This window comes from Nannobrachium achirus, assembly GCF_963921795.1.
Source record: "Nannobrachium achirus genome assembly, chromosome: 5".
Taxonomy (NCBI): Eukaryota; Metazoa; Chordata; class Actinopteri; order Myctophiformes; family Myctophidae; genus Nannobrachium; species Nannobrachium achirus.
In genome coordinates, this window is record NC_137814.1 from 57,133,399 (window position 1) to 57,264,020 (window position 130,622).

Below are 130,622 nucleotides of genomic sequence, written 5' to 3' on the forward strand. Positions count from 1 at the left end.
AAAAAAATACCCCCAAAAAAATCTGCTTTAAGTAGCATGTGAGGGGTCAAACTAGGGGTTTATAATTATTCTGAATCCATTGCAAGCATTGGTTTGGCATGAAAAACATTCCTGGCCTAAAAACAGACGCACAAAAATATGATTTTGTGATGAGTCATCAATTTTGTCGGGGCTGAGGTGGGGTATGGAATGTGGTATATAGTTTTTTTTATTGGCCTAAAATATTGTCTATATACATATAGTCATGAATCCACCTGCTGACCGCCTATCAGCATTGAGCAATTTCTTTTATGGGGGTAAAAGTGTGCGGGGCCCATTCATTTACTATACACTATACTATAAAAGGAAAGAAATACCCCCAAAAATCTGCTTTAAGTAGCATGTGAGGGCCTGAGGGGTCAAACTAGGGGTTTATAATTATTCTGAATCCATTGCAAGCATTGGTTTGGCATGAAAAACATTCCTTGGCCTAAAAGCAGACAAACAAAAATATGGTTTAGTGATGAGTCATCACTTTTCACAAATTTCTTGGGGGGCTTTTTAACCCCAAGGAAGTTTTTTCATGCAAAGCAAATGCAGTTACTTCTTGACCTGGGGCCCATGACCCATGTTTCTCCCACAAATGTTTCTAGCCAAAGTTGGCTCAGCGTTAAACAATGGGATTGACTTTAAAAATAGTCAATGCAAATCTGCCCTCCATCCCCTCAGTACCCGACCAAACATCTCCAACAAGTTAGCGACACCCACAGCCACAACACCAGAAGGAGCGCGCACAAACTGATAAGACACAAACCCACAAGACAAATATGGGTAAATTCTCCTTCTACAACACTGCCACCCAGGTGTGGAATTACTTGACTACCTCCCTTAAACATGTAGCTCGCTGGCATCCTTCAAAACTGCCCCGAAAACTCCCTTACCGTAGCCCTACCCCCTTGTTTCTCCTTTCCTGTACATATAGTGTTTTTATAACTGCGATATTATTGAATGTTTTCTTTGCTTGCTATTTGTTATGTCCATGAATGAAATACCAAGGACTTCCAACATAAAAAAGACAGTAAAAGGTCTTATTTGGGATGTACCTTTTAGGGAAGGTACTTGTACTGTACTACATTTCTATTGTATTGTTGTACTGTTCTCCATTTTCGTCTAATAAAAATGATCAATCAATCAATCAAAAAAGTGCTGTTGCTGTCAGTAGTCATGGCTGCCAGTTCCCACCTGATGTCATGTGGAAGTCCAGCCTGCTCCAGACCGTACTGAATAACGGCTAGCTTGCATAAAGTCTTCATACTGGGACTCAAGTCAAGGATACGCAGGTTAGGTCCACCACAGAGGAAGAGACGGTCTCCCACCATGCAACAGCACAAAACATACGATGTGTCAGGGCCTTTTCCCTTAGGCACAACCATCTTCCAGGAGAAGGTCTTGGGACTGAATTTCCACAGATCCTTGAATTCCTCGTTCATGTTGAAGCCATTAAATATATACAGCTCTCCATTATAGGTAAAGTCTGAATGACTTCTGCGTCGTTCTGGAAGAAGCTGTGCAGAAGGTGTGTTCGTCCAGCAGTTGGTCTCTGTGTCAAACACTCTGATAGTGTTGTTGTAGTCGTCATCCTGGTTTCCTTCACCCCCAAATACAAACATCTTTGTTCCTATAATAGTGGCAGAGTGACTAAATGAAACAAGTGGCATAGTGCCTTTGGTGTTAATTAAAGACCAGACCATTGTTGTGGTGTCCAACTTGTAGGTGTCATTAGAGTATCCAGTCAAATCGTTCCATCCTCCATGTATATACATGACCTTCCCCAAGACACACGCAGAGTGGCTCTTCCTCCCCTCTGGAACAGTCCCAGAAATGTTGGCCATTAACCATCCACGGGTGTCAACATCGAAGGCATAAAGCATGTTGCAGCAGCGGCCTTTGGAGGTAAGATATCCTAAGTCATCCTCCATTATCTGAAAATCCACTTGTCCCCCCCAGATGTAGACAATGTCTTCTATCAGGACAGCTGTGTGGAGCACTCGGTTGGCAGGAACATCAAGGGTATTTCCAGTTGTCACACCAGGCAACTTCATCCAAACCAAGGACACTGTGTTGAAGACGTACACAGGAATCTGATCCCTGTGGATCACGTCAATATACCGGCGCCAGTTATATCCTCCAAAGGAGTAAAGCTTTAGCCCCACTGTCACAGCAGTGATGAAGGATCTAATTGGCACTCCTCCTAGATTTGCGGTCCAACGCAGCATTTCAGATTGAATGAACACAGCATATAACACGATCGATCAATTGCAGCTCTGTACAACAATGGAGCTCTCTTGCACATGCTACAACTTATAATGGTACGGCAGCAAAGATGTCAGACTGATGTCATATTGAGATGTCAGTTTGGAATACCATATTTGAGCAAAACTGACATTCTCTCATAGGATCAGACGTACTTTGATCTGATCCCATATCGTTGACGTCTGCCCAGGCTATGGAATCTTTGACAAGTTGTGCTGAATCTCTCATAGTGGTATAGGTGGCCAGTGGCCGCAAGGATGTTTCCCCTTTGGTTATGCAATACCCATCGTAAGGGGTGTAACGATATAGTAACTGAATCAAATTTTTGAAGCGGTGAAAGCCGTTTCCAAGGAGTGGCTTTGTGTGTCCCATGGCCATATATGGTCATTTCAGTCCAGAATGAACAGGTTTTTTCAAAAACAATATGTGTGTCCCATGTCCATATATGGTCATTTCAGTCCAGAATGAACAGGTTTTATCAAAAACAAAATGTCTGTCACCTCATGTCCATATATGGTCATTTCAGTTCAGAATGAACAGGTTTTATCTGTCCCGTACGTCCAGAATATGTGTGTAGTGTCCGTTCCAGTCTGATGATTGGATACATTGAGGATTGGTCAAGCTTCACATGACAATTCGGCCCTCCAGATAAAATCATTCATTCATTCATTCAGAATATAAAGAATGTACAGATCACAGAGTTCATAGCTCTAGAACACATAGAATAACAGTTCACCGTTTCACTTCAAACCGAGGTTTGATTTTTAAATTTCCAATGATATACTATATCGTTATGAAAAAGCATATATCGCACCATTTTGGCTTTGTAACGTATCGTTTTACAATGCAGATAACCGGTATTGAATCGTTTTGCAGTGCAAATAATTGTATGGAAACAAAGCATTTGTGCCTTATATTTAGCAATTTTAAGAGGGAAAATGAAAAAGGGGTTAATTTAATACTTTTACTTTTACTTTGCTAAATACATCGATTTTAAATCATAGAATCGAATCGTATCGTATCGACATGAATGAACCAATATCGCCCATGTATCGTATTGTCAACCATGTATCGTGATGCTTATTGTATCGTTGTTAAAATGTATTGTTAAATCCCTACAGTCTATGACATCACTACTGCAGCGTCATACTCGATGACATCAGGAATGTCCATAGAGTGACTTTTCACTCTACACAACACACCCTTGGATCTCACTCTAGACAACACACCCCTGGATCCTTCATGAGATGAATGCCAAGTTGAACCAAGTAGTAATAGACCATATTCACACCGCGGCCATCTTGGATCACATGACTTCCTGGGATAGCAGCCTGCATTACAAACCATTGTGAACAATGGAGCGATGGTCCCAAAATGACTTCTGTTCAACCATTTTATTTTTACCAAATTGACAAATGGGCAGATGACAACATCAACATCCCCAAAATGATTAAATAGAAGGGTACATCCACAATATTCATTCAATCATTCAATCATTCAAGTGTGTGACTGGACCATCAAGGCTTACATAATGGGCCCCATGACCTTCGGCAAAGTGGCCCAGAACTAGCAATGGCAGACTGTCGTCATACTGACCACATGGGGATATTATCGATGTTGCATCAACACCCAGTGTCGATACAATCACGAACTGTATGTTGAACATTGTGGATGCTCTTTGTACAGCTAAATGATCCCCATATGTATTCATTTGCTGCATGTTTAGCAGATAGTTGCTCCATTCTTCATCAACAAAGTGCAACTCATAATGTAATAATCAGCTCATAATGTAATAAAAACAAGCGCATAATGTAATAATTAAAATGTAATAAAAGCTCATAATGTAATAATCAGCTCATAATGTAATAAAAAATACATTATTACATTATGAAGTTTTATTACATTATGAGCCTCCATATGTGGAGGTAACACATTATTACCTTATTACATTATTGAAAAATCCATTATTACGTTATGCACTTGTTTTTTTATTACATTATGAGCTGATTATTACATTATGAGTTTTTAGAACATTTTTCTTCATGAGCCCTTGCCGTTATTACATTATGAGTTGCTACAGGGTCTCCTGCCAACAATGCTATGAATACAGAAAATGGCCGGAGCGGATTCTTTAAGAAGTGCCAGTTATGTCCTGTGAGTCTGCTAAAATCCTTGATTTAGCTTCCTTTTTCTGATAGAGTTGAACTGTTGTTGTAGTATCCCTGCCCTCCTCTTCCATGTCTTTCATGTCAATGCAGGAAAAATGCCAGGAATCAATCCTGCAGTAGATGGCGACGATGTGGGACTTCAAGGCCTTTTTCTTCAATAGTGTTTGTTGCATTGGTCATGTCACAACCTGAACTGAATCACCCTTTCTTTGGCTCCCGCACTGTCTATACTCATACTCAATGTTTTTTTCTCTCTTGTATACCCATGACGGACATCTCTTTAATCTTAATTGTGTTTAATGAATACCGTGAAAGGTATTTTTATATATATATATATATATATATATATATATATATATATATATATATATATATATATATATATATATATATATTAATTTGTATTTGATTTTATAAAAGACAATACAACAACAAGACATAACAATACACACCAGACTGGAGAGAATATAAACGAGCATGGTAACCTATCATACAAAAAAGTACAAAAGTCTTAATTTATATAAAACACTTGGGACAGTTACTTGAAGTATGGAACAGTCATAGCGGTATAAAAGTTATACAATATATAAATATATAGCATAAACTTAAAGTCTTTTATTTATTAAAATTGATCTCTTGAGAGAATGCCCTGCTCATGCTTAGGCTGAAAAGTATTTTACTTATCTATTCTAAAGGTGCATGCACATGTTCTATTCCTAGTCCAATGATGTTATCTTGCGCATTCACCTGCCACGGAATTCAATGACCTAATAGGTGTCAGGCATATTCGCCTATATAACATACTCGCCTACACGCATTTGGTCCTTTCGCCTGGCATTTTCGCCTTGGAGGAGAGTCTTTTCACCTACCTGTCTGAGCCATTTCGCCTACCCTCAATTCTGCTGTCAGACTGTCCATGTTTTCATATTATCTCTTTGTCATGACAAAGAGATAATATGAAACCCATATGGCCCAGCGCCCCCAGCAGCCAGTCATCTCGGGGACTGTCATTATTCCCTACAGCCAAAATGATTTTTTATTTTTTTTTGCTCTCTAAAAAGATAATGCCACAACAGCATCTCATAATATCTAGGCTACATTTCACTTAAACGCCAGAGCTTAACTCTGCATGTAAATAAGACTTTTTTTAATTAATGTGAGAGATCGGTACATAATTCTGTTAGTCCTCCCAGTTTATATTAGCTAAAATGCTAACTAGCCAGCCTTTGTTAGCCGTTTGTAGCCAAATGCGGTAATATCGGGACTCCATTACTTAGCGATGCAACCCACAGTATTGATCCCATTAATTTAATGCCACGTGTGTTCCAAATGAACAATTATTAACCACGTAATGTATGATTTAGTGTATTATTTTATTTATTATTCTTCCGCCGTTCTTCCGCTTTTTCTTCTTCTACGCTGGTGAATGATCCGTTCCTGCCTGGAGCGGCCTGGAGACGTCTGTGACGTATGCGTGCGGAAGCTTCCTTTGTCACTGAGTTAGCTTAGCATTGGGTATGGCAATAGATCAGTGTCGTCCTAAACTATCTAATTCTAACGTTCAGGGCGTTTGTTTTTTTGGACAATAAATTGACAGCCAAGAAAACATGGATGGAATGCAATCGTTCACTCGCCGTCGGAAAGTTGACTTTAGAGTAGACTATTCTGGTTGACTGGCTATGAGTGGCTAACGGTAGCTGCAGGCTATAAACAAATAAAACGTGACCCAACTCTATTGTTGCTCTCTTCTACAAGCTCACAACGCGAGGCGGTTAAGCCTGTAGATTGTGTTTTATTATCAGGTCAGATAATCCTTCTGACTAAAGTTACACAAACACTGATTATGCTACATTTAGCACAGTTAGCCCTGTTGCGCACGTAATACATTCACTTCAACCTCGTGTTGAGCAGTTAATCCTATTTGCTACGTACGTCTACAAAAACCTTCATATTTCAAAGATAACGTGCTTACTGAAGTCTCACAGATGTCACAGTATGGTACGCTCAAGCAGAATTACCCGTATCTTTCGTATTGTTTAATAAACTGCATTTTAATCCGATCAGATGCCATTTTCTGTTGTTTTTCAGCCATGCGACCCCATCGGTTGCGAGGTGTACTGCACTTAGATACATTAATACCTTTTTAAGGAAACGACGACCGATCGGATTAAAATGCTCCTCATTATAATACGATCATTACGGGACATCCTGCTGGAGCGTACCCTATGGTGACATCTGTGAGCCTTCAATAAGCAATTTATCTTTGTAATCTGACCGTTTGTGTAGACGTATGTAGCAAATTGGTTAAACTGCGTAACAGCAGATTGTGTTGAATTCACGGTTGGCGCAGCGTAGCGTCTTTACATTTAGCCCAATAATGCTTGAGATGCTGTTGTGGCATTATCTTTTTAGAGAGCAATAACTACATTTTAAAACATACATAAACCACTTTAGCCCTATGTTATACCAAGGCTATTTGAAAATAGCCGATCTACAAGCTCACAACGCATTGCGGTGCGACGCGTTGTGAGCTTGTAGATCTGCTATTTTCAAACATTTTGTACTTTTACTTTTGGTACTTTAAGTACATTTGGATACCAATACTTTTGTACTTTTACTCAAGTACATTTTTAATTCTGGACTTTTACTTGTAACAGAGTGATTCTACATTGCAGAATTGATACTTTTACTTAATTATAAAATGTTGGTACTTTCTACCACTTTTTCTAGTCACGTGTTCAAATACTGGATTCTGATTGGCTAAATTCCGGAGGTTATGACAAAACAACTGCCGCAAAGTTGTATGAGGACTTGTCCGAGATCAATGCACCTCAGTGTACATCCGGGGACTTCAGGAGGTAGTCGGAACACCTTTCCCCCAACCAACAAATGACGGTGGCAACGGTCCTATGTTTACTAACGTGCATGCTATAGTCGCCGATTTATTTGGATCCAATGCAATCCGCCAACTTTAAAGCCCCTTTTCTCTGAACCTATGCCTTTCTGGAAGCGAACAGCCTCTATTTACGGCCGGAACGGTACTTCTAACTGACGTTAGCTTAGCTGTAAGCTAGACGCATGGATTAGTATGGAGTTGGCGCCATCTGTTGGTGAGTAGAAGATGTTGTTTGTGGAACTATCTGCTGTCTCGCGGAAGTTTTATAGGCAATAATGATTGTAACTTAAGATCCTTGCAAGTTACAACTATGTGTTTTCTTTCATGTATACGGGAAAAAGTGGTAGAAAAGCTATTTACCACTCGGGGTCGGACATTATGCTCTCATAATGTCCTGAGTGAGGGTGTTATCGGACTCGGCTGCGCCTCGTCCAATAACACCCTCACTGCGGACATTATGAGAGCATAATGTCCTCTCACTCGGGGTAAATTGCTTACTTTTCCACCACTGTGTAAACGTTTGTGTTCTCATGCCAATAAAGCTTCTTTGAATTGAAGATTGAATTGAAGATTGCTCCCCATGTGGCGGAGTCAGGTCATTGCAGGTTAGAAATTTATTTAAAACTTGAATATCTCAAAAGTCCTATTTCAGCATGGCATCATTCTATAAGCCATATCTTCAAAACTGTTGGGTCAATCTCCACAACCAATATATCATTTTGTAGCTATGATCCCCAGCTTTCAAATGAAATGAAAAAATGAAAATGAAAAAAATTGCAATGACTGGCTGCTGGGGGTGCTGGGACACTTATAGTGACTGACAGTGGTGTTACATGTCAAACCTACACACGGCTATATGCACTCCATAGTAATCACATAAATACAGAGCTATTGGAATCAGGTGCGCCCAAATAATGATTATTTGGGCGCACCTGATTGAACAGTATTGAACAGTATTGTAAAATGAACAGTATTGTAGGCCTATATTGTTTTAACATTAGGGTATACAAAATATATATGTAGGCTATTAGCCTAGGTCTATATAAGATATATGCTACACCTAAAATCAACCTTGCCTGTCAAAAGGCATAAAAAAAACTATTTTGCCATTTTTTAGGAATAAAATGTGATGTAAATAATAAATGTCAAATAAACTGTTAGATTCACTTGACACCACTGTCACAGTCACTATAATATTTAAATGACAAAGAGATAATTTGCAAACATCGACAGTCTGACAGCAGAATTGAGGGTAGGCGAAATGGCTCAGACAGGTAGGTGAAAAGACTCTCCTCCAAGGCGAAAATGCCAGGCGAAAGGACCAAATGCGTGTAGGCGAGTATGTTATAGGCGAAAGTGCTGGTGACCATCTTTAATCTTAATTGTGTTTAATGAATACCGTGAAAGGTATTTTTTATATATATATATATATATATTAATTTGTATTTGATTTTATAAAAGACAATACAACAACAAGACATAACAATACACACCAGACTGGAGAGAATATAAACGAGCATGGTAACCTATCATACAAAAAAGTACAAAAGTCTTAATTTATATAAAACACTTGGGACAGTTACTTGAAGTATGGAACAGTCATAGCGGTATAAAAGTTATACAATATATAAATATATAGCATAAACTTGGTTAAAAGTCTTTTATTTATTCAAATCTCTTGAGAGAATGCCCTGCTCATGCTTAGGCTGAAAAGTATTTTACTTATCTATTCTAAAGGTGCATGCACATGTTCTATTCCTAGTCCAATGATGTTATCCTGCGCATGCACCTGCCACGGAATTCAATGTCTTAATAGCACGGAGACACCCTAATTGTAGGCCTATCTGTTAATCACATGGGGTCCTTTTGTACTCAACTCATAGATACATTAAATGACAGACAAATATACAAAGTTTGTTATTGCATTAACAAACTCTACCATTATGATAGGCCTACAGATTGGACAAAATTACATTTTAATAAAGTTACATAATGCTGCTTTAAAAACATAATAATAATAGCCTAATATTAACAACGTCATAAATAATAATAATAAACATTGTATTGATGTTGATGTATTGATGTATAATAACCTTGTTTAATCTAAATCGCTGTGGATTAAAAGCGTCTGCCATTACCTTGTGTGCCTGGTTTCCATGTACGATTCTCATATCCGGCCTTAATCCCACCTAATTGTATCCGGTCATTTCCACCCACACATACATGCAAGCACACAAAACGTTTCCGTATCCGCCCCAGACCGGATATGCAAACTGCTATGCCAAATCGACCCCAGTCCAGTCTATTAAATGGACCGCTATCTGAAACTTAAAGAAAACTACACGTCCCACAATTCCACGCGCCTGTTTTTGTAACCTACATCCTGTCCGACGCTAAAAACAGATGACTTGTCTGCTGTGTGCTTGCGTGAGTGTGTGAGTGACTGTGTACGTTTATGTGTGTGTGGTTGCATTGAAACCAACCCACCAGATCTTCCGTGTTGTTTTAAATCAAGAAACATTAACGAACGACGCCCGGATTGTTGTTTTGTTTAAGGTAAGGACACGTACATTTATTATCTTCTGTTTTAATGTATTGTCTTCTTGAAAAACAACAGCTGCTTCTGGGAAGGATATGATTTTGTGTTCCTGCTGGCTGCTGGTAAACAATGTCTGGAAATGAAACTGATTTTGAATCCTTCCACTCTCACGCATTATTGTCTGTTATAGGTTCATAATCATTGCATTGTTGCCTATATTTAACTCTCACAATACAAATGGAACCGAGGATGAGCATTTAGGGTACATTTTCTTACATACTAAACACAGAGGAAGGATGTTTACTGTGCAATGATCCATCAAACTGATCAGTAAGTCATTGATCATCATCAGCTTGTAGATCAGATTTTTAAAGGCAGTCTCCCTTCCTCAATGTGATAACTGTCAGCGTTGCATTGCTATGACATCATAGTCGCACTGATGGCAACATCACAGCAGCAGATACCCTGATGTGCCAAGAATGCAGTATATTTGATGTTTTATTTTATTTCTAATAATAACACTTAAATCATTAACCTTCACTGGCTTATAAGGATGCTGAGGCTAGATGGTTGATAAAGATTGATGTTTTCTATTCTTTCATCCTTTTAATTTGTCAAATAGGCCCAGTTTACATCATGTGTGTGTGTGTGTGTGTGTGTGTGTGTGTGTGTGTGTGTGTGTGTGTGTGTGTGTGTGTGTGTGTGTGCGCGCGCGCGTGTGCATGCGTGCGTGCGTGCGTGCATGTGTATTATGTAGGTATGTATGTATGTAGGCGTGTGTGTGTGCCCACATCTTGCTCAAATCGTACCCAAATATGGAGATATATATATCATATCATACACTGTATATTATGACATCAGTTTTGTCTTGCCCAAATATGCAGTGCCACTTCTCCAGACTGGCATTGGCTTACAATTCTATATGTATACCCCAGAACTCTTGAGTGTGCACCAAATGGGACCACATGGACCCATTTTGTACACACTCAAGAGTTACATGCCTGTACATTTTAGGGATAGCTCTTGTGTTTCCGGTGTTATAGTTTATCTCGAGACCAGATTAACTCGAGACGGCATCAGTCATCGTCGTGGTAACACGCTAAGGAGACGGTGCCATTGCTCAAAAAATATGTACTTTAACATTCCGGAGAGCTTCCTGATGGATAGATTACACCATCTTGAGTTAATCTGGTCTTGAGATAAACTATAACACCGGTAATGTCGCCGTCCCCTCATTTACATGTCCATGGTGGTAAAAATTGTATGGTAATATTGACAAACATTTCTGCTACAAGCCAGCATGGTGATGACCCCTGCACCAGTGACCCAGTGTCCTGTCCATCTACAGTAGTGTGATTATTATGACTGTGATGAGCACATGAAACAAGCCCCTCCCCTCGCTGTCATGTGAACTGAACAGTAGCTGTTGACTTATTTGCCAGTGTTGCCAGATTTTGTGCGAGAAACGAGCAGCTAAGTTCTACGAAAGCAAGCCCAAAAGAGGCGACTACTAGGCCACACGAACACACATTCCCTTTTTGAGGCACTTGTCCTCTGTGCAAGTACATTTCCAATTCACTTGTCCGGCCACAAAAGTCCGGATAAAGATTTGACATTTCTTTCTTAAATGCATGCATAGGAATCAGACATTGATTTAGAATGAATAAAAGGACTGTAACGACCCCCCTTGCTCCCTCCAACCTCCACTTCATAGTATGGGCAGTCCATAGTCTCCATAAAGCTGTTAGGAGCATCACAGAAAAAGTGAAACCAAGAGCCACTTGTCCAACAGACAAGTACATTTTCAATTAACTTGTCTGTCTGGAAGGATTTATTACATGTCCCGGACAACAGGACAAGCCTTAATGTCATGCATGCGCGTACACACGCACGCACGCACACACACACACACACACACACACACACACACACACACACACACACACACACACACACACACACACACACACACACACACACACACACACACACACACACACACACGCAGGGTCCCCAGCCCCCAGAAACTAGCCTGAAAAACCGCAGCCCACACAACCACTGAATACTGAACAAGCAACTATACAGGAAAAACAGGCCCAAAGTCACTTATAAATGTACATACATGGCAACAGTGCTTATTGCCTCAAGGAGACGAACAGCCCTGACTGTTTCTATAGCGGCTCTTGTTTGCTTACCGTTATAAAGCTGTCTGGAATACGGGAACTACTTTCATGCAGTTCCTGCATAAAACAAGATAAGACAAAGGTCATAAAGCCATGGTGTGGAAAGTGGGTCATCATTCACAGATGAACACTTTCTCGAGTTATCCGGGTTGGGTAGGCTGAGAAGTGAAGCTTTGGCTCATGTTTCACTTGAGATCACAAAATATAAATTGGGGCTGGGGAGGGGGGGAGGTCGATTAATCATAAAAATAATTGTTAGGTCTTTAGAGTAATCGATTTTACTTTTATCAGTTTCTGGCATCCCATAGTTTCCAGAAGTTGTACAGAGTAGGGTTGGACTCCTTAGGGTTTAACCATTCTGGTTTCTTAGTGAATCCCTCTTAAGTCTTAACAGTCCCAATTCCTAAATTAAAAATAAATATTTATATATATATTATATATATATAATTTCAAGCTTGAAACGCGACACGTTTTGAGCTTGTATATCTGCTACCCCCACGAGTAGTATGTGAACCGAGTGCCGAACTGCAAGCTTGTAGATTTGCTATTTTTGATCTTTTGAATATATCTTCAACAGATAGTAGATGGTCAAGAATCTGAAGAACATTCTAAACTCAAAAAGCTTAGAATGTGGTGATGGGAGGTGTCATTATGAGAGCGGTGCTTTGTGGTTTTGGTGTTTGAGCTTCAGGAGGAAGCTGACGGGATGTGAAAGTAGTCTTGTGTTTGTCAGCGGAACACGTGTGGTACAGGTCCCATACGGCCCTTTGTACGACAGAGCGAAACTAGTCTAGAACAATGCACTTCTGGGAATTTGCAAGTGTGGTTGCCGTGAATGTGAGTCACGTGAGGACTGGGGAATCCGCTGGGAATTTCTGTCTTACCATTTATAATAGATATTGTGATCTCAAGTGAAGCATGACCAAAAACAAACAACCTAAACAAGAAGCTATAAGTCTAATGTCAGTCTGTGTAGCAATTTGCGTGATTTTAGGGCAAAATCTGTAGGAGCAGTGTCCAAAAATGTGTTTTGCAAGAATCGGCCTCCCCAATTAGTTTTCCCCATGGGCCGAATTATGTCTAGGGTACCAAGCCGAGGGCCACAACATTGCAGGGGGCGACGGTGGCGTTCCCGCTACTCCAGCGACAGTTCAGATATCGTCGTTGTCTGGTGAAAATCTTGTATGTCCAAAATCGTTTGTTTTGCATTTCTAATTTAAAAAAATTATTTAAACTAGTGAAAACAGCCGATCTACAAGCACACAACGCCTCGCACCGCGAGGCGTTGTGTGCTTGTAGATCTGCTGTTTTCACTACTTTTGTGCCACGGCCTGGTTTGATTTGCGAAAGAACGTACACATTTGGAGATACAAGATTTCCACCCGACAACGACGATATACTAGTGTTGTTGCTGCTCTTATACCACCATTATTACTGGGGTTGGTGTGGGCCAGACAGTAGCCCCCCTACTGGGGTTGGTGTGGGCCAGACAGTAGCCCCCCGCGGGCCGCGAATGGCCCGCGGGCCGCCTATTGGGGAACCCTGCTGTAGGTGAAGCGACGTTTTTTAAGACGGGAGGATGTGATGAGTGTTTTTTCTGCATTGTTGGGTCAGAAGTTCAGAACAGGCGGTCCCCTGGCCGGCTGCTCCTGGCTGCAGGTCAATGTGTCCTTGAGCAAGACACTGAATTTCTAACGGCTCTCGATGAGCAGGTTGGTTGCCCTGTATGGTTTGTGTGCGAATGTATTACACATTCAGATCTATCAAGTCTCCACTTTGTGGTGTTGTAAGGGATGTGATATTGGCTCATTTAAAGAATGTAATTAACAAATAAGTGATACTGTAGATTTCTGCATTAAAGGAAGAAGAAAGGGAGGCCTTTATTAGTCCTGTGGATGGACATTCAGTTTCAACTACACCGATCTGACTTCATATCAGTATATCACAATGTATTTAATAATTAGCTATTTTCACTATTTTTGCACGTAATTGTACAACGAAGTATAATATCAGGATATGGTTAATTTGACTAATCGATTTAGTTGACTTTAGAGAAATCTATACAAATTCTTTCTGTGTCAGTTTGTTGATATATGGGGGAGAAGAAAAACCTGCTTCTCGGTTATTCTATTAGCCTAGTAGCCTACATGAGCAAGTGGGAAATTAAAGCAGTTCCACTGCACATGACACGATTACCGGCAGGTCCGGTGCAGGATTAATTCAGGTTGGACTTGTTTCTAAATGTCGGTTTCGATATAGTTTTGGTTAACTACCCAGCCCTAGTTTCAGCCAGCACCATTATCCCAAGAACACTAACGCAGGGTGATTTTCGCCCGGACAGTTATGTTAAGTGATTCATTTTCATGATGTTGCTGATGTGTGAGGTGGGGGGGGGGGGTCCTTTGGTACGTTCAGGATGCTCAGTGACATCATAGAAGCTAGGTGTGTTTCCCTGATCCCATCCCTATTTTTTTCTGCAGGCCGAGTGAGAGGGTAAAAAATGTAATCCCATTCGCTCACAATTGCCAGTTCACTGTGCTTTCACTGGGCCATTCTCACATGTCCCAGGAAAGAGTGGAAAAGGAGAAGTTGTTTTTTAAACAACAACACCAAATTTATTTAACAGATCTTTGCCTCCCCCCCAATGCACGCAGTTTTTCTTTTTTCTATCTTTCTTTCTTTTCTTTTTTTTTTTTGTGAAATTTCATGTTGAAATATTTGAAGAAGAGCCATGTATTGTTGTACTTTAATATATTTTGATGAGAAGTATTTATTTTATGGAATATATTATATCGGGTAAAATGTACCCGATTATAGTGACGGTGTAACAAAATATAGCGTTGGTGTTCTAGGGTTAAGGCAACTCGAGTCTGGAAGCGCTGAGCCGAAGTGAGCAGTGAAGTGTTGACTATCTAAATCACAAGACCACGGTGGACTGTGGAGATATCACATGGTCTGGTATGACAACAATACCACTGGATCTACAAAGGCATGCAGGCAGAAAGTTCAGGCAACATGTTCACAACAAAGTGTGCTAGAATATCACTCAGTTGAGGGCTAAAACATTAGCTTTTGGCTCACTGCGTTGCTTTGGGATTTTGTGACAAGACGACATATTATGATTGCAATACGTACAAACAAAAGGTGTTGGATTATCTTTTAATTTACTGCATCTCTACTTTTGGTGCACTCATTTACCATTACAGAGATACATTATACTGTATACCCTAAACTTTCAACCTGGTGTCTCTTTTTAATTCATGTCTTTATAGGTGAAATGTTGTATTTTTCACTGAGGATTTTACAGGGTCGATTGGGGTCGTGTGTGTGTGTGTGTGTGTGTGTGTGTGTGTGTGTGTGTGTGTGTGTGTGTGTGTGTGTGTGTGTGTGTGTGTGTGTGTGTGTGTGTGTGTGTGTGTGTGTGTGTGTGTGTGTGTGTGTGTGTGTGTGTGTGTGTGTGTGTGTGTGTGTGTGTGTGAGAGAGAGATTTGTCTAATGCAAAATAAAATTGTGGCTCTCAAATAGTTTCGGCTAGACGATTATCTGTAATAGTTGTGTCAGACCACTGTAACCTGTGTACTGGAGCATTTCCCCATAGAGTTTAGGAGCCTAAAGTTGGTCTGTGCAGAGTTAATGTTTAGTCCGTTACTGTTGCAACGTGCCAGTTTCCTGCTGCTAGAATGTTTGATAGGGCCATATAAAACCTATAAAACAGATGACCGCATCACAGGAAGTTTGAACCTGAAATACAGTAGCTATCTAATACCGACCCAGTCGTCTCCGGAACTGCAGCTGTTGGGAATAGAATTCAGTTCTATAACTTAGGTATTCAGGTATTTTATTATGATGCTTACTATCAGAACTCTCTTACATTTACATCACTGCACACGTAGCAGTAGCTCTGTCTTTGAAGAGTTTGACTTGTCTTTTGGGTCTTTCGTTCCTTCCATTCGTTCTTTCCATGAACGAATGGAATGGAACCACCCCCCCCCCCTCAAGGAAGCATGAGGTCAGTCCTCTCCCCAGGTTGGCAGAGAGAGTGTCCAGGATTACATTAGACAATAAGACACTGGGTGAAAAGTAAAATAATAATATATATATATATTTTTTTCTTTTTTCAGCAACAGTGATGTCAACCTCAACCTCCTCCAGGGGGCGTGGTCATCTCCATTAAGGGGGCGTGTCTTCTCCTGAGGGTCTAACGGTACAGTAAGGTTGCAGTGCCGGGCCAGTAAACCCATGACTCCACCCCACTGATATTGCAGGACAAAGCTCCACCCACCTCCTGAATAATTAAGCAGTAGGCGGAGCCAACTGTGCAGCGGTGGAAAAAGTAAGTAAAACTATCAATACTGCAATGTAGAAATACTCTGTTACAAAGTAAAAGTCTGGAATTCAAAATGTACTTGAGTGAAAGTGCAAAAGTATTGTGAGCTTGTAGATCGGCTATTTTCAAATGGCCCGAAATGTATATAGGGCTGAAGTGCTTAATGTATGGTTTTGTAGGCCTACTAATATTCAAAATCTAAAAAGTAACTTGTAATTAAAGTTTTCATATAAGTGTAGTGGAGTATAATATTTGCCTCTGGGATGTAGTGGAGTAGAAGTAAAAGTAGGCTACTGAAAATTGGAAATACCTCACAATACAGTAAAAATACCTCACAATTGTACTTGACCCATTCAGAACGGGTACACATTATTGTGTATCATTATTTTATGCTTTAACTATTGAAAAATAGCAGATAAGTGCGAGCTTGTAGATCTGCTATTTTTGATAAATCGTGAAAATTAGAATTTTGACCCGATTCTATAAGTGTCTTTTGATTCCTTCTAATGTTTCTTTGTCAGCAATCTGGCTAGCCATCGTCAAAGAAAAGGTCCTTTTCACTTAACTGGAGCTCAGTTAGTCTGTTCTTGAGAGACTACTGTGTCAGTGGTTCTCAAACCTTTTCATGTGAAGGACCCCCAAAATGATATGTATTTGGCCACGGACCTGCATCTCAAAATATTTAGTTCCAGGGACCCCCCAGAAGCAAAATTTGAGTTACAAACGTTCGCTTTGAAAATACATACATTCAAAGATTTGCACACATTATCACAACTTTTTCAAAAATAGCAGATCTACAAGCTCGCAGCGCGGCACTCGGTGCCGCGCTGTGAGCTTGTATGTCTGCTATTTTTCACTGGTTAAAGCATTCAATAATTCTAGGCCTAAATAAGTTACAAGATACTTTACACCACTGCAACCGTGTGTGTGTGTGTGTGTGTGTGTGTGTGTGTGTGTGTGTGTGTGTGTGTGTGTGTGTGTGCGTGTGCGTGTGTGTGTGTGTGTGCAGAGATAGTGTGCGTGGTCCGCGATGGACAGCCGGTGCAGCAGCAGCGCGAGCTCGCGGCTCACGGGCCGCGAGGCGGGCTCGGTGAGCGCCACGCCCGTGTCGGCGCGGCTGGAGTCGTACGAGGGCGACAAGAAGTGCATCTCTGACGTCCGACGCACCTTCTGCCTGTTCGTCACCTTCGACCTCCTCTTCATCACCCTGCTCTGGATCATAGAGCTCAACGTAAGAAACACACTGTTGCTTGTTGACAGCGAGTTTTTGATTTAGTGTTACTCTTTTTGAATAAAACTAATATTTTAGTCCTCTGAAATGTTTTCGTGTAAAGGTCTTTGCACACAGGCGCGTTTATCCGCACGGATAAAACGGACAATTTCATTTTTTTTAAAAGAAAACAACGATTCTCTACAACCTCATGCACACCGGATCCGAATTAGCTGTGCGACGAGTGGCTGCGGCCGTGCGTTTTCGATTCATGTGTCTTGTCGCATGCGGTGAAAAACTCATCACTCCTTTTATGACTCCTTTTGGGATCCGCTGCGCCGATTCCGCACAGCATTGCACACCAAATCCAATGCGTTTTATTCATGCAGCAAACGAAAAAAAAACGCAACTGTCCTCTGTGCAAAGGGCTTTAGTCTAGTTTTAGTCAACTGAATGTCAAACAATTTTAGTCGACTGAATCTACAGTTAATTTAGTGGACAAAAATGGTTTTGGGCCTTGATGACGTCGGAATGTCCGATTTTACACTTGGTTGTATAGCTATTATTATTTTTTTCTTCAAAGTGCAACACCCAAGCGCTACCAAACATAAAATGTCTTTTAGTACTGCTGGATCTCTTCTCCACTAGTCCCTCCCTAACACTTTAGTCTAGTTTTTATTATTTGACGGAATTGCCAATACGTTTAGTCTTGGTCATCGTGGCTCAGTTATTATTTAGTTTTTGTTCAGTGAAAAAAAGTAGGCGGCGAACATTTTCCATCAAAGTCAACGCTGATGAGGATGAGTTTGATTGAAGTTGTGTTTTCTTCATGCAGGTGAATGGAGGCATTGAGCAACGGCTCGAGCAGGAGGTGCTAGAATATGACTACCATGCTTCCTTCTTTGATATATTTGTAAGTCTACAATATGAATACCATGCTTCCTTCAGCGCTGCATTAGTTTATGCAGGACCATAGACCTTAACTGGGAACCGTCACGTGACGCATTGGTTTCTATCAGAGCGAAAATGAAGCTTTTTTTGCCCTCATATGGGTGTCCGCCATCATTGTAGTAATCTGGTACCATTGATGCTATTGGCTGCCAACAGTCACGTGCAACCGCAGGGATGCTTGGGAGAATGTCTTAAGCTTGCCGAAAATAAAGCACACAGAGAAGAATCATCACAAGCCTATGATCACAAGCCCCTCCTACTGCATACCCTGCTTTAACATCAATTATAACATAAACAGGACCATATTTTCACAAAACGCATATCATGGTGATTGAAACGAGGCTTTAAACTAGCGACAGGAACCATAAAGTATTTATGACAATGTTTATTAAGAATATCAAATGTAAAAGTTTGTGGGAAATGAATGGAATCCCATGGAGAACATGTTGCTTTTGGCAGTGTTTGAAAAAAAGTCGAGTGATACACATAGGCGATGGAATAACATCATCGTGAAGAAAGTCCGTAATTATCATTTAAAAGTCAATAAAAGTCTATCTCTCCCCTCCCTTCCTCTCTCCTCAGCTCCTGGCAGTGTTCAGGTTTGCGTCTCTCATCCTAGCGTATGGAGTGTGTAAACTACGCCACTGGTGGCCCATAGCGGTATGTTGTTTACTGTAACTTTCAACGTTCGCATTAACCAATTAAGACCTGGAATTATTTTATACTTTATCTATTGAAAAATAGCAGATCTACAAGCTCACAGTGCTGCACCGAGTGCCGCGCTGCGAGCTTGTATGACTGCTATTTTTTGAAAAATCTTGATTTTCTTTTTGCAAATCTTTGAATATATATTTTTCAAAGCAAACTTTTGTAACTCAAATCTCTGCTTTTTGGGGGTCCCTGGAACAACATGTTGAGATGGGGGTCCGTGGCCAGATAAATGTAATTTTGGGGGTCCTTGACCTGAAAAAGTTTGAGAACCACTGATTTAGAAGAAGGATTTAGAAGACATTTATAGTATCGGGTCAAAATGTTCAAAGACTTGCACGAATTTGTCATGATTTAAAAAATATATATATATTAGCAGCGCTGTGCGCTTTGCTTGTAGATCTGCTATTTTTTAATAGTTAAAGCATAAAATAATGGTTAAAGAAATAATGCGTTCCAACTTCCAGGTCTTAATAGGTAAAAAGAAAGAAAAGAACATCATTTTTGGGATGTGTCTTCTTGTGTGTTTGACATTGTGTACATTGTGTGTGTGTGTGTGTGTGTGTGTGTGTGTGTGTGTGTGTGTGTGTGTGTGTGTGTGTGTGTGTGTGTGTGTGTGTGTGTGTGTGTGTGTGTGTGTGTGTGTGTGTGTGTTAACAGATCACCACCGCAGTGAGCAGTGGCTTCCTGATCGTAAAGGTTATTGTGTCAAAGGTGAGTGTCATTGCAATGCATTTGTACAAAGGTTGAATTCAAACACTCGTTTAGTTAAGCAATTTTATTCATGTTTATTTTGAAGATGTGTGCAGCACTTCAAATGCAATGTAAATCTAATTCAGAAGCAAACCTTTCGGCACAGATTTAACTGTCATTATTATTATTTATTTTTTAAAGGACACATTCCTTTAACTCATTCCCTGCCAGGCCCGATAGTCCCGAGATTATTCCAATGTCTTTCCCCGCCAGGCCCGATAGTCCCGAGAATAAAAAAAAAAAAAAAAAAAAAAAAATTCAAAAAATGTTTTTGACCCCAAAAAATGGAGTAGGCATGATAGCAATCGCGAAATTGCATGTTTAACCCCCATAGCAACCCCATCTTTCAAGCATGGCAGCCATTTTGGCAGCCATCTTTGTTAAACATAGTGGCTGTTATCTCATGAATGCCTGAACGGATTTCCATTCGGATTTTTTTGTTTGAAAGCTGTGAGCAATGTGGACACACGTGGTGCATTATCTAGGCATGGGTGTGCATGATCCGTGCACACCCAATTACATGGAAGTCTATGGAGACGAATGGCAGGTGGGAGTACGGAGGTATGTTAAAATGGCGGTCAATGTGTTAATGTGTTTAACCTGTGCTTGTATAATCTGATCCTAGCCTAATCATCATTGAAGTTACACAGCACTTTCAACACTAACCAGGGGTCTTCTCGGATCTACTTGGACAACTCCTGGCACAAAATCTGTTCAAATGGGGGTCTGGGGCCAAATAACTTGCTGCCGCGGTGCAAACTTCAAAATCTGTTACTCTTCAGGATTCAAATGCAAAAATAGCAGATCCACAAGCGTTTCTCATAAAATTGTCTATTTTTGCTACTCTTGTGTGACACTGTAGCAGGGCATTCATTTATTGTCATTGTTGGGTGGAAACCTTGTAAGTCCAAAACAGTTTAAAAACGATTTAAACTAGTGAAAATATATCTACACTGGGAGGCGTTGTGTAACTGTAGATCTGCTATTTTCACTAGTTTCGTGTGACAGTCTTGTGTGATGAAGCAGGCCTTTAACATACAATGATACAAATGTGAAGCTTGGAGATACAAGGATTCTGCCCGACAGTGACGATATGGAATGAAAGACATAACATTTTTTTTAAATGTAGATGTGTGGTTTCTCCTTCCTTGTCCCCTGTGCCAGCTCCTTTCCCAGGGTGCATTTGGGTACCTGCTCCCCATCATCTCCTTCGTCCTGGCTTGGATAGAGACCTGGCTGCTGGACTTCAAGGTGCTGCCGCAGGAGACGGAGGATGAGAACAGTGAGTCCTTTCAGAGGGGTCCCAGAGGGGTCCCCAAATTATTTTGGGGGGTCCCCCGATGATTAACTTAATGGGCAACATTGTTTTCTCACTGAACTGTAAACAAACCAACATAAAGTTGTGACAGGTATAGAGGGGATCTGCACATTTCTAAAGTGTTAAACAGACAAATTAAACATTGGCCAAATTGTCATTTATATTAGAGGTAGAAATGGTTAAAATAGCCTAAATAACCATAAAGACCAACGTGAAAAAGAATCATGATAAGATCGTGTATCGTGATACAGCTTGGAAGAATATTTTGATATTGATTTTTCCATATCGCCCACCCCTATTTGCAGGCAGTGTTGGGAAAGTTCACTTTCAAAATGAACTAGTTCAAGTTCAGAACTTCTAAAATGAACTAGTTCATTTCCTAGTTCATAATTCTACATTTTGAACTAAAGTTCATGGTTCCCCAAAATGAACTAACTTAGTTATTTTTAGTTCTTTTTTTAACCATAATATTTTTATACTTTTTCTTTTTTTTTACGTTGCTGCAAGCTATTATTTGTCAAAATGATTGACACAGCCCAAATAGAACCACACACAGCAATTACCGTATTTCATCCAACTTAACATTGAAGTGCCCACAATATTTAGGTGCCCACCACTAGTGCCCAGTCTTCCTGCACCCTCATACTGACTGACCACTCACTGAGTTTTCATTTAGACCACCAGGATATAGGTGTAATACATGATAATAGATTCTATTGTATTATAACCACTATCATAATCTATTATAGTGTATTATAATTATCATAGTAATACATTAATACTTTATAGTGTATTATAATCACAGTTATAATCCATTATAGTGTATTGTAATTTAGGGTAGTTGTAATACAAATTTATATTGTATTATAATCACATTTAAGGGTCAATTTGATTCTTACCAATAGGGCTATGTTTGTGTAATAGAAAATGTAGATATTTTGATGTGGTGTGGTTTAGTGTGGTGTAGTGTGGTGTGGTGTGGTGCTAAAGCCGCAGTCGAAATGGGGCTATTGTGAGGTTTCTAAACGTCGTTCCCATCTGTATGATTAAGCGTTGGTTAAAATAGCTGCTCTACAAGCTCACGTTGTCTTGTGGATGCGATGCGTTGTGAGCTTGCAGATCAGCTGTTTTCGGCACGCAACACATACAGGTCATACAGCGAAGTAGTCAGGCTTTAGTTGCGTTGCGACGTGCGAGACGTAACGAGGAAGAGAAGCACCCGGACAGACCCAGCGCAGTGAGCGGCCGCACCGAGGCGCTCAGTCCTTTCATCGCGAGGTCTTGCAGCTGGGTGTTATTGGAGCATAATGTGAAATGTGAATGAAAAGAAAGACGTGAGGACAGAAGACCGCAGACCGAACGAGCGAACGAGCCGACGAGCGCCGTTCATGGACGTCAGAATGAACGCGTTTGACAATAGCGTTCATCAAGCGGAAACAGAGAACGTTCATTCATGTTCGCCCAAAATATGAACGTGTTCGTGAACGATCGTTCTTTGAACGCGTTCGGGTACAACACTGTTTGCAGGACATTGTTACATTTCATTTTTTGTTATGTTTTATCGTTAAATTTTTCACGTCAAACAACAATATCAATATGCAGTGCCAAATAATGACAATACATCCTCAACCAGTGCGTTATTAAAATGTCATGAGGAGGTTTCCAGCGTTGGCCTATAATCTTTTTGGCTGCTGTAAGTCCCACCAGACTTTGCGTGACTTCAGTGAGAGACAATTTAGAGTAATCATTTAAAAAATGTACAAACGGGTCTACTGGAAGCTGTACCCCCATTAGGTCTGATAAAGTCCTTATAACCTTTCCCCAAAACTCAGAAGTTTCGGGACATTCCTATACAAATTAGCCCAAGGTTCCTGGGGCACAGTAATGTGCAGTGCAATATGGGTCGGGTGCCGATTCCATTCGATGCCTGATTCTGGGTGTTACATGTGCTCTGTGACTAAACTTCAAATGTATGTACTGATGAGGATTTGGGTTTTTCTATGCACATTAAAGAAAGTTGCTTAGTGCCGCTTTAAATTGATTAGTTAGAGTAAGTATTTTAGCTCTACTGAGGATGAAAGTGTCTTGCGAGGTATCTGTACATTCTGAATGAGGATGTCATTTTCAAAATGTATGATGTAATGAATGAGGGTGTAATTAATATGTAATGAATGAGGGTGTGATTGCAGGGTATCTGTCCATCCTTGGCGCCACAGAGCGAGCTCCGCTGATGCTGCCAGGGCCCATGTCTGACGGACAGTTCTACTCCCCCCCGGAGTCTGTGGCAGGTACTGCAATAACCCCCTGAACTTAACCTGAGGCCAATTCTACAAATACAAAAATCTGTTGTTCTCACACTTTCAACATTTTTTTTACCAGATGTTCAAGCTTGCAGTGTGGCACAAAGTGACACACTGGGGCCTTTTCCACCGGCAAAGAACCGGTTCTGGTTCTTTCTCCTGCCTATGGGATGAACCAGAGGTGAGCTTTTCCACCGAGAACCGAGTTGGTTCTGAACCGTGAAAGTTGGTTCCGAACGGGAACCACAAAATCCTTGGTTCCTCTGGTTCAATCTGGTTCAATCTGGTGGAAACGCAAGCCGGTTCACAAGAACGAACCAAGGTTCCAAGAAAGTTGAACCGGCACTGGTTCTGGAACCAAGGTTCTTTTGGTGGAAAAGGCCCCACTGTGAGCTTGTACATCTGCTATTTTGTTTAACACTTCTCGTGCCTAAAACGGAGATCTCCGTCTCATCTTCTTTATTAATGAATCTGATTAATATCGCCGTTTTGTACAATCGGAGCGATATCCGGTCGCTATGAGACGAGTGCTGAAATGAAACCAAAACCAAACGGTCTCCTCCATCCAGTTCAATTCTTCTTCTGCTGAAAGAAACGAGCATAGCTTCCGTTCTAGTGCTAAGCGCCATGCGCCCCATTCACACAGTGTGTGTAGTGGTGCCTGGGAGGAGGTACACGGCCGGGAGCAAAAATGTTTTGCCTCCCTCTGAGCCACTACACCTATAGTGTGCTGCGGAACAGGGCAGCGTGCACACGCACCCACGTGCACGCGTGTGATCACCAGAAAACGCTGGCACTGAATAGATTATTTAAAAATAGCTGGCAGTAAAATGAATAGCCAACGCAAAAATCTAATAATGGCACGGATGCTATCCTAGTTTTAATATGTTAAAACCTTTTATCACAATTAAGTGCCCTTTTCTTGATTATGTCAGATAGTCTACTCTCTGCTGTACTTCATTTTAGGACAAGTTTGACATGATGGTCTATCTGAGGAGGACTCTTACTGTATAGCTCTTATCCAGTTGACTGATGATAGCTTAGAAAATGGCTCTCAAACTCTAGGGAGAGTTCCTCTCCATATAACATCCCAATTACTACTAGTACTAGGGTATAAGTACTTACTTAGTGTTCATCTGTGAGCAAAAACACCCGGATCATCTTGCCAGATAATCACTCCACATGAAGCTCAATGGTTAACACCCCTCCCCATAGTTGGGAGAAGTCTTTGTTTTGTTAACTACACTACAAGACTAAAGGCCCATTCCCACTGGGCCAGATAACAGATAAAAAATCTCTTTCTCCAGATATTTTTCCGTGGATGGTAGATACAGATAAAAAAAAATATCTGCCACAGATAAAAGAAATATCTATGGCAGATGTTTTTTTTTAATCTGTATCTACCATCCACTTTGAATGGAAAAATATCTGGAGAAAGAGATTTTTTTATCTGTTATCTGGCCCAGTGGGAAAGGGCCTTAAAATACTATTAAATCAGAATTTGCTTTCAGAATTGACACTGGTTGGGAAGGGTGTTTAAAACCCTAAATCTTTCTGATTACCCTTTAGTGTGAGCCAGGTTTATGGTATGCCAGAGCTGGTTAGAAATGTCCTAAGAACTCAGATAAGGCTCAATCACGATAGACTGGTTAGACTGTCTTCTGGTAGCTCAATAGACTGGTTATACTGGATGGATGTGTGATCTCATGACTCATGTTTTCATTTCATTCAGATTCCGATGAGGAGCTGCTTGATGACAAACATGATCCAGAAAAAGGTCTCATTTAACAGGTATTTAACAGGTTGGTCCTCTTACTGGTGGAGATACTTACAGTAAATACATAGTACAGTAGTACTACAGTATGTATGAAGTTCTTACAGTTCATTCATTGTACTGTAGGATATTTACAATTCATATAAAGGGTACATTCAGGAGTACTTTCTACTTTTGGTACGAACCCATTTAGGACGCCCCCTTTGTTTTTTTTTTACCTGTCAAGAAAGGCATTCTTGTTTTTATGTAAAGTATATACAACATAATATTTTATTTGAAGTTTTTCTCACATGTGAAGTATATACAACATAATATTTGAAGATTTTTTTTTTTATTAAGTATTGACGGTTCAAGTGGTTAAATATCTGAACACACAAATTGACATGAATCCAGAATACACTGATGATTGTGCTGTCAAACGAAACTATATGGAATCTATGAAAAGGTTGTGGGGGTCCCTGCTTCATCTCTCTCTCAACTAAGGTTGAAGACCCCTGCTCTATAGCAATGATTGCTGTTAGAATATAGAGCTATTTAACCCATTTAGGCCTAGAATTATTGAATGCTTTAACCAGTGAAAAATAGCAGATATACAAGCTCACAGCGCGCCACCGAGTGCCACGCAGCGAGCTTGTAGATCTGCTATTTTTGAAAAAGTCAAGAAAATGTGTGCAAATCTTTGAATATATGTATTTTCAAAGCGAACGTTTGTAACTCAAATTTTGCTTCTGGGGGGTCCCTGGAACTAGATATTTTGAGATGGGGGTCCTTGGCCAAATACATATCATTTTGGGGGTCCTTCACATGAAAAGGTTTGAGAACCACTGACATAGTAGTCTCTCAAGAACAGACTAACTGAGCTCCAGTTAAGTGAAAAGGACCTTTTCTTTGACGATGGCTGGCCAAATTGCTGACATAGAAACATAGGTTTTAAAAAAAAGAAGAATCGTGTCAAAATTCAAATTCTCAGGATTTTTCAAAAATAGCAGATCTACAAGCTTGCAGCGCGGCACTCGGTGCCGCGCTGTGAGCTTGTATATCTGCTATTTTTCAATAGTTAAAGCATTCAATAATCCTAGGCCTAAACACTTATCGATCACTTACAATGTTTTTGTGTTTCCTCATAGGAACCGGTGCAGTTCCGGCGGCTGTGGTTCCGACGTTAACCCGAACACGACTTTGAGAGCGTTCCTACAGTACAGCAGTCAAAGAAGTCAGTTCTGGTGCTGCAGCCAGAACCAGTGCCATTACCAAGGTTTAAGGGGAACACACACCGGACGCGGAGGCGGCGCATCAAAACATACGGCCCCATTATTTTCAATGAACTAACCCACACCGGCGCAGCCGCGGGTCTGCCGCCTCGCCTGCCGCGCAGATACGCCGCTGTTCTATTTTTCCAGCGTTGCCGCGCGGTGAACATGTTCTCCCCTGGTTCTCCCCACCGGGGGAAATGGATGTGCTGTGTGGCAGCGCGTCGCATCCAGTTGGGGTTACCGCGCAGCACTTCACGTGCGTCGATACCGCAACGCGACACTGCGCAGCCACCCGCGTCCAGTGTGTGCTCCCCTTTACTCTGCCTTATGGACGCCACACGCACCATCATCCGTCCCCTCTCTCCGTTTACAGCCCGTTGACGGCCGTTCACACCGGCCTCAGAACCATTGATCGGCTGGCGAGCAAATGAGATTTCAACAAAATGACTTTATTTTATTATGGTTTTCAAGTTTACTGGTTAATACACCAGATGTTATGTTTTTTGTTTTTTTTTATTCAATATTTTGTTTGTTTTTCTTTTATTATGGATACTGTTTTCAAAGACACGCAATGCACCGTTGCCAGATAAGCAATTGGCATCAATTATCAGTATTCTTTTGGCCCCCAGAAATAATACAGTTGTATACGTGGTCGACCCACACCATATCCTTCCATATCCATCCATCTTTTGGTATTAATATGAGATTTATTTTGTTTTATAAATACTTCTGTTGTTCATTCAAATGCTACTACTGTTAACCCACTAACCTATCGTTAGGCCTAAATCAGAAATTAGCCTACAAAAACAAATATGTTGCAACATACTGTACATGTACTGTAAGCCCCTCCCATACACTAAAATGTGTACCCGGCCTGAATGGGTTAAAAGACATCAATGTTTACTTCTTGGCTCTGATATCCAGTAGCTACTCAGTACTCAGCGATTGAAGGAACTTCAACTTCCGGATCCACTCGGGTATCACACACGACTATTTAAAAAAGAAAAAGAAAAACGGCAATGGTTTCATGGGGAAAATGTTCTCTTCTCGTTAGGGTCCCTGGCACAACATGGTTTCATCCAAATGTCCGAATACACATGGATTTTGGGGGTCCTTTTTTTACCCAGTCTCTGGTGCTTTCGGCTCGGGTGAACCTGTGGAACTCTGACAAGGGGAGACCGTTTCCGAGTCGACGAAGAAGGAAGGAGGTTTTCCGCACGTTGAGCTTTCAAAAAGGCCACGCCAAATCTCTCGTGTCAAGATGAACTGTTTGTTGGCTTCCACACAGGTCTGGGGGAAAAATAAAACGGTCAAAAATCGGTCAAGCCTTTAAATCATGGTTCCCCAATTAGTTTTCCCCAAGGGCCGAATTATGTCTAGGGTACCGAGCTGAGGGCCACAACATTGCAGAAGGCGACGCCGGCGTTCCCGCTACTCCAGCGACAGTTCAGAGATCGTCGTCGTCGGGTGAAAATCTTGTATGTCCAAAACCGTTCGTTTTGCATTTATCATTTATTAAATTATTTAAACTAGTGAAAACAGCCGATCTACAAGCACACAACGCCTCGCACCGCAAGGCGTTGTGTGCTTGTAGATCTGCTGTTTTCACTACTTTTGTGCGACGGCCTTGTATGATTTTCGAAAGAACGTACTAATTTGGAGATACGGGATTTCCACCCGACAACGATATACTAGTGTTGTTGCTGCTCTTATACCACCATTATTACTGGGGTTGGTGTGGGCCAGACAGTAGCCCCCCGCGGGCCGCCTATTGGGGAAGCCTGCTTTAAATGTATAGAAAATATGGAGGAAAAAAAGAAATACAGATTAGGAATGTTGAAATTAACCGTAGTAGTGCAAGTCGCTTGGTCAGGTTGCATTAGTTATTGTACATTATTAGCCTTCTGACAAAAGAAAAGTGTAAAAAGAATTGAGCAACTGAGCCTCGGAAAAGTGTGTACTTTTATAAAGGAACATGTTTTCAAAACCCCGTACACTGTATTAACTAAAATGCTGCTTGAGAAGGGAGGGACACAGTCACATCTTAAGTGAAATGAACAATGATAATATTACTGTGACGTTGGGTTGGGGGGGGGGGGCACAAATCAATTCTGTATACAGAACCGTAACGCATGCCTTGCAAAACCCAATGATTTAATGTTTTTATGATAATCTTGTCTTTAAAACGGAATTAAAACCTGTAATATGGATGTCTGCAAAGGGCTGTTTTGTGTTCACATGGATTTGGAGGGGTTCTACTGCCTCCCTGAGGCGAACAGAAGACACTGCACTTTATCCTACAAAAATCATCTGTCCCCAGAAATACACATGGTTGAAGCAAATACATATCCTTACATGCTTGTCTTTAGGTATTAACCCATTAGGCACTAGAATTATTTAATGCTTTAACTATTGGCTATGGCGCTGTGAGCGTGTAGATCTGCTATTCTTAGACTAGATCTGCTAGTCTTTGAATATATCTTTTTAAAAGCATTTGTAACTAAAATTTTTGCTTCTGGGTGGTTCCTGGAACAACATATTTTGAGACTACTCAAAAGCACCTGAGGTTCCATGTTCAAACCCAAGGCCTCCTACATAGCTTTAGTACTTTGACATTTTCAAGGTTAAAATACAAAAGAATTACTCAAAAGCCCCTAAAGAGCTGACTCTCAATGCTGAGATTCCATGTTCAAATCTTAGTCCTCATACATTTCTGTTGTACTTTCAAGGTTAAAATACAAAATAACTCAAAAGCACCTATATAAATCTGTAGTGGTATGGTGTAGTGCAGGGGTTCCCAAACCGTTTTGGCTCGGGGCACCCCTATGAAGATTTATTTCATCCGAGGCACCCCTACATTATTATATTCCTCATTTTCTCTCCCAGCACCTTATATTTATAGCATATTTTAGCGATTATGTTCTGAAGAAATTCGAGATAATATCCATTTTGGTTAGAACTGACTCAAAATAACATTTCAAATATTATCAAATTATCTCGCGGCACCCCTGGACTGCCGTCGCGGCACCCCAGGGTGCCCCGTCACCCACTTTGAAAACCCCTGATGTAGTGGACTGATGATTGGTCTCACAGTTCGGAGCTCCCATGTTCAAATCCCAGTCTTCCCACATACTTTGACCTTTTCAAGGTTAAAATACAAAATAATTACTTAAAAGCACCTCTAGTGAGAGATGGTGAAGTGGTCTAATGATAAGCCTCTCAGTTTAGAGGTTCCATGTTCAAATCCCAGTCTTCCTCCAGTTCATTGCTTGAGAACTTTGACCTTTTCAAGGCTAAAATACAAGAGAAAAAGTCAAAAGCACCAGCAGATACCTTGGCTCAATGGTGTGGTTGCTTGAGTGGTTGTCCCTGGCAGGTTTCAGACAGGTTCAAGCCCATGCCCAACGTACAGTTATTAAAGTGTGATTTTACTTTGAAATGTTTTGTAGTTTGGGAGATATTTAACTTTTGTATATCTGAAAACTTTGGCACCATGCTGTTCCTTCAAACTTTAACTTAGTGACTTGAATCAAAATTCCACCTTACTGTGGTCTATCTATAATCATTGGACCCTATACTTCATCATCATTCATGACAAATGGCAAAAAATAATGTCCTTTGACACCTTTATGAACTGTCACTGTCCACTGTCCACCTAAATGGAAAAAAATATATATGAAAAGAAAGCTTAGGCTTCTGAATCCTATGAGATTAATAACTTTGTTGTCGCTTGTAGACTTGCTATGGCTCTATGACTATAGCACAGAGGAAAGAACTGTGCTTAGAGAGGCAAAGGTTGGTGGTTCAAAACCAGTGGAAAGCATTTTCTGTCTTTCACTGTCTGTTTTGTATTGTCTTGTATGACATAATTTTTGAATAAAGATTTATTCAAAAAATTAAAAAACTTGACCAAGTTGAAAAAAATCCACCAAATTTTCAGTTAGCAGCCAGGTCTATGCAAACAAGCCCAGAAAAAGAGAATAGGCTACGTGTGTCAAACTGTATTGTCTCATGTTGTTTCAGAGCAGAACCGGTTCTCAAACTTTAAAATATATAAATCTCCTGGATTCTGACAGTCCAATGTTGGCAGTAGTACAGTACAGTTTCATGGTAGTACAAAATCACTGGTACAAGGTCAACTAAAAGGAGATTCTAGTAAGCTTTTCAGATTATTTACACAGGAACTAGGTTATCACATATAACATTGAAAGACAGACGGATAGAACACAGTAGCCTAGTCTACTTAGTATATAGGATAACATCAATATAAAATTAGGCCTACATAAGATCAATAGGCTATACAAAAATAAAAATATAAAACATAAGAAGCAGATAGTTACATTGTGCTGCTGCTGATTAATATTCAATATGATTTGATAATTATTTTGGGCTGCACAGTGGTGGTAGGCTATTAATATGTCTGTCTGTGTCATGTCATTTCTTGTTTTGCTGTTTATGGGATGGCCTGTGTGTGAGTGCACGTGAGAGGCAGGCTCATTTGCGCGAGGCAGCTCTGCATGCGACGTCGTACGGACGTCGTTTCAAAGTCTTTCTCCAACGCAGCTCAGGGACGAGCTCACTCAGGGTTTGACTGGGACGTCGTATGGACGTCGTATGAACGTCCGTTGGTCTTGAACTTTTGTGCCCTCTAGTGGGCAGAGAGGTCTGTTGAAAGGACCTAATGACTAACTTTTAGATTGATTTTCCCAAACCGTTGCCCAAGTAACTCATTAACGCCAGATATTCTAGATGTGATGCCAAAAAAAGAAGGTAATTACAGCCTACATGTGGTGACAACATCCAGCCCTGATAATAAAATCAGTTATAGCCTACAGCAATTATACTACTAGCTACTATCTTCTCAATTTGTGTTAATTTTATTTGTGAAAAAAAGCAAAAAGGTTTAGCAAGCATCCTCGTTCAAAGTTGAAAAAAGTCTGGAGGCCCTCCTTCCCCCAAAACCTTTTAACTCATTGACTGCCACCATTAAAAGTGAACTATCAAGCTAGGTTGCCAAGCATTTCTTGATTTCTTACCATGTTTACCATTTTTTTTTAAATTCTGTCTAATGATGACTATGTCATGCCATGGCCCAGATGAAAGAGGATAACTTCTAGTTTCCACAGAAAAAATAATTATGTTTTTATCATGTACACTTCTTTAGTTATAGCCATTTGAAAACCCTTGTTTCACCAAAACCAAGCCCTCTCAGAATAACAACTGGAGAAAAATACGTTTTTGTGAATGGTCTCTTTTCAAGCAAACAACTAATTTTTTTTACTCACAGCTCTTTATTTATTACATGAGATGCTTACTTTATGATCTGAAACAAAACAATATTTTCTTACAGTGTAATGGGCACATTGTCTGTCCGTCCGTCACACGTCACACTTTTGCACGTCACATCGTATCTCCGCAACCGTTGCCCAGATCCATGCCAAATTTTGCACACACACTCCTTGCCTGCCAAACTACAACCTCCACCCATCAATTCTCACATGCCCCTCTTCTAGCGCCACCTTGAGGCCGATTCTTGCAAAACACATTTTTGGACACTGCTCCTACAAATTTTGCCCTAAAATCACGCAAATCGGTACATACTTGCTCTACACTGATGTCATCAACATGGAGCTCTCATTTAGCGCCACCTTCAGGCCAATTTTTCAAAACACATTTTTGGACACTACTACAGATTTTGCCCTAAAATCACGCAAATCGCTACACAGTATGTCTACACTCATGTCATCAAAATGGATCTGTCCCATATAGCGCCACCATCAGGCCGATTTTTTCAAACACATTTTTGGACACTGCTCCTACAGAATTTGCCCTAAAATCACGCAAATCGGTACACAGTATGTCTACACTCATGTCATCAAAATGTGTCTGTCTATCATCGACGTCGAGCACCGCTTGCATGCTCATAGTCAATCTCTGCGTGGTACCGTTCGAAACAAAGCCTCCTGTGCAAAGGCACAAGACACAGATGGCAGTAGAATGAGGTCTCACTCCTTTTCTTGTGTATTTTGCTGCAGATGTAGCAGACCCTTGTAGGGTTTCTCCTTCGTGGTCTGGGCGGTATCCTTTCAGGGACATGGGCTGACCTCCTCACAGTCCGAGAATCGGGCCAGAGGGGTTGGGTGGGTCGCGGGGTGCACCAGGCTTCGACAATGGCTTCGGTGAAGCTCAAGCCAACACAAACACATCAACAACACAGCAACACCTCCCAGATGAAAGCATTGACAAATCAACACTCAAAATGTTATAAAAGTTTCAACATGAACTTACCTCAGTGTGATGAGGAGAGCGTTGGTGTAACACACACACAGAGAGAGAGAGACAGATAATTCCAGTGCCGTTTAGTGTCAGTAGATCAGTAATCCTATAGTTTCATTCGTGTAGTTTTCTTTTTCTTTTTTCGTTGTTTGTGAGCGGGTTTCATGCCCTCACCGCGGAAGCCTAAGGCCCCGGCCGGGCACAGCAAGCGCCCGACGGCTAGCCATGGTTCACCGGTCGCCTCTAGTTCTGGTTCCCGTCGCGAACCAGCCCGATCCTGCCCTGGACGCGGGCGAGGTAGAGGGGCTAGAGGGCCTCCATCGAACCCCGGTCCTGGTCAGACCACCATGGATGCCTTTCTAATCGCCAATTTGCCCCGTCCGGAGACGGATACGGAGTACGAGACGGAGGAAGAAGAGGCGGCACCAAAATCAAATGATGTGTACAGGTCCGTGTCCGAGGACTTCTCCGATGCAGATGATGTCATCGGCAGCACTGGTGATGGAAGTGCTTCCATCACCAGTGCTTCTCTGTCAGGCACTGGGACACAGAGACCTTCAAGCAAAGGAACAGGCAAAGGTAAGATAAAAATAATGATATTTTATATATATATATATATATATATATATATATATATATATATATATATATATATATATATGTGTGTGTGTATATATATATATATATATATATATATATATATATATATATATATACATATAATATATATATATATATATATATATATATATATACATATACACACATATATATATATATACACACATATATATATATATAAAATATCATTATTTTTATCTTACCTTTGCCTGTTCCTTTGCTTGAAGGTCTCTGTGTCCCAGTGCCTGACAGAGAAGCACTTCCTTGATCAGCTTCTGAAAACGCATACCAAAATAAAATAAATTATTTACTCCTCAAATTGAATGAAAAGTTCTGTTTCCATGTGTGTGTGTGTGTGTGTGTGTGTGTGTGTGTGTGTGTGTGTGTGTGTGTGTGTGTGTGTGTGCACGCGCGCAATGTGTGCTGCATGTGCACAACTTACGCACAAAGAAAGAGTCATCTTTGCTCTCCGGGGGGTGCCACTCAAAATCACCAGTGCTGCCGATGACATCATCTGCATCGGAGAGGAGAAGTCCTCGGACACGGACCTGTACACATCATTTGATTGAGTGAATAATTTAGCGAAAGTTAGCTCAGGAAAGTAGGCTACACAGTGATGCGCTGTGAACTTGCACTGACTGCTATCTGCTGTTTTTGAATGGATCAATGATATGGATTAGGATAATACATACATCTCACTCTGGGACTGGGAGAGATGCGTGCGTCTCGATATTATCTCTCGGCGACATGGGCATGGCAGAGCGTTCTTCGCGTGGCCGGGACGGCGAGCCACCGATTCCGGCGTGAGGAGTGCGGGCAGTGGAGCCGTGTCTGCCCGCGGTGTGTGTTGTTGGGACGGCGACGCCGCCTCTTCTTCCTCCGTCTCGTACTCCGTATCCGTCTCCGGACGGGGCAAATTGGCGATTAGAAAGGAATCCATGGTGGTCTGACCAGGACCGGGGTTCGATGGAGGCCCTCTAGCCCCTCTACCTCGCCCGCGTCCAGTGCAGGATCGGGCTGGTTCGCGACGGGAACCAGAACCAGAGGCGACCGGCGAACCATGGCTAGCCGTCGGGCGCTTGCTGCGCCCGGCCGGGGCCTTAGGCTTCCGCGGTGTGGGCATGAAACCCGCTCACAAACAACGAAAAAAGAAAACTACACGAATGAAACTATAGGATTACTGATCTACTGGACACTAAACGGCACTGGAATTATCTCTCTCTCTCTCTGTATGTGTGTGTTACACCAACGCTCTCCTCCTCACACTGAGGTAAGTTCATGTTGAAACTTTTATAACATTTTGAGTGTTGATTTGTGAATGCTTTCATCAGGGAGGTGTTGCTGTGTTGTTGATGTGTTTGTGTTGGCTTGTTTTGGTATAGAGAGGCCTGAGAGGCCGGGCGGTTGCTACGAGGCTCTGATGTAGCCATTGTTGTCTTGCTGTTTTGGTAAACTTTTGTTGTAGAGACTTTGAACTTTTTTGTGTGTATATGGAGCTGTGAGTGGGTTAGGGTGACTCAGTGCAGCAGGTCACAGCTTTTCAAGTGAAAATGTTTTTGATTCATGCAGAATGGTCTGCTTGAAGATCTGCTTGTTTTGTTTTCATTGTCTGACACCACCACTGCTGCGGCCGCGCCGCACTGTGTCGGCGGAGCCGTGTCCTGATAAACGAGTTCACTTTGGGTTCATGGGGAGGTCGATTTCTCCTTTGTTTTCAAACAAGCTGACTTTGATGTGTGATTTTTAACCACCCTTTTATCATAGCAACATGACATTTTGTCACAGGCTAGGGGAAAGTGTACTTTTGCATAAACCTTGAAAACAGCCCCAACTCGTGAAACTCGGGCGTCGCAGCCTCAGACAATGGGAAGAACTCGGGGAACTCGTGGCGGCGCAGTCAATGAGTTAACAGAGTAGGCCTAGATGGATGTATTTTCCTGTGTTTAGGTGAATTTTGTGATTTAGATAATTTTCAGGCTTGCTTACTCGCATTGGAAAATTATGGGTACAATTTCTGCCATAAAGCGGGGGGTCTGGGGGGTCCTCCCCCCAAAAATAATTGAACATAGTAAATGTAATTTCCTGTTTTCTTGTGAATTTTGGGAGTTTTATAGCTAATCCAGGAGAAATGACAATTCAGGAGCACCGCAGGATATCGGGTCAAAATTCAGACCAGGGGTTCCCAAACTTTTTTGTCTCAGCCTCTCAGGGCACCCCATGAATATTATTATTTTTTTTTCATCTGAAGCACCCCTACATTAAATCGTAGTTGTCGGGTGGAAACCTTGTATGTCTCTTTTTGTGTCATTATTTAAAAAAAATCACACCCGTGTGAACTGAGCGGTGGTTTACCCACCAACCCCCCCCCCCCCTGTGTGTGTGTGTGTGTGTGTGTGTGTGTGTGCATGTGTGTGTGTGTGCCTGGCCTGGCCTGAAAACAGCGCCCCTCCCTTAACATGTGTGGTCATAAAAGGTACTACACCACAGGCTACACCACAGGCTACATACGGACCCACCCACCCACCCACATAGACGGATACACACACGGCCACGCTATGGAGACGGTGTGACCACCGCTCAAAAAACAATTTAAACTAGTGAAAATGGCCGATCTACAAGCATGATGCGAGGCATTGTAAGTGCATTAGACAGTAAGTGCATACATCCCCATACTTCTATTCACCTAATTTTGCTGTTAAATTATTTGTATCCATCATAAATATACACTCCTCCATGGGCTGCTCCTTACATTATGATGCTCCCACATATTCTCACGCATGCACCAGTTACAGTAACTTGGAGCACATATCTTTGAACGGGTAAGGTCTAGTAGCTTTAATTTGGTACTATGACATTTTCATGGTCTAGTGGTCTAAAGATCTGACTCAATGCTGTTCAAATCCCAGTCCTCCCACATACTCTGACCTTTTCAAGGTTAAAATACAAAACAATTACTTAAAAGCACCAAAAAGCACCTCTAGTGAGAGAGTGGTCTAATGATAAGCCTCTCAGAATGTTCAAATCCCAGTCTTCCTACAGTTCATTGCTTGAGAACTTTGACCTTTTCAAGGCTAAAATACAAGAGAAAAAGTCAAAAGCACCAGCAGATACCTGTTGAGGGCCCAAAGGTACCTTGGCTCAATGGTGTGGTTGCTTGAGTGGTTGTAACTTGTCCCTGGCAGGTTTCAGACAGGTTCAAGTCCCATGCCCAACGTACAGTTATTAAAGTGTGATTTTACTTTGAAATGTTTTGTAGTTTGGGAGATATTTAACTTTTGTATATCTGAATACTTTGGCACCATGCTGTTCCTTCAAACTTTAACCTAGTGACTTGAATCAAAATTCAAAAAATCCACCTTACTGTGGTCTATCTATAATCATTGGACCCTATACTTCATCATCATGGCAAATGGCAAAAATGTATGTCCTTTGACACCGTTATGATATATATATATATATATATATATATATATATATATATATATATATATATATATATATATATATATATAGCCTATATATGAAAAGAAAGCTTATGCTTCTGAATCCTATGAGATTAATAACTTACAGAGGAAAGAACTTGGCTTAGAGAGGCCAAGGTTGGTGGTTCAAAACCAGTGAAAAGCATTTTCTGTCTTTCACTGTCTGTTTTATATTGTCTTGTATGTCATGACTTTTGAATAAAGATTTATTCAAAAATAAAAAATAAACTCAAGTTGAAAAAAATCCATCAGTTAGCAGCCAGGTCTATGCAGTATGCAAACAAGCCCAGAAAAAGAGAAAAAGGCTATGTGTGTCAAACTTTATCAATTGTCTCATGTTGTTTCAGAGCAGAACCGGTTCTCAAACTTTAAAATATAAATCTCCTGGATTCTGACAGTCCAATGTTGGCAGTACAGTACAGTTTCATGGTAGTACAAAATCACTGGTACAAGGTCAACTAAAAGGAGATCCTAGTAAACTTTTCTGATTATTTACACAGGAACTAGGCTACTTTATGTATCACATATACCATTGAAAGACAGACGGATAGAACACAGTAGTCTACTTTGTATAGGATAACATCAATATAAAATTAGGCCTATACATAAGATAAATAGGCTATAATAAAAAAATAAACAGTAGAAGCAGATAGTTACAGTGTGCTGCTGCTGATTAATATTCAATACATTTGCATATAATAATAATGATTTGATGATTATTTGGGGCTGCACAGTGGTGGTAGGCTATTAATATGTCTGTCTGTGTCGTCATTTCTTGTTTTGATGTTTATGGCCTGTGAGTGCTCGTGAGGCTCATTTGCGCGAGGCAGCTCTGCATGCGACGTCGTACGGACGTCGTTTCAAAGTCTTTCTCCAACGCAGCTCAGGGACGAGCTCACCCAGGGTTGACTGGGACGTTGTATCAACGTCGTATGAACGTCTTCTCGCGGACGTCCTATTTTGACGTTTACGGAGGGTCAGCCTTGCCCCGTCGTATGAACGTCGTTTCAACGTCTTTCTGCAACGCAGCTCAGGCGCAGCAGCAGCAGCAGCACTCAGGGTTTGACTGGGACGTCGTATGGACGTTGTATGAACGTCCGTTGGTCTTGAACTTTTGTGCCCTCTAGTGGGCAGAGAGGTCTGTTGAAAGGACCTAATAACTAACTAACTTTTAGATTGATTTTCCCAAACTGTTGCCCAAGTAACTCATTAACGCCAGATATTCTAGATGTGATGCCAAAAAAAGAAGGTAATTACAGCCTACATGTGGTGACAAAATCCAGCCCTGATAATAAAATCAGTTATGAGTTATAGCCTACAGCAATTATACTACTACTATCTTCTCAATTTTGTGTTCATTTTATTTGTGAAAAAAAGCGAGGAGGGTTGGCAACCCTGTCTATAGACCAGGGGTTCCCAAACTTTTGTCTCAGCCTCTCAGGGCACCCCATGAATATTTTTTTTTTCATCCGAGGCACCCCTATACATTAAATCGTAGTTGTCGGGTGGAAACCTTGTATGTCTCTTTTTGTGTCATTATTTTAAAAAAACAATTTAAACAAGTGAAAATAGACGATCTACAAGCATGATGCGAGGCATTGTGTGCTTGTAGATCTGCTATTTTCACTACTTGTGTGACACTTTTGTATGATGAAGTAGGGCTTTTATTTTACCAAAAAACTTTTGAAACTTGGAGATACACGTTTTTTGCCTGCAGTGACGATATTGATCATTTTCACTCCCAGCACCTTATATTTATAGCATATTTTAGCGATTATGTTGCGAGGAAAACATTGAGATGACAGCCATTTTGGTTAAAACTGACTGAAAATAACTTTGTAGGCCTACTTCAAGTTTAAATGATTATACATATATTTTTTAAGTGTCCAAATAAATTCCAAATACGGTATAATCAAATTGTCTCGCGGCACCCCTGGACTGCCATCACGGCACCCCAGGGTGCCCCATCACCCACTTTGAAAACCCCTGCTATAGGCTATAAGTTGAATAGGCCTTCTTTGTCCACCAATGATGCCATATTTCATGTGCAATGAATGTAATAACCATAAAATAATACTAGAAGCTCGGCCGTATCAGTTCTTAGCTGTACTATTTCTGACATTTCACAAAACTTGAATAAGCTTCCCACAAGGAAGTGACATCTTCCCAAGCAGGGGTCAGCAACATTAACTTGGTTTTGTCTGTGCCAAAAAAAACAAGTTCAAGATTTTCATTTTTACACACCACTACAATGTTCTTATTCTCACCATAAAGGCCCATTCCCACTGGGCCAGATAACAGATATCTGGAGATATTTCTCCAGATATTTTTCAATGCAAAGTGGATGGTAGATACAGATAAAAAAATATATACCACAGATATTTGCCACAGATACTTTTATCTGTGGCAAATGTTTTTTTTTCTCTGTATCTACCATCCACTTTGCATTGAAAAATATCTGGAGAAATATCTCCAGATATCTGTTATCTGGCCCAGTGGGAATGGGCCTTAAGACCCAAATACTGAATGCCAGGTCTCCAGGTTTTCTTCAGAATTTGTATGACACTTATTTACTATGACACTAAAGGCCCATTCCCACTGGGCCAGATAACAGATAAAAAAATCTCTTTCTCCAGATATTTCTCCATTCAAAGTGGATGGTAGACACAGATAAAAAAAAAAATATCTGCCACAGATAAAATAAATATCTGTGGCAGATTTCTTTTTTTATCTGTATCTTTATCTATTATCTGGCCTGGTAGATCGGCTGTTTTCACTAGTTTTGTGCGAGTCTTGTATGATGAAGCAGGGCTTTGCTTTACCAAAAGACGCACACATTTGAAACTTGGAGATATGAGGTTTCCGCCCGACAGTGACGATATTTTAGTGATTATGTTGCGAGGAAAACGTTGAGATAATAGCCATTTTGGTTAGAACTGACTGAAAATAACTTTGTACTTCAAGTTGATACTAAATATTTGTTCAAGTGTCCTAATAAATTCCAAATATTATCAAATGATCTCGCGGCACCCCTGGACTGCCGTCACGGCACCCCACTTTGAAAACCCCTGTACTAAGGCATGTTAGGGTCCACTAGTACTAGTGGTTTTATTTGCAAGGACCCCCATAACACTGAGAGTACAAATAGAACCATTCCATTTGTACAATCTCAGTGTTACACTGCTATCTCTTCATGTGAGAATGAATTGAATGTGTTTCTGGTAATATCATTTTCATGTTGTATGTCTGTGGAAAAAATTACATTTTGACATAAATGTCCTCCTCAAGCCAGCCTGGCGATGACCCGTTTCCAAATACCTGGAACGCTCCTGAGTCGCGTTAGATTTTAACCACTTTAACCATTATTTTATGCTTTAACTTTAGAAAAATAGCAGATATACAAGCTCACAGCGCGGCAACGAGTGCCGCACCGCGAGCTTGTAGATCTGCTATTTTTGAAAAATCGTGAAAATGAGTGCAAGTCTTTGAATATATTCGACCCGATCTTTGACCCGACTTCCAAATCCTTCTTCTAAATCATGCCGTTCTCAAACTTTTTCATGTCAAGGACCCCCAAAATTACATGTATTTGGCCACGGACCCCCCATCTCAAAATATGTTGTTCCAGGGACCACCCAGAAGCAAATATCAGATATATTCAAAGACTTGCAAAAAAAGAAATCATGATTTTTCAAAAATAGCAGAACTACAAGCTCGCAGCGCGGCACTCGGTGCCGCGCTGTGAGCTTGTATTGTATTCAGCAGTTAAAGCAGTCAATAATCCTAGGCCTAAATGGGTTCATTTGTGACCACTAACATCCAAATGCAATACATTCTAGCTTCATCCCCTTGACACAAAGAAACGCACAAAAGCCGGAGCTCGAGTAATACTGTTTTATTATTATTATTCACATTTTTATTTTCATTTTTTTTTTGACATGAGTCAAGTATCCAAGGCATTTGTAAACAGTGTGTCCACAAATAATGTACATTTTTCTTTTTCGTCTGTGTGACATTTTAAACCAGTCAAAAAAACACTTTGTCCTTTTGAAATAAATACAATAATACTGCTAAAAAAACAAAACAAAAACAAAAGGAAGGTATAGAGGATCAAAGAACTAAACATACGTCTACCTGAAAGGAGCCCATGGTGATACAGTAGCATCCAGGCCAAGTCTCATATCTGCAGTTCCTCTTGAAAATGTATACCACAACATAATACACAACATTTTGTTCTTTGTTCACAAAAGAAGAAAAATGAAATTGTGTCCAGAGTCTTTTGGAGGGGGTGGCAAAACCTGGAATCTGTCAGCTGCAGCTATATGGCGAGGTAGGGGAGGTAAACAAGCCAAGGCAGGTAAAAACAAAAGTAGGGCATTGTAAAAGTGTAAAACAAAGTAGGCTAGGGGAAGGAGACAAGTTAAGGGATTAAACAAAGCGGGAAAGAAAAGTGCGGGAAGGTACGACAAAAGTGCAAGTCAGACAAAACAAAAAGGTAGGGAGGGTAAGTAAATAAGGCAGGGCAATTGCTTTGCTCGTGGGTTCACAGTTAACATCTGTAAAAACAAGGCAGGGGGAAGTGATTCGCGTTCACAGTAACATCAGCAGAGGGTTTATATACTGTATATGGCCACCAGCTAGTCCGACCAAAGAAAATATGGCAAAGCTCTTTCAAGAATGTGAGGGAAATAGTCCATGGGCTAGACGAGAAGGGGAGAAAAGGTTCCTGAACTGGAGAGCTCAAGTGCAAAGATAAGAAAGAGTATAAGACCGTCCGAAGACTGAAACAGGCCTCGGGGAGTCATTGAGCAGTGGCGGAATTTTAACTAAGTACATTACTCAAGTACTGTACTTAAGTACACTTATTCTTTTACTTTCCTTGAGCATTTCCATTTTTGATACTTCATACTTCTCAGAGGCAAATATCGTACTTTTTATCTCCACTTTGACTCAAATTATTCGACAGCTTTAGTTACACTTATTTACTGTAGCCTACTTACTGTATGTATTATTATTATTATTACAAAACACATTAACCAAATAAGCCCTATGTTATGCTAGCCCTACTCGGAAATAGCCGGTCTACATGCTCACAAAGCGTCGCCTCGTGAGCTTGTAGGACTGCTATTTTCGAAAAGGTTTGACAAATATTTCTAATAATTTCGATGCAGGACTTTCACTCGTAACCATTTCTACATGGCGGTACTTGCTACTTCTAGTTAAGTAAGAACTGTGATGCTTCTTCCACCACTGTCCGTTAGGCCTTGCAGGAGAAGGAACCAGAACGGAGTGGAGAAGGCCTGTGAACGCGTCGTCGCGCGACAGGGAATCTACGGCGAGTTGTGGGCTCGTATAGGTCCGCTATACGTTCAGCGCACGGTCGTGTATGACCGTATGAACCAGGCTCGACTCGGAGAGGTACTTTCTCAGGAGTCTTTGGAAGACACTGGACAAATATATCGTTGTTGTCGGGTGGAAACCCTGTATGTCCAAAAGCGTTCGTTTTGTATTTATCATTTAAAAAATAAAACTAAACTAGTGAAAACAGCCGGTCTACAAGCACACAATTGTGTGCTTGTAGACCGGCTGTTTTCACTACTTTTGTGCAACGGCCTTGTATGATGAAGCAGGGCTTTTACTTAGCGAAAAAACATACACATTTGAAACTTGGAGATACGAGGTTTCTGCCCGACAGTGACGATATGGAGGTCATTGCAGGTTGCAGAAAGGAATCGAAGAAACTCTTAAAATAGTGCTTCTCGAGGTGGGGGGGGGTCCTCGTCGAGGGGGTTCTTTTGGGAAATCCCTACACAAATCTCTTCAGATGCATGGAGAGGGGGGGGTCTGCTGCTGTCAAACATTTTGAAGGGTTCTTGCCGTAAAAATGTTTTGAGAACAACTGCTCTAAAAAGTGCTCCGGACACCAGGATCAGAAACAGAAAGCCCGGCGAACACTTCGGTGACGGGAGAGTATTTTTTTGCAGGTCTTTCAGTCCGAGTGTATCAACAAAGCAACTGGGTTAAAGAGGTGGTGCCATGATTCCCCCCCCCCCCCCGCCCCCCTCTAAAACATGATTATCAGGTATTATGATTATACTAGGAGGAAGATTTTTTTCCAAAAAAGTATACAGAAAGAGTTAAAATTGGGTTTTTATGTGGCCACACCCCCAGTTCATTAAGTATGCATGGATGGCATGGTGGGTGGTGACCCAGCTGATATAGCCACACCCCACAGTGTTGGGTGAATGGCAATTGGGGAGGAGTTGATACTGTGACACACTTAGTATCTGTGTTTTTTAACTGACACTTTTGACCACAAGGGGCAGCCTCCAAGAGAAAACAAACAAATACTAAGAGAATACATCATTTCTCAAAAAAAAAAACACATCAGGGGAAATGAAGTACTTTCAACCTCCTAGACACATGAAAAACAGAAAAAGTACAAAACTATGGCACCACCTCTTTAAGCACCGTTGGTCCGACCAATCTAACATTCACCAGGTTAGCATACACCAGCGTCGGCAGGTTAGCATTCAGCAGCGTTCGTTTTACCGAGGTTAGGGTTAAGGTTAGGCATCTCCGGCACCTCCGCACAGCCAATCACAAGCTGCCGTTGCCTTAACCCAGGTGCTTTTTTGATATACACAGACTGAAACACCTGTAAAAAAACACTCTCCCCTTCGGTGACGTGAAACCAAAAATGATCGCGTGGGGGGAAAATGAAAGCGTCAAGTGTACTGCGAGCTTGTAGATCGTCTATTTTTTAAAAGTTAAAGTATAAAATTCCAGGTTAATGTGGGTTGAAGCCTGAATACTCTACGCGTTCTGTTTCATTGCTACATGGATATGGAATGTCGTGTTGTGATGCGTTCAATCTACTCTACTCTGAAACAGTGACGAACCGCTCACGACCAGGTAAAAAAAAAAGGTCAAACAGCGCCGTAAACTACTTCCAAATTGTCGCGGTTCGCGACTACAATTCTAATTTCTTTTATCAACTATCAACGAGACCCCCGTAATTATAAAACATTCTCTCCGCTAGTGTCCAAGCAATACTTTCAGTGATAAACTCATCAAGTTTATCACTGAAATGGTGTCAGTCGTTAATCTACTCTTGTGGTTTTCCGGCTGTGTATCTCTGTACTCCACTGCAGCCATCGGGCGCTGTGTCATCGTCAACGCAGGGAATCAATGAAGGTTTCTCCGTTGCCGACATTGCGCTGCGTTCCGTGATGCCCGAACTTCGCCCGGTTCATTTGTTTGGACGCTGGCGTAAGCACTGTATTGCAATGCACTCTTTCACGTCGAAATTGTAACGGCGTAAATCCCCCCCCCCATTTAGAAAAAAAAACTCACTGCAATCATTCAGTTGATCATAAAAAAAAAAAGCGATGGTACATGTTCATGCTCCCAAGTGTCGATAGTAGGCCTACAACGACAGCACATGTTCGTACCTCAAGGAGTCATGGTAGAATAAACATGCCGCCGGTACCCCCAAGAAGCCATGTCAAGTCTGTACTTCCCAAGGCTTAAAAACAAAACTAAAACTAAAACAAAACAAAACATGAACAACAGGTTTCTCCACGTGAACAGTGTTTGAACCGACAGCAATTGTATCGCGTATTACACAGCAAAATCCCCCGTTAATTTATCCGTTTCTAAATCTCTCAGAGTTATTTAATTTACCAGTGGGCATTTCTTTTTTACTGTGTGACAAACTGTCTCCTGAGAACAGAAAGATAAAACATTCAGCATTTGATGAGAAAAAACTAAACCAAACACAAACAAATAAGACAATACACACTCAAACCTCTCATCTCAACTGTTCCAGATCTGACCAGCAGGGGTCACCCAACCACAGTGTGTGAATTGACAGACAAGTGGAAACAGGTATTGCATGTTGTGTGTGTATGTGTGTGTGTGTGTGTGTGTGTGTGTGTGTGTGTGTGTGTGTGTGTGTGTGTGTGTGTCTGGAGCCTTTGCACTCTCAAAGTTGAATTATCACTTAAGCTTTTACAGTGTAGATTGGGGTCCCATTAAAAAAAAAAAAAATAGAAAAAGGTTGAGAATCACTCCTTTAAACGGGACACCAGTTTGTGAGGGAAGAACATGGAATGGAGGGCAACAAAGACGCAAACTCGCTATAGTCCCGCTCATCGTTGCTGTAACACTGTTGGCCAGCATTAAGCTGCCAAATCAATGGGGTTTGTACTCTAAGGAGAAGTGGCGTCCCTATGGGGGGAGAAATGCATCTGGCCCAGAGTCTGCTGTGTGGACATCAATCCTTTTTGCTCAGTTAAAGGCGTTTAGCAACCCCAGAAAGATCAGTTGGAGGGCCGTTTCCCTACTGGAAAGACACGCCTCTTAGATCACTGCTTCTCCATGTCGGGTTGGGGAGTTGGGGTCAAAATGATGGTCCTAGAGGCATGTATCAAAACAGCATCCCCATTCCACCAATGGAAGCTTGTGATTGGCTGAACCGGAGGTAGGGAGCGCTCCGTTTTGTTCCCCTGGACCGCGCGGAGGTGCCGAAAGACGGGGGGCTGAAGATTTACTATTCTGTCCATAACGGCACATAAGTCGGTAACGGCGCAGAGTCGGCTCATGCGACCGTCGCCGCGCCGACTCGCTCGCTGTCGCTCGCTCGGGCGGTGTCTCACGTGGCTCATGGTCGCCTGAGACGGCGCGCCTCCGTCATCTCCACCGAAAACAAGCGCGCCGCCCTTGGTCCATTGTTGGAACCGGGATGCAGTTTTGATTCACGCGTCCCAGAGTATGCTATACAGTATGCTGTGTATGCGATACGCATACACAGCATACTGTATAGCAAACAGTGTCCTTGCAATTAACAAAAGAATGAAGGTATGATTCAGTGACAGATCCTCTAAAATTTAGAGCAGGGGTCTTCAACGTTTTCCTTAGCTGAGAGAGAGATGAAGCAGGGACGTCCTCTACATACATGTATATGTGTGATGGATTTTCATCGATTTCACAGATAGATTCATATTGTTTGACAGCACTGTCATCAGTCTATGTTGGATTTGTGTTTTTAGTAAACTTGACCTTTCACTCTGTACTTGGTCTGCTCTTTTTTTTTACCTCTACACCAAAACTACTTGCCGAAAATTTGGCTAAACTTCTCCTCAGAATAGGGATGTGAGGGTTCAAGATGTTAATTTAAAAGAATGATTCTATCACAAGTCACAACATTTTGAGGACCCCCTAGGGGTCCCGGAAGACCCCTGATTTAGAGGATCTAATCGTAGTTGGGAGACTTGGGACCCAGTACACAAAATGCCCACCCCTCTCATTTTATCACATTTTACCCAGACTTTTCTCAATTATTTCTACATGAAAAAAAAAAGAAAGAAGAAGAAAAAAAAAAAGCATTTCACATTGCTTTAAACTATTTCTCAGCTTTGCTATTATTTTTCCGCTTTCCCTCCCCGGACTTCCTCCATAACAAGGCTCTGCTACTCCGAAAAGAAGTCTGCAGCTCTGAAATCAGCAGGACTCGAGCTAAAAAAGAAAACCAAGTCACTTATTTATTGTTTTTTAACAAGAAGCACTGCTCTCTGGCTGAGAAATGCCTCCTTAGAGCAGCCTATAGAGCCGTTACTGAGGCTGGTATGCTGAGCCCAGGACAACAAAACAAACAACAATCCTTTTCTTTTGGCCGAAAGGTTACAAGAGGTTGATATCAGCGTCGCTTAGGGCTGTCACAATTATTACATAATCGCCTAATCGCGATAATTCGACATAATCGTGATTATTTTTCATAATCGTCATAATCGTTTCCATGTTGAAAAATGTTCATATATGTTCATAAATGTTCATATATAGTAAAAAAAAGTAGTGGAAATAGCAGATCTACAAGCTCACAACGCGTCGCGATGCGACGCGTTGTGAGCTTGTAGATCGGCTATTTCCACTATCAAATGTTCTTTTTTAAGTATAAAGTTGACAAATATGTCAGTCATTTTTTTTGTATATTTAGGTTATGTGTCGTTAGTCGTATCTACCATGTGCAACTTCAAAGCCTAAAAGCCAAACAGAAATGTAATTCTCAACGACAAAAACACAATTAATTCGTTAATCGCAATTATTTGAGAGAAAATTAATCGCCATGTAAAAAGTCATAATCGTGACAGCCCTAGCGTCGCTATCGTACCCATTAACTGGCTAGCCGTTTGCATACGAGCTAAGGTGGCGCTGCTTGTAAGAGAAGTGGATATTCCTGCACTAGAATAGAGTTAAAGATCCCATTCCAAAACTCCTCTCACGATAGTAGAAATTAATTTAATCGTCTATGCTTTTTTTTTCTTTTCTTGAATGATATACCGTAGGAACCACTGCTCTCTCATATTGCCTAATGTGTAAATACGGTATGAAAGATTTACATTAAAGTATGAAGCTGCAATCCAGAACCTGTGGAACCAGAGGGAGGCGGGGTCAATCCTTAATGGACAACTTTGTTTTTTTTACAACAAGGGTTCATATTTTAGACTGTAATTAGAGAAAGGAAAAAGTGAGTTTTAAAATGTTTTAATTTGCTTCGCTCTATTGTTTTATCGCGTTTACCATGCTAAAATGTGGGGCATGCGTACGCATGTTACAGTAACACTTCTAGCCCCCATAAGTCACATCCAACCATGAAAGGTTGCTTTGTATCTTGGGAATGGGCTTATTCTGTGTAAAATGACATATTTAGCCACTTGTACGCATGCCCCCAACCACTGAAATAAGAATACAATAGAAATAATTTTAACACTCATATTTTATATTCTGTAATTACAATCTAAAATATGAACCCTTGTTGTAAAAAAGTAAAGTTGTCCTTTAAGGCAGTGTTTCTCAAAGTGGATTCTAGGGACTTTGTGGGTTCCTTTATGGGGGTCTAAATTGACCTATACAAGTCTGTAACTCTGACAGCATACAAACCTAACGGGTCCATTTGGTTCCATTTGTATACTGTCAGAGTTAAGGCGAGACCTTGAAATGTAAAAGTTTGAGAAACACTGTCTTAACACCTTGACGTCCGAAATAGAATGGTGGTTGGTAGATTAGCCGTGAAATTTCTATTATTGTATTGTGATCTGAGACATAATATTATGTTTATAAACATGAGCCCGCAGCCCCTCCATCTTGAACAGCGCCGCTGTTTTTTCTTTTTTTTTTCCCCCAGGCCAGTAACTCACCATGATTTTCTCGATTTCCGTTGGGATAGAATGGGGGTTTTGGCCGATCGTCGATGTCCCCGTGCGTTTCGCGTGCGCGATCCTTTCACGTAAATGTCCCCGCAAATAGTCCATGTGTGACTGAAGAACAGAACTGAAAAGTTTCGCTAGCATAGCCCCAAGCATGGCTGCTGTAGGAGCTCGAGTGTGCAGACAGCAAACGGATGGCTGGGAGTAGCCTTGGAGAAGGAGAGGCGCTGACGTCACCTCTGCTTCATGCACGGTCTGCATGAGCTATCAGTGCACGAGTGGTGACTAGGGAAGGTTAGACGATCGCCGATTTTCGGATCAAAAGCTTTTATTCCGGTTTTAAAGACAAAGTCCGGGAATGTACGGCGTGGCTGAGAGTCCCTGGGGGGATGTGCGATATAGTACGGTTTTCACATTAAGGGGCTCCCCGTGGCTTAGAAGGTGTTAAGGAACATCACCGTTAAGTATGAAGGCCTCCACTTGTTGTTATCACCGTTTAGGTGATGAGGTCATCACCTAAAAGGTGATTTGCTACTCACCTAAAATTGGAGTATGAACGAGCCTTTAGGACATCCATCTAGTACGTTCCCTCACTGTTCTACATGACAGCCGACACCTTGAGAGACTGAGGTTTTCAACCTTAGTCTCTCGCTTAGTCACGCTTCTATGAAAACATCCGAGACCAGTAAGGTCACGTTTAATGGAAGATGTTTCTGAACATACTGTATCGTCGTTGTCGGGTAGAAACCTCGTATCTCCAAGTTTCAAATTTGTACGTTCTTTCGTAAAGTAAAGCCCTGCTTCATCATACAAGGCTGTGACACAAAAGTAGTGAAAACAGCAGATCTACAAGCAGCGTTGTGTGCTTGTAGATCGGCTGTTTTCAGTGGTCCTTGGGGGGGGGGGGGGGGGGGGGTTCCAGGTGGCCCCCAGCTAAGAGAGGTAACCAAATGGACCCTTATAGATCTGTAGCTTTTGAGTGTAATCTGTTTTCATTACTTCATTTACAAGAAGTCTACACAATTAGAGTAGAGCATGTAGAAGAATTGTTATTTTGTTCAACGTTTGCCTGTTATCTCTCCTATGGTAACAACATCGATACAGCATGGAATTGTGGACAAAATCGTATCCACCGACAACAAAATATTCTACGCTTTGGGTCCGACAGGCTAAATGTCATCAAATGGTGGTCCGTGGCTCAAATGCAGAATAAATAATGGACCTCGGTATGAAAAGGTGTTGAAAACCACAGATATCGCAGTACATTTGCTAGTTTGATCCATCCTGACTGAGACATGAAATGTAAAAAAGCATGAAGTTGTGGATCGCAGCTTTATATCGCTAACCGGTTCTTTCCATCAGTTTAAACCACTTGTTCCGTGTAACCTTCACTAAGAACCCTCTTTCTCCCCCCTGACGGTGACATTTTCCTCTTCCGTTCCTTCTAAACATGACTGCAGAAACCCTTGTCCAGTCGGGTATTTCGGTGCCAGCAGCAGCCAGCCAAACATCCATGTTATTCCTCTGTAAGGTGAAAAAAAAAAAAAAAAAGAAAAGTAGATTCATGTGTGGTGGACACATTGTGTTGGGGCCTCGGGGGAAAGCCAGACAGTCCGGTTGCTATACTTCCAAACGGTAATACTCGCTGCCATTGTGTTTTTTTCTTTTTTTCCTTTCCAGGGGCAGCAACGAAACAAAAGGCCTTAGAGAGAGCAGGAATGCGTTTTGTACATGCCAAGCCGCTTAGCCAGACACACATTGTCCAACTTGGGATCTTTTTATTTTTTCATTCATTTTTTTCTCCTCCTCTTTTAACACGTTGACTGCCTTATGGTGCGTTCAAACTTGAAGAGGTATATTTGTTTGTAGTCGCTCGCTTCACTTTGGTGGCGCTGGTCTGCGTTGGAAAAATAAATTACGTCACGTCAGAATCAAGGCGAAACACCTGGACTCCCAAAACAAAACACCCAAAACATTTCCGTGTCTCCGGACGACATCAACGCTGATTGGCTGTCAGGACGCGAAGGGTGGAGTGGGGGGGGGGGGGGTGTGAAAGTCGCTTCACTTGGATTTTTCCAACTGTCCAAGTTTGAACGCACCATTACACGACTTAAGTCGTGTTACCTAAAACCCAACACTGGATGGCGCCGTTCGCTAGCCTATGGTCACCAAATATATTTTGATTTGGGGGGCACGTCGCCCAATGACGTCATTACATAATAGACACCAAAAATACCTTTCTTTTTTGGGGGGGGATAAAAAAAAGGGAAAACACACACGTTAGCGTGTATGTGGAGGGTGGCTGGGAGCATGCTGCAGTGAGATCTGTACTGTATCTTTCACATGCACGCTCGCGGTCGGACAATGAACGTTTTCCGATTCTAGCAGACCAGTGGCTGCGTGACGGAGAATATTCAGGGAATTTTCAAAGGTACATGAAAGAAACAAAAAAAACACTCTGAAATCCCGGCAGTCAATGTGTTAAAACGCTAAAATACAAAAACGGGCGAAAAAAAAAGAGGGGAAAAGCGCCCGGAAGGCGTTCACGTCATTCTCACATAGCACCATGCCATCGGCTTTCCATTGTTACTAATACTTTTCCACACTTGTTTTTCTTTCAGTTTTAATTTCTTTTTTTGCACAGTTTTTTTTTCTTTTTCTCTCCTCGTTTTGTTCCAGTGATGAAGGTGATCTGTGGTGAGCAGGTACACCCGCGCAACGCGATGTGTCCCGACAAATACGCAAAAAAAAAAAGAAAAAAAAAAGAAAAAGCCTACAGATGTTAAGGGCCGTTCAAATAGAGCACTGCAAGCATTAACAATAACTAAATCGTTCACCGTTGTAGTCGTGGCGTGGACTCTTCGATCCACTCGAGTTGAGAACGATTTTCAACCACTTAAACTCTGTATGGTTGACTGGCGTCCCTCAGGGCTCTATGCCAGTGCATTTTCAGTTTTTTTCCCCCCGTTATTGTGGGAAAAGCTTCGCTGAAAATAGCAGATCGACAAGCCACCCCACAATATCGTTGCTGGAGCTTAAGTGGTTAACATCTTTTTTTATAGTTTTAGTGGTTATAGTGCTTGCTTGTGAACGGCCCTTTTACGCCTGGCTTTAAATGCTTGGCCGCGTGTGGCGTCGCCAACAGACCACAGCACCGGATACGGCTCACAGCGACCAACGGCGCGATGCTATGTCTGGTCGCTCGACAACCGGTGCGCGAACTAAGCGTGGAATCAGGCTCTGATGGGGGGGGGCTCGAAGCTGAGGTATCTGTTCTCTGGGAGAGTCTCGGTCAGTGGTCCTCAACGTGCAGTCCGGGGGAGGGAGGGGGACCCCCGAGGGTCTCCTTGAAAGGGGTTCCGGGTTTTCCTCCATGAAATAACCGTGAAAGTTGAGGAGCGGAACCAAAACGGACGCTTACGGTATGCAACTCTGGGAGTTAACTCAGTAGTTCTCAACGTGGGGGTCTAGCGACCATTCGGGTTCCTTAAGGGGGGGGGGGGGGGCATTTTGGACACTCTCAGAGTTATGGGGAGGTCCTCGAAATTAAGAAGCGTGAGATCCACTGGCCTAGGTTCTACAAAGGGGTGTGTGTGTGTGTGTGGGGGAGGGGGCGACACACGAGTCCAATGCGTGCGATTGACTCTGTGTGTGTGTGTGTGTGTGTGAGGACCGTAGTGAATAAAAGGCACGTTTATTTTCTTCTTGAGGCCGGCGTGGACGAAAGGGGGAAAGAGCGTGGTGGGACGTCTCAGACCTGCTCCAGCGAGCGCGCCGGCGTCCTCTGGTGGGGCGGAGGAGGCAGCGCGGGCGGCGGCGCGGCGGCCCTGAGCTCGTCCCCGGGACAGCTCTGCGTGCTCACGCCCCTGTTGAGCGCCGTCGACGCCGCCTTGCCCATGCCGTTGTGGAGCGCCGCCGCCGAGCCCGCCTCGGTGCGCGGGATGTTGACGGGGCAGGAGCGCGTGCGCGCGTGGCCCTTGCGCCCGCCCGGGTGGCACACCAGCGCGCCCACCGTGTCGCCCCCGGGGCCGCCGCCCAGGTGGCGCTTGAGCCAGCGCTCCACCCGCTCCTCCTTGTACTTGATGGAGTACCAGGTGAGGAAGATGAACAGGAAGCCCAGGAACTTGAGGCTGGCGGCCAGGCCGAAGTAGACGAAGCGCAGCGAGGTGACGTCGTACTCGTGGCACGAGCCGTGCACGCCGCAGTCCTGCTGCCACAGCATGCACGTGGTGTCGATGACCGCGCCGAAGTAGATGGGCGTGGGGATGTACGCTGTGGAGGAGGAATAAAAAGACAGACATTTAGCAGATGCTCTTAAGATATTCGATAGGAATTTGTAATTTTTTAATGCCACATTTAGCTACTCTGTCCCTGAACGTCACATGAAAACCGCTAGCCTAGGCTGCCTAGCCGCCTAGCATAGTGTGGGGAGAGAGGAGCGCTTGCGGTCTTTCGTGACCAACGCAGCTGATTTCTTTACTTGATGAGAGACCGTGCATCTGTGCTCGTTATATGCACGGTTGGAGAGCCTGTTTTCCATTGAGAGCCCGACTACCTGTTGTATAATGGCTGCTATCTCATGAATGCCTGAACGGATTTCCATTCAGATTTTTTTGTTTGAAAGCTGTGAGCAATGTGGACACACGTGGTGCATGATCTAGGCATGGGTGTGCATGATCCGTGCACTATGAATTACATGGAAGTCTATGGAGACGAATGGCATATGGGAGTACGAAGGTATTCTTAAAAGACGGGGAATGTGTTAAAGGGATATTCCACTTTCAACAGGGAAACAGCTTATGGGCTTTTCTCCACATACACACCCATTGTAACTTCAAACTCCGTTTTAACCATGATAGATTCATTAAAGACACCCATTACTTTTTCTGGTTACTCATATTACCCTCCTAATACGTGAGCAGGCCGTGTTTTTTCAATAACTTTCTTCATTTATCTTTAATAATTATTTGGGAAAATGGAAAATATAGACAAAAATAACGAAGGTAGACCGAGCACCTAATCAATAAAAAAGCTTTAAATAAAAATACTATCTAGCTTTAATGTATGGTCATTGAGGGTAGGCAAGTGCTACGATAAGTGCGATGGGCTAAGGTGGAGTCTGAAGAGGTGAGTCTTCAGGCCACGGCGGAAGCTAGGGAGACTGTTGTTCTAAGTGTGACAGGGAGTTTATTCCACAGTTTGGGGGCCAAAACAAAATGGATGGATGGACGGACAGACAGACAGAGAGAGAAAGAAAATAGATGAAGACAGCAGGGAGGAAGAAAGAGCGAGGAAGAGTGAGGAATAAGAGAAAGGGAGAAGACACGGAGAGAGAGAGAGAGAGAGAGAGAGAGAGAGAGAGAGAGAGAGAGAGAGAGAGAGAGAGAGAGAGAGAGAGAGACGGAGCGAGTAGTAGAGAAAGGATTCAATTAGTGAACTGTCTGTGTAAATAAAGCCATTAGTGAATAAACCTAGGTCAATAAATAAAAGCACTGAAGTGAACAATAGACGTTTACGTCGCTGCCTCGACAGCACTACTCTGTATTTAATCACTTCGACTAGATGACTGTACTATATACCAATGTTTGTACAGGATTTAATGACTTAAACATGACTGTATATACCAATGTTTAAAAAAAAAAGTTAGACCAAGGCACTCTTGAGGGACAGTTAAAAAGCCTTTATTTTGGGGCTAATGCATGGCAAGAATAAAGAATTCACCTACGCGTTGCGGCACATAATGCCTTCTTCAGGGTGACTGGCATTATGTGCCGCAACGCTTAGGTGAATTCTTTATTCTTGCCATGCATTAGCCCCAAAATAAAGGCTTTTTAACTGTCCCTCAAGAGTGCCTTGGTCTAACTGACATTGCGCTCTGGCTTCACTGTGATGTCACACAAACAGAATCCCTTTTATGCCCATATATGGAGTTCCCTGATGTCATCAATATTAATGATGCCCTGTTAGGCAGTGTCCAAAAATGTGTTTTAAAAGATCGGCCTGAAGGTGGCGCTACATGGGACAGATCCATGTTGATGACATCAGTGTAGAGCAAGTGTGTACCGATTTGCGTGAATTTAGGGCAAAAATTGTAGGAGCAGTGTCCAAAAATGTGTTTTAAAAAATCGGCCTGAAGGTGGCGCTATATGGGACAGATCCAAGTCGATGACATGAGTGTAGACATACTGTGTACCGATTTGCATGATTTTAGGGCAAAAAACTGTAGGAGCAGTGTCCAAAAATGTGTTTTGCAAGAATCGGCCTCATGGTGGCGCTAGAAGAGGGCCATGTGAGAAATGAGGGGTGGGGTCTCCGCGCCACCGAGGCGGACGAATAGGTACCGGCCCCGGCTCTCGCGGACGCTCGTAGCCCGAGTTATGGCATTTTATGTGAGCTGCAGTGTAGGGGGTCCTCCACTGGGGGCGTCACCACTTTTGCATCCGTTCTGGAGCACCAGGAGTCGGTGGTCCCCGGGAATTCCCCGTGAGCAGCCCCGTTGGGGTGGTGATTTGGTCATTTTTGCACATTTGGTCATTTTTTACACCCGGGGGTCCCCCAGGGACCTGGGGGTCCCTGGAGCTCCGGGGCAACGGTTGCAGAGATATGAGCAGGGCAAAAGTGTGACGTGTGACGGAGGGACAGACGGACGGACGGACGGACGGACGGACGGACGGACGGACGGACCGACGGACGGACGGACGGACGGACGGACGGACAGCCGGTGGAGGTTTTGGTAGTACCTGACGGTCGCAATAAAATGTACTAAACTAGTGAAAACAGCCGATCTAAAAGCACACAACGCCTCGCGATGTGTGCTCGTAGATCGGCTGATCTCACTAGTTTTGAGCGACAATCTTATATGATGAAGCAGGGCTTTGCTTTGCCAAAAGACGTACACATTTGAAACTTGGAGAATACAAGGTTTCTGCCTGACAGTGACGATATTTTAGTGATTATGTTGAGATAGCCATTTTGGTTAGAACTGACTGAAAATAACTTTGTACTTTTTTAAATGTTTAAAATGATACTAGATATTTTTTCAAGTGTCCAAATAAATTCCAAATATTATCAAATGATCTCGCGGCACCCCTGGACTGCCGTCACGGCACCCCAGGGTGCCCCGTCACCCACTTTGAAAACCCCTGGTCTATATAAATGTGTCAGAGTGCTTTACTCACCGAGGGTCCTGAGCAGAACAAACTGCATTCCCAGAGCAAACGGCCTCTCCTGCTCTGCAACAGACCTACCCCACACACACACACACACACACACACACACACACACACACACACACACACACACACACACACACACACACACACACACACACACACACACACACACACACACACACACACACACAGTAGTATTATACACCTATAACCAGTGGTGGAAAGTAACCAAAAGTACATACTCAAGTACTTTCGTAACAGTTCGAAAGTACGCGACGTACACAAGTATAGGAGCGAGCAGAAACCAAGACAGAAAGAACACAAAGAACCTTCTTTTACCAAGCAACAACACTTTGGAATAAATAGTGTTCTGACATATGGGGCTCTATTTTGATTGTCTTAAGTACCAGCTCTTATGCTTTAACTTGAAGGCAAAACAGCTAATTATGGCTATCAAATTAGCCATTTTTTTTAATGATGTCATGTACCCCCACGTTAAATTACCCAATCAAATTTTTTTTTTTGTAGTTACTGTACTGAAAGTAGTACTTTCTGTACAGTAAAGGCAATACCTTAATTTGATTGGGCTAATATGGGGGGGAGGGGCGGAGTCGAGCATCCATATCATTATCTTTTGAAACTGCCTCAACAAAAGCTGTCCGAGGTGTGTTTCCGACTTTCAAAACCAACTTTAAAACTATCAGTTCTAGGGGTTAAAATTATACAGCATTCGCTATAAAATCAGTGGTTATACCGGTAAAAAAATAAAAGTCTTCTTCAAAAAAGGTGTCAGAGATTAGTTAAGAGGGTCCAACACGCTTCTCCCCGTCCCTGAGACGGTTTTGTCGGCCATACCCTGCTGTCTCTTCCCCTAAACCTGACTGGAGCACCTGACCCTGGAGCAAGCTTAGAACGAGGGTCCAGCGATCTCCTCCTCCGCAGAGGAGGTCTGTGGTTCATACACTCTGTGTGTGTAGCCTGTGTGTGTGTGTGTGTGTGCTTGTGCGCGCGGGTGTGTGTGTGTACACACACAAAATAGCCGTGCGGTGCTAGCCGCACCACAAGCTAACAACAACGCATCACGTTGTGCGCGACACCGCACGACGGACGAAGTATACACTCACTACTAACTGATACGGCCCGCCTCCTTTTCAGACTGTTTGGAGAAAGACCACGTGACCTACTGTATCATAATGTTAAACTTCTTTGGCTGTCATCAGGCCTTTAAAGGCCGGTCCATACAGTCTCCGACCACCAAACCTTTCATCGGAAAGGTTTGGTTCAACTAGAAAATGACGTCACTCGCATCTTCTGAAAAGCATTACCCCGAATTAGAGTTCGGAAAGCTGCATGTCGAAAAGTCGGAACTCTCAGAAGAAAGGTTTGGTTGACGGAGACAGTATGGACAGGCCTTTAAGTTAAGGCATAAGAGCTGGTACTTAAGACAATCAAAATACAGCCCATGATGTTTTAGTGGATACTACCAGTAAGACTCCCTAATCGGGAGATAAGCGACCGTTGGTCGCTTATCTCCACAAATAGGCCAAAAGTTTGTTTTACCAATTATCAAGACATACGGGCAGTTGACAGTTTGCCATGGTTACTCATTGAAGTTGAATCTCCATATATGGAGATAACCTACGCATCACACTAAGTCTGACCTCACCAGCCCATATTTGGGCATGAGCAACTTATGTCTCCATATATGGAGATATGATGACATCACACAGTCCTCAGCCGATGATGTGGCGTGATGTCATACAATACACAAACGAGCCCTACAGTATAAAGGGGCAATTCTTGCCAGGAAAGAAGCATTTCTTCGACTCAGACCTTATCGCCAGGGTTGGCTTATAGCAGCTGTCGGTAGGACCATATATGGATTCTGTTAGTGTGGATCTCCTAACAGGGCATCATCTGGGATACAATCCCTTTTATGCCCATATATGGAGATCCCTAACATAATCCCTTTCATGCCCATATATGGAGATCAGAGTTGGGATCCGTTACTCAAAAAAGTAGTGCACTACATATTACATATTACCTTTGAAAAAAGTAGTGCCTTACACTACTTCATTACTCCCCGGAGAAAGTAACTAGTTACACTACTCGTTACACTACTTTTGAGTTACTCCATAAAAAAGCCTGAGATGCATTGCCATATATTAGATGTATTAAATATTTATTATATCCATTCTATAATTAGGGAGGTCAGTCAGTAGGTCAGTCAGTAGGTCAGTCAGTAGGTCAGTCAGTCAGAATATGCATTTCCACCTTTCTCTCTTCAGCAACTGATCCCAATTTCACACATTTTCACATGGCATTGGCCATTATCATTATACAGACGATGACGGAGCCCGATTTCCATTTTTCCCAAATTCAAGCTATTTATTCGCGTTTTTATACCACTTCTGTTCAACTCAACTTCAGCCTGTTGTCAGGGCTACGGTCCGTTCCTCCAGGCCATGGGATCAAATTAACAACCACTGAAAAAATAACAAGCCACATATATTGGAGCACATATCTTCAAACGGGTAAGGTCTAGTATTATTATAATATCTAATACAATACAGTTATGTTGTTCAATGAAGTGAGTCCCAGGGCTCACTGGTGGTCATTTGAATGAGTCTAATAATAATAATAATATTATTAATAATAAGAAGAACAATAAATAAAAAATATAATAATGTAATTATTTCTGAGCCCCTGTGGCCTTGTTGTAATTTAGGTTTGTGCAGCTCACATACATTCATGAGTTTATTCATTTATTTATGGACATACAAGGTTTCCACCTGACGTTATATAGCCTATAGTTCTGTATCCCTATGTCAGTAGGTTTAAGCAGATTTCATTCCATTTGGCTCCTATGAATTTTACAGTCCAGAGGTGGACATGACCTGGCGGAGATCTTCCCCCCACAGAGCGCAGCAGGTCATACTGTAGCAGGCGAAAGTGCATGAACTAAGGAGATGACTCCAGACTCCAGCAGAAGCACTAAAACAATGTCAAACTGATTCTAGCAGCGGAAAACTTCCCATTTGCTTAGAAAAGCAACATAACAGTGATGTTTTTGCATAAGGAATTATTAATTGTCCGTCATCATGAGCGTCATGTCAGAGTCTCAGAGCTAGGTGAGGTGCTCTTTTTCCCTCTCTCCCTCAGCCTACCGTGCATTGATTTCCAGTAGGCTAATTCATTCCTGTGGCTCGCAGTCGCTGGATATTTAATAGGGTGTTTTTATTTATCTTGTCACATGTAGGATATTAATCTATGCTGTGATTCAAACGTCGGCTTTGCGCACCTCGTGATGCACTGCCGTGCCACTCTTTTTTTCTCTTTTCTCTCTCTCTCTTTCTCTCTCTCTCGAAACACAGGCAAAAGGTAATTCATTTCTTTGCTTGATATTATAAATCTCCTTATTTGGGGGTTTTGCCGTTTTTAGTCCCTTGTATTAATCTATATGCGACGGTTATCAAATGTCGGGTGGCTGCTGCTTGATTGCCACAGTGTCACCATGACCTGCTGCTGCGCTGAAAATCAAATGTGTAATCAAGTTTTTGATTACCTCTTCGTTAGTTATTTTAGGGAAATGGCAGTTCCAATGTTCTAAAAGACAAGTGATGATGTTTACAATCGGTTCCTGCTGAAGGCAGAAGCAGGAACTGCAGGCACGAAAGTAGCGAGTAGCGAGTAACGCGACCAGGCAGTATTTGTAGTGTTATTATTATTTTGGAGGAGTAGTGCCGTTACACTACTCGTTACCGAAAAAAGTAGTATTATTACAGTAACGCGTTACTTTGTAACGCGTTACACCCAACTCTGATGGAGATCCCTAACAGAATCCCTTTTATGCCCATATATGGAGATCCCTAACAGCATCCCTTTTATGCCCATATATGGAGATCACTAACAGCTAACAGAATCCCTTTTATGCCCATATATGGAGATCCCTAACAGAATCCCTTTTATGCCCATATATGGAGATCCCTAACAGAATCCCTTTTATGCCCATATATGGAGATCCCTAACAGAATCCCTTTTATGCCCATATATGGAGATCCCTAACAGAATCCCTTTTATGCCCAGTTGGTTGCTAGGGTAAAAAAACATGGTTGCTATGGTAAACAGTTGGTTGCTAGGGTAAACAGTTGGTTGCTAGGATAAAACCATGGTTGCTAAGGTGGTTGCTAACGTACACTAACAGACCAGCAACAACAGACTGTTGCCACAGCAACGTACACAAAGGTTTGTGTACACATGTGGTGTGATGTCATACTGAAGATATATGACATCACACCGTACACAAACAAAGGTGTGACGTGTGACGTGTGACCGACGGACGGACGGCCGGTGGAGGTTTTGGTAGTAAACTGCTCCCTAACGGTTGCAATCAAAATGGGCTTTTTTTTTTTTACTTAAAGTACTCATTAACTCATTGAGTGCCTATCCCGAATTAGTTCGGGATATATGATCGTATCACAGGGTGCCTATCCCGAACAAGTTCGGGATATAAAAAAAAAAAAAAAAAAAAAAAAAATTTTTTTTTTTTTTTTTTTGAAAACATTTTTTTTGATTTTTTTTTTTTTTTTTTTGGACCCCATCAAATCTGGTGAACATGATTTCAATCGCGATTTTGCATGTTCCACCCCCATACAACCCCATCTAACATACAGGGCAGCCATTTTTGTTTACATTACATGTAAAACATAAGGGCGATTATCTCAAGAATGCCTGAACGGATTTCCAATCGGATTTTTTTGTTTGAAAGCTGTGAACAAACTGCACAAATCCACTCCAATGCAATCCAGGATTGCATTGGATTTTTCAGAGCTCATTCTTCTCTGTTTTTTTCCCATGCATGAGGTGTGCAAGGTTTAATCATGGCTAAGTTGACGAAAATAAGGCTTCTAAAATGCTTGGTAGCCAATAGCTAACTTCAAGCTAACTTCATCCTCTTCCTGTACATGCAGTCATGCACAAAGGAAAGTGTTCAGGCAAGTCATGGCTGCAGGGCTTCTGCATATACCAGCATATCTCTATGGGATTTTCTCTGGCCACTGGGCGCCCTCTAGTGGTGAAAGGGGTGGCACTAAATGAGTTAATTGAATATTTTAGCTTTATTATGTGATGATACTTTTTATACATCATCACTGTCTGGCCAAAACCTTTTAACTCCATTTTTGAGGTTTTCGATTTTTTGGCATAAATCAGGGCTATTGAACACCCTTTACATCTGAGTGTTGGTTAAAATTGAACCATTGGAAAGTAGTAAAAAGTGCTTGGGACAAAACCTCCTAACTCCACACTTTCTGCCAAACCAGCTAACTCCACCCGATTGGCCCTATCTTTTTTTCATAAATATGTGCTATTGAACACCCTTTACATCTGTGTGTGGGTTAAAATAATATTGAACCAATGAAAAGTAGTAAAAAGCCCTCTGGTCAAAACCTCCTAACTCCACTTGAGCTCATTTTCCCGAAAATGAACATTTTGGAGTTGGGAGGTTTCGGCCGACAGCAGAGATATACAATATATATTCTCTTTTCTAATAATGAACAGCAAGTCTGATGAAATGAATTTCAGCATGTAAAGTATTTTTTTTAAAGAGGCTGTGCCATAGATTTGTACTTCTTCTTTTTTTTATGTGTCTAGGAGGTTGACAGTACTTCATTAGACACCCTGATTTGGTTGTTATGAGCAATTATGTAATCCCTTTGTATTTGGGTTTTTTCCTGGAGGCTGCCACCTTGTGGGTCAAAAGTGCCGGTCCAAAAACACTGATACACAGTGATGTTAATAGGTTTTCAAAGTAATGGGTCCCGGGACCCACAGGTGGTCATTCGAATGAGTCCCAGAAAAAAATTATGGGTCCCCAATTTGGGTCCCCATTTTATTTATTTTTTGCATTGTGAGCTTTTAGATCGGCTATTTATATTTGCCTCTATCTTATATTATTTTACAATTAGGCTAATGTTTGGACATTTTTGATAGTATAGTTTTAGCTTGTTGATTACTTTGGTGCAATAATGGTATTTTTTTTTCTTTTCTTGGGGTAATAAAAAGGTAACTTATAAGTACAATTTAAGGTACTTTTACTTTACTGGAGTATTTCCAATTTTCATTACTTTTACTTCTACTCCACTACATCTCAGAGGCAAATATTGTACTTATTCCACTACAATTATTTGAAAACTTTACTAGTTACTTTGAAAAGTATAGCCTACATAACCACTTCAGCCATGGCTATTTTCAAAGGATATTATTTGGTAACATGTGATACAGAATAATTGTGCATAATGAGTACTTTTACTTTTAGTCCTAAAGTGTAGCCTATACTTTTACTCAAGTACATTTTGAATTCCGGACTTTAACTTGCAGTAGAAGATACTTTTACTTAAGTAAAACATTTGAGTATACTTCTGTGTATGGAGAGACCACTCGACGTAATACTATGAGAAAGTGGAGCGCTCCGGAGAACGGCTGTTGTAAATCACAGATAATTAGTTTCTCCGCTTTGAAAATCAGACGTCTTTTTATGACTTAATGAGTTTATGACCCTCTGCCAGCCTCACTGACTGTGCCTCAGAAGAGCAGCCACGGCAGTAGCTTTAGCATGTAGCTAAACGTAGCAGCATCACATCAGAGTGACAGAGAGAGCACGTTCATGCTGCTGCAGTGCAGAGTGCGGTGGCTCCGCTGCATGCAGAAAGAGACACTGAGACAGACAGACGGCAGGCAGTTTCTGGCGAGGATATTAATGAAACGAAATGCTGTTTGCGACACGTTCATTCCGCGGGGACCCTGACCGCGACGCTGTTGTTTTGCCAGTGTAGAGACGTCACGTTTCTGCGCCGTCAGTTGCACACGTTCTGTGGGGGAACCCCTTTTGGTGTATCACCTAACATGCTGTGCCACTATGGTCAGAGAGCGGCCCGGTGCTACGCTAAAACTCAGGCACCCATTGAATTCTGTGACCATCTACGGGCACACAGAATGGCGTCGGTGGACGATAGAACGCACTGTTGTTAGTTCTATCGTCTGTTTTAAGACTTTCTACGCGGATTTCATTTGTGTTAAAGTAGGGTTAAGTAGCATGCCTTCACCCATGAATAATGGTGGCGTCTGTGGACTTTTTAAAATATATTTTTTTTCGCGACGTGGTAAATTATTTTAACGTGGACTCCAATGGAGGCGATGCGTCCGTGGGACCCCAGGGCAATGACGTGAATGCGTCTCTAGGCAACGTGAATGCGTCAGAGACGCGGGACGCGCACGTAATGACGTCACTGGATACAATTACATCATAGAATCAACCCCTCCCCTTTTACCATTCACCCAACACTGTGGCTAACTTCAGCTGGGTCACCACCCACCTGACCAACCAGGCATACTTAATGAACTGGTGGGTGTGGCCACATAAAAACCTAATTTTAACTCTTTCTGTACACCTTTTTATACTACTCCTAGTATAATCATAATAGCTGATAATCATGTTTTAGAGGGGGAAAAAATCATGGCACCCCATCTTTAAGGTGTGACAATAAAGCCTTTCTGATCGTGATTCTCTGGGACTCACCTGAGGGTGACGATGATGGCGGAGGGCTGTGCGCAGGCGGTGATGAGCGTGACGATGAAGAGGAACACCAGGAAGGGGATGAGCGTGTTGCAGGCGCGGTCGCACTTCCCCGACACGGCGAAGCCGTTCTCGTTCAGGTAGGTCTTGACGATCACCAGCTGCAGCTGGTTGCCGCCCTGCGAGCCCGACGACGGCGTGATCACCTGGCGGCTCTGGACGCACGCGCAGTCCGAGTAGTTACGTATCTGTTGTTATGGGACCACATGGGGGGTTTTAATTTCCAAAACTTTTCCAGAATATTTAACCCGATTTCCAGGACTATATAACAATAATTCAGCTCAATAACGAGTCGCTTACTCCTATGCGCAATGCCCAAAGACAGGTAGTGTATGCCAGTGGTTCTCAACCTTTTCAGGCTGTGACCCCCAAAATAATCATATTTGAAGAGAGTTGAGGAATTTTGTACAACACAGTTTTCTCGCAACGCGAGGCGTTGTGAGCATGTAGATCGGCTATTTTCACAGTTTCTGCCTCTAATATTTTACAATTTTGCCAATGTTTAATTTGTCATTTCAGAGGTATTAACAAAATCAATAACCAAATACAATGCATAGTTAATTTTTTCCAGGACCTTCCAGGACCCTAGTACTGAAAAAATATTTTTCTAATTTCAAAATATTTCCAGGAATTTCATGACCGTGGGAACCCTGCACGATGATTGTGACAACAGAAATTGAAATTCACAAATATTATCGTGATAATCAAAATTCATTATCCTGGGGCGGAACATTTGCCAAAAAACGTTGTTGCGACGCGCTGTGAGCTTGTAGATCGGCTATTCTTTTTGTCAAAGACATTTAATAGAGAGTGAGAAAAAAAGACTGAATCAAGTACAGTACGTATATTATAAGTGCCTTTTACCAATTATAGAGGGTTTAAATGGTATCGGATATGCAGCTCGGCAAATAAAAGGTGAACTGATCCCAGTGCATGACGGAGGACGATATCACGATAAATTAAATCTCCACAATACGATTAGCGTGAGTGTTTTTTATCACGATAAACGATAAAATCACTTATCGTCCCATCCCTAGTCAAAAGTAGTGTTGATTTCGTCTACAAAAAATATGACTAAAATAAAAATATGACAAAAAAAAATCGACTACCTTTTTTCACTGAGGAAAACTAAATAGAAACTAAACTAAAACTAATCCATGATGACTAAAACAATGTCAGATATATTGCCAATTTCATCAACAGATAAAAAATAGAATAAAATGTTAGGGAGGGACTGGTGGAGAGATCCAGTAGAACCAAGTTGATTTATGTTTGGTTGTGCTCGGTTGTTGCGTTCTGAAAATAGCAGATCTACCAGCTCACAACGCCTTGCGCTGCGCTGTGTTGTGAGCTTGTAGATCGACTATTTTCAGGTGTGCAACCAAGTGTAAAATCACCCATTACAACACCATCAAGGCCCACCAAAATACATTTTCTTCAACCAAATCAACTGTTGATTTAGTCGACTAAAATCTTGTGATATTTAGTCGACTAAAACTAGACTAAAGAGAAAATAAAAATAAGCAAATATTCGACTTCGGTGAACAACGTCGAATAGTGACTTTGATATTCGAATATTTGGTGAATGCCCTAGTGTGTGTGTGTGTGTGTGTGTGTGTGTGTGTGTTACCCACCCCAGCAGTGTTGTTGCCCACTGCGCTGCATCCCGCCAGGCAGGGGTTGAAGTAGGTGATTCCATCTGACCCACAGACGGGGGCGTACTCGTGGATCCTACAGCCACAGTTCACGTTACATCCTCCAGTCAGGTTCCTCTGAGGCATGGTCAGGGTGGGGCTGCAGAGAGAGAGAGAGAGAGAGAGAGAGAGAGAGAGAGAGAGAGAGAGTGACCCAGATGCAGGGGTGTCGCACCAAATTCTGGGCCCTGGGTACAAGGATTCACTGCGGGCGGGGCCCCTGTGCTTTAACTATTGAAAAAATAGCAGATATACAAGCTCACAGCGCGGCACCGAGTGCCGCGCTGCGAGCTTGTAGATCTGCTATTTTTGAAAAATCATGGAAATCTTTGAATATTTCAAATCCTTCTGAGGTTTTTTTTAAAAAAAAACCTATATGTTTCTAAACTTTCTATGTCAGTGGAGCTCAAACCTTTTCATGTGAAGTACCCCCAAAATGGAATGTATTTGGCCACGGAACCCCATCTCAAAATATTGAGTTCCAGGGACCCCCCCCCCCCCCCCCCCCCCAGAAGCAAAATTTGAGTTACAAATGTTCCCTTAAAAAATACATATATTCAAAGATTTGCACACATTTTCACGACTTTTCAAAAATAGCAGATCTACAAGCTCGCAGCGCGGCACTCGGTGCCGCGCTGTGAGCTTGTATATCTGCTATTTTTCAATAGCTAAAGTATAAAACAATTAAGGCCCCCTCCTCCACCACCTTGGGCCCTGGTAACTCGGTCCCACTTTCCTACCCCTTGTGACGCCCCTGCCCGGATGCACTTCATAACAAGGCACTCACACACAGAGAAACTCTAGAGAGATGCCCCCTCGGCCAACTCGCCCAGGAACTCCGTACACAAGCAGAGCCACCGGACAGACAATTCGCTGGACTAAACCAAATTATAAAACAGCAGAAAGAAAGCTACCTGACACATTGGAGAGAAGCAACCCAACAGCGAATTAGCAAATTAGAATGCTATTTGGCCCTAAACAGAGAATACACTGTGGCAGAATACCTGAGCAAGGTGACTGACCCAAATCAAAGAAAAATCTTGACTAGGTACAACAGACTCAGTGAGCACAGTCTTGCAATCGAGAAAGGACGTCATAGACATACCTGGCTCCCTAGAGAAAACAGACTTTGCACCAACTGCACACAAAATGAAGTGGAAACTGAGCTACACTTCTTAACCACCTGTCCGCTGTACCAAGACATCAGAGACACATACTTCCCACAGATCATAACCACCCAAGGAGAATTTGAAAACATGACCAATGATGAAAAACTCCAATACCTGCTGGGTGAAGTAAAACAATGTGCAAACACAGCAGCAAGATTTGTGAGCTGCTGCGATAGGAGAAGGATGTCAAATGGAATCCAACCACCTTAAAAAACATTGTAAATATCCCTGCTTTGCCTACACGTAACCTTGATGCATGAAAACGGTTACACTCTTTTCACCTGTACATATTTTGTTTCCGATTGTATTGTATTGTGTACACTTCTGCTTTGGCAATGTAAACGTATGTTTTCTCATGCCAATAAAGCCCTTTGAATTGAATTGAATTGAAATTGAGAGACAGAGAGAGAGACAGAGAGAGAGAGAGAGAGACACACAGAGAGAGAGAGACACAGAGAGAGAGAGACAGAGAGAGAGAGAGAGAGAGAGAGAGAGAGAGAGAGAGAGAGAGGGGTACACTGTCAGACAGACGGGTACACTGTCATGAGAGGTGGAAAAAGTACTCACATTTATTACTTGAGTAAAAGTATAAATACGGCACTGTAGATGTACTCTGTTACAAGTAAATGTCCAGAATTCAAAATGTACTTGAGTAAAAGTATGAAGGTATTGGCATTGGTACTTGAGCACCACTCATGTAGCAACATATGTTATTTTTTTCAGAAAACAATTTAGAAGACATGCATAATACATGCATAATATTCACAATGTGTGTGGGTGTATGACAGTCTAGCCACTTAAACCCTCTTCCTTAGTTGACATTAGTTGAGGAATTCATCCATCAGGGCTCTGTTGGTCGAAAGTCCAAATACTACATAATTACATCATCACGCATTTGACATCACAACATTGTCATCACAACCAATGTACTGGTCTTTAAAAGTAAACGTCCAACGGTCCAATAAACCAAAAGTCATTATAAGTCAACTATTCCAACTAATTCAGCTGTCATTTAACAACAAATCCTGTATATTTGTTTCACTCATTCACGGTGCTGCTGGTGTGTGATATGTTTCACTGGACAATAGATCTGAAAGGAGGACCTAAGGAGTCCTACCAAGCTGCTGTGGTAGTCAGACACAAGCTGTACGCATTTGGAGGAGTCAACAGCTACCAGAACAACAGGGATCAGATTAAAGTCCACATCTTCAACACAGTGTCTTTGCGTTGGAGGAAGTTGCCCCCAGTGACAAATGGAAGAGGACACGGTCCCATTGAGGTTCCCTCCAGGCGCTGGGGCTACACAGCTGTGCTGGTAGAAGAAATAGTCTACATCTGGGGAGGATGGTATCCTTACTGCAATGTGCTTTATGCCTTTGATGTTGACACCCACAGCTGGTTCAAACCCAATATTTCTGGGACTATTCCAGAAGCAAGGTGCTACCACTCAGCCTGCGTCCTGGAGAAGGAAATGTATGTGTATGGAGGACAACTCCAGCTGACTGGATACACTAATGACATGTACAAGTTGGACACCACCACAATGGTGTGGTCTTTAATTAACACCAGAGGAACTCCACCACCTGCTTCATACAGTCACTCTGCCACCATCATTGGAACAAAGATGTTTGTATTTGGGGGCCGGGGGCACCAGAGAGACTTAAACAACAACACTGTGTTTGACACAGAGACCAACTGCTGGCTGAAGACACTTTCTGCACAGCTTCTCCCAGAAGAACGTTCAAGTCATTCAGCCTTTTCCTATAATGGAGAGCTGTACGTATTTGGTGGCTGGAATCATGGGAACCAGTGCTTCAATGATCTGTGGAAATTCAGTCCAGAGACCTTCTCCTGGAAGCAGGTTCAGCCCAAGGGCAAAGAACCCTGTAGGATGCGTGGGATGTGCTGTTGCATGGTGGGAGATCGTATCATCATCTTTGGAGGATATACATGCAAACCATACCAAACACTCACTGATGACCTGTACATCTTAGATTTAAGTCCTAGCCTGAAGACGTTATGCAAGCTATCTGTTATTCATTATGGTCTGGATGAGTCTGAACTCCCACATGACATCAGGTGGGAACTGGCAACCATGACTACCAACAGCAACAGAACAACATGACAGGACACACCACACACACCACACACACACAGACCATGTCTAAGCAAGCGTGCGTGCGCACACACACACACACACACACACACAACCACACACACACACACACACACACACACACACGAAAGTGGCTTGGAAGCCGAGATATTGGCACTTTTATGTTTCAGCGTAGTGGTGGCTGGCTGGCTGCCATCTTTAAATGGTCCATTGTGAGGGCTTAGAGGCCATTTTTAAGCTGGTCATACAGCACCTACGGCGCCTGGTGGCCTAGTGGACCAGGCGCATACCATATAGGCATTGACATTTCGGCATCAATGCCTGTCGGCGTCGCTGGTTCGATTCCCGATCCGGGTGACCTTTGCCGCATGTCTCTGTCCTTTGCCGCATGTCCCTGTCTCTCCCCCATTTCCTGTCAGTCTACTGTCCTATCCAATAAAGGCAAAAAGCCCAAAAAACAAATCTTAAAAAAATATAATTTTTTTTGGAAAACTGACCTAGGCTAAAAATAAAAATCACACCCAATGTGAAGTGAGCGGTCGTCGTGCTTGCGTAAAGTCTTCAGACTAGGATTTGAGTCTAGGCTGTACACACACACGTTTTACCATGGCAAAACGCTGAGGAAAAAGGCTACAGACACACTCACAGCCACTCTATGGAGCGGTTTACCACCGCTCAAAAAATAAATAAAAAGAAAATGGCAACAAAGGTGATTATCAAGGTGAATCTCCCCTTTTATCAACAAGAGTGCAAAGCTTGAGCTCTCATTCAACGTGTAGATCTTAAAGTCCACTGCCAAATATATACCGTAATTGCCGGACTATAAGCCGCAGCTTTTTTCCCATGTTTTGAACCCTGCGGCTTATACAAAGTTGCGGCTTATATAACGATTTTTACAGCTAAGGCCAGTTTGTTAGTTTTACAATGGTCTTTAACAAGGATTTATATATTGATTTATACAGCTAACGTCCACCAGGGGCGCTCTAGCAGGAAGCAAGAAGGACCCCTGCGGCTTATAGTCAGGTGCGGCTTATATACAGTATGTAAACATTTGTTTTCTTTTCTAAATTTAGCTGGTGCGGCTTATATTCAGGTGCGGCTTATAGTCCAGCAATTACGGTAATTCTAATTTCGATTTGAGCACTACTCATATAGCAACATATGTTTTTCAGAAAACTGTTAGAATTTCGAAGGCAGGCAAAATGCAAGCATAATATTCACAATGTGTGTGGGTGTAATCATGACAGTCTAGCCACTTAAACCCTCTTCCTTAGGATGAGGCATCCACCAGGGCTCTGTTGGTCGAAAGTCCAAATACTACATAATTACATCATCACGCATTTGACATCACAACATTGTCATCACAACCAATGTACTGGTCTTTAAAAGTAAACGTCCAACGGTCCAATAAACCAAAAGTCATTCAACAACTATTCCGACTAATTCAGCTGTCATTTAACAACAAATCCTGTATATTTGTTGCACTGCTTCACAGTGGTGCTGGTGTGTGATATGTTTCACTGGACAATAGATCTGAAAGGAGGACCTAAGGAGTCCTACCAAGCTGCTGTGGTAGTCAGACACAAGCTGTACTCATTTGGAGGATACATCAACTACCTGACCAACAGTGATCAGATGGAAGTCCACATCTTCAACACAGTGTCTTTGCATTGGAGGAAGTTGCCCCCAGTGACAAATGGAAGAGGACAAAATCCCATTGAGGTTCCCTCCAGGCGCATGGGCCACACAGCTGTGCTGGTAGAAGAAATAGTCTACATCTGGGGAAAATGGTATCCTTCCTGCAATGTGCTTTATGCCTTTGATGTCGACACCCACAGCTGGTTCAAACCTACTATTTCTGGGACTATTCCAGAAGCAAGGTGCTACCACTCAACCTGTGTCCTGGAGAAGGTCATTTATGTGTATGGAGGATACACCCAGCTGACTGGATACACTAATGACATGTACAAGTTGGACACCATTGTGGTGGTGTGGTCTTTAATTAACACCAGAGGAACTCCACCACCTGCTTCCCACAGTCACTCTGCCACCATCATTGGAACAAAGATGTTTGTATTTGGAGGCCGGGGGCGCCAGAGAGACTTAAACAACAACACTGTGTTTGACACAGAGACCAACTGCTGGCTGAAGACACTTTCTGCACAGCTTCTCCCAGAAGAACGTTCAAGTCATTCAGCCTTTTCCTATAATGGAGAGCTGTACGTATTTGGTGGCTGGAATCATGGGAACCAGTGCTTCAATGATCTGTGGAAATTCAGTCCAGAGACCTTCTCCTGGAAGCAGGTTGAGCCCAAGGGGAAAGACCCCTGTAGGATGCGTGGGATGTGCTGTTGCATGGTGGGAGATCGTATCATCATCTTTGGAGGATACATATCACACTATACAATGTCTGATAACCTGCACATCTTAGATTTAAGTCCTAGCCTGAAGACGTTATGCAAGCTATCTGTTATTCATTATGGTCTGGATGAGTCTGAACTCCCACATGACATCAGGTGGGAACTGGCAACCATGACTACCAACAGCAACAGAACAAAATGACAGCCCACATCACACACACACGTGCAGACCATGTCTAAGCAAGCAAGCAAGCAAGCAAGCAAGCAAGCGTGCGCGCGCGCACACACACACACACACACACACACACACACACACACACACACACACACACACACACACACACACACACACACACACACACACACACACACACACACACACACACACACACACACACACACACACACACACACACACACACACACACATACACACGAAAGTGCCTTCGAAGCCGAGATATTGGCACTTATGTTTCAGCATAGTGGTGGCTGCCATCTTTAAATGGTCCATTTCGAGGGCTTAACGGCCATTTTTGAGCTGGGCATACAGCAGATTTGGATTCAGCAGCAGGCCTTAATACCCCTAGGAAACATGTATGCCCTAAATTAACATGATTTGCCTTCGGGGTTAAGAATTTTTTTTAAACTGACCTAGACTAACAATAAAAAAAAAAGGCAGCAAAGGTGAGGTGAATCTCCTCTTTTGTCAACAAGAGTGCAATGAAGACTCTAGCTTGAGCTCTCATTCAACGTGTAGATCTGCTATTGTTGGAGCTTAAGCCCAGAGCAACCAAACATAAAAATATACCCAGTAGTATAGGGCAGTGGTTCTCAACCTCTTCAGGCCGCGACCCCCAAAATAATCATATTTTAACTGGTGACCCGCCACCGTGACGAGCACTAAGAGTTGAGGCATTACATTTTGTATAACACGGTTCTATAAGGAAAATAGCAGATCTACATGCTCACAACGCCTCGCAACGCGACTCGAGGCGTTGTGAGCATGTAGATCTGCTATTTTCACAATTTCTCCCTCTAATATTTGACAATTTGGCCAATTTTGTCATTTTAGAGGTATTAAAAAGTCCTTAAATTGTCACTTCTATACATTTAAACGTTAGGTTTGTTTACTGTTGAGTGAGAAAACAATGTTGCACATTAAAGGGGAAGACCACCCATTTTCAATATTGAACTATGTCATTAACTCATCTACTGCCATTTTGAATATGCCTTCTTTGGGATCTCCCCGCCAGAAGTCTCCATAGACTTCCATGTAATTTATAGTGCACAGATCATGCACGCCCATGCACATATGATGCACCATGTTTGTGCAGGCTGTTCACAGCTTTCAAACAAAAAAAAATCCGATTGGAAATCCGTTTAGGCATTCTTGAGATAATAGCCATTATGTTTTACATGTAATGTAAACGAACATGGCTGCCCTGTATGAAAGATGGGGTTGTAAGGGGGTGGAACATGCAAAATCGCGATTGAAATCATGTTTACTAGATTTAATGGGGTCCAAAAAAAAAAAAAAAAAAAGAAACTTAGAAAAAAGGTTCCCCCCTTCTGTGTTGCCTAGAACTGGAGGATTGATTTTGGGGTTTGTATTGTAAAGTACAACTTGATGTCATCACACCGTTGAAAATGGGTGGTCTTCCCCTTTAAGCTAATCATCTGGGGACCCCCCAAAATAAATGTGGGGACCTCCCTGGGGGTCCCGACCCACAGGTTGAGAACCACTGGTAGAGGGGATGTTGATCAGACAGACAGACAGACAGACAGACAGACAGACAGACAGACAGACAGACAGACAGACCCAGTGGTGTAGGGGATGTTGATGCCTCCCAGGTTGATGCTCTCGCAGCCCACGATGAAGAGCGTGGAGAAGCACATGAGAGACACTCCGCTGCAGATCATGGCCAGCTTGGCCGACTCTCTGGCTCCCAGCTTCAGCTTCTTGATGATGTACCCGCCCAGCACGATGCCCACGCCCGCACTGGGTACGATGATCACACCTAGTGGGGGGGAGAGGGAGACCAATGATGAAAAACTCCCATATCTGCTGGGTGAAGATTTACAGCAACGTGCAAACACAGCAGCAAGATTCATGAGCTGCTGTGATAGGAGAAGGATATCAAATGGAACACAACCACCTTAACACTTTGCTGGCCGAAATAGAATGGCTGTTGATAGATTAGCCGTGAAATTTCTATTATTTTATTATGATCTGAGACATAATATTATGTTTATAAACATGAGCCCGCCACCCCTCCTTCTTGGATCGTGCCGTTGTTTTTTCTTTTTTTTCAATCCCCAGGTCGTTAGCTCACCGTGATTATCTGGATCTCCATTGGGATAGAGTGGCAGTTTTGGCCGAGGCATTCTCTCCCTGTGCGTTTCGCGTGCGCGATCCGTGCGCATATAATCCAAGCATATAATCCAAGAATGACTGCAGTCGATGTGACCATTTTGGCTAGCTTAGCCCTTAGCACTCCAGCTATGCTAATGTTATCATCTAAACAGTAAACGGACGGCTGCAAGGAAGCCTCTGGAAGGAATGGACCTGACGTCACTTCTGCTTCATGTCAGACGAGCCATGCGCTATCGATGGACGAGTGGTGACTAGGGAAGGTTAGACGATCGCAGATTTTCGGATAAAAATAATTTATTTAGTTTTTAATGACCCAGTACGGTAAAAGACGGCGCGGCTGAGACTCCTTGCTCAGATGTCCGGTATATTCCGGTTTTAATATTAAGGGGCTCCCCGTGGCTTGCAAAGTGTTAAAGACTACTGAGAACTGTATCCCTGCTCTGCCTGAATGTAACCTCGATACATGAAAACTGTTACACTCCTTTCCCTTGTACATGTTTCGTTCTGATTGTATTGTGTTGTGTACACTTCTTTGGCAATGTAAATGTATGTTTTCTCGTGCCAAAATTGAAAATTGAGAGAGAGAGAGAGAGAGAGAGAGAGGGATGTCTACCATGATTTGTTTGAACTGTGTTTTATTAATGTTATCTCTGCTTTTGTGCCATGCTGTGTGTGTGTACGTGTGTGTGTGTGTGTGTGTGTGTGTGTGTGTGTGTGTGTGTGTGTGTGTGTGGAGTCCTGGTTATTTGAGGATCATAGTTTTAGATTATTGATGACAGTTGTCCTGAGCCGCTCCCCGACAAACACTCTCTCTCCCTCTGTCTCTCTCTCTCTCTCCCCACACTCCCTTCTTCTCTCTGTCTAATATGTCTGTGTTTCCATCAAGCAGATTTGTACGTGCATTTTGTGATTTTAGATTGAGGCGCAGGGTGTGTGTATGTGTGTGTGCGTACCGGTGTAGATTGAAGCGCTGGACGCAGGGATGCCGAACTGAGACTCGATGAACTTGGGGATGAAGGTGATGAAGGCGGTGACGATGGCGCTCTCCGCCGTGTAGGACAGACTGACGAACAGGAAGGTCACGTTGCTGAGGATACGCAGCGCTGCCTTAGGGAGGTCTGGAGGGAGAGAGAGAGAGAGAGGGAGAGAGAGAGAGAGAGAGAGAGAGAGAGAGAGAGAGAAAGAGAGAGAGAGAGAAAGAGAGAGAGAGGTTGGTGAGAAAGGGTCATTATTTGACTTTTTGGAGCTGTGTGAAGCACAGGCTCCCTATACGTGGCCGTGTGGGTCTGTCTGTCTGTGTGTGTGTGTGTGTGTGTGTGTGTGTGTGTGTATGTAGCCTGAACTTCCTAAACTTCGGCACGCCACTAGTCCCACAGTTTTGCCACCACACACTCGCGCCATATGTCAAATCGACCGGCTTACTCGGGAATCGTGGGCTATTACTTTTCTAAGAGAAAGGTTCTATAGTTTAATTGATATTAATTTATTAGTGAATTAATTTTCCCCATTGACTTATAATGGGAATTGCAAAAACTCACATTCAATTATTTGTCTCTCGCAAACCATAGGGGCTAGAGTTTCAAGACTTGGAGAGGAGGTTCATAATGATTTCAAGGATTAACCCTCTAAGGCCCACGGTTGTAATATTACAACGTTTGTATTTTATCCAAAAAAAGATTTAAATCATTTTATTTTAGCTCCCCCTACCACCTAAACACCACCATTGGATTCTATTGTTTAGTATTACAATGCCATTGGCCACAATATTTGCATATAAATACCCCCCACAGGGGCTGACATTCACACCCGCCACACCCGCTGAAATTCCAGAGTTTTGACGAACAACATCTCACTTTTTCATGGAAGCTATACCTCAAAAAAACATAAGTAAAATGCCTGTACTATTCTTTTTGGTGATCATTAGAATGTCTAGAACATGTACATATGTTATTATTTTGAAAAATATCCCCCATATGTAAATTAGAGCATGATTTATGATTTTTGATTTATGGCTATAAAATCTTACAAAAACATTTTTTTGAAAAAAACATTACATTTTCCTCTTAATAGGACTCCTACAACACCATCTGATTTTTTTCAATTTTTTATTTCAAGTATTTCTTAATGCGGGCCTTAGAGGGTTAAATAAAAAATAATTGTGTCATTTGGCCGCATGGTGGCGCCATAACACCCCACTTTACGTTTTGGCCTGTAACTCTTGAACCGTAGGTCGGAAAATTAAAAAAAAAATTTCCCTGGATTCCTTGGGTCATGACGCATCTCCCCATATAGGCCACGCCCATTTGCGCCATGATAGATTTTCCGCCATCTTGAATTTTCTCCAAAACACACTTTTTGCTCCTTTTCCTACATATTTTCTTCAAATGTCACAAAAATCGGTACACATGATCCACACACACACACACACACACACACACACACACACACACACACACACACACACACACACACACACAGCTCCACTTCACACGGGTGTGATTTTTGGCAGTTAAGCTACCGTGTCCCTGACTTCAAACCACTTGGAACCTCTATACATCGCTGTTGTCGGGCACAAACCCTCTGGAGCTTGTCTTGTAGATCTGCTACTTTTGCTATTGTTGTTTTTAACTGGAGTCCTGGAAAGTCCGTTTTTGGACTTTGAAAAATGGTGACTTACTGCTGAACTGCCACGATCATGCACGGATAAATGCACCACGTGTGTGCACACCGTTCACAGCTTAACAACGGTTATGACTCGGGAAACTCGTGATAGAGCAGTCAATGAGTTAATAATCATCAATAAAGTATTAAATCAAACAATTTGACAAAATATTGGTATATGGCATATCTTTTCAAATGGGGGTCCTCGGGCTAATACATAAGTGTCAATTTTGGGGTCCTTGACATGAAAAGTAAGCCATTTACCATGAGAGGGAGTGGGTTGTTGGCTGATTTACCACTGTTTCAGGGTTGTGCCAAACAACCCTGAAACAGTGGTAAATCAGCCAACAACCCACGACCCTCGAATGGTAAATTGCTTTTCTACCACTTCTACCATATAAATGAAAGAGGTTATTTAGTTACAATCATTAATTGTTTCAGAATACACATATACTTCCGCCACAGCATATAGTCCCATAAACAACAATGATTGCAGCCACATTCACTGGCCAAAAACAAACAAACAAAACAAAAAATAAATCATAACCTAGGCTTAGGCTACTTGTCATGATGTCGACTCACAGTTATTGACACACTTCCTGAAAAGGTGCAGTTATTGAAATAGTTTTCCAGAGAAGACCGTGGGCGGGGTCCATGAGCCAACTCAAGTTTGTTGACTGATTTACCACTGTTTTAAGCCAATCAGAATCCAGTATCTGAACATGTGACCACAAAAAGATTACAGTAAAGTATATAAATACGCTACCTTTGATGTCTCTGCCGAAGCCCATGGAGGAGGTGACGCTCTGGTTCTTGTTGTTGTTGGTCTTCTCCTTCAGCACGTCGTCGTCCGACGACAGCTCGTCCAGCGCCAGCTTCTTCCTCCTCTTCTTCTTCTTGTGGCGCGGAGGCAGCTTCTTGGGGAAGGTGAACATGGGGAAGATGACCAGCAGCATGGCCACCGCGCACAGCAGGAAACCACTCCACCTGGGGGGGTAGGGATTTAAAGATATATAAAAAAAGCTGCTGCCTACTTGTACTGTACAGCAGTGGTTCTCCACCTTTTCAGGCCGTGACCCCCAAAATAATCACAATGTAATATTTAATATTACATTGTGCACTGTGCACGCATCCACATGCACACAATAGTGATCCCTTAACATGGAAGCCAACAGTCTTTTTCATCTTTAATGTCCATTTTCTCCAAAAAAAACACTTTTGATGCCAAGGATGGCATTGGATTCTCACTAAAATAGCAAAAGTATAAAGAGATCCATCTTCCACCCCGTTTACATTTCGACCACAAGTACTTCCGGGTGAATCTCCGCCAAGTAGGAATTCGTTTAGTTAGCTCGATCTACTTCCGGCCTTCAAAATAAGAGACTGGCCGCGGACGGAGCAGGCGGCTGGCAGCTTGGACATTTAACCCTTTCATGTCTGGGCATTAACCCTTTCAGTGCCACCTTTTCACCACTAGAGGGCGCCCAATGGCCATAGAATCCACCATAGACAAGCGCTGTATATGCACAAGCCGTGCGCAGCCATGACGCGCCTGAACACTTTCCTTTGTGCATGGACAGGAACAGGATGAAGTTAGCTTGAAGTTAGCTATTGGCTACCAAGCATTTTAGAAGCCCTATTTTCGGCGATTTAGCCATGATTAAACCTTGCACACCTCATGGATATGCATGGTACAGAGAAAATGAGCTCTAAAGATCCTGGATTGCAAGTTAATCATCTGGGGACACCCCCAAAATAATTTGGGGAACCCCCTGGGGGTTCTCAACCCACAGGTTGAGAACCACTGCTGTACAGCACTGTTTCCTAAACACTGGGTCGGACCAGTTTGTGGGTAGCAGACACATTGTTTTGTAAGAATTGTTTTGGGTCTTTTATGCCTTTATTGATAGGACAGTAGACTGACAGGAAATGGGGAGAGAGATGGGAGTGACACGCAGCATAAGATTGTCAGGATCGGGATTCAAACCCACAACAGGCTGTCAGATGTGCTATGCGCCTGGACCTCCAGGCCAGCGGGCACCCCACAGACACATTTTAAACATTGTATGCGTATTGTATGTCGTGTCAGTGCAAACACACTTTTCTAGTTATGTACAGTATATGTTTCCGATGCTCAATGCAAAAGACACAATTAAATCGTTAACCTCAGCGACGACAATAAATAAGTCAACTACAATGTCGTGTCATGGATGGTTAACTCACCAGTTGCCTATGACAGTCTTTCTCAACATTTTCAGGCCGTGACACCCAAAATAATAATATTTCAACTGGGGACACCCACACCCGGACGAGCACTTGCGTTGCGAGGCGTTGTGATCATGTAGATCGGCTATTTTAGCAATTGTGGCCACAATTTGGCCAATTTTACCAGAGGTACTAAAAAGGTCTTAAAAATCCATAAAATGTCACTTTAGAAATGTGCAGATACCATGTATACACATATACTGTATGTTGTTCTGTTTAGTGTTGAGTGAGAAAACAATGTTAACATTTAGCTAAACATCTGGCTACCCCCCCAAAATAATTTGGGGACCGCCCCTGGGGGTCTCGACCCACAGGTTGAGAACCACTGGCCTATGAAGCGAGGGTCGTTAAACTCACCAGTTTCCTATGAAGCGAGGGTCGCTCTGGTCGATGTGGACCTCGGTTTTGGGGTCGACGTAGAAGCCGATGAGGACACCTCCCAGTAGGTAGCCTGCTGCTGGCCCCAGAGCACCCATCACATACATGATAGCTGGGAGAGAGACATAGACATTACATTATAGCTGAGAGAGAGAGAGAGCTCCCATCACATACATGATAGCTGGGAGAGAGACATAGACATTACATTATAGCTGAGAGAGAGAGAGAGCTCCCATCACATACATTATAGCTGAGAGAGAGAGAGAGAGACATAGACATTACATTATAGCTGAGAGAGAGAGAGCTCCCATCACATACATGATAGCTGGGAGAGAGACATAGACATTACATTATAGCTGAGAGAGAGAGAGCTCCCATCACATACATGATAGCTGGGAGAGAGACATAGACATTATATTATAGAAGAGAGAGAGAGAGACATAGACATTACATTATAGCTGAGAGAGAGAGAGACAGAGCTGCCATCACATACATGATAGCTGGGAGAGAGACATAGACATTACATGATAGCTGAGAGAGAGAGACATAGACAGGGGCAGGGGGCCTGACATTTCTAAAAGGGCCTTTAGTGAAAATATTGAAAATAGCAGGTCGGCTATTTTCGGTGCTTGATTGCCAAGGCAATCCTTGGCAAGCAGGAAGTTATTCTAAGCTAGCATTGGCTAAAAGCTTTTTTTGGGAGGGGCTTAGTGAAGGGCTAATTCTTTCAACATAAGATGCTGCATTCAGTTTGGACAAGACAGTTCTCTTGAATGCTGCCTTCAGGTATGGCAAGGAAAGAGGGCATTTGCATTTCTTTCACCTTAGTAAAAACTACATTCATGGTCTGGAGAGGATACTTTTTACAGACGGGTAAAAGGGCAGGGACTCAAGCCCCCTTTGATGTCTACGTGTGCACGTGCCATGGACATCAGCTCATTTTAGAAAATAAATAGATATTTACTGGTGAACCTGACTAGAGGTTCAGGCCACTTCAAGGCCCTTCTGTTGTCGCGGTCCACCATATTTGTTCACAAATATCAACCCAAAGATCAAGGTTGAAAAGGGGTAACGCAGAGCTTCATTTATTTCTACTTTTTGAGTACCCCTGGGTGCCCGCTGGCCTAGCGGTCCGGGCGCATACCACATAGGCTCTGATGCCTGACAGCATGTCGCGGGTTCGAGTCCTGATCCCGATGACCTTTGCTGCGTGTCACTCCCCATCTCTCTCCCCATTTCCTGTCAGTCTACTGTCCTATCAATAAAGACCTGTCAGTCTACTGTCCTATCAATAAAGACCTGTCAGTCTACTGTCCTATCAATAAAGGCATAAAAGCCCAAAACAAATCTTTAAAAAAGCAAGTACTCGTGTACTGCAGCTCAAGTCGTAATTCTGACGTGTAATTGAGTCATATTTGACCCATTCGAGTACTTTAGTACAGTGGTTCTCAAACGTTTTCATGTCAAGGACCCCCAATGTGACACTTACTAGCCCGCTGACCCCTATTTGAAAAGATATGCCAGGGACCCCCATAAGAGAAGATTTTTTACAGCTCTAGCAGTGATTCTCAAACATCAAGGACCCCCAGTTTGACATGCAGATTAGGCTACGGACCCCATTTAATGGCATTTCTATTCTCTGGGACCCCAATTTATATTGTAAAATCAATGTTAGTGTAAGTCAGAGAGTGTATAAGTGGAACCAAACATGGTTCAATTTGTACACTCTGAGTTACAGACCCATAAGGGTCCATTTGGTTCCTAACTATCATTTAGCTGGGCACCCCCTGGAACTCCCTCAAGGACCCCTGGAACTCCCCGGACCCCACTCTGAGAACCAATGCTTTAGTTATGTTATGTCAACGCCATCGCCACCGTTAATAGGATAACACTGAAGTGAAGTAGCCCTGTAACACTTACATAATCTTTAAAGTGAAACTAATCCAGCACAATGGGTCCACGCCGGCTTGGATCATGAGTTCTGATCTTATGATCGGCAGCCAGCGTTTCCACATTTTGCGAGGAAAAGAAAATTCCTTATAGAACGCATTGTGAGCTTGTAGATCAGCTATTTTCAAATGGCCAAAATGTATATAGGGCTGAAGAGGTTAATGTATGTTTTGTAATAATAATCCAATTCTTCAAAGTAACTAGTAACTAAAGTTTTCATATAATTGTAGTGGAGCACAATATTTGCCTCTGGGATGTAACGGAGTAGAAGTACAAGTATTGAGAATTGGAAATTACTCAAGTAAATTACAAACACCTATACATTTTACTTACTGTAAGTAAATTTACGTAGTTACTTTACACCAGTGGCGGGAGCGACACAATGAGCACGGGGGAACCAGATCTGTCCCAATTAGGAAGACTTAAAGTGGTTGAATTCCTCCGGCGTTTATAAGTTAAAAGCAAGTGGCTTGACGTTGAGTACAAGGCACTGCCAAGCACCAGACCACAGTCCATATTATCTAACAGCTCTCAAACATATTTGTTTAAAGCTCTGGACCCATTAGCCTATAGCAAGGGTCTTCAACATGGGGTCCGGGACCACTAGGGGGTCCTCAGAGTTACTACAGGGGGTCCTCCAAATCTTTGTGTGATAGAAACTTGTTTTCTTCTTTTTTATATTAACCACTTGAACCCTAGTGTCCTTATTCTGAGAACTTTATCCACAAATAGCAGATCTACAAGCTCACAACGATGGTTTAGTGATGAGTCACTTTTCACAAGGTGTATGGGGTCCATTTTTGGCCCAAGGAATGTTTTTCGTGCAAAACAAATGCTTGCAATGGATTCAGAATAATTAAAAACACCTTGTTAGACCCCTCACATCCCACTTGTGATTTTTTCCCCTTATAGTACAGTGTATAGTAAGTGAATGAGACCCAGAATTACCCTAGCTGTCAAACATTTTGCTAGGAATGTTGAATTTCAATCTTTGTTAGATATGTTACTAGACACCTTTATGAACACATTGGTGAAGAAATTGTTTGGAAAGGAATTTATTCCCAGATTTGACAGGTATTCTGATAATTTTCCCCGACTAATATCTTGCTGTCGGGTCAAAACCTCCTCTCTCCAAAATGTTCATTTTTGGGAAAATGAGCTCAAGTGGAGTTAGGAGGTTTTGACCGAAGGGCTTTTTACTACTTTTCATTGGTTCAATATTATTTTAACCAACACACAGACTTAAAGGATGTTCAATAGCACATAATTATGAAAAAAAAAGAGAGGGCCAATCGGGTGGAGTTAGCTGGTTTGGCAGAACGTGTGGAGTTAGGAGGTTTTGTCCCAAGCACTTTTTTACTACTTTCCATTGGTTCAATATTATTTTAACCAACACTCAGATGTAAAGGGTGTTCAATAGCCCTGATTTATGCCAGACAGTTAACGATAGCATATTGTCACTGTCTGACAGGAACCTCTTATCTCCAAGTTTCAAGTTTTTATGTTTTTTCACCAAGTAAAGCCCTGCTTCATCATACACGGCTGTCGCACGAAAGTAGTGAAAACAGCCGATCTACAAGCACACAACGCCTCGCAGTGCGAGGCGTTGTGTGCTTGTAGATCTGCTATTTTCACTAATTTAGTTCATTTTTTAAATGATAAATACAAAACAAACGGTCTTGGACATACAAAGTTTCCAACCGACAACAACGATATATATTAACTTTTGTGTTTTTTTTCCCCCTTGCAAATCAACACCGTACTTGATCATGCTATAGCTCCACATTAAAGCATCAAAAGTATCAGATCGGCAAGCTCGTTTTGGCGCCTGCCGATCCGAAGAACAAAAAAAAAAGTCAGACTCTATATCTGTCTTTCATGAATATACGTAGATAATCATTTCTATATCGTTTTTTTTTTCCTATCAAAGACAACCGTCTCAAGAGTCCAAAAAGTAAACAGTTCTGTTGATTTGACCACTTGAACCCCAGCAAGATGCCTTTGCACAAATTGTTCTTTAGAATCCAGAGCACTTCCTGATGTAGGCCAACTGTCACACCAACACACATTCTCAAACCGTTTTACATCATACTGCACACTAAACGCGCCCAAGTCGCGTTAGATTTTAACCACTTTAACCATTATTTTATGCTTTAACTTTAGAAAAATAGCAGATATACAAGCTCACAGCGCGGCACCGAGTGCCGCGCTGCGAGCTTGTAGATCTGCTATTTTTCAAAATCTTGAAAATGTGTGCAAGTCTTTGAATATCTTTGACCCGATCTTTGACCCGACTTCTAAATCCTCCTTCTAAATCACGTTGTTCTGAAACTTTTTCATGTCAAGGACCCCCAAAATTACAGGTATTTAGCCACGGACCCCCCATCTCAAAATATGTTGTTCCAGGGACCCCCCAGAAGCAAATATTTGATTTACAAATGTTCGCTTTTAAATAGATATATTCAAAGACTTGCAAAGAAAAATCATGATTTTTCAAAAATAGCAGATCTACAAGCTCACAGCGCGGCACTCGGTGCCGCGCTGTGAGCTTGTATATCTGCTATTTTTCAATAGTTAAAGCGGTCAATAATCCTAGGCCTAAATGGGTTAAGAATGTCTTCTCAGTGACTCAATCAGTGTTGGTGGAACCGTTTGGAAAATGTTCTGAGAGTGTACTTGCCAAGTTGCCACCTCCAGTATGTACTTGAGCATCAGTATAAACGTTTCAGCATCGAAATAGACTTAAATACTGCACTCGTGCAGAATGTCCCATTTCACAAGTTCAAGCTGCTCTACAAGCTTATACAACGGGCATTTCATATCATAATTCAAATAATTGTAGTGGAGTAAAAGTACAATATTTGCCTGCCTCTGGGATGTAGTGGAGTAGAAATAAAAGCAAAGTGCATTGTAACACGACGCGTTGTGAGCTTGTAAATTGTCTACTTTTGACTATGAGTACATGACAGCCAGACAGACAGACTGAGCTAGTAGTACTGATGTGGCACTGACAGTCCTGACAGGACATGTCAGTTTGAGTAGTAGTAGCAGCTACCCTGATAAATATGGTTTTATCATCGTGAGGTCTGGTCTTTCCTCTCGGCATTCGTCTTTCGATGCATCAATAAAACCATTCATTATGAGATCAATACAACAGGACAGGAGCTTTAACGGGACAGAGGCAACGTGTTCTGGTTCGTGACAAACGATTAACACGATGGAGGGAGACCAGACAGACAGACAGACAGACAGAGATCAAGCCATTAATTATTTGATACTTCAGCTATTGAAAAATAGCAGATCTACAAACTCATAGTGCGGCACTCGGTGCCGCGCTATGAACAAAATAAAATATTATAGGATTCCTGCATCATGGTGATGGCAACCTGCTGACACAGCACTGCCTCCTTAGAACATCCTTCCCCTGGTGAGCTGCCAGCCCATCATTTAATGCTAGGGACTGACTGTGTCTGTGTACACTTTACAATCTAGGCTTTTAGCAGACGCTCTTAATCCAGAGCCATTTACAATAAGCAAGGACAGCTGGTTACAAATCAAATGCACAGAACTAGTAATCTAGAGTCGTAGGTAAACCAAGAACCTATCATCAGTCTAACAGTAGAATAACCAAAACAACTGAAGTTAAACACACTATAGGATGCCAGCTAAACACTACTTGCATTTCCATAAAGCTTATTCGAAAAAGCGAATCATCGTTAAGTAAAAAAAAAAAAAGCATTTTGCCTGTTTCCATTCACTGATGAAATGCGATTCTTGGAAGATAATTCATGAAATAAGATGTCAGACAGGCGCTATTTTTCCAGTCAAGTGAGACACATTATTAGCCTAGTTCCAGACCCTGAATCGCTAGCCACACCCCTTTAATTTTTTTGTTTCGGCGATTCAGGTCTAGAATCGCTCTCAATGAGGAGGCCTGCCTCGGTTGAAAATCCAAACGGGCGAATCAGCGTCGTGAATCAGCGTCTTGTGAACAGCGTGGGTGGGGGTTTCCCAGAACTCATGTGTGTTTCCAAGTACACCAGCGCCGCCGCCGTACCGTACCGCACATTGTGTCGCGGTAAAATGTGGTAAATTGCGGTAAAATGCGATCGTATCGATCTCGCTATGAAACACCAGTAGCAGGCATGTTATGTTGTGTTTGATTACTAGTTCGTAGTGCTCCTATTCTGTCTGTTTCTTTGGTTAGCAAGTAGCACTAGCAAGCAACAGGTTAGCCACTAGCCAGCCAGGCACACATAACAACACTATGTCATGTGTTGGTCGGTGAACCAATCGCTGAACAGTGCCTCATTTTGGCAACGCCCATCCCTGCAAAGGCTGTGGGCGGAACTGACTTCAGACTGAATAATGAAGTGAAACGAAATGTCAATTCAGGCTGAGTGTCAGGCTAACACATTATTGAACATGCACTCTAACCCAGGGCTCTTCAGCCTATAGATTTCATATATAAGATGAGAGAGAGAGAGAGAAGAAGAGAAGTCGCTCCACTCCACAACCCCGCAACAGCATTGAGCACGATAACAGCTGATATACAGTACAAGCTCATCACAGCTTGTTGCGGATGCGATGTGAGCTTGGACTTGGAGGTCTGCTGTCCTCTAGCCTTGTAAACTGACTCCTCCTGCCTCGGCCGTTCTGTGCACGCGACGCCGTCGCGGAACGGAGAATAATAACGAATGGCATGGTTTTACTTTTTTGGGTACAAGAGGCGGCCGACCCACAGCAGCCCTTCCCGCGAGTTCAATGCATTTTAATTGAAAACATAATTCGCTTTAGTGTTTCCATTCACTAATGCGCATTAAGTTTTTTCGATAAAGCCTCAAAATCCACCTCCTCCAAGCACATAAATGTTTTTGAGAATAATGAATGTTTATTCGAATTTTGAAGTGTTTCCATAAAAAGATTTATGCGCAAGGGCCTTAATGCGCAAAAAAACTGCTTTATGGAAACGCAACTACTGACTTTAACATGTAGCATGCTATCTAAATTACATTACAGCCATTACAGTAAGCCTGCAAGATCGTCAATGCTAGGGACAAGTGCTACGGTAAGTGCTACGGGCTAGGTTGGACTGAAGAGGTGAGTCTTCAGGTTATGGTGGAAGCTAGGGAGTGAGTCTGCAGTTCTAATTGCAACGGGGAGTTCATTCCACAGTTTGGGGGCCAGGAGGGAGAAGAGTCTGGGATGAGTGGAGCGTTGTCCCGGATCTTTTTGTACTGTCCCATCTGAACAACAACAGTGAACAGGTGTAAAGGTATTAAGCATATGGCCATAGTACATATTAATTAGTGTTGATTGAATATTGGTACTGGTCATTAGCCCTATTCACGGCCCGCCCACTCAGCAACTTCCTGGTGCTGAAGTCACGTTTTGAAGGGTATAACCCTGCTAAAAGCCCATGGAGTTAACACAGAAATTGCAAATTTAATGCAATTTCAGAATAGTAAAGTATAACATACGGCTAGCATGATCAAGAACACAAGACAGTAAAAGGCACAAAGCATTATAATGTACTTTACCGTCGAAATAATGATTTGTTGGCTTTAAGTCCAGCGATTTCTGTGTTAGTTTCCCCTTCAAAACTGACGTCAGCACCAGGAAGTTGCTGAGAAATTTGCTGAGTGGGCGGGCCGTGAATAGGGCTAATTGTCAGTCATTTCTTTGTATATTACTGTCAAAGAAGGTCTCAGCAAGAACAGTCACCAACGTCATTTAGGCTCCATGGCCATCCGCCATGACACTTTGGGTGGCGGAAGTGCCACCCAAAATAACATTAGCGTCTATGCGCACTTCGTCACTTCCGCCACCCAAAAGTGTCATGGCGGCGTCCCATGGTGTGCCAACTTCCGGGTGTTGTCTGTTCCTGCCTAACCTTCCTTGATTACTGTGAGGAAGAGGCCCAACAAACCCACGGTGTGGCCTTTAGGAGGGCTAGACAAGCCGCTAGCAGCTCAGGAACCCACTGCTCCTGAATTAAAAGTTGGTATTGGGAGGCTGGTGCTACGCACAGGTCCTGGACCTGGTGAGAGCAGGAGTGGATCTGGTGAGACGCAGGAGGTGCCCGGCCAGGAGTCATCCCACAGAGCCTGGTCCTGTGTGCCAGATTGCCCCTCTCAGTCTCGGCAGAGTAGATCCGGAGCAGTGGAGTGTATGGCCCTGTCTTTCCCCTAATGGGAACCCGGCTGGGTCACCTGAGCGAGGGGTATGATGCTGCGACGAGACCCGAAACCCCTATGACCTCGGGCATCACTGAGGATACGTCCCAGGTGCATCCATGCAATGTTTTTTTTTTTCTTTATTTTTTTTCTTTTTAGTTCAGTGATAGGGTTTACATATTTAAAGTAGAACTTTGTTTTTTTACAACAAGGGTTCATATTTTAGATTGTAATTAGAGAAAAGAAAATAAATGTTTTCATTTACTGCTTTCTATCGTTTTGGCCGTTTTAGCCATTTTAGCGATTTTGATTTCAGTGGGTGGGGGCATAAATATGTATTTTTAGACACAATAAGCCAGAGATTTCTTTATTACTATTTACAGTAACACTACTAGCACCCATAAGTAACATCTGCATATGAAAGATTGTGGTGCATCTTGGGAATGGGCTTATAGTGTCTAAAAATACATATTTAGCCACTTGTACGCATGCCCCCACCCACTGAAATCAACATTGTTAAAGCGGCCAAAATGATAGAAAGCAGCAAATGAAACGATTTTCTCTAATTACAATCTAAAATATGAACCCTTGTAAAAAAAACCAAGTTGTCCTTTAATTCGTCATATTCCCAGTGCAGCTTTTGTTATTAACGCCTTAATATAAAGCCTTTACAGAAATGCCATTTTTAGGCCAATGCCAAAAAGAAAAACCCCACAATTAGATCACAAATTGCAATTATTTTAGTACAATAAATCGTACTAAAACAAAATAAAAAATAAACCTCATGATTGTGACAGACTACCCACTTACTACAGCATGCGCGTTGTAAGTTGGCACATTAAAATTTCAAGTGCTCTTCAGGGTAGCCTACTTTCAGCCTGGCAAGGCGGGTCCTGGAACAGAGACGCTCTTGTAGGGGTTACAAAGGAATATTGTGCTGAATTATTCTAATGGGTTTATGTTAGGCCTTTGGGCATGGTGGCGAATTCAGGGCAACAGAACGCGCCGCTTAAATAGACCAACACGGTACGTTCCCTTCCCACTGCGTTAAGTGTGCTGTGCCACTGCGGCACGCATGCACATGCACGCATATGCACGCACATGCACGCACACGAACACAAGCTGTTCTTCATTCGGTGTTGCCAGATTTCGCGAAGAGGAACAAGTGGCCTGGGTCCACGAAAACCGGCCCAAAAGAAGCAAATAGTATAAGGCTGCATTATCACAACACACACACACACACACACACACACACACACACACACACACACACACACACACACACACACACACACACACACACACACACACACACACACACACACACACACACACACACACACACACACACACACACACACACACACACACACACACACACACACAATGCCCCCCCCCCCCCCAGCAAGATGAGGTAAGAAAGCATCAGAATCTGTTTTATCACTTGAACCCTATATCCACAAGTTTCCAGTGTCCAATGTGAAAAAGGGTAGCGAAAAATGTGGCGCAGAGGTTCTGAATTGGCATCCAGGGAGTGTGTGTGCTCATTTTGGCAGCGACCAGGCCAACGGCGCCGGAGATTAGCTGACGCACAGACGGACGCAAGCACGCACGCAGCCACGCACGCACGGACGGATGGACGGACGGACGGACTGACAGGAAGAAAACATACTCTCTCCCATGCCTTCGGCTGGTGGAGATAATAATTCATTTTTTTTGCCACCATTTTAGGCTAGTTACAGCCATTTTTGGGCTGGGCGGCCACTTAGTGGAGACGGCAAATCCTTCAGTAGCACTGGCCATGCACAGAGCAGAGATACATCACATGATTGGCCCACTGGCTTGCCAGTGGGCCAATACTGGACAATCACAGGCTACTGTGGCGCAGGTGTCCCGCCCAAACATATAACAGCTCATACAAGACCACAACGCTTCGCTGCCTCGACGCGTTGTCGGCTTGTAGATCTACTATGTTCGGTTTCGCGGCGGTTGTGGTGGGCCGGTCTGGGTACAAGATGTCAGGGCCGAATTTATGTCCCAGTCCGGCCCTGCCCATGAGCCCTTGCATGAAAGTTGGGCATTCTTCTTTTGTCTTCTTTTTACTCTCTACCAAATGTTGTTGCAAAAAAAATAGCCGATCTACAAGCTTGTAGATCTGCTATTTTTTGGCAAATGTTCCGCCCCAGGATAATGGATATTGGGGATATTTTGATTATCGTGATACTATTGTAAACCGCAATTTATTTGGTCACAATAATCGTGACATTAAATGTTCATATCGTCCCATCCCTAGTCAAGACCCCCCAAAATGCACCCTTTGTCAGCCTTCTGATTGGTCCCTGACTGACCAACCAGCAGGCCTTTTTTTATGTTGAATTAGCTAAAACATACTTTTTGGACAAATAAAAACATTTAAAAACATGCCCAGTCACTATACTGCACCTGAGAGGCTCCTTTTTACTGAAACCAAGTTTAAAATGAGAATTGAATACACAAAATAACAATAAGAAGCAACTGAATTTCAATGGTAGTGGATGGAGAGAAAGGACTTTCGTCCCACCAAGACACAGCAACCAATGGGTGCGAAGAGGGGCAGGACAATGGGCGGGACTTGACAAAGGGTGAATTGATATGTATTCAAAATAAAGGCTGTGCATCTTGTAGAAATGATTGACAGACAATCTGAACAAAGACTTGGCTACCAAAGTCATTCCCCCTGGGACCCCTCCAAGGACCCCTGGGGGTCCCCGGACCCCACTCTGAGAGCCACTGATCTATACAGAGGGTTCCGACGGGGGGAGGGGTAGGGGCTGGGGATTACTTGGAAGGTGAGTCTGAGTTCCTTGCACAGATTTTCTTTTTTCCGAACGGGTCAGTGGGTTCAGACCGTAGCCTTCTGGGCACAAGCCAGCTCCTCAAAGCTCTGCAGGCTGCTAACACTGCTGGAAAAGTGCATGGCTGTGCGTGTGTGTGTGTGTGTGTGCGCGCATGTGCGTGCTTGGATCCATGCGTGTGTGTGCTGCTGTAACATAACTAATGAACCTAAATCTCAACACACGGCTCAGTCAGCGCCGGCTCAGACCTCATGGTCTTATTTTGGGGCTCGTTTTTTTTTGTAGACCTCGCCACTTGCAAAATCTGGCTACAATGTATTGTGAATCATGCAAACTGTGACACGATCGATCGACCGATCGATCGATAGATAGATAGATACACACACACACACACACACACACACACACGCAGTGGTGGAAAAAGTACTCAGATGTTTTACTTAGTAAAAGTATCAATACTGCAATATATAAATACGCCGTTACAAGTAAAAGTCTGTAATTCAAAATGTGCTTGAGTAAAAGTATGAAAGTATTGCGATCAAAATATACTTAAAGTACCAAAAGTAAAAGTACAACATGTTTGAAAATAGCAGATCTACAAGCTCACTATGAGTCATATATAGTATATAGGGTAAGCGGGATGCATTGGCCGTCACGTGGGCGCATGCCAGGAAAGATGCTTCCCGTATATCTGCAACGACCTTCATCAATCTGCGCTGGTATCATGAGTAAGACAGGTAGAGAGGAGCTCACTCAGGGGAAGAGGGGAAGGAATATGGCGCTTCGCTATCTGGATGACCGTTCCTGCTGACCGCACAGTTCTGCCTCCGATGGAGCAGCAGACAACACGCATGATGTCCTCTCACAAATAGGGCTGTCACAATTAAGTGTCTCCACCAGCCGAAGGCAAGGGGGAGAGTATGTTTTCCCGTCCGTCCGTCCGTCCGTCCGTGCGTCCGTGCGTCCGTCCGTCTGTGCGTGCATCCCTCCAGTTTGTTACCAGCTAATCTCCGGCGCCGTTGGCCCGGTCGCTGCCAAAATGAGCACACACAAACTCCCTGGATGCCAATTCAGAACCTCTGCCCCACATTTTTCAAATGGCCCTGTTCTAGCGCCACCTAGTGTGGCCAATGTTTGCAAACCACATTTCTGTACACTACTCTTAGAGATTGTGTCCACAAATCGTACACATCGGTAGGCAGCACCTTTACAGTCATGTGATCAACACGGATCTGTCCGATTTTCCATATTCCATCTTGATTGGCTACAATTTGCTTCCAAAGTTTGCAGGATTGCTCAGTTTTGAACAAAATGCCTCAAATCATGAACACAGCGTGCAATCTTGGTGAGATTGGGCACGCACATTCCCACTAGGCAGAGGAAGAAATGCCACTTCAAATTTCTCAAATCAGCCTCATGGTGGCGCTATAACAGGGCAATTTGTGTTTTTACCTTTAACTCCACCGATAAGTGGAAAACTTTGTATGCGCACTCCCTAGAGGCTAAGGATACACTTTTGCCCTGCATTTTTCACATTTGCCTTTAATAGAGCCACCAGGTGGACAACTTATGTAAAACACATTCTTTGCTATTACTCCATCAGATTGTCTCCAACAATCATGCAAATCAGTACACACTGTATCTCTATAGTCATGTGATCAAGTCTGATCCGTCATATATTTCATATTCCATCCTAATTGGCTAATATTGGCTTCCAAAGTTTGCAGGATTGCTCCGTTTTTGAACAAAATGCCTCAAATCATCAACGCAGCTTGCGAATACCATGAAATTTGCCACACATATTCCCACTACGTTAAGGAACAAATGCTACCCTTTTCACATTGACAAAAACACAATTAAATCGTTAATCGCTATTATTTGAGTGACAATTAATTGTCATGTAAAATGTCATAATCATGATAGCCCTACTCACAACTCCAGGGAGTGTAACGCAGTGATTCTCAACCTGTGGGTCGCCAAATTATTTTGGGGGGTCCATAGATGATTAACGTAATGATGTGCAACATTGTTTTCTCACTCAACTGTAAACAAACCAACATAAACTTTAAGTGTATAGAGGGTGTCTGCACATTTCTAAAGTTTAAGAATTTAAGGATTTATTTTAATACCTCTAAAATGGCAAATTAAACATTGGTCAAATTGTCAAATATTAGAGGCTGAAATTGTGAAAACAGACGATCTACATGCTCACAACGCCTTGCAACGCGTAGATCTGCTATTTTCACAATAGACAGTGTTGTACCCGAACGCGTTCAAAGAACGATCGTTCATGAACACGTTCATATTTTGGGCGAACGTGAACTGAACGTAATTGTTTTCGCTTGATGAACGATATTGTCGAACGCGGTCATTCTGACGCCCGTGAACGACGTTCGTCGGCGTTCGTCGGCCGTTCATGCGGCGGTCCGCGCCTCCGCGGTCATCTGTCCTCTGCTCCTCTCATCTCTCTTTTCATTCACATGCTCCAGTAGGCAATGCACGCAGCAGCACGCAGCAGTGCCTACTGCATCTCGTGAACGTTCCGATATGCGGTGCTGTCTGCACTCTGCTGCTGCACTGTGAATCTCCTCCTCGTCTCGCAAGCCTGACTGACTATACTTTGTCCTATGTGTGTTGCACGGCGAAAATAGCTGATCTGCAAGCTCACAACGCGTCGCATCCACGAGACAACGTGAGCTTGTAGATCAGCTATTTTAACCAACGCGGAAACATGCTGTGCACGGTTTAGAAACGTCTGCCTTCTAGTGGGGTTCCTTGTACATGTAATTTTTTGTTTTTTTTCTAGTGGGGTTCCTTGTACATGTAATTTTTTGTTTTCATTTCAAATGTGTGTTAAAGTTTCTTTCACTTCCAATTTGTAGATTATGGTTTATAGAACAATTTTGGTTAGAGTGTCAAGACAGTAGATTGAAGAAAAATATATGTTTTGCCCTATTTCCAAAATGACCAAAATCGGAATTGTGTTTTTTGAACAATGTCTTAGTTTTCCCACAACTGCTGTGTAATATATATATTTTTTTTTATTGCTATATCAAGTCAATACTGTGTGGGGAATCAATTGGAGTCAAATATTTGTTTTGAATATTATGATATTTCACACAATGAGACAATAACATGGTTATTACATTCAGCCCTTCACAATAAGGGTGCAGGAAGACTGGGAACTAGGCACTGGGCACATACATATTGTGGGCACCTCAATGTTAAGTTGGATGAAATTATTGCTGTGTGTGGTTCTATATGGGCTGAGTCAATAATTTTGACAAATAATAGCATGCAGCAACGTCTAAACATTTATATATATATAGACCTTTATATATATTTTTTTTCCTTTTTTTGAATAGCCAAAAGTATAAAAAAAATATGGTTAAAAAAGAACTAAAAAAGAACTATGTAGTTCATTTTGGGGAACCATGAACTTTAGTTCATAATGGGGAATTATGAACTAAAAATGAACTAGTTCATTTTTGAAGTTCTGAACTTGAACTTGAACTAGTTCGTTTTTAAAGTGAACTTTCCCAACACTGACAATAGAACCGTGTTATCCAAAATCTAATGCCTCAACTCTTAGTGTTCATCAGGGTGGGGGAGTCCCCAGTTAAAATATGATCCTCCACTAGTGCAAGCTGCGTTGTGAACTTGTGAGCTTGTATCTTTCCTACATTTTTATCCCATGATTTTTTAACCCATTTTCACCCAGTTCCAATTGCCTAAGCAGTAATCCTCTCCCTCTGCCAACCTGGGGAGGGCCCTGAACTGTGCCACCGTGCACGTAACCCATTTAGGACTAAGACCGATTTGAAAAAAGCCTTAAAGACCTAAGTCCAATTTGAAAATTACCAGCTGTTTTACTAGAAAACATATTACTCAGCCTCTGTAGCAGCTAGAAACAAACATTTTTTTTTATTTTTTTACTGTACTGTAATACACACAAATGTGTACCCATCCATAATGGGTTTTAAGTAACACATTAAGAGTACAGTATCGTATTGTGCAAAGGGTCCCTTTTCACAATTTCAAAATGTACAGTATAAACATCTTTTGAAAAAAGACAATCTGCCATGTACTATTTGCAATGGTACCACACTGCACACAGGCCTTTTTCACTTTATAGGAGATAGCTGAAGACGAAAGATTAAAAAAAAGAGAAGTAGACTAAATGACAGAAGTGGCACTTCATGTCATGGGTGGACTGGAAACAAAAGTCAGCACGGGACTATTAATTATTAGAGCGACCCTCTAATAATAATAATAATTTGTGAAAGCTGTCAATCAAATAAATACAAATAAACACAGTACAATGAATACAAATCGTCGTTGTCGGGTGGAAACCTCGTATCTCCAAGTTTCAAATGTGTATATTCTTTCGCAAAGTAAAGCCCTGCTTCATCGTACAAGGCCGTGCGGTGCTTGTAGATTGGCTGTTTTCACTAGTTTAAATCATTATTAAAATGAAAAATGAAAAATGCAAAACAAACGGTTTTGGACATACAAGGTTTTCACCCGACAACGACGAAATGAAAGGTTACCAGCTAAAGTTCTCAAATTCCTCCCAAACCCGACTCCACCCGACACAATGTTTTTGGGCCGGGTAGGGCCTAAAATGTATGCTAATTAGTCGGCCCGGGCCTCTGGGCCAGCCCAGTTAGAGCCGGGCCATAATTTTCAGGCCCGTTGAGAACTCTAGTCCCAGTGTGATAATTTATAGGGCTAGACCTCCATGGTATGTTTTACAAACCAGGGTTGTACTCTTATACCAGGGGTTTTCAAAGTGGGTGACGGGGCACCCTGGGGTGCCGCGACGGCAGTCCAGGGGTGCCGCGAGATCATTTGATAATAATTGGAATTTATTTGGACAGTATCATTTTAAACTTGAAGTACACAGTTATTTTCTGTCAGTTCTAACCAAAATGGCTATTATCTCAACGTTTTCCTCGCAACATAATCTAAAATATCATTACTGTCAGGCAGAAACCTCTGTCGCACTAAACTAGTGAAAACAGCCGATCTACAAGCAAGCGATGCGAGGCGTTGTGTGCTTGTAGATCGACTGTTTTCACTAGTTTAGTGCATTATATAGATGATAAATACAAAACGAACGGTTTTGGACATACAAGGTTTCCACCAGACAACGACAATATGCTATAAATATAAGGTGCTGGGAGTGAAAATTATAACGTAGGGGTGCCTCGGATTAAAAAAATATTTATGGGGTGCCCTGAGACAAAAAAGTTTGGGAACCCCTGTCTTATACCATGGTAAACTATTCTCATATTTTTACACCACTTCCTCTTAACGTAACGTTCTCACGATATGGGAGGAAACGGATGAGACAAAAGATAACATAAGAGAGCAGTGACCGAGTTACAGAAGTGGTCGATTTTATCATCAACTTTATGTTGAAATTTGACGACCAGTAGATCTTATCTCAGACAAAATATAAAGGGCTTTTTTCGCGTAGTCCTTTTAGCATTAATTGAGTAATTGTACCGTGGCTGTACCATTTGTAATTTGTTAATGAAGTGTCGCGATGCAACGCATTGTGAGCTTGTAGATCGGCCATTTCCACTATCAAGGTTCTTTTCAAAGTATAAAGTTGTCACATATGTTGTTTCTTTGTATATTTAGCTTTAAGTGTAAGGCGCTCTACAGACGGACAGCGGTTGCCGCCGGGGCTCCCGCTTGGATCTGCGAGGACCGCACCGCGGTGATCCACAAACACACTCGCTCTTTGAGTAAACGCTGCGCGGTATTTCACAAAGATGAACACAATCCATCTCTCACCGCCCGCGTACGCATGCACAAACGAGCACGCTCGCGGGGATATTCACGGGACTGCGCCCGCTTGCCTCGCCGCCTCTAAACTTCGCTGCGCGGACGAAATAGCCGCCCGCCTCTCATTGAAAATGAATTACTAGCAGGCGGTGACCGCGTACCGTCTGGAATCCCCTTACTGCTGCACGATTTTGGGAAATTATCTAATTGAGATTTTTCTGACTAATATTGCGATTGCGATTTTATTCGCAATATTTATATATTTATTTTAAGGTCAGATAAGTGATAGTTTTTTTTTTTCTTTTTTTCCGTTAAATTATTTTAACCAAATAAAATCACTTCACTACCTTAAGTCAAGCTTCCGAAGCTTCCGTTGAATATTTATTGAGTAATACGTTTAAAAAGAAATTGATTTTTAATAACTAGGCAAATTGGCAATCATGCAAATGGTTTGATTCAGTTCAGTTATATTTTCAAAAGATTCCCTTGTATTTTGCTTATGAGCAATATAAAACGTTTTTAACTTTTTATATTCAGAAAGATCTCAGTAATGGTATATTCTGCCTCTCATTATTGTCAAGGAAGAAAGTATGTCGCTGCCTTGCTTTCATCAAGGCAAAAAAATGCACCCTAAGACACACCATAAGTTTCACATGTGTGCAGGGGACCGTCACACAGAAATCACTTTTGCGATTATTATGCACCTTTGCGATTTGCTAATTTCGTGGTCAAATCGCGATTTCGGTTTAAAAACGATTAATTGTGCAGCCCTATCTGCCATGTGCAACTTCAAAGCCTAAAAGCCAAACAGAAATGTTAACTGTCAACAACAAAAACACGATTAAATCGTTAATCGCAATTATTCGAGTGACAATATTAATCGTCATGTAAAATGCCATAATCGTGACAACCCTATACCTATCAATGTAGTTAAACTTGTTGAACTGCAGTCTACGTAACATACGGTCTTAGTTTTGGTCATAATCTGAAATGTGTTTCGTGTAATCGTATCCGGGATGTGTTGCAGCGAGCGGGGGCCACGCACAGGAACCCAACACGAAGTACAATTCTCAGTTAAGTGCATGCAGCACTGCTACAACTAAATACAACTTCTATTGTTCTTCTACGTCTTTAGGTAGAGCTACTTATTCAATCAGGCTTTTCACATGAGAGCCTGATTACATTGGTGCAGAGAGTGCAAAAGGCTTGAGTTCTATTTAAAGGAATGCACAGGGTCAATGCATTTGGGTCAATGTGTCTGAAGCTCTGAACGCTGCACAAACACACAAATCCTCGAACACAGGGGTCTTCAACAGGGGGTCCGGGACCCCGATGCGGTTCTCAGAGTTACTACAGGGGGTCCTCCAAATCTTTGTGTGATAGAAACTCTTTTGCTCCACTTTTATATTAACCGACTTGAACCCTAGCATCCATATTCTGAGAACTTTAGCCAAAAATAGCAGATCTACAACTCACAAAGCTTATAGATCGGCTATTTTAGGCAAATTGGTTTGGTTGAAGGGGAAAAAGAGCACACTATGTACAGAATGAAAGCTATTAGTATTGACGGTTCAAGTGGTTAAATATCTGAAAACACAAATTCACATGAATCTAAAATACACTGATGATTGTGCTGTCAAAAGATGAAACTATATGGAATCTATGAACAGGTTGTGGGGGTCCCTGCTTCATCTCTCTCTCAGTTAAGGGGTCCTTGGCCTGAAAACATTGAAGACCCCTGCTCTAACAAAATGTACAAGTCTGCTGCCTGTCGGGCAAAACCTCGAATCTCCAAATTTCAACTTCTTACGTCCTACTTTGTCGTCCAAGATAGAGTATCACTCAAAAGTAGCAAAAATAGACGATCTAAGATTAAGCTTGCAGATGGACTCCAAATTTGAAGTCACGTGTCATAGATATCTAACAATTGCAATTGTCTGTCCACAATCTGTCTACAGTACTCTGATGTCATAGTAATGGCATCACATACTGGACTGTCACTGGACATGGAACACCATATATGGGCATAAACGTCGTGCCCACATTTCTGACATCACTGATACCGCTGCCTGTGCGGCACATGCATCGCGGCCATGGTAACATCTGCATGCTGAAACAATGCCCAAATTTGGAGATGACTGACATCACTGATATGTCTGGGTTCTCCAGTATTGCTTCTGAGGCCCCTACATTCAATCCCTCATATACTGTGCACACACCCCCAGGCAAGGTACTAGTGTCATATAGAATCGTAGAATCTGTGACCAGGGACCTTAGTCATCTATGACAGCGGTTCTCAACCTTTTCAGGCCGCGACCCCCAAAATAATCATCTTTTAACTGGGGACCCCCCACCCTGACGAGCACTAGGAGTCGAGGCATTACATTTTGTATAACACGGTTCTATTGTAAAAAATAGCAGATCTACATGCTCAACGCCTCGCGTTGCGAGGCGTTGTGAGCATGTACATCGGCTATTTTCACGATTTCTGCCTCTAATATTTGACAATTAGAGGTATTAAAAAGTTTAGAAACGTGCAAATGTACTCTCACTTAAACTGTATGTTGGTTTGTTTATTGTTGAGTGAGAAAACAATGTTGCACATTAAGTTCATCATCTGGGACCCCCCCAAAATAATTTGGGGACCCCCCTGGGGGTCCCGACCCACAGGTTGAGAACCAGTGATGTATGACATCAGTACCGGGGGGGTCCCCAAAATTATTTTGGGGGTCCCCAGATGATTAACTGTTTTTCTCACTCAACAGTAAACAAACCAACAAAGTCTACGTGTATAGAGGGCATGTAGATCTGCTATTTTCACAATAGAACTGTGTTATATAAAATGGAATGCCTCAACTCTTCGCGCTCGTCAGGGTGGGAATAGAATAGACTTGGGCAACAATTAAAAGCACGCTATCGCCGATGAATTAAAAGCACCAGAATTGATTAATCACCAAAGAAGCCAACGCCTGTTGCCATTGTGATACATATCTAAACAAACACCGCCCAAACAGAGGCACTAGTACCAACAACTGTCCAAAAATGTGATAATAATTAATAGAACTCATCAAGTATACAGTGTAAATCAGGTCTGTTTTACTAAGCATAGAGTGATATTCTTCTCTGAGCTGCTTTTTTTTGTTAGTTTTTTCGCACTGTTTTTTGACTTTGCACTATTAGGTTGTGTTGGTAGTTTCTGAGTATTCTGCTTTGTTTAACAATGTCAGTGAGATACTTGTAAGTCACTTTATGTAAATATACTTATATATTATTCGCCCCCTCTATTGATGCACCTTTTCTTTATTGGTATTGTACTGCTCTTTTTTTTTTTTTCTTTTACTCTTATCTATCTTTTGTCTTACTTCTCTGTAACTTTGTAAATACTGTATACTGCTATGCTACAACTGGACAACTGAATTTCCCCCTTGGGATAATAAAGGTATCTATCTATCTATCTATCGATATTGATGTAGTGATATTGATGAATTCCAAATGATATCGGATTGTTCTGCGGCACCCACGGACTGCATGACATCATGGCACCCTAGGGTGCCCGCGGGCAGTGGTGTCGCACACAAATTCTGGGCCCTGGGTACAAGGACTGCCTGTATACTTGATTGCGACTGTCAGGTCGCAGTTACTATCAAACCGTGAAAATATTTCAAATCATTCTAAGGTTTTTTGAAAAACCTATGTGTCTATGTCAGTGGTGCTCAAACATTTTCATATGAAGGACACCCCAAATGATATGTATTTGGCCACAGAACCCCATCTCAAAATATTTAGTTCCAGGGGACTCCCCAGAGGCAAAATTTTAGTTACAAATGTTCGCTTAAAAAATACACACATTCTCACGACCTTTCAAAAATAGCAGATCTACAAGCTTGCAGCGCGACACTCAGTGCCGCGCTGTGAGCTTGTATATCTGCTATTTTTCAATAGTTAAAGCATAAAATAATTAAGGCCCCTCCACCTTGGGCCCTAGTAACTCAGTCCTACTACTCCTAGTAACTCAGTCCTACTACTCCTAGTAACTCAGTCCTACTACTCCTAGTAACTCAGTCCTACTACTCCTAGTAACTCAGTCCTACTACTCCTAGTAACTCAGTCCTACTACTCCTAGTAACTCAGTCCTACTCCCCCCCCCCCCCCTTGTGACGCCCCTGGCCGTGGCACCGGCTTTGGGAAACCCTGCTCTTATTCTAATGCATGGTATCACGGTTCTCTGCTCTCTGTTCTGACGCATGGTATCACTTAACCATTGATCAATAGACCCATTCAAAGCCCGGGGTATTGGTGTATCACTTATCAGCCAGACACCATCACGGCTGCCACGGCGGATAACAAAACGCTGCCAGCAGCCACTACGTTTTTTTTTTTGATAGCTGAGGCGGTTTAATAGAATAGAACGGGGCATCCTAACAATGGCTTGGCTATCTGCCCAAAGCAGCTGGGCCCGTACACAAACTTTTTTTTTTTTAATCAGCCTCCCGACAGAACATGTTCCAACAAATGGACGACGTTGGCTTGGCTGGTGAAGGAACACTACTCTGGCAAAGAGAACACGAGAAGTGGTGGAGTCAGAGTGCTATGAGCGGAAAAAGATTACTTAAAACGTCACTGTCTGGCAGAAACCTTGTATCTCCAAGTTTCAAATTTGTATGTTTTTTCGCAAAGTAAAGCCCTGCTTCATCATACAAGGCCGTCGCGGTGCGAGGCGTTGTGTGCTTGTAGATCGGCTGATTTCACTAGTTTACCGGTAGTTCATTTTTTCTAATGATAAATACAAAACGAACGCTTTTGGACATACAAGGTTTCCACCCGACAACGACGAAAAGTAGCAATACGGAAGCACAATGTAGAACACTGCCCCCCCCCCACACACACACACACACACACACACACACACTCTTGTGTTTTCCAAACATGTACTTAAGCAATCACTTAAGCCCTATTATATAATTCTCCCACGACAAATAGCACAAAAAACTAAACCAACAAAAAAGATGTGCAATCTCACAGTGGTTCACGACATGTTTGCGTTATTTTTGAAACGTACAATGTAGAAACCTTTTGAAAAAGATAAAGAGATAAATGACCCCCCCCCCCCCCAAAAATAAATAAATAAATAAATAATAATAATGCAAGTCATGATTTTGTGCAACACGTTTAAGATTGTGTGCAACCTCCAAACAGACAAGTCCTCTGTGGTGATTCTGATCACTCCCCATTTCTTTGTATACTACAGTATTTAAATCGTTTTGAGAGAAAAGAAAATGCTATTTCTCCCAAAGTGACTGCAAAGGTTTGCCACTATTGTGACATAGCTCTGTTTACACAATGCAGTGCCCACTCCAACTGTATATACGTTCCCCATTTTCAACTGTTTTTATTATAATTGGACACTTGCTTTGTTTGGCAACGCAAACATATGTTTTCTCATGGCAATAAAGCTAATTTGAATTGAATTGAATTGGAATAAACATTGCCTCCAACATGGGTAGACGTATAAATTAGCCCGAACATTTTAAACATTCAATTACAGCCAAAGGACCTCAAATTGTACTTAAAGATAGTACTTAAAATGGATAGATAGATCTACCACTAGCAGCCACTACCAAGTGCACCCTACCTACACATCATCTTGGAACGGGACAGCACTTAAACACAGCAGACTGTAAACGTCTAAAGCCACTTTGGTTTTGATAACAGTGCCATTTTCCCTGGTAATAAAAGAGGACGGCCTCCATATAGCGGGCGCTGGGCGGCTGCCAACGCAGACCGCTCGCCCCTCGGAGAAACGTTTTCAGCTGATGAACGACACTCTGTGAAGTCTTCTTCCTCTGCAAGCAGTGTCTACCATCCTCTGCACACCACTCACTATGCTCCGTTCCCTTTTCACTAACCTCGCATCAGCATTAGGGATGGGACGATGCGTGATATTATCGTTTATCGTGATAAAAAAAACACTCACGATAATCGTATCGTGGAGATTTAATTTATCGTGATATCGTCCTCCGTCATGCACTGGGATCAGTTCACCTTTTATTTGCCAAGCTGAATATCCAGTACCATTTAAACCCTCTATAATTGCTAAATGGTACTTAGAATATACTTGATAGTCTTTTTTTCACTCTCTATCAAATGTCTTTGCCACAAAATAGCTGATCTACAAGCTCACGTTGCGACGCGGTGTGAGCTTGTAGATCGCTATTTTTTGGCAAATGTTCCGACCCAGGATAATGGCGGATAATAATAATATTATCGGGCATTGGTTTAAAGACACTGGTGTCTACATGACCAGAAAGAGACAGAGGAGAAAGCGGTACAGTCAGCTGGGGTGGGCAATATAATCGATATGGCAATAAATACATTGCGATAGTTTATTTGCCAATACTGTATCGATACTTTAGGCCAGTGGTTCTCAAACTTTTTACGCCAAGTACCACCTCAGAAAATTATGTCTCTCCAAGTACCACCATATAATATTATGTTAAAATACAGGTGCGTAGACCCACCCATATATGCACAGTTAACACAGGAGGCCAATTTATTCCTTGAATTCATGGAGATTTTTTTTTTGTTTTTGTTGCATTTCTAAGCCAATAATTTGATGACCGGGTCATCAAACTGATTTATCTATTTGTGAACTTCCCATGCAAACGGATGATATTTCTAACGATTAATCCGTTCTCAAATCCTCTCTTAGCAGCTAGGTGTGCCCTCATGCTCATTTCAGCACGGCTGGAGAGACAATTTAAATCAATTGCTTGGTCAGAAGAACTACAGTACCTGTAGTATAATATAAATATTTCACTCCACTCATGTATGTTTTCATATTTTTGGGAAACTCCTCTGAGTACCACCAGAGGGGGGCCCATGTACCACCAGTGGTACACGTACCACAGTTGGAGAACCACTGCTTTAGGCCATAGTATCGCGATACTTTGAGGAAAATAAAATATGTTCCCATGCATAGGAACAAATGGTAGAAGTCCGGTCCTGACACTCAGCTGCCTCTAGATGTTGCTGTACTAATAGTAGCTACTTCCCCTTCCCACAGTTGAGTAAGTGACGTCTCTTGAGAAAATGGCTCACCGCTGCGAACGACGAAAACAGCAACATTAGAGCAGCGCCTTCAGCTTTTAAAGCTGATATATCGCAATAGTATCGTATCGCAAAGATTCACAATATATCGTGATACTATTGCATCGTGACCCAACTATTGTGATACGTATTGCATCAGCTGGGGCATTAAGGCCGCTGTGGCCTCAGGTCATGCCATTGGTTTGAGGGGCACAAGGCCAAACTGAGGGGCAACGGCGGCCATGGCTTCCATGGAATTCCTGCCCTAGATGGGACCATATGAAAGTTGAATGTCACGATTATTGTGACCAAATAAATTGCGGTTTACGATATTATCGCAATAATCAAAATACCCCCAACATCCATTATCCTTGGGGTTGAACATTTGCCCAAAAAATAGCAGATCTATTTTTTTTTTGGCAAAGAGATTTGGTAGAGCGTTTCCAGGTCCGTTTCATTTAGGCCTAGAATTATTGAAAGCTTTAACCAGTGAAAAATAGCATATATACAAGCTCACAGCGCGGCACCAAAAAGTCGTGAAAATGTGTGCAAATCTTTGAATAGATGTATTTTCAAAGCGAACGTTTGTAAATCAAATGTTGCTTCTGGGTGGTCCCTGGAACTAGATATTTTGAGATGGGGGTCCGTGACCAAATAAATATCATTTTGGGGGTCCTTCACATGAAAAGGTTTGAGAACCACTGTCATAGTAGTCTCTCAAGAACAGACTAACTGAGCTCCATTTAAGTTAAAAGGACCTTTTCTTTGATGATGGCTAGCCAGATTGCTGACATAGAAACATAGGGGTTTCAAAAAACTCTAATTTTCACGATTTTTTTTTCTAGGGCGAAATGAAAAATAATCCACCTGACGGAGACACTCTTCCTGGTTGAAGACTGTTTTTACGAAACAGCGCTTCCAATGTCGCAGAGCTGAATAACACCCAACGAGACCAATGCTCTGTTAATGCGGTGCATTTCGGTCCTCTGACCTGCACGGCAGTAGTGAGCTGGCGCCGTGATGGCGACGACAAATAGTAGCTAAAAAACAGGAAGAAATGGAGTCTCCATCCGGTGGAATATTTTTCATTTCGCCCTAGAAATGTATTTTAATCGTGTGGTGGGGGGCTCAGACTGCGTCCACTAAGTAGAGTAAGCTTTCAACTGTCCACTGATACCTTTGGTTTGGTGAGGGGCGAAACAGTTTTTGTTATTTTCGGACCAGACGGTGGGGTTTTGCGGTTTTGCCAAGAAATACGGAGGTAGAGGAACATAAAGTTAGGGAGAACTCCACTAACGCTATGGACCAGAGCTAGCGAGCTCTTTTGGAACTCAAATATTTGCTTCTGGGGGGTCCCTGATACATAATATTTTGAGATGGGGGGACGGAGGCCAAATAAATATAATTCTAGGGGTCCTTGACATGAAAAGGTTTGAGAACCACTGACATAGAAACATGTGATTGGCCGGTCGTCGGGAGGCCACTGGAGCGACAGCGTCCAGGGCACCGTGTGATTGGCCGTTCCTTGGAGGCTACTGGGCCAGTAACAAATCCAAGGAATGCAGGATCCTTGGGGGGGTCAAGGGTTAAGCACTGGATTTGGCCTTCATGGAGCATTCTGGAAGGCGAGTATTTCATAATAACGAGTTTCATAACGAGCTGTGTGTTTCGGTTCACAACAGAACTTACAAAAGAAAAGAACAGATAGGTGTTCACTTTAATAACAGTGATTCTTTCTAACTAACCCCCTTAGCTGGAGAGACGAGATCAGTAAAAATCTCTATAGCAATGATTATTATCAGAATATAGTGCTTTACAAAAAACAAAAAAAAAAAACAACAACAACAACAACAACAACAAGGACCAAAATGGACCCTGGACTCACTTCTGACTGTCTGTTTTATGTCTGGGACCTCAATTTAATGTAATTAAATGTAACTCTGACAGTGTACAAATGGTACCATTTGGTTTCATTTGCACACTGTCAGAGTTACATACACGCAAAAGGTTCATTTGGGCTCATGTTGCGGTTGACAATCCAAAGAGCATCTAAACATCTTCTTCAGGTTCCCGGTTCGATCCCGGGCTCCCCAAGAGGAAAGCCCTTTGCACACAGGCGCGTTTATCCGCACGGATAAAACGGACAATTTCATTTTTTTAAAAGAAAACAATGATTCTCTACGACCTCATGCACACCGGATCCGAATTAGCCGTGCGACGAGTGGCTGCGGCCGTGCGTTTTTTTCTCGATCGAACCCAGTTCGATTCGTGCGTCTTGTCGCATGCGGTAAAAAACTCATCACTCCTTTTATGACTCCTTTTGGGATCCGCAGCGCCGATTCCGCATAGCATTGCACACCAAATCCAATGCGTTTTATTCATGCAGCAAATGAAAAAAACGCAACTGTCCTGTGTGCTAAGGGCTTTAGTGTCAAAGAGTACTTGAGCAAAACGCTGAACCCCGAGTTGCTCCCGCCCGGTGAGCAGGTTGGTGCCTTGCATGGTTTCCTCTGCCATCGGTGTGTGTGTGAATGGGTGAATGTAATGCACAATCTCTGTAAAGTGCCTTGGATATAGGCGCTATATAAAGGCACCATTTACCACACACCTCTCCATGAGACACATGCAAACTGCTTCAATGTCATCCCAAGGTCACATCCACAGACTGTCACCTTCTGCGCTTATGAGACAGCTACTCAGACTGCCCCTCCCCCACACGCACACACACACACACACACACACACGCACCCACACTATACCTCCGAGGCCATCAACATTTTAGGACAATCTTATGAGTGACATTTGAATTATCCAGCAGAAAAAAATCCAATCCCATCCCAACCCCAGGCCAGAGTAAAAATAAAAGAATCCCATCCCGTCCCACTCCAGGTTTATTTATTATTACATAGAAAACTGGTCTATTGTCATGATTCCCTCTCCCGTCCGCTCCCGTTGACGCGCCCTTTTATCCACCTGTAAAAATGTCCCTCTCCAGACCATGAATGCAGTTTTTACTATGGTGAAAGAAGCGAAAACGCCCTCTTTCCATGCCATAACTGAAGGCAGCATTCAAGAGAACTGCTTGTCCAAACTCTCCAGAACTTGATCGGAAATAGCTCAACTCCAAGCTCACCGGGAGCTTGGCAGTCTGCTAGTTTCGATATTTTCACCAAAAGGCCCTTTTAGAAATTGCAGCCCCTGCCTCTCCAACATGCTCTGCACGTCCCTGCCGTTCACACACACACGCACGCGCACGCGTTGACACAAACACACAGCGTCGCTCACCCAGATACAGCGAGGCGTTCTCCTTCTTGACGTTGTCGTCCAGGTAGGTGGGTCCCAGGGTGTAGATGGGCGTGGAGCCCATGCCCACCAGGATCTGGGCGATGACGAACAGCGCCACGTACAGGTTGTGCTCGTTGCCCTCCTGGTCGCGCGGGCAGGACGCCACGTCCACGCCGCGGTCCCCCCGCCCGCTGCCGTTCACGTTGCTGTTCACGCACAGACCTGTGGGGGGCGACAGATTAGCACGGATCAGTTTGAACCACAGGACAGCGCCACAGATCATGTTCAACCCAGATTTGGCACAAAAAAGGGGTCAAACTCGTTCTCTATACCACTAAAATGTGGAATGTCTTACCGAAGGCCTTGAAGGAGTGCCAATCCCTAACATCCTTTAAGACCGCCATGAAAATCCACTCATAGGCGGTAGCGAGGATGGGTAAAATGCAGAGAATACATTTCACGTATGTGCAAATGTACTGTGACAAACAAGTCCCCAAGACAAGGCCGCTCGAAACTGGTAAAATTAAACCTAGCCCAGCCTTACCCTCCCACTGCCCCTACTATTGTAAATGTATTTTCTTTTTTTGTTTGGCGATATCTACTGCATAGTACTGTGTTCTATCCGTTTGTCATTCAATGTTATATGAGATACATAAAGGTTTCCTGTGTAAATCATCCCCTCTAAGAAGGGAATATCTTCAGAAATTCCATTGCAAGCATTCGTTTTGCACAAAAAATATTCCTTGGCCAAAAAAATCGCCCGACAAAACTATGGTTTAGTGATGAGTCATCACTTTTCACAGTTTTGTGGGAGCCACCTTCACCCCAAGGAATGTTTTTTGTGCAAAACAGATGCTTGCAATGGATTCAGAATCATGAAAAACCCCTAGTTTGACCCCTCACATGCTACTTAAAGCATATTTATTTTGGTGTGTTTTATCCTGTATAGTTAATTTAATGGGACCCCAACTTTCAGAAACTGTCACAGGTTCTCCTAGGGAAACTGAATTTCAGTCTTTGTGAGATGTGTTACTAGAGACCTTTACAAACACATTGGTGAAGAAAATCTTTGGTAAGGAATTTATTCCAGGACTTTTTAAGATATTCCCTTCTTACTCCCCTTTTACCACACACCCAACACTGTGGGTGTGGCTAACTTCAGCTGGGTCACCACCCACCATGACAACCAGGCAAATCATGGCACTGCCTCTTTAAATAAGGAAATGGACAGAACTATCACTAAGACCCAGACTGACCCTCGTTGCCCAGGGAGGAGTTGACCTCCTTGATCTGGTACGGCGGCGAGATGAAGTGCGGCAGCGAGAAGAGGGCGGCGCCCACGGCGATCAGCACCCCGCCCACCGCCAGCCAGCGCGGCCTCTGGCCCCGCCCCCCGAAGTAGCTGATGAACACCACCACCAGCAGGCTGCCGATGTCGAAGCAGCTCACCAGCAGGCCCGACTCGCTGCTGCGCAGGGAGTAGCGCTTCTCTATGGTGGTGATGACGCTGCTCAGGTAGCCTGACACCATCAGAGACTGTATGGGAGGAAAGATTAAGAATTATAGCTTCTCTAAGATGGTGATGACACTGCTCAGGTAGCCTAACACCATCAGAGACTGTATGGGAGGAAAGATTAAGAATTATAGCTTCTCTAAGATGGTGATGACACTGCTCAGGTAGCCTAACACCATTAGAGACTGTATGGGAGAGAAAGATATAGAATTATAGCCTGACACCATCAGAGACTGTATGGAGGAGATATTAAGAATTATAGCTTCTCTATGGAGGTGATGACGCTGCTCAGGTAGCCTAACACCATTAGAGACTGTATGGGAGAGAAAGATATAGAATTATAGCCTGACACCATCAGAGACTGTATGGAGGAAATATTAAGAATCATAGCTTCTCTGTAGAACAGTGAAGTCATGACGTGACTCGCTCCACGGAAGTAATTCTCTATGGAGAATAACATTGGGTCATCTTAAATCACATTAGCGTTTTTTCACCATCCGTTGATTCTTCATATCCATATGAGTCAAACCGCTGAGATCATTTGTTTATAATTGAAACACAGTTCTTATATGACGCGATATGAAAAAGGTCTATGGGAATTCAGAATGGGGGAAGAAAACCACGAACCAGGTAGGATGTGTAAATTACGTCACACTTCACTACTCTATGGTGGTGATGGTGTTAGCCTGACACCATCAGAGACTGTATGGGAGAAAAGATCAAGAATTATTGCGACTGTAGGTCGCAGTTTAGTAGCAGAACCGCCACATCTTGACCGTATCTGTATGTATGGGTAAGTAACGCTTGTCTTTTTTGTTGATTGACTCTCACACTCTGACATCACTGTGATGTCAGGGGAACCAAATCCCTTTTATGCCCATTATTTCATACGGGCAGCCATAGTTACACCTGGAATGTTGAATCTCCATATATGGAGATAACCTACGCATCACACAAAGTCTGACCTCACCAGCCCATACTTGGGCATGGACGACTTATATCTCCATATACGGAGATGGCCATATATGGAGATACGATGACATCACAGAGTCCACAGCTGATGATGTGGCGTGATGTCATACAATACACAAACAAGCCCTATATAAAGGGGCAATTCTCACCAGGGAAGAGAGCATTGCCTGGAATGTTGAATCTCCATATATGGAGATAACCTACGCATCACACAAAGTCTGACCTCACCAGCCCATACTTGGGCATGGACGACTTATATCTCCATATACGGAGATGGCCATATATGGAGATACGATGACATCACAGAGTCCACAGCTGATGATGTGGCGTGATGTCATACAATAAACAAACAAGCCCTATATACTGATGCGATACGATGACATCACAGAGTCCACAGCTGATGATGTGGCGTGATGTCATACAATAAACAAACAAGCCCTATATACTGATGCGGAGATATGAGCAGGGCAAAGGTGTGACGTGTGACGTGTGACCGACCGACCGACCGACCGACGGACGGACGGACGGACGGCCGGTGGAGGTTTTCATAGTAAACTGCTCCCTGACGGTCGCAACTAAACTAAACGTAGGTAGAGCAAGCACCTATTCAGTAAAAAACATGTAAAAAGTGCTATCTAAATCAGGGGTTTTCAAAGTGGGTGACGGGGCACCCTGGGGTGCCGTGACGGCAGTCCAGGGGTGCCGCGAGATCATTTGATAATATTTGGAATTCATTTGAAAGAATAATTAGTATAATTTTAAACTTGAAGTACAGTAAGTTATTTTCAGTCAGTTCTAACCAAAATGGCTGTAAATTTCAACGTTTTCCTCGCAACATAATCACTAAAATATCGTCACTGTCAGGCAGGAACCTCTGTCGCACAAAACTAGTGAAAACAGCCGATCTACAAGCACACAAGAGGCGTTGTGTGCTTGTAGATCGGCTGTTTTCACTAGTTTGGTACATTTTATAGATGATAAATACAAAACAAACGGTTTTGGACATACAAGGTTTCCACCCGACAACGACAATATGCTATACATATAAGGTGCTGGGAGTGAAAATTATAATGTAGGGGTGCCTCGGATTAAAAAAAATATTTATGGGGTGCCCTGAGACAAAAAGGTTTGGGAACCCCTGATCTAAATGACATGTATTACATGCATCCCTGGCATCTAGAGCGTCTTGTCCTTCAGAATAAGAGCATCCTTGATGCAGAACAGGAAGTAAACAACGTCCTACCTGGATGAAGGTCAGGTAGCACATGCAGAACAGGAAGTAGAAAACAACCTACCTGGATGAAGGTCAGGTAGCACATGCAGAACAGGAAGCAGCGAGAGTCCTGCAGGATGATGGCCAGGTACTTCCTGCTGGGCAGACGGAGCTGCGCCAGGCGGGCGGTGAAGAACCCGGCGGTGCTGGCCACGGCCGCGCCGCCGGGTTTCCGCCGCGCCACGCTCTTCCCCCGCCGACTGGCCTCCGAGCCGTCGGCCGCGGCGTACGCCGCGGAGCTCGGCGAGTTCAGAGCCGACTTGCCCGGCGACTTTGGCGAAAAGTTCTTTCGGGTCGTCGGCGACAGCGACGACGCCGACGAAGACTTGGGCTCAAGCGACGACTCCGGCCGGCTAGGCGGCTGCCGGACGATGAACTCGGCGCTCTCCTCCTCCTCTTCGGCGGTGACGGAGACGCGGACCGAGCCGGACAGCGGCGTCTCCTCCTCGCGCGCCGGCGGCGTCATCCCGGTCAGCACCGGCAGGCTCTTGGACTTGTAGCTGGCGTTGTTGGGGCCCGGCGGCGGCTCCTCGAACTCGCTGGAGCAGTCGTCCTCCTTCCGCAAGGACTCCGACAGTTCCGTTTCCTCGTGGTCTGCCATATTGCTTTTTTTCTCGTTCGGTTTCGCTTTAGACGGTCGAATCGAAAAACCCTGGCGTGCTTCCGTGGCTCGTCAAAAATAAAACAAGTCGAGCTTTCTCAAGCCAAAGTTTTTAAGAGTTCAGAGGCTCTCTTATCCCAATTCATTTATTATTAACAGATACATTTACTCCTCGTGCGTTGTCCTCGATGCCAACAGAGTCCCTCTCCAAATAAAGTAACAACAACAGCGCAGGCTCACGGCCGGCCTTGGCGGAGTCGACTTATCTGAAGTGAGCTTTGGCGGAACGGCTTCTTCAGCTGTTTTTTTTATTTTTTTATCTTCTCCTCAACACTCACGTTCTTGTCAGCATCTGATCTGAAGGGACCCCAGAGGACTTGACGCCTCCACAGCTGAGCTGCTGGGTCACAACAACATTCTCTCTCTCTCTCTCTCTGTTCTTCACAACAAGATCTGGAGCAGAATCCACAGAGTTTGTTCCTCCGTGCGACCGCTGTCCTCGTCATTTCCTCCTACAGGACATTGCGAACCGGCTCTCTTCGGGGACAAAAGGGCGAAGGCGCAAAGTCGGTGCATGGCTGACATACCTGTCGATGAGACGACACAAAAACACAATCAGAACAGCGTTGTATTTATGTTTTTTTTTTTTTCTTTCTGCATGTCATCAATACTGTCGGGCAGAATGAATGCCCCACTTTGTCATTCTACAGTGTCACACAAAAGTAGCAAAAAAAAAAAAGAAAAAGAGATCTACAAGATCTGCAATCTTAGTTTTTCTAAATGCTTTAAAAAATATGGAACCAATTAAAAAAAGTATGATCCATTCCGAAATAGATTTAATATACTGTAAATATTTTAGAATTTCCATTTACCGTATTTTAAGCAGCAAGCAAGACGATTATGCTTTTTAGACCAGGGGTTTTCAACAGATTTTGACCCAGGGACCACCACCAGGGGCGTCACAAGTGGGGGGAAAGTGGGACTTTTGGTGGGAGTTTTGGGCCCAAGGTGGAGGGGCCTGGAATTATTATTTTTTTTTACAAATTTCTTTATTGTTTTTTGGCAGATGAACAGAATAAAGGATTAGTCACAAAAAATTACACATCTGCTTTTTTCTTTTCAATAAAGAAGAACAAAAGAAAACAAAACAAGAAGAAACAACCACACAAACACATTCATCCAAGGTGGGGAGGAGGATAGGAGGGGGAGAGGGGGTCTCTCTGCTCTTAGCCTAGAAGGAGAGGTCGTCGATTATGGTCAAGGTGCCAATGTGGTCCAACATGGGCTGCCATTTTTTATAGAAGGACTCCAATGAGCCACCAAGCGAGGCTCTGAGCCTTTCCAATTTTAGGCCTGGAATTATTTTATACTATAACTATATACAAGCTCGCAGCGCAGCACTTTACTAGGTATAATTAAATAAATTACACATTTTGATTTCAGCTTCAATGTTACAGTGTCTCAGTTCAAATTCTGCTCCATTTTTGAGTGGTGCACACCGGCTCCAATGCTTGACTGAGTGTGTAACTACCGGTACTGTATGTAGGCCTAACTGTCTATGTAACTATGTATGTAGCATGAGTTGCAATACCGCTGGGTGACCAGTGGCAGGCCTGGGTGAGCAAGTGGCGCTGTTGAGCCGCGCGCAACACATGAGAACGAGGTAGCTACGTAGCTACGTAGATACATAGCTACGTAGCTATGCATATTCTCGAAGCTTACTACGCTAGAAGCGTACGTTATCTTCTCATTCATCTGGATTCACTAAAAGCGTAGTAACCGGAAATCGCCTAAGCTCTCTGGAAAGTAAACAGACATCTTCTCATGGATTACTGAAAGTGCTGGTCAAACAGCACGCTGCTGCGTCTCTTGGAACTATAAAAAGAAGATTCATGAAGCAAAAAGTTACTTTGGATAAGTCGCAAAAGCCCCATTTTAGCTGTGAGGAGGGGTAGGGAGATATCAGAAGAGGGGCAACAATAACAGAAATCAACTAAAGCAGGTAGGAACGTTTATGAAAACATGCAATTTCAGGGGGGGATACGTTTTTGTCTGGATGTCCCCTTTAATGAAACAAACTGCTCAAATGCACCGCTCACTTCAGTTCAAACTGGGTTTATTTTTGTTTTCGTCACTTCTAATTTCACTTCCTGTTTGATTGATTGAATACTTTATTGGCACAGGAAAGTACAGTTCAATACAAGGTCTACTAAGAGCTACTAAAGAGCCCTATGTAGGGGTGGGCGATATGGAAAAATACAATATCACGATATTTTCCCAAGCTGTATCACGATACACGATTTTATCACGATTCTTTTTCACATTGGTTTTTATGGTTATTTTTCAAGTTACTTGACAAAAACTAGACTCTCTGGGTTCCTTTTGGGAGGTCTAATTTGAACTTTACAAGTATGTAACTCTGACAGTATACAAATTGGTTTCATTTGTATACTGTCAGAGTTAAGTGGAGACCTTGACATTTTAAGGTTTGATAACTACTGGATTAGACCAAAATGCAGGTTTAAATTAAATTCTGCAACAAATCTCTTTATTAACGATTAAACAGGATTTCCCTCAATTGTATCACGATATATACGATACCTCTGAAAAGGCATATCGTGGAGACATTGTATCGCCTCGACGATAATTATCACCATATCGCTCCCTAGCCCTATGCCTTGTTTCCATTGGGTTCCTTCGTAGGGATAGGACGATAATCTTTATTATCGTTTATTGTGATAAAAAACACTCACAATAATCATGTTGTGGAGATTTTAATTTATCGTGAAATTATTCTCTGTCATGCACTGGGATCTATTCACCTTATATTTGCATATATTTGCACCTTATATTTGTTTTTGTTTTTTTGTTTTTTATTGACACCCCATCCATCATTACCCCCCTTCAAGTCAAGGGCAACCCCCCCTCACAATAATCATGACATCACCGGTAGCAGCAACCAGCTGTCCTCTCCTCTGTCTGTCTCTCCCCACAACAGACAAGCATTGAAAAGCATGAACATTCAAGTGCATTTGACCCAGCATTTTACCAATTATAATAACATCAAAAGAGCCTAAAGAAAAAAACAACAACAATTAAGCTATTAAAAATAACATCTGTCAGTTTGAATCGGCGACAGGGAGATAAATAAAAGGCTGTGTCTGGCATGACATTCGGCGGTGGAGGAGCAGACACACACAGAGCACTGCAGTGCTGGGCTTCTGTTCTGCTCTCCCCGTGTTGACGATCTGAAGCTAGCCAACGTGTTACGCGCGAACCGGTGACCCATCGAATTCGGTGACCAGAGGCAGTGGTGTGAAGCACTGTTTGCCAAACAGTGAGTGAGTCGGGACCCATTTTTATGGGTCCCATGATTGATTGATTGATTGATTGATTGATTGATTGATTGACGGATAGACAGATAGATAGATTTTGTTTTGCTCTAGCCTATTTTGTTTTTTAATTATTGTTATTTCAAGCCATTTTCAAAAATCATTCCTCAAAAAAGCTTTTTTTTTTATGAATTAATCTAAGAAATGCCATAAATTAGAACACAAATGTTTAAGAAGTAGGGAAATTAGCTGATCTTGCGCCGTGTTGTCATCTTGTAGATCTGCTGTTTTCACTAGTTTGGTTCCCGGGCAAACGCCTAATTTCTCTTTTGGGTTACAAACTAAAAGGTTTGGCAAATCACTGGTGCTAAGTAACTATACATTTACTCAAGTAGGCTAATGTAGCCAAGGCCTACTTAAAGGAGTAGTTCACCCCCAAAATGACATGGAGAATTGAGTTCAATAATGTTTGTTTTTTTCTTCTTTTTTTTTATGTAATTATAGTAAATTTACCCCCATTGATTCCGGATGGGGACTCGGATGAATGGCCCTGGATGGGGACCCAAATGCATGGCACTGGATGGGAAAACCGTCAGGGTTGATCAATGTTTTGTCTTAGGAATGGGACAAAGTCTCCATGGCGTGAGTAATCAATAAAAAAAAAGTCATTTTGGGGGTGAACTACTCCTTTAAATTTCGAGGTAGGCCTATTCGAACTTTACTGGAGTATTTCCAATTTCCAATTTTTTCCACCACTGAATAGAGGTCGCTGCTGTAATTTGCTGTATTAGGCCATTTATTGGGCATCGACTGAGCCACGGACCACCATTTGATGACTTAATTTAAATCCTCTCACTGCTCTCAGACCCAGAGTTAGAATATTTTGTTATCGTTGGATGAGATTTTGTCCACATTTCCATGCTGTATGGAGCTTGTAGCCTATTGATGTTGTTATTACCATAGGAGAGATAACAGGCACGCGTTGATCAAAATAACTATTCTTATACATTCTCTAATTGTGTGTAGACTTCTTGTAAATTAAGTAATGCCGATGTTTTAACAATAATTGAACTTTTGATAGCGTAAAATTAAACCAAATGGACCCTTACACATATAGACTACCATTTGGTTTAATGTTACACTCTCAAGAGTTAAAGATCTATAATGGTCCATTTGGTTACCAACTCTCCATTATTTAGCTAAAAATAGATAGAAATACATTTTTGTATTTGTTGTTTTCTTTTTTTGTTTAATGTAAATTGCATTTTAATGTAGGTCTACATACTTTTTAGTTTAATGGATGGTGTATGGATGATTATATATATATATATATATATATATACATACATACATACATACATACATACATACATACATATATGTTACAGTATGTTTGGGTAACTCAGGACGTTCATTGTAAGAGCGCTTGTTTCGTTCACCACACACTAATCACCACCAGATGGCGACGACAGCCCATAGACAGCCATTCACTAGTGCAGGCGCTGACGTCACTCGTTTGCGACTCTCTTTCTTTATTTACTAGCCTAGCTGGGCGGTGTTTAGCCATTAGCTTACTATGAGCGTTTATCGTGGGCTTGCCCAGGCCGTAATATAACGATTGCATTCACCACGGCTTCGTAACTCGCGGCCCTGGCCCGCTCTTCGCGGCCACTCGCGCCTGCGGCGCTCGGGGGCGAAGAGCAGGACCAAGGTCCGCTGGCCTTCGCGCCGCTTGCAATGTCGTGGACAATCGAGTGGCTCCGCCTGGAGGACGTTGTTGTGGGCGACCGCTTGCTCCGCCCCGTGCGGCACCACAAGTGCTCCGTTTCTCGACTGTCCTGTTTCTCTAACAAACCGTGACATATATATATATATATGACGTTTTGAGTCTGATAACTCTAATATTGATGACCAATTACCAATTTTGCATGGTAGGCTACTTAATTGACTCGGTGCACCCGAGGGACTTTTTAATGGCCGAAAATGAGAGGTTTACCCTGGACTTATGGAGGCCTATTTGTTTTCTGTGTGTTCCTAATAAATACTTTGATCTAATACACTGTCTGACAACAGAACAACAACTCTGACAGTTATATGAGATACTTCAATGGTTTCCAGTGGAAATAAGCTTAGTCTTTTCATGGATCTCCTTTTAGTAGACCTTGTACCAGTGAACTGTACCGTCATGAAACTGTACCTTTTCCTATGCAAACTTCTAATAAAGTCTTCAATCAATCAATCAAACCTAAGACAAATAACGCAGGTCTATACATATATAGTCTAATTATACAATGGACGAGATGTAACTAATATCAAACCAGTAAGACTCCCTAATCGGGAGATAAGCAACCGTAGGTCGCTTATCTCCACAAATAGGGCAAAAATTCGTTTTTCCAAAATGTTCCTGATCCATGTTGATGACATGAGTGTAGACATACTGTGTAGTGATTTTCGTGATTTTAGGGCAAAATCTGTAGGAGCAGTGTCCAAAAATGTGTTTTTAAAAATCGGCCTGAAGGTGGCGCTATATGGGACAGATTGATGTTGATGGGATGAGTGTAGACATACTGTGTAGCGATTTGCGTGATTTTAGGGCAAAAACTGTAGGAGCAGTGTTCAAAAATGTGTTTTAGAAATCGTCCTGAAGGTGGCGCTAGAAGAGGGCCATGTGAGAAATGAGGGGTGGGGTCTTCGCGTTGCCTTGGCGGACGAATAGGTACTGGCCCCGGCTCTCCCGGACGCTCCTAGCCCGAGTTACGGCATTTTATGTGAGCTGCAGTGGAGGGGGTCCTCCACTGGGGGCGCCACCACTTTTGCATCCGTTCTGGAGCACCAGGAGTGGGTGGTCCCCAGGAATTCCCCGTGAGCAGCCCCGTTGGGGTGGTCATTTTTGCACATTTGGTCATTTTTTACACCTGGGGGTCCCCCAGGGACATGGGGGTCCCTGGAGCTCTGGGGGTCCTTGGAGGTTGTAGTTTGGCAGGTAAGGAGTGTGTGTGTGCAACATTTGGCATGGATGGGGGCAACGGTTGTGGAGATATGAGCACGGCAAAAGTGTGACGTGTGACTGACTGACTCACTCACTCACTGACTCACGGACGGACAGCCGGTGGAGGTTTTGGTAGTAAATGCGACCTACGGTCGCAACAACAGCTCTGCCTTCTCTTTTAGAATGATATCTATTTATTTATCCTAGATCAGGGGTCTTCAACGTTTTCAGGCCAAGGAACCCTTAGTTGAGAGAGAGATGAAGCAGGGACCCCCACTGGATTCATGTCAATTTGTGTTTTCAGATATTTATCCACTGGAACCGTCTATAATAAACCTGGCCTTTCACTCTGTAGCCTACTTAGTCTGCTCCTTTTCCCCTCTACACCAAAGCTCGCTCTTTGCCGAAAATAGCAGCTTGTAGATCTGCTATTTTTGGCTAAAGTTATCAGAATATGGACGACAGCGTTCAAGTGGTCAATTTTAAAAAAAAGGAGAAAAAAAATCTATCACAAAGATTTGGAGGACCCCCTGTAGTAACTCTGAGGACCCCCTAGAGGTCCTGGTCCCGGACCCCCTGTTGAAGTCCCCCTGTCCTAGAATTTCAACAAAGGATAAGGAAACTCCCATAAATAAATAGCCCAGAGATAACGGTTACATGCAGGGGTCGGGTCACCGTGTTGGGGTAGGTCACACATGCGGGTGTAACAGCAGCAGCAGCAGCACGGCTGCTCTGCTGTATGGCCCCGTTGAACGAGGCTGAAAACACAGAAATACAAAATGCAACAAACAAGGAAAAATCAAGAAATACACATATGTATTAAAAAAAATAGTCAAAGCTCACCTTGCATTTCAGAGCTTGGACACAGTGTGCCACCGGCCGTCATGTCACCAGCAGGCTCATTGAAACCAAACGATAACTGATATATAAATAAAAAAAAACTAGCGGTCGTGTCCTCTCCTCTCTGCCTCCGCACCACATAGACACACACTGACTGTACATCTGAACAGTTGTTGTTTACCAACGGGAGCCGGCCGCTGCTGCTTCCTTCAGCCTACCGCCTCCTGATTGGTCCACTTTTTACTGGGGCGGAAGTGTCGTCCGGCACGGCAGCAGCCGAGAGGCGTGTTGTCTATTGTGCATCTAGCTTAAGGCAAGAGCCACATTCAGTGAGAATTCAGAACGTTTTTAACTCAAATGTTTGCGTCTGGGGGGCCCTGGAACAATATGTTCTGAGATGGGGGTCCGCCACGGCCAAATACATATCAGTTTTGGGGGTCCTTTTTGATATGACAAAGTTTGAGAACCACTGACTGATGATAGGCCGATTCTACCAGCGGCGTCAGTTCAGAAAAAGCTAAGGTATGGCAACATGACGGGTGTCTTGCACGCGCGCCCAGGCATGATTACAGTACATTTTATTATTTTCCCCTGTAGCCAAGGTATGGCAGCTGCCATGGCTTGCCATACCCAATTGACGCCTCTGGATCTACAAACGTCAGTTTGAGTGAGAGAGAAAAAAAAAAAACGTATGTTGCTAATGCTATATCAGTGGTTCTCAAACTTTGTCATGTCAAGGGCCCCCAAAATGATATGTATTTGGCCGCGGACCCCCATCTCAAATAAATATGTTGTTCCAGGGAGTGGGACCCCCCTAGAGGCCAAGATTTTAGTTAAAAATGTTCACTCAAAATGTGGGTCTTGCCTCAAGCTAGATGCAGAATAGATTCACGCGGCCGAAAGAATATCTGATCTTCAATCTCATGTTAGATCTGCGACGGGGCGCGCCGTGAGCTTGTAGGTCGGCACTAGGACACCGCCATAGACCGTGTGCGCCATACCAAGCTATATCTTTCAAAAGATTAGGATAGGCCTGCCTACAATAAATTGTAGACGAAATGTATAGGTCTATTATAGACCTTCTCTTAATTCTTCTTCTTAAAAAGCTATGAAAATCAGAAGAATATGTGATGAATATATTACCTAAATCAAATGTATAACCTCGAGCCTATTTATTCTATGTTAGGCTATAGGCATACTGCCTTTTGTCCTGTTCTCTCTGTAGCCTATAATGTACTATGATATTTTATCAAAAGATGAAGAAAAAGCTATCATATTATCATTTATAAAAAAACATTTATAGACTCCTTGTATTTGAATTATTTAAAATACAATATTTCTTATTGCTGTAATAATGTTGTAATAATGGGAAACTAATCAAACAAACAAAACCAAAACACAATAATATTTTATGTTAAATACACACATTCGTAATTAAATTGGCTGCTTGGTTTAGCCTGTGCAGTGTGTGGGTAGGAGACAGATGCACAATCAGTGTGTTTTAATGCCAAGTCATGGCAATTTATTCAGACCACAGCCTCGCCCAGTGCCAGACACCATCCATCACGTTCTGCTTGACTCATGTACATTTATCCTGCTATTTCCCCCCCTAAGCCTAAATGCAAAGAATACATGCTCAAAAATGTCCCCCCACAAAGAAAATAATAATATTAACAAATTGCCAAAAATAATAATAATAATAATAACAGCTTATGTCATGAGCTTGTAGATTGCTATTTTCACTACATTTGAAATAGGGCATAGGCCTAAGTGGTTTTGAGTCATTTATTTATTGAAGACTTTATTAGAGGTTTGCAGAGGAAAAGGTACAGTTTTGTGACAGTACACTTCACTGGTACAAGGTCAACTAAAAGGATAAACCCCCAAAAAACCTATGGCTTGTTTAAATTGGGATCCTTTTTTAAAGTCATATAACATTGAATGACAGATAGAAGTAACACTAGGCTACTATGCAGAAGATATCAGAAAAACTATCGCAAAACACAATGCAAAATAAATGGTAGGCTACTTACAATAGGCCTATATGTAGACCTATACATTATATAGTAACTGTATCGAAATATCGTTTTTAACTTAAAAAATCAAAGTATATCGAAATGAAAACAGCTAAAATCGAATTGCATTGTTTTATTTTGTATCGTTTCGAATCGGTAGTGCAAAGAATCGATTGTATCGATACCACCTACTTGTGCATTGTATTTAGCATTTTTAAGAAGAACATTTTTAAAGGAGGGGTTAATTTTCCATTCCATATAGCTACACTGGTCTATCGATAAATGTGTGTAATCTCTGGCTTCATGTCAAGGTGCAGGTTTGTCAATATACAATGTCCATGTATTTGGCAGATAATCACTGTGTTTACTTATTTATATCCATAATAATACATGTTTCCCTTAAAAACCTGCACTATCCACACCTTTCACACAGATTTAATTACTATAGTTAGTTACTATATCGATTTTAAATCATTGAATCGAATCGTATCGTATTGCCATGAATGAACCAATATCGTCCATGTATCGTATCATCAACCATGTATCGTGATATGTATCGAATCGCTATTAAAATGTATCGTTACACCCCTAGTATACATACATACATAGAGCTTAAATATGAGCACCACAGAACTAACTAAAAGTTGGCTACAATATTTGTCTTTGAAATGCAGTTGAGTGTTTGATGGATTGAAGTATTTAGAATAGGTGTGCAACTTTGCATATGGAAAGGTACAGTTTCATGACAATTCAAGGTTCAAGTTTCAAGTTCAGTTCACTGGTACAAGATCAACTAAAGGAAACTGATGCTTATTTCCATTGAAAGCCTTCTCTTTAACTCATATATGGACAGTCTGACAGCAGAATTGAGCGTAAGCGAAATGGCTCTTCAACGGCGGTGAAACGGCCAGACAGGTTAGGTGAAAACACTCTCCTCCACGGCAAAAGTTCCACGCGAAAAGACCTAATCCATCAAGGCGAAATTGTTATAGGCGATAATGCCTGACACCGAACAGTACTATGCAGTAGTATCATCAGAAAAATCAGGACAATGAAATGGTCCTCTTGGCCAACTACGCCCTCTGCTGTTCTGCAGCACACATTACTGGCCACAAATGCTACAGTATGTACTTCCCATACTTGGCTCTCCTGGGCCCACTGCATAAAAAGTGTCATGTTGTGTTCTGTTAAAATGAATCAACATTGCTTAAAGTTGTCGTCTGTTGGCAGTATAGCTCCTGCTCTGTGTCCAATGTGGTTTTTATCAGATTAAAATTGGTCGATAATCATCCCAATATTGATGGATGGACAGGCATTCATTGAATATGCATAAACTTCAACAGCGCTCGACAGTCAAGGCATGTAAGCTTATTTTATAAATGAACAATAAATAAGCAGTCGTACTGCCAAGTGGCAATGTGCCACAAGAAACCAAATCATGTCCCTGTCAATAAAATGAAGAAGTGTAAAGTAACTATACGTATACTCAAGTAGGCTACTGTAATTTGGAGGTACTTTATTTATAATTTTTTTTTCCTTCTTTTTTTAAAGGTGACAAATTTCAAACCTCTACTTCAGCACTATATACAGTAAGTACTGTATATCTATGGCAATATCTGTATTCAAGTCATATTTTGAATATGATTGTGGCATTGCTACTTTTAAAAACAATCAATCTTACACCGTCGATAAAATAAAAAGGCACAGGACAACTAGAGTCAATAAAAATAATTTATTTACAATGGCATGAGTCATAAATTAGTTTTAATCAGTGGCAAGGAAAAGCAACATTATAGAGTCAGCGACATTTTGCATAAGTTGTGAATGTTTTGAATGTTTTTGCATAACACAATGCCCACATATATACACAGCCTGGACGCACTGGTGAAACCTCTGTCAAATATATCGTTGCTGTCGGGTAGAAACCATCTCCACAGTTTTACTGTTTATGTTTGTTTTCCGCAGATTTTAATGCCCTACTTCAGGGTTCCCCAATAGGCGGCCCGCGGGGCATTTGCGGCCCCCCACGTGGGTTCTTTCGCAAATCATACTAGGTCGTCGCACAAAAGTAGTGAAAACAGCAGATCTACAAGCACACAACGCCTCGCACCGCGAGGCGTTGTGTGCTTGTAGATCGGCTGTTTTCACTAGTTTAAATCATTTTTAAAATGATAAATTCAAAACAAACGGTTTTGGACATACAATATTTTCACAAAAACTGTCGCTGGAGTAGCGGGAACGCCACCGTCGCCCCCTGCAATGTTGTGGCCCTCAGCTTGGTACCCTAGACATAATTCGGCCCTTGGGGAAAACTAATTGGGGAACCCTGCCCTACTTTGTTCGCTGTACAACAAAAGTAGCAAGAATAGCCGATCTACAAGGTCACAGCGCTTCGCATCGGGACGCGCCGTGAGCTTGTAAATCGACTACTTTTTAAAAAAAAATATTTTGGAAAGTGAAAGTGTATCTGTGGGTTTTACCAACATTTAAGAGCTATAGTAAGCAAATAATAACTTGGCCTACGTTTTCTATTTTCCTGAAAAGTAAAAAAGTACGTATTGTAAGTTGTGGGCATAGCGTAGGCCTACAAGGTTTCCACCCGACAGTGATAATATTATGAACAAATACAAATAAATACCTCTACAACCACAGACACTGAGCTGCTTCTTCCTCTGACACCACACCTTGCTTCTGAATCAAACACATTGCTGTGGTTTACCATTGCACTGACTTACAAACGCCTGCATTCAGTGGGCGTCACAAGGGGAGGGAAAGTGGGACTGAGTAATAGGGCCCAAGGTGGAGGGGCCTTCATTATTTATCTATTGAAAAAATAGCAGATATACAAGCTCACAGCGCGGCACCGCTATCTGCTATTCTTCTGCTATCTGCTATTTTTGAAAATGTTTGTGAAAACTGAAAATGTGTGCAAATCTTTGAATACGGTATATATATATTTATTTTTAAGCAAACATTTGTAACTCAAATTTTGCTTCTGGGGGGGTCCCTGGAACTAAATATTTTGAGATGGGGGTCTGTGGCGAAATACATATAATCTTGGGGGTCCTTCACATGAAAAGGTTTGAGCCCCACTGACATAGAAACATTTAAGTTTTAAGTTTTTCAAGAAACCTTAGAAGGATTTGAAATATTCAAAGAGAAACTTTCACAATTTTTCAAAAAATAGCAGATCTACAAGCTCGCAGCGCGGCACTCGGTGCCGTGCTGTGAGCTTGTATATCTGCTATTTTTCAATAGTTAAAGTAGTTGGTGCGACACCCCTGCCTGCATTTAAGAAGATCTCAAACAAAATATAGTACTACAAATCATCATATAATGCAACCCACTGGTCACAAACAAAGCGATGGGTGACACTCACACTCACCATGGCCAACCAGTTTGTCACACCTGGGATTAGAACTTTGGAAAAAGTACTTTGCGTACGCAGTTAAACCAAGTAAGGAATGAAAATTCTCCCCCAAAATGTCCTTACGCCAGTACAGCACCAACTATACTCTACAAATAGAACGATTTGTACTTACATTGTATCGTCGTAACATTGTATAGTACTATAAGCACATCATTTATTAACAAAGTCTCCATTAAGTACTCAAGCTGTAATTATGTGTACTTAGACATTCTCACATTATAAAAAAAAAATCAACTGCCATTAAACAACGAATGGACTCTTAAGATAAAGTCAAGGTACTAAAAGCCTAATAGGACCAACATATTTCAGACTAATATATACATAAAATACAACTGTAAACTTCACAGTAATAAACCACTCACGCACGCACACAAACATTTCTAAGGCATTATGCTAGGTATTCAGCATCTTAAGGTAGCTGTGTACACAATCTATAAGTTAAGAAATAAAATCAATATGTATAATATAATTATATCTTTTTATGATTATATATACATATATAATTATATATTTAAAATCAGAGAGGATATTATTCGCTTTTTTAAAATCAGAGAGGAAATCATTCGCTTTTTTAAAAGAAATGTTCAAATGTTTTTGAATGACTCTATAGTACAGTACAAAAGGCTTCGATTGCCCTGATGAAAGGCTGTTTAAACATTCAGAAGCAGTTTCCATGGCTTACATTGTTTTTGTTATAGTAAAAGGTTTCGTCATGACATCTTTGGATTTTAAGTAGTTCACATCCAGCGGGAGAAAAGCTATAACCGCCCTCCAAATGTATCTCAAAAGGCTAAAACTGTAGCTGGACCTGAGAGATCGTTAAGAGAACGGGGGGGGGAAAAAAAGTGTTAAAGAAATCGAAAAAGGTCACGCGTCGTTAAATGGAAAACTAGATCCGACATCATTAGAATTCTCTGGGAATCGATCGTCATATAACTGGCACAATTGAGTTCCTTTTTTTTTGTCCACTCCCATTTCAATAAATTGTATTTCTTTGTAGTTTGACATTTTCACAATCTTCTTCAAATATATGACAAAATTATGAATATGTGTGTGCCTCCAGACCAGCAGAGGGGGCTGTGAAACGTCGACACTGCACCAGGCGTTGAATGCAGCACCGTGTTATGAATACACACACAGCAGTCCATCTCGTCACAAACTCACTCACAGGTGAGAAATGACAAACATTTTACATTATAAATCTATGTATATATGTATGTACATAATCTATAAACATTCATCTCTGTGATCTTGCACCACCAAAAAAACACACCGGAAATACAGGCCTCCTTCCATGGGTTGTATAAATAAGAGTTTTTAAAACTTTAATATTATGTAGTTTTTTTGTTGTTTTTGTTGTTGTAGTTTTTTTCAAAACTATAAATATAGGACTAATCAGGCTTTGAAATAGATATACAACTAAAATTGAGACGTTTGTATTTTGCTCCGGGTGTGCATGGCACACACGCACGCACGCACGCACGCACACACGCACACACACACACACACACACACACACACACACACACACACACACACACACACACACAGTCTTCTCCTGATCAGCTGATGGGTTTGATACCAGTGTATTGCCGTTGCCTCCTTTGCCTTTAGAATAGTCAGCTGTGTGCACAGACAGTGTATCCATTGGCTGCTTGTCCTCCATTGTCCCGCCCCCAAAGGCCGGGGTCAGCAGAAGTTCTGCAAAGAATCACACAAACGGTTTAATCTTCCAGTGTGTGAGTTGGTGACACTTCTTATGATTGATTATATTGGGGAAATGGGATGCTTTTGAAGCTTAATGTTTTTTTTTTACCCCATTTATCTCCCCAGTTTATGTCAATCAATTCCTCCTCACTACTGTCGTATCCTACTGACTCACCTACAGTACCAGGCAGTGAGGAGCCCCCACCGGGAGGATGTAAAGCCTACTCTACATTAGGAGTTTTCAAACTTTTTTTCTTTTCAAGGCACCCCTCTAAATAACTTTTTCATCCACAGCACCCATGAATTACACTGTTAATCTTTAGAATCTTACATCGTATTATGCAACGTGAATATGCACATCTTTCCACCTGGGATACAGTAGGGTATGTCACTGAGTAAATATCTGTTTCCATCAGAACTGACTGAAAATAACTTTATATTTGACGTTTAACCACCCCAGCATCCCTATTCTGGGGGGAAGGTTCACCAAAAATAGCCGATCTAGCTATTTTGGTGAAGAGACTATTGAAAAATAGCAGATATACAAGCTCACAGCTGCGAGCTTGTAGATCTGCTATTTTTGAAAAAATGTGTAACTCAGATCTCTATTTCTAGGGGGTCCCTGGGACAACATATTTTGAGATGGGGGTCCGCGGCCAAATACATGTAATGTTGAGGGTCCATTGACATGAAAAAGTTTGAGAACCACTGATTTAGAAGAAGGATTTAGAATCACATTTATAGAATCGGGTCAAAATAACTTTTTCACAATTGTTCAAGTATGTACTGAAGAGCATGTTTTGTTTCCAGTAGGCACCTTGCTTTGTCTGTGTGTACAAACTGAAAACAAGCTGACAATGAACACATGAGCCTGAGCAAACACTCACTGATGTGGCTTCAGTCTCCTGTGTTAACGTGTCAATCCCTGCCAACTGCTCCAGCATCAGGCTGCTGTCGCCCCCCTGTGGACAAAACACAACACAGCACCATGTCAATGAAGGAGCAAATGGATGAAGGAATGAAGGACATTGGTGAATTAATAATGAACTCCATAGTCCATAGACACCGGCAATTTGAAAATGGCCGCCCTGTAAGCTCACAACAATATACAAGAATACAAGTATTGTTTTGATACTTATTTAGTTACTTAGTTATTTTTCTTTTTTTTTTTAGTGCACGTGCATTCCATACATTTCATAGGGCTGGACCACACAGACAAATGTCATCATCACGGGAGTTGTCCATGTTGAGTGAAAGATTAACTATTTCTAAAATGACAAAATCTTTGAGCGGTACTAACTGCTCCTACATCTGGCTTTGTGTCCGCATGTCCGAACCGCAGAGCTTGGTATTGTTCAAGCTTCGTGGGACGCTTAATGAAATGAACTCATAAAAGGCACTGCTCATTTCACACTGGGTGTGATTATTATTATGTTTTCATATAGAGGGAAATTATGATATGATACAGTTTATCATTCTGCTCTGCGTTTTATATTGGTGAACATTACAGGACTCATCACTGCATCCTGTATGATAGAGTGGGTTGGCCTTCTTTGGCGAAACAAACATTGGTAGCCTACCTGTTTATTTTTAAGGCAATTGATGGGACTTTACCATTGTATCTTAAATCGCTGCTGGATTGGAATGAGCTACAACTTCATTTCAAGATATGTTCTCCCATAACATATGGTCATTTTAAAATCTTTGATTGTAGATCTACCCACAAGTGTCTGCAACTGTTTTTAAACTTGCTTTGTGAATATTAATTGTATATATTTTGTGAATATCTGTCCGTCACACGTCAAGTCACACTTTTGCCCTACTCATATCTCCGCCACCGTTGCCCCTATCCATGCCACACTTTGCACAAACACTCCTTGGCTGCCAAACCACAACCTCCACCCCTCATTTCTCACATGGCCCTCTTCTAGCGCAACCATGAGGCCGATTCTTGCAAAACACATTTTTGGACCCTACAGATTTTGCCCTAAAATCACGCAAAGCGGTACACAGTATCTCTAAAGTCATGTCAGCAACATGGATCTGTCCCGTTTCCCATATTCCCTCCTGATTGGCTACCATTGCCTTCTAAAGTTTGTGTATGCTTCCTGATGGTCGCTTATCTCCCGATTTACGGAGTCTTACTGGCGTATTGATGTAACTCGACGACACTGCAAATGAGGGCAACCTCAATGTCTTTCGAGAATAAATAAAGGTTTCAATGAATAATATATTAAAGGCATATGAGGCTCAGTAGCCAGAGGATCCTTTTAACAAAAAAAACCCAAAAAGGTTTGATAAACCTTTCTCTTATCTCTCTCACCGGTTCAGAGGTCATGGTGTGAGCAGCAGACATGTGGTTGATGATGCCGCTGTTGGCTGCCATGGTAACGCTGGCTCCAGTGTACATGGCTGCGTTGGACAGAGAGCTGTATGCAGGCTGCTGGGAGTTGGACTGGGAGCTGTATGCAGGCTGCTGGGAGTACTGGGACTGCTGCTGGGAGTACACACTGCTGGACAAACAGACACAGACACAGAGACACAGAGACACACACACACACACACAGACAGGGAGGTGCACAGAATGTTAGAGAGGCAGGGGCTGACATTTCTAAAAGGGCATTTTGGTGAAAATATCGAAAATAGCAGACCTCCGAGCTTGGAGGTCTGCTATTTTCGGTGCTTGATACCACACTGAACTAAGCATAATCAAGTCAATAATGGAGATGTGGTGTAACGGCATGGATTTCTACACAGAGAGGGCACTATTTTCAAGATAAGATGCTGCATTCAGTTCAGGAAAGTTTGGACAAGGCAATTCTCTTGAATGCTGCCTTCATTTATGGCATGGAAAGAGGGACATTTGCATTTCTTTCACCAAAGTAAAAACTGCGTTCATGGTCTGGAGAGGGCACTTTTTACAGATGGATAAAAGGGCCGGGGCTCAAGCATCAACAATACAGAGCAATACGTGTCTCACCGATATCACGTCATAACACAAATAATAATACTTATAACACTACTTATCAGTGCAGTGCCAAACACAAGTGACACTATAGCCAAATAAAGTGTCCATGCAACATATAAGAGTCTCACCGACATATCGACAATTTATTATCATATCATATATTTATATCAGTGGTTCTCAAAGTGCGTTCCAGGGACTCTTGGGGCTCCTTGTGGTAGGCTCCTTGCATGTTCCCCACCTAAACCTAACCTTAAACCTAACACTAACCTCAGTAAAACTAACGCTGGTGAAGGCTAACCTGCCGACGCTGGTGAATGCTAACCTGGTGAAACGCTAACTTGCCGACCCTGGTGAATGCTAACCTGGTGAATGTTATACAAGTGCAACTTCTTCAGTTTAAAATGATGTGTAAAATAGGGCTTTAAATAGGGCTTTAAAATGTGATTTAAAACCAAGAAAAAAACGACACTTTTGCCGTACAATATCCCAAATCTAGTATCATATCAGGACATGGATACAACACAGACATGTTGCTCAGCCCTACGGTAAAGTCAGCCAACCTGTTCCAAGGGCTGTCACGATTATGACATATCACCTGACGATTAATTGTCACTCAAATAGTTGCAATTAACGATTTAATTGTGTTTTTGTTGTTGACAATTACATTTCAGTTTGGCTTGTAGGCTTTGAAGTTGCACATGGCAGATATGACGCATAACCTAAATATACAAATACATGACATATTTGACAACTTTATACTTTAATAAGAACATGATCGCTGTGACGCGTTGTGAACTTGCAGATCTGCCAGCCCATTTCCACTATTTTTGAAAATGTTTGAAAATATATGAACATTTTTCAACATGGAAACGATTATGACGATTATGACAAAACGGTTGCGATTATGTCAAATAATTTTCATTGGACGATGATGTAGTACTTGTGACAGGCCTACCTGTTCCCACTCTGACTCCATCCATTGAGGTCTGCTCCAGGCTGGTACGGGGGTCCTCCTCCCCCTCCCTGAGGCATCATGGGACCCTGTTGTTGCCCCTGCTCCATCCTGGGGGAGAGCATCTGGGTGGTGCTGCCTCCTCCACCGCCCGGAAACCCTGGGCCTGCTGGGTTCACCTGCTGCTGTTGGTTCATCCCTGATATGTGTGTGTGTGGGGGGGGGGGGGGAGAGAGAGAGAGATTGATATATTAACTAGAAATACTGTTCCTACGAAACAGTGTGGGTTCGCTGCTCCCTCATTGGCTAAAGGCCCTGCCTTTGTACTGTCGCACAGTTTTTTTGAGGAGAATAACCTGAGTATATAAAGAATCGGGAGAACATACTGGCCTGGGAGAACATACGCTTTCAGCGTGGTGGCACTTGTTGGTGATGATGTCACCTAGAACGCTGCTCCTCATTGGCTAAGGGCCCTGCCTTTGTACTGTCTGTAATTCTTTTGGGGAGAATTAACTTGACCTATAAAGATTTGGTATAACAAAGGGGGGCGTAAAGTATAGCATAACATACTGAAATAACATACCGGTATCGATCCAACGTGTTGTTGTTATTTATAACAGGTCGCACTTGTTGGTGCGACCAAAGCTAGAACGCTGCCTTTGTACTTTCGGTCATTTTGTTGAGGAGGATAAAATTTACCTATAAAGTTTTGGTATAACATACTGGTCTCGCCTTTCAGCGGGCCAACAATTAGGGGGAGACACAGCACACACACACAGGGTCAAGACCACCACTGGGGAAAAAGCAGGTCGGGAGTGGCTTATTGACGGTATCAGCCCGTTGAAATGCGCTAAACCCCTGGGAGATGGCTTGCTGAAGTGGAGCGCCCACATCCCCGACAAGATCGCAGAGACAGTTTTGTTGATTTTTTTACCACAATTGAGACAATTTTTAACCGATTTAGTGCCATTCCCGAGAATACTCGTGAAAAGTACTCGAGTACCCAGAGTGCCGATCCCGAGTATACTTGCGAAAAGTAATATATTACTGTAACGGCGGTTATCCAACCTGGTACAATGGCGGAAGGTCCCGAGCCGAAATCCGTCGCTGATTTCTCATCATCACGGCTCCACGAGCACAAAATAGTAATCCCATAACATTGAGGCAGACGGGGGATCTCATCTTTAATGTCCATTATCTCAAAACAAGACTTTCAAAGGGGAAGATGGCAATAGATGCTCGCTAATAAAACACATGTTGAAAAGCACCGAGCCGATCCGCCATGACACCACGTAAACAATGATCGATTCCGGCGCAGGACGCGATGATGTCAGACCGGAAGTGTTAACGCTATGGACTTCTGGCCTTCAAAATAAGATAGTGGCCGTTAATGGAGCCAATGACAGGCACTCAGGACATTATAATCCGTTAATGTCTCTGGCTCAGAATGAGTTAAGATGACTCTAATGTTAATTCCCTATAGAGAAATGACTTCTGGGGAACCAGGGGATGAACGAGTGACATCAGGACTTGGCTACTCTACTGTATCTCTGGTGCTGCTGGGGGTGACAGTACCATAGCTGTTGTTGGGCCCTGGGTAGGGGAACTGTTGTGGGTTGGCCTGTGGGACGCGAGGGCCGCCGGCGGCCATGTTGCCCTGTGCGGCGGCGCGCATCATCATGGCCCTCTGCTGGTGCACGTGATGCTGCTGCTGCTGCTGCTGCCGCTGCCTCAGGTGATTGGTCAGATACTCCCTCTGTTGCTGGGCCATCATCTGGGCATTGAGGGCTCCCTGCAACACACAGTTTATAATTAATCCATTTAGGCCTAGAATTATCGAATGCTTTAGCTCACACTAGGGCATTCACGAATAGTGATTTTTAGTATTCTAATTATTCGACCTCAAAGTATTCGAATAGTCGAATATTCAACAGGACTGGCCAAACTGTCAAATATTAAGTAAGCAAGAGGCGAACATTGTGAAAATAGCAGATCTACATGCTCACAACGCCTCGCGTTGCGAGGCGTTGTGAGCATGTAGATCTGCTATTTTCACAATATTTATCTGCGGAACAGAGTCACATTAAATGTAATACCTACAATTCCAAGTGCTTGTCAGGGTGGGGGTCCCCAGTTCAAATATATTTATTTTGGGGGTCATGGCCTAAAGTTGAGGACCCCTGGCCTAGAGCATTAACAAATTCATCCACCAGGGGCATTGACAACTCATTCTTATGACTCCCTATCTAGCCAAGCTTTATAAACTATATCTTTTTTTAAAGAGAAAACAATAAGCGAATATTCGACTTCGGTGAACAACGTCGAATAGTGACTTTGATATTCGAATATTCGAATATTCAAATATTTGGTGAATGCCCTAGGTCACACACAATGAGTACGCACGCACACACAATATACTTCAACGTGTATTGAGAGAGAGAGAAAAAGAGAGACAGACAGACAGACAGTACTAACCTGGTTAGGTACATTGGACCTGATAGGTAGATTCATGTTGGAGACTCCGCCCATCTGACTCATCATTGGCTGACGGTTCTGAGGCAGACAGAGAAACAGAAACAATGTCAATAATAAATGAACAACATTATTTGTGAATGACTAACTAATAAAATCTGATAATATGCATGCAAATGTAAACATGACTTGTCATGAGTAAATGAGTTATACTAAGATAACCAGTAAGACTCCTTAATCGGGAGATAATCGACCACCAGGTCGCAAGCGTGATTTTAGGCCAAAATGTGTAGAAGTGTCCAAAAATGTGTTTGTAAAAAGCGGCCTGATGGTGGCGCTATATGGGACTGA

At 42.5% G+C, this 130,622-nt stretch overlaps 3 protein-coding genes across 7 annotated transcripts in view; 1 reads left to right on the forward strand and 2 right to left on the reverse strand.

Annotated features, from left to right (window-relative positions):
* The first annotated feature begins 9,770 nt into the window (after positions 1-9,770).
* On the forward strand, positions 9,771-28,209 carry stard3nl (STARD3 N-terminal like). 2 transcript variants are annotated; one of them, XM_080726219.1, is made up of 10 exons: positions 9,771-9,912; positions 16,200-16,411; positions 17,415-17,636; positions 18,451-18,528; positions 19,149-19,226; positions 19,935-19,988; positions 21,192-21,309; positions 23,535-23,633; positions 25,378-25,436; positions 26,547-28,209. In XM_080726219.1, the coding sequence occupies exons 3-9, from the start codon at positions 17,436-17,438 to the stop codon at positions 25,431-25,433; spliced, it is 684 nt and encodes a 227-aa protein (XP_080582345.1). In that variant the 5' UTR covers positions 9,771-9,912; positions 16,200-16,411; positions 17,415-17,435; the 3' UTR covers positions 25,434-25,436; positions 26,547-28,209. The 2 variants fall into 2 exon arrangements, with proteins under 2 accessions (XP_080582345.1, XP_080582346.1); XM_080726220.1 differs by lacking the exon at positions 9,771-9,912 and adding an exon at positions 15,808-15,903.
* Positions 28,210-52,009: 23,800 nt separating this feature from the next.
* On the reverse strand, positions 52,010-109,566 carry LOC308285208 (solute carrier organic anion transporter family member 5A1-like; the record flags this gene model as incomplete). Its single annotated transcript, XM_080725926.1, has 11 exons — positions 52,010-52,530; positions 55,437-55,501; positions 63,007-63,251; positions 64,698-64,857; positions 72,222-72,420; positions 73,730-73,894; positions 76,204-76,424; positions 78,060-78,192; positions 105,208-105,429; positions 106,464-106,743; positions 108,988-109,566. The coding sequence occupies 11 exons, from the start codon at positions 109,564-109,566 to the stop codon at positions 52,010-52,012; spliced, it is 2,790 nt and encodes a 929-aa protein (XP_080582052.1).
* An 11,332-nt stretch (positions 109,567-120,898) lies between these two features.
* Positions 120,899-130,622, reverse strand: part of LOC308285519 (nuclear receptor coactivator 2-like) — a 64,736-nt gene continuing 55,012 nt past the window's right edge. For 3 of the 4 annotated variants that reach the window (XM_080726297.1, XM_080726298.1, XM_080726295.1), the window contains exons 20-25: positions 130,275-130,352; positions 129,375-129,591; positions 127,803-127,998; positions 126,203-126,392; positions 124,767-124,841; positions 120,899-123,873 (exon numbers count right to left, since the gene is read on the reverse strand). In XM_080726297.1, the coding sequence (XP_080582423.1) occupies positions 123,862-123,873; positions 124,767-124,841; positions 126,203-126,392; positions 127,803-127,998; positions 129,375-129,591; positions 130,275-130,352 (768 nt within the window). In that variant the 3' untranslated portion in view covers positions 120,899-123,861. The remainder of the gene's footprint in view (positions 123,874-124,766; positions 124,842-126,202; positions 126,393-127,802; positions 127,999-129,374; positions 129,592-130,274; positions 130,353-130,622) is intronic. The other variant, XM_080726296.1, reaches the window with a different exon arrangement.

Excerpts from the sequence above, each read along its gene's own strand:
- stard3nl (XM_080726219.1), top strand. The coding sequence starts at position 17,436 with ATGGACAGCCGGTGCAGCAGCAGCGCGAGCTCGCGGCTCACGGGCCGC. Across the intron at positions 17,637-18,450 it reads TCTGGATCATAGAGCTCAAC|GTGAATGGAGGCATTGAGCA; the intron begins GTAAGAAACACA and ends TTCTTCATGCAG. Across the intron at positions 18,529-19,148 it reads CTTCCTTCTTTGATATATTT|CTCCTGGCAGTGTTCAGGTT; the intron begins GTAAGTCTACAA and ends CTCTCTCCTCAG.